The sequence below is a fragment of the Bos grunniens genome, chromosome 5 (genome assembly GCF_055505025.1).
Source record: "Bos grunniens cultivar Pamir isolate PY7600 chromosome 5, Bosgru_T2T1.0, whole genome shotgun sequence".
Lineage (NCBI taxonomy): Eukaryota > Metazoa > Chordata > Mammalia > Artiodactyla > Bovidae > Bos > Bos grunniens.
Window position 1 is genome coordinate 78,014,760 of NC_141169.1, and position 144,179 is coordinate 78,158,938.

Sequence of the window (144,179 nt, forward strand, 5' to 3'; positions counted from 1 at the left end):
CAAAGTAATTTCTCTGCTTTTTAATATGCTGTCTAGGCTGGTCATAACTTTCCTTCCAAGGAGCAAGTATCTTTTAATTTCATGGCTACAATCACCATCTGCAGTGATTTTGGAGCCCAAAAACTAAAGTGAGCCACTGTTTGCATTGTTTCCCCATCTATTTGCCATGAAGTGATGGGACTGGATGCCATGATCTTAGTTTTCTGAATGTTGAGCTTTAAGCCAACATTTTCACTCTCCTCTTTCACTTTCATCAAGAGGCTCTTTAGTTCTTCTTCACTTTCTGCCATACTGATGGTATCATCTGCATATCTGAGGTTATTGATATTTCTCCTGGCAATCTTGATTCCAGCTTGCACTTCATCCAGCCCAGCTCATGATATACTCTGCATATAAGTTAAATAAGCAGGGTGACAATATACAGCCTTGACGTACTCCTTTTCCTATTTGGAACCAGTCTGTTGTTCCATGTCCAGTTCTAACTGGTGCTTCCTGACCTGCATACAGGTTTCTCAAGAGGCAGGTCAGGTGGTCTGGTATTCCCATCTCTTGAAGGATTTCCCACAGTTTATTGTGATCCACACAGTCAAAGGTTTTGGCATAGTCTTTATTGATGTTTTTCTGGAACTCTCTTGCTTTTTTGATGATCCAGAGAATGTTGGCAATTTGATCTCTGGTTCCTCTGCCTTTTCTAAAACCAGCTTGAACATCTGGAAGTTCATGGTTCACGTATTGCTGAAGCCTAGCTTGGAGAATTTTGAGCATTACTTTACTAGCGTGTGAGATGAGTGCAATTGTGCAGTAGTTTGAGCATTCTTTGGCACTGCCTTTCTTTGGGATTGGAATGAAAACTACCCTTTTCCAGTCCTGTGGCCACTGCTGAGTTTTCCAAATTTGCTGACATTCTGAATGCAGCACTTCACACCATCATCTTTCAGGATTTGAAATAGCTCAACTGGAATTCCATCACTTCCACTAGCTTTGCTTGTAGTGGTGCTTCCTAAGGCCCACTTGACTTCACATTCCAGGATGTCTGGCTCTAGATGAGTGATCACACCATCCTGATTATCTGGGTCATGATCTTTTTTGTATAGTTCTTCTGTGTATTCTTGCCACCTCTTCTTAATATCTTCTGCTTCTGCTTCTGTTAGGTCCAAAGCATTTCTGTCCTTTATTGAGCCCATCTTTGCCTGAAATGTTCCCTTTGTATCTCTAATTTTCTTGAAGAGATATCTAGTCTTTCCCATTCTGTTGTTTTCTTCTATTTCTTTGCATTGATCACTGAGGAAGGCTTTCTTATCTCTCCTTGCTATTCTTTGGAACTCTGCATTCAAATGGGTATATCTTTCCTTTTCTCCTTTGCTTTTCACTTCTCTTCTTTTCACAGCTATTTGTAAGGCCTCCTCAGACAGCCATTTTGCTTTTTTGCACTTCTTTTTCTTGAGGATGGTCTTGATCCCTGTCTCCTGAACAATGTCACAAACCTCCATCCATTGTTCATCAGGCACTCTGTCTATCAGATCTAGTCCCTTGAATCTATTTCTCACTTCCACTGTATAATCAAAAGGGATTTGATTTAGGTCATACCTGAATGATCTAGTGGTTTTCCGCACTTTCTTCAAGTTAAGTCTGAATTTGGCAATAAGGAGTTCATGATTTGAGCCATGGTCAGCTCTCAGTCTTGTTTTTGCTGACTGTATAGAGCTTCTCCATCTTTGGGTGTAAAGAATATAATCAATCTGATTTCAGTGTTGACCATCTGGTGATGTCCATGTGTAGAGCCTTCTTCTTGTGTTGTTGGAAAAGGGTGTTTGCTATGACCAGTGCATTCTCTTGGCAAAACTCTATTAGACTTTGCCCTGCTTCATTGTACTCCAAGGCCAAATTTGCCTGTTACTCCAGGTGTTTCTTGACTTCCTACTTTTGTATTCCAGTCCCTTAAAATGAAAAGGACATTTTTTGTGTGTGTTAGTTCTAAAAGGTCCTGTAGGTCTTCATGGAACCATTCAACTTCAGCTTCTTCAGCATTACTGGTTGGGGCATAGACTTGGATAACTGTGATATTGAATGGTTTGCCTTGGAAATGAACAGAGATCATTCTGTCATTTTTGAGATTGCATCCAAGTACTCATTTCGGAGAATAAAGAGACTGAGCCAAAGTGAAAAAAACATTCAGTTGTGGATGTGACTGGTGATGGAAATAAAGTCCGAAGTTGCAAAGGACAATATTGCATAGGAAACTGGAATGTTAGGCCCATGAATCAGGTAACTTGGAAGTGGTCAAACAGGAGATGGAAAGAGTGAACATAGACATTTTAGAAATAAGTGAACAAAAATGGACTGGAATGGTCAAATTTAATTCAGATGACCTTTATATCTACTACTGTTGGCAAGAATTCCAATAAAAGAGTCCAAAATGCAGTACTTGGGTGCAATCTCAAAAATGACAGAATGATCTCTGTTTGTTTACAAGTGAAACCATTCACTATCACAATAGTCTAAGTCTGTGCCCCAAACCACTAATCCAAAGAAGCCGAAGTTGAATGGCTCTGTGATGACCTACAAGATCCTTTAGAACTAACACCCAAGAAAGATGTCCTTTTCATCATAGGGGACTGGAATGCAAAAGTAGAAAGTCAAGAAATACCTAAAGTAATAGGCAAGATTGGCCTTGGAGTACAAAACGAAACAAGGCAAAGGCTAGCAGAGTTTTGGAAGGGAATACACTGGTCATACAAAACACCCTCTCCAAACAACACAACAGATGATTCTACACATGGACATCACCAGGTGGTCAATACCAAAATCAGATTGGTTATTTTCTTTGCAGTCAGAGATGGAGAAGCTCTATACAGTCAGCGAAAATAAGATTGGGAGCTGACTGTGGCTCAGATCATGAACTCCTTGTTGCAAAATTCAGACTTAAATTGAAGAAAGTAAGGAAAACCATGAGACCATTCAGGTATGACCTAAATCAAATCCCTTATGATTATACCATGAAAGTGACAAATAGATTCAAGGGATTAGATCTGACAGACAGAATGCCTGAAGAACTATGGACAGAAGTTCATGACATTGTACAGGAGGTGATGATCAAAACCACCCCCAAGAAAAAGAAATGCAAAAAGGCAAAATGGTTGTCTGTGGAGGCCTTACAAATAGCTGAGAAAAGAAGAGAAGGTAAAGGCAAAGGAGAAAAGGAAAGATATACCCATCTGAATGCAGAGTTCCAAAGAATAGCCAGGAGAGATAAGAAAGCCTTCCAAAGTGATCAATGCAAAGAAACAAATGAAAACAACAGAATGGGAAAGACTAGAGATCTCTTCAAGAAAATTAGAGATACCAAGGGAACCTGTCATGCAAAGATGGGCACAATAAATAGGTATGGATCTAATGTCTGATAGGTATGGACCTAACAGAAGCAGAAGATTTTAGAAAAAGTGGCAAGAATACACAGAAGAACTATACAAAAAAGATCTTCTTGACTCAGATAACCATGATGGTGTAATCACTCACCTAGAGCCAGACATCTAGGAGTGCAAAGTCAAGTGGGCCTTAGGAAGTATCTTTTTGTAAAAAGCTAGTGGGGGTGATGGAATTCCAGCTGAGCTATTTCAAATCCTAAAAGATGATGCTACTAGTGCTGCACTCAATATGCCGGCAAAATTCAGCAGTGGCCACAGGACTGGAAAAGGCATTTTCATTACAATTCCAAAGAAAGGCAATGCCAAAGAATGTTCAAATTACCATACAATTGCACTCATCTCAAATCCTATCAAAGCAGTGGTCAAAATTCTCCAAGCTAGGCTTCAACAGTATGTGAACTATGAACTTCCAGATGTTCAAGTTGGATTTAGAAAAGGCAGAGAAACCAGAGATTAAATTGCCAACATCTGTTGCATCATAGAAAAAGCAAGAGAATTCCAGAAGAACATCTACTTCTGCTTTATTGACTACGCCAAAGTCTTTAACTGTGTGGATCACAACAGACTGGAAAATTCCAAAAGAGATGAGAATACCAGACCACCTTACCTGCCTCCTGAGAAATCTGTATGCATGTCAAGAAGCAACAGTTAGAACTGGACATGGAACAACAGACTGGTTCTAAATTGAGAAAGAAGTACATCAAGGTTGTATATTGTCACCTCGCTTATTTAGCTTCTATGCAGAGTACATCATGTGAAATGCTGGACTGGATTAGCACAAGCTGGAGTCAAGATTGCTGGGAGAAATATCAATAATCTGAGATATGCAGATGACAGACACCACACTTATGGCAGAAAGCGAAGAGGAACTGAGGAGCCTCTTGATGAATGTGAAAGAGGAGAGTGAAAAAGCTGGCTTAAAATTCAACATTCAAAAAACTAAGATCAAGGCATCCAATTCCATCACTACATGGCAAATAGATTGGGAAACAGTGGAAACTGAGATACTTTATTTTTGAGCTCCAAAATCACTGCAGATGGTGACTGCAGCCATGAAATTAAAAGACGCTTGCTGCTTGGAAGAAAAGCTATGACCAACCTAGACAGCGAAGACATTACTTTGCCAACAAAGGTCCATCTAGTCAAAGCTATGGTTTTTCTAGTAGTCATGTATGTCTTTATAGTCATGGACTGTAAAGAAAGCTGAACATGAAGAATTGATGCTTTTGAACTGTGGTGTTGCAGAAGACTCTTGAGAGTCCCTTGGACTTCAAGGAGATCCAACCAGTTCATCTTAAAGGTAATCAGTCCTGAATATTCATTGGAAGGACTGATGCTGAAGCTGAAGCCCCAATAATTTGCCCACCTGATGTGAAGAACTGACTCATTTGAAAGGACCCTGATGCTGGGAAGGATTGAAGGTGGGAGGAGAAGGGGATGACACAGGATGAGGTGGCTGGATGGTATCACCAATTCAACAGACATGAGTTTGAGTAAGCTCTGGGAATTGGTGATGGACAGGAAAGGCTGGCATGCTGCAGTACATGGGGTCACAAATAGTCAGCAGGATTGAGTGACTGAACTGAACTGAAGGCTTAGAGAAGTCTAAAATATGACCAAGGTTAAATAAGTGTTAATTGGAAGAGTATGAAAAATAATCCAGGTTTATCTAATTCCAGAAGCTAAGTTCTGAGTTATTATGCTATATTTCTTTATATCTCATACCATTACTATTTACTTTTTTATCCCTTAATTTTTATCTTAAGTATATTACATATTCAGGAATACATTTGAGCTCTTAAAAATGCCATCTGTATTTCTCAGGAGCAAAAACAAATGATTCTAAAGAGCCTAGTGGGTGGAGTAAGGGGAAACCCAAGAGGGCAAATGAAATCAGCTTTGCTAAGAAGAGGAAGCATGAATTGGACCTTAAAAGATGGGTAGAAATAAACTAGGCAGCCACTGAAAATTAGAGAATGAGCACCATCAATTTTTAGAGTGTGATCACTCTACTTGAGTGATTTGAGTGAGAATTTGAGCTTGGCTACTTCAGAATGTTTGTGCTAGAGAGTCCCATACTTGTGAGGTAAACTGAGCTTGGTAGAGAGAGGTTGATGTAAAAGATCTTAAAATACCCGGAAGTTAAAGCTCTCTTAATCCCTTATGCAACCAGTTGTTAATGGGATAATTTCCTCATTTATGTGCTTTCCTAATAATGTGGAAATTTGATTTGAGTCAATTGATTTGTTATTTATGACCCGAAAGCTTGATATTTCTGCTGAAAGCTACAACACTGAAATGTTAGCAGGGTCAATCAAAACACCTGGCAAATCATTCTGAACCATTATATCAGAAGCTATTGCTACAGTCACAACTTCAGAGGGACTGCTTTCTTACCATTTCTTCTGTCTCATAGGGCCATCACTAGAATTCTTATTTGACTTTGGTTCGATGGCCAGATCCCCAAGTCAGTAGGTGCCCAATATGCTACTGGAGAAGAGAGGAGAAATAGCTCCAGGAAGAATGAGGAGGCTAAGTCAAAGAGGAAACATTAGACACTTGTGGATGTGTCTGGTAGTGAAAGTAAAGTCTGATGCTGTAAAGAACAATATTGCATAGGAACCTGGAATGTTAGGTCCATGAATCAAGGTAAATTGGAAGTGGTAAAACAGGAGATGGCAAGAGTGAACATTGACATTTTAGGAATAAGTGCACCAAAATGGACCAAAATGGGAAAATTTAATTCAGATGATCATTATATCTACTACTGTGGGCAAGAATCCCTCAGAAATAATGGAGTAACCCTCATAGTCAACAAGAGTCCGAAATGCAAACTTGGGTGCAATCTCAAAAACAACAGATGATCTCTGTTCATTTCCAAGGCAAATCATTCAATATCACAGTAATCCAAGTCTATGTCCCAACCACCTAATCCTGAAGAAGCTGATGTTGAATGGTTTTGTGATGACCTACAAGACCTTCTAGAACTTACACCAAAAAAAAAAAAAAGGTGTCCTTTTCATCATAGGGGACTGGAATACAAAAGTAGGAAGTCAAGAGAGACCTGGAGTAATAGGCAAGTTTGGTCTTTGAGTACAAAATGAAGCAGGGCAAAGGCTAACAGAATTCTGCCAAGAAAACACACTGGTCATAGCAAACACCCTCTTCCAACAACACAAGATATGACTCTACACATGGACATCACCAGATGGTCAATACCAAAAGCAGATTGGCTATATTCTTTGCAGTCAAAGACAGAGAAGCTCTATACAGTCAGCAAAAACAAGACCGGAAGCTGACTGTGGCTCAGATCATGAACTCCTTACTGCAAAATTCAGACTTAAATTGAAGAATGAAGGGAAAACCATGAGACCATTAAGGTATGACAATCAAATCCTTTATGATTATACAGTGAAAGTGACAAATAGATTCAAGGGATTAGATCTAACAGACAGAATGCCTGAAGAACTATGGATGGACGTTCATGACATTGTACAGGAGGTGGTGATCAAAACCATCCCCAAGAAAAAGAAATGCAAAAAGGCAAAATGGTTGTCTGAGGAGGCCTTACAAATAGCTGAGAAAAGAAGAGAAGCGAAAGGCAAAGGAAAAAAGGAAAGATACATCCATTTGAATGCAGCGCTCCAAAGAACAGCAAGGAGAGATAAGATAGCATTTCTAAGTGATCAAAGTAAAGAAACAGATTAAAACAATAGAATGGGAAGGACTAGAGATGTCTTCAAGAAAATTGGAGATACCAAGGGAACGTGGTATGCAAAGATGGGCACAATAAAGAACAGAAGCAGTATGGACCTAACTAAAGCAGAAGATATTAAGAAGAGGTGGCAAAAATGTACAGAAGAACTATACAAAAAAGGTCTTAATGACCCAGATAACCACGATGGTGTGATCACTCACCTAGAGCCAACATTTTGAAACATGAATTCAAGTGGGCCTTAAGAAGTGTAATTATGAACAAAGCTAGTGGAGGTGATGAAATTCCAGCTGAGCTATTTCAAATCCTAAAAGATGATGTTGTTAAAGAAGATGTGAGAAAGTGTCTTTCAGGAAGAGGAAAAAGCTAATGCACAAGTGTATTTCACAAAGAAAGAAAAAGGATACTACATCATTCAACCTCACCTGGAGAATTTTTAAATTGCAGTCCATGCTTCCAACCTAATAAAAGACAACAGAACACAATTGCTATGGTCTAAATGTCCCCCTAAAATTCATATGTTGAAACCTAATGTCCATTGTGATAGTATTAGGAGGTAAGGCCTTTTGGAGGTGCTTAGGTCATGGAGGTGAAGTCATGAATGAGATTAGTGTTTTCATAAAACAGACCCCAGAGAGATCCTTTCCCTGTCTGCAGTGTGAGCATGCAATGAGGAGATACCATCTATGATCTAGGAAGTGTGTTCTCAACAAGCACTGAGTCTTCTGGTATCTTGATCTTGGACTTCCCAGATAGAACTTAAGAAATAAATGTTTGTTATTCTACCTATTTCACAGTATTTTGTATAGCAGTATGAATGGACTGTGACAATAATGGAAAAGCAATGTGAAATGGGGTTGGACTAACAGTTGACTCTCTTTTCTTATCCACATGTTCTCTTGGTAAATATTGTTCTTTTGGATCACAGCAACAATATTCCAAGTGAATAGTATACTGTCCTTCTTACTATTGTAAAAGTGTTATGTATTTTTCTTTTATCATTATAAGTAGGAGTGCCACAATAAAATAATGCTATTAATCACTTTTGAGATTCAATATTTCATTTTTAATAATTAAGTATACTCTACATATAATCCAAAATGAAGATCACTGGAGCACCAGTGACATCACTGAGATGGTGAACAAACTGGAACTTCATCCACTTTTGAACCAGCAGAGGACCAACAGGGAATCCTTCAAATCCAGTGAAATAAGTCTGGATTAACAGCACTTGATTTCTAAGGGTAGCCAAGCTTCCTCTTAATAGAGTTTAAACTGTGCTGATATAATAGACAGAGAGCTACACATATCCACTAATCACAGGTGCTTTCTTTAGATTCATTCCTCCAGCCATCAAAAGGTAATAACAATCCTGACAACAATTCTGTCAACCCTCAAGACATAAGCCAGTTCTAAACAATAATGATAATAATGGCAGCTACCATTTATTGAGCAGTAAGGATGTTAGTCTGCAAAGTTGGCCACAATAAAACTTTGTGATCTCTCTCTTAAGAAGTGACTCTTCACCCTTTGAATCTGGGCTGGTCTTGTGACTTGCTTTAACAAACAGAATGTGGTCAAATGACATTGGACAGGTGTGAGAGCCTAGGCCTAAAAGGTCTATTGCTTCTGCTCTTGCTCTCTAGCAAGAGAACCAAACCAGCCACCTGGACAATAAGAGGCCACATGGAAAGAGAGAGGCAATCATCCTAGTTTTTCCAGCCATAGAAGTACAGGCCTCAGTTTCATGAGAATGGCCATCCGACACCGTCCAACCAGCCCCAGTCAAGCCACCAGCTGACTTCAGCTACATGAATGAACCCAGACAAAACCCATATAAGAATTGTGGAGTCAACAAAAATCATGAGATCAATCATTGATAAATGATACCCTAAACATGGCTTAGAAAAGCTAAGTGTTTTATTTAGTACCTAATTGATCTCAACAACCCTGTGTGGTCAAAGACACCACAATACAAATAAAGAACTGGAAGCTCAGTAAACTTGAGCAGCTTGTTCAAGGTCACCCAGTACACTGTTGGTGGAAATGCAAACTAGTACAGCCACTATGGAGAACAGTGTGGAGATTCCTTAAAAAACTGGAAATAGAACTGCCTTATGATCCAGCAATCCCACTGCTGGGCATACACACTGAGGAAACCAGAAGGGAAAGAAACACATGTACCCCAATGTTCATCGCAGCACTGTTTATAATAGTCAGGACATGGAAGCAACCTAGATATCCATCAGCAAATGAATGGATAAGAAAGCTGTGGTACATATATACAATGGAATAATACTCAGCCATTAAAAAGAATACATTTGAATCAGTTCTAATGAGGTGGATGAAACTGGAGCCTATTATATAGAGTGAAGTAAGCCAGAAAGAAAAACACCAATACAGTATACTAACACATATATATGGAATTTAGAAAGATGGTAACAATAACCCTGTATACGAGACAGCAAAAGAGACACTGATGTATAGAACAGTCTTTTGGACTCTGTGGGAGAGGGAGAGGGTGGGATGATTTGGGAGAATGGCATTGAAACATGTATAATATCATATAAGAAATGAATCGTTAGTCCAGGTTCAATGCGGGATGCAGGATGCTTGGGGCTGGTGCACTGGGATGACCCAGAGGGATGGTACAGGGAGGGAGGTGGGAGGGGGGTTCAGGATCGGGAACACGTGTACACCCGTGGCGGATTCATGTTGATGTATGGCAAAACCGATACAATATTGTAAAGTAATTAACCTCCAATTAAAATAAATAAACTTTAAAAAAAATAAAACAACAAATAAAATCAAGCTCTGTCTGGCCTCAAGAACCTATTTAGATCACTTTACTATTCAGGACAATGGCCTGGAGAAGGGAATGGCAAGCCACTCCAGTATTCTTGCCTGGGAAATCCCATGGATAGAGGAGCCTGGCAGGCTACAAGTCCATGGGGTTGCAAAGAGTCAAACACGACTGAATGATGGAGAGTGCACTCACGCAGCCACACACACCATTCTATAAGAACGTTTTAAAATATCATTCCATGACAATGTCTATGAAAGAGAAAAAGGTAAGTGGTGAGAATTTTAAATCCAAGCCAGTATTATTTTTCTACGTGGAATATAATACTTCAGTTTCTGGAATTGTAAAAACATAGTAATGTGCATGGGAAAAGGAGATAAATGTAAAGCACAGAAAATTTTGGACTTCCTTGGTGGTCCAGTGGTTAAGAATCTGCCTTCCAAATCAGGGAAGACAGGTTCGATCCCTGATCAGGAAGCAAAGGCTCCACATGTCTCAGGCCCATGCACCACAGTTAAAGAGCCTGTGTGCTGCAATGAAGACCCAGTGCAGCCAAAAATAAATAAATAAATATTTCTTTAAATACAGATAATTTATTTGTAATTGAATATGTATATTCATATATCAATCAACATCTTATACTCAAATAATTTTCAAGCACTTCAAAAAGTGTATAGTGCAATAATTTTTAAAATTTACACAATGCATGATACAAAGGCACTAGATTCTCCACAAAGTTACAAAAAGTCAATTCTACCAAATTTCTTTGATACATTCATAAGTTTAAAAAACACTAAACATTGTGCTTCCTTAGGCACTCAAGTCACTCTGAAATTTTTGTTTCATGTCAGGCCACCACCTTCAGGATCCTTTTGCTCAGCTGAACCTGGGTCCAATCAGAGGCAAGCTAATTAATCAAAATGCCTATAGATGAGAGGTTACATTCAATTAATTATTTATTGAGCACTTACTAAAAATCTCATCGCTAGGTTCTGTGGCAGAGAGAAAGAATCTTAATATTCATCTCATATGAAGCCAAGAATGTATAATGAAAATCCACGAAGTTGTTCCCTCCCTTCAGCTTCTCTGGCCATGAGACAAAAGATCTGACAACATTATGTAGCAGCTGGAGTCATCCACCAAGAACATAATATTTTAACTGATGTACCAAAAGCATACATGAAAAACAGTCATGAAAGGAACTGTTTTGCATGAACAAATTGCTCATTGCTAGCCCTCATGGTTGTCCACCTGGTTTCCATCTCCCACTCCATATTTGGTGTCTTTTAAAAATAAACACACTCATAATATATCCAAAATAACAGATAAAAATGAACATCTGCATTAAAGATAAATAGTCTAACCCTCACTGTTATTGAAAGTCCCCTTCAAAGTGTGGTGTTCAGCACTTACATGTTCAGAGCTTCCTTCTCCTCTTCTGATTCAGCCTCAATGCTTGTGGCTACTGATAAGCCTGCTACCATTGCCTTGGCAGCATATCTATTTGCTAAAACCCATGGTTTATATTACATTTTCTATCTGCTGGGTCTCTTACACTAATTTAGGAAATGTTTTACTTATTTTTTTATTTAATCTGTGCTGGGCAGCTTGCAGGGATCTTAGTTCCCTGTCCAGAGATCAAACCCAAGCCCATGGCATTGAAAGCATCAAGTCCTAACCACTGGATCACCAGGGGATTTGGGAAAATATGTTTTAAGCAATAGATATCAGTAGCCTACAAACAGTAACAGGAAAATATTTCACAAGAGAAGACATTGATGAAAATGTGTTAGAGTTTATTTTTTAAATCTGAACCAAAGAGTTTGGGTGCCACTGAGGTTCTCTATGAAAATTTTATTTCTGCCATAGAAGATATACTGTGTTTAGTCTTACTTTCTGGATTTTTGCATATTGGAATTTATTTATGGTTAAAAACAGTAAAGATTATGCTGAGGAAGACCTAACTATAGTTTTGAAAACTATAAAAGAGTAGTGTTTTAAGGCTATAGTATGTAAATCAAATAAAATGCAAGTTTAAAACTAAAGAATTTTTGAATCCTTATCATAGGTTTCTTTGATGGAACCTGTAGCCTCATAATTGTTATCTGTTATTTATAGTCCACTTCAATCTTTCTGCAGTTTTACTTTTTTTCTTTTATCAGATTCTGTTGGTAAATGAAAAACAGAAGAGATGGAAGAGTTTTCAAAACTGAACCTAAATGCTAAATAGTAGCAGATTGTAGAACACCCATATACCACAAAAGTATTCATAGCATTTAATTTCCATGCTTCAATTTGTTGGGTAGAAACTACATTTAATAGTTATCTCACAGAGATTGCTCACAATTTAGGAAGTCAGCTAGGCAACTTTCCCAGGAAATACAAAGAACATGAAAGGGCCTGCACTCTCCTGGAATAGAAGCACATTTAAGACTGTCTTGGAGCACAGTGCCAGAGTCTGCATTCCTTTACCCTATAATTAATTATTGATGTTGCAATAGGGTTCTCATCTCCATAGATATTCTTTCAATTAATTTATATGTTTGTCTTATTTTCAAAGGAATTATTCTAATGAATCATTGAATTCTGAAAGTATTCAAAATGACCTCATTTTAGTTGTTTTTTATTTACAGGGACTATTACATAGCTAACTAGTAGAATACCTAGAATACTAACAGTTGTTGAACACTCATTATATACCACGTAATTAAACTAAGTGCTTTTATACATGATTCATTCATTCATTCAACATATCTCTATTATCTACTATGTGCACTATTCTAGGTCTTGGAGACAACTATAAACAAAACAAAGAAACTGTTTTCAAGGAGTTTACATTCCAGTTGGAAAATAATAATCCACAGTTATAAATATAAAGCATATGTATGAAAATAAGTGCTGTGAAGGAAAATGAAGCAGAGAAGGGAGATAATGAGTGACTCTGTGTGTGCAAGCACATGTGTGTGTGAGAGAGAGAGACAGAGAAACAAAGCATCTCACCCAAATGATAAGTTAATATATGAACAAAGACCTGAAGGAGGTGAGGAATACAAAAGTGGAACTCAGTGGGATGTTTGTTAAAGAGTATTGAACAATGATTCACTGGGTTTTTCTTATGAACCACTTATTTAATTCTCACAGCAGCACTTCATGGTGGGTACTTTTATTACTCCCACTTTATAGGTAAGAGTATTAAGGCTTAAAAATGTAAAGACACTTGCTTAAGGCTACACTATAAAAGGACAAGCTAAGATTTGAACCCAGATATGCCTCATTCACAACTTGGTGCTTTTAACCATCCTGTCAAATCACCCAACTACCCATTACCAAGATTTCTACATTCTCAATAGGATATTAGGCTAGTCAACTACAACATCATACTTGAAAAAAAAATCAATTTGAGAGGAAGAAAGTAAATGAAGTTTGGACCAATCAAATAAATAAATGAGAAACATTCCTCTCCACTCCCCCACTGAAGGATCTATATGGAGGCAGAGCTGACTTTATTAGGCACAAAAACCAAGGAATGGCCCAGCTGACCCTGTGGGACAGGTACTTAAATTATCTTTCAAAGCAGCATTTACAGAGCTGCCAGAGGAGGCTACCAGGTGGGCGGTGGGGGGAGGAAGAAGAAGGGGACAGGAGGGAAATTCGATGTTGGAAGTCTCCATCATCACTTCCCCTTCAGTTCACCCCTCTCTTCTTCAGCTGAATCTCAGCATCAGGTTTGGATATTTACATCTGGCTATATAATTAAGTTCTTCACAAGGTATACGTACCTGTGTGCTAAGTCACTTCGGTTGTGTCCAGCTCTTTGCGACGCTATGGACTGTAGCGTGCCAGGCTCCTCTGTCCATGGGATTCTCCAGGAAAGAATACTGGAGTGGGTTGCCATGTCCTACTCCAGGGGATTGTCCCAAACCAGGGATCAAACCCATGTCTCTTACATCTTCCTGCGTTGGCAGGCAGGTTCTTTACCAATAGCGCCACCTGGGAAGCCCTCCCAAAACATAATCTACTTTAAGGCTATAGTCCTACTGGGATAGGACTTCCCTGGTGGCTCAGACGGTAAAGCGTCTGTCTACAATGTGGGGGACCTAGGTTCGATCCCTGGGTTGGGAAGGTCCCCTGGAGAAGGAAATGGCAATCCACTCCAGTACTATTGCCTGGACAATCCCATGGAAGGACTTGTAGTGTGCTTTAAGTGTGTGTGTAGAGACAGAAGGATATGCCATAGGAAAATGGAGCCAGGAGAAGCTCTGTTCTCTAGCCACCAGAAAACTGAATAAGTGAGTTTCTGTAATAACTGAGTGATTTGAGGGAGAGTGGACATAGAATCCCAAGTAATCAAATGGAATTTACCTTATTACTGGGGATAGATGTTTTTCCTTCTGCCTCTCAAGTCCAAAGAGGGAAAGCAGGATGAGTGACTTAATTTGAAAGCTTTAAGGTCAAGGGCTCTTTCTGTTGAGTTTAGCTCATCATGTTCCCTGTAGTTAACGAAGTGTGAAACACAACTAATAGCAATACATTGTGGAATACACGACTGAAGAGTCATAGACTCCTTCCATGGGATTCCTATGGAAGGGATGGGACCCCTATCATAAAAAGGACTTTAAAAGTATCAGCTATTGAAAGCTTGCTTGCTCTCTTATCGGAGCTTCTCTGTGTGGGAGTGTTCATAAGAGAGGAGTGGGTGAGCAAGAGTGTACTGGGTACAATTTGTGTATGTGCAAGAAAAAACAGAAACTCTCAGTAAGGAAGAACATATGTTTCCGGGACTGCATCTGCGCAAAAAGGACATAGTCCCTGAAACTGTACTAAGGGGGGAAAAAAACTATTTTAAAAAGTCATTTATTTTACACAGGTCGTCTTCTCGGCACATTTCTCTCCTACTGCCTTTTGACGCCTGATCAAATAGCCCTTCTCATCTCAGATCCAGGAAATGTTTCGAACAGTCTGACAGAGCCTGACGAACCAGACAGACTACTCCCTCGGAGATCCCAGAGGCAGACCTCGGCCCAAGAACAGCACTGACCCTCCAGGGAGCAAGTGCCTGCAGGTCGGCCCCGGCAGTCAGACGGAAATCACATCCTTCTCGAGGGCTAGGCGGAGGCCGGGCGAGACATAGAGAGCGGGGTGCGGCCCCGGCCCGCAGGATCCGAGGTGACTCGGAGAGCGTGCACGCCCTACGGCGGACCGCGCCCCTCACCCGCTTCCTTGTGAGCAAGCAGTTCAACTCGCCAGGTGTCGGCGCGCGAGGTCCGCTGGGCCCCAGCTCCGTAGCCGACTGCTAGGCGCGCTAGAGCCACGCCCCTCTCCGGCCTGAGACCCAGCTCCGGCCTCCAGAACCCCAGCTCTCCTCAGCTCGGGCCTCTCACCGGCGCGGAGGCGGGGCCGGAGGAGGGGCTGGGGCGGTGGGGCGGGGCTTGCATTGGTGCCCGAGGCTCCGCCGCAGCTTCTCCCGCAGGTCTCGCGGCAGGCAAGCGGCTTGGTCCCCAGCTCCGGCCTCATGGCTGCTCCCGGCTCTTCGGCGGAGTGCGGCTACATCCGGACAGTCCTGGGCCAGCAGATCCTGGGGCAGCTGGACAGCTCCAGCCTGGCTTTGCCCTCCGAGGCCAAGCTGAAGCTGGCGGGGAGCAGCGGCCAGGCGGTCAAGAGCCTGCGGATCCAGGAGCAGGTGCAGCAGACCCTGGCCCGGAAGGGCCGCAGTTTCGCGGGCAACGGTAAGTGGAGCCCCGCTGCCCCCTACACCGCCCTCATCCTGCCCTTTATCCCTCCCCTAACCCCCGTTCACCCTCAGCGCCCAGTTGCTTCCTCTTGCTTCTTCCTGAGGGTGCAGGACCCGGTGTTCTGCACACCTGTTGGTTGCCGGCCCATTGTACGGCCAGTCGCGCCTCCAGACTCAGACCAGCTTACTTTGGAAAAGCACTCTTTCTTAAAATAACGTCTTACTCAGATTTATCATGTATGTATCTTCGTATATTAAATGCATATACGTGTGTATATATATATTTGAAAAGAATTCAGTCCAAGATTTTCACCCCTTCCTTAACCTACTCCCCTAGGCACCCCACCCCCCACCCCAGGGGACTTCATCTGGAGGTTCCAGGAATTTGTAAACGCTTTGAAATTCTGTGCAGAAATTTGATATGATCACTTTTTTCTGGGAGAAAGCGCCCCTAGCTTTTATTAAAAATTTTAAAGGATCTGTGACCTCCATAAATATTTTTAAAAAGAAAACCTGGAAGTACTGGCTCTCCTACAACCTATAAATTGGGATTGTGGGCCTTGCCCAGATACTTCGGGGCACTCCACGCAGTGTATGGAGCGAGTGGTTTCATCGAGGAAGTGAAAGGTAGGAGACTTTGGGCTGGGGAGCCATCACACCACCCCGCGGGTTGACTAGGAGGAGGAGAAAGAAGGGGACTTTGACCCGGCCAGCAGCAGTACCCCCTGCCTTGCTTGCTGTGCCCCGCCAACGCACTCGTGAACACAGCGCTGTTATTTCCAAAAAAATTAAACTTTGGAAGTGAACAAGGTTTTGTTTTGTTTTGTTTTTTAATTATATTAGTAATTGATAGTCAAGGAAGTGGAAGGGGGAGAAGATGGCAAACCAGTTCTGAAAATTAGAAAACGTGAAATACCTTTTCTCTCTGGCTAAAAGTCATATGATCAGAGCCCCCCAGTAATTATTTTATTAGTTGTTTTAATTTTTTAATATAAAAGTATTCTAGGCTTATTGTGGAAAAGAGAAGAGGAAAGAAACAGTTAAGTTGGGTTACCAGTTGTTTTATGCAATGTTGAACTGTTTCTCTAGGAAGTTAACTTGAGAAATGACAAATGTAGAATCGATTAGGAAAAAGAAAAATGCTTGCAGATCAGATCAGAGATCTAAAATAGCAGAAACTGAGAGGCTGTATTGTTTTCCATTTGTGTAAAATAATTTTAAAGGGTCAGGCAATCAATATTGACATACGTGAAAGGTAAAGAGAAGCTGTTTAATGATTAGAGTTGATTTAATTGTATGCCTACTATGTGCCAAGAATTGGACTTTGTGGTGTCTATTCATTATGTTATTCATGTTTCCAGGGGAGGGAAAAAAAAGTGCTTGTGAGGTAGGTTGCTTTACTAAGCAGTTAAGTAACACCTAATTTCCCACAGATAGTAAGTAGCAGAAAAACTCCCAAGCCTTAATTTTTAAACTACTCATCAGTTACATTGTTAAGCTTTTTGGTAATTAATACAAAGTAGGATTTTTATTAGATCCAAGCCTGTCTATGGTCCATTCCCATTTTTCCTTTAAATATAATTGATACAGTTCTGAGAGAGCAGAGACATCTCAGTGACACAGAACTGCCATAGCACATGGAAAAAAAGAACATAATTTACATTTAGGAATCTGACTAAAGACCCCAGGACAACTGAGGCCAGTTTTTGACCACTGAGATCGTTATACCCCTTTAGTTTGTGCAGGTCCAGTGCTAAACTAGAGCCAGACTAGCTGCTTCTGCATAGGGGAACACAAGGAAGGCACATGAAATATTTTTCCTACCCTTTGAGAATGGCAAGGAAGAGCAACCAGACATCAACTATTCAGTAAATACAGGGAATGAACAAAAGGAAAGGGAGCGTTGCTGAGCATCTACTATGTGCCTAACCCTGTTCAAGATTACATTTGCATTTTATTATATCCTTCAAATAGTTATATGAGATAGATACAAGGATCCATTTCACATATGAAAAGTCTGTCAGTCTCTCAACATTTATTGGATGCTTAGTCCCAAACCCACACATGATTTGTTCTCTTGAAAATGGTGCATTCATGTTGTGTGGTGAATTCAAGAACTTTCTGTTGTGTCTAGTCTTCATTCAGGGCATTGTGCAGGTGCTGAACTAAACATACACTCTTTTTGCTTTCAAGCAAGGAGTTCAAAGTCTGTAGAAGGAAAATGGTCTCTAAAAAATGTGTTTATCAAATAAAAAATGGCAAGCTACCCAAAGGAAGAACAGCCTACAAATTATGGAGTTTAAAAGTATGAGTTAGACTGTTATCTGGAGGGAATTTTGGAAAGTTTTTTGGAGGAATTGGGATTTTAGGTCTCAAAAAATCAGTAAGATTGGACATAGGTAATGGGTTGAAGGAAAAGTGTTCAAGGGGGAACAGCATGAATATTACACAGTTCACAGAATTGATATGGTAGAACAAAGGGCCCTGTCATGATGCTTCTGCTGTAACTGCTTGAGTCCAACTAAGGAACAAAGCTTCTGAGACTCAAAGAGGAAATTAGCTTCAGAGGAATTTAGCATTAACATACTATGGGACAATTACCAGGGGTGGTTTGTGTATATCGTTAAAATTCTTTGAAAAAGTCTGGGGGCTTCTTAGGGTTGTGAGTGTTGTTTCAGTGTTACTGTCTTGTCTCTAAAGTTGAAACAGTCAGGGGATTGTTGAAACTGTGGTGGTCTGGAAAGAATCCTGTATCAACATAAATTCCAGGAAGAAGTGACCCTAATGTTAACTGCTTTTAGCTCCAGGGCCCTGGAGAATTCTGAATTGTTGACATACCTGTAAGATTGAAGCAGCAGATAATCTACTGAAAGCAGAGATGAGATAAATATGACCGATTTGTTGATAAATACCCTGCAGGGTTCTTTAACTTGTCAGCTTCTCTCTAATGCCTTTATATAAGTGAGTGGTTTTCATTGTAAATTACTCTAACTTTTTATGTTATTTTTAAATTGTGTTGAACATTTTAAAACTGGCTGTAACTCTTGGGGGTTGGGGAGACGTAACTGAGGTCTATAGCAGCATTGTAAGATGAGTCTGTATTGTAGAAAATTTTAATTTTTTTAATAAAAGTTAGAACTCATTTATGAATTGCAAGTACATTATTATATTAGCAAAGAGAAGAATTTTAAGTGTCCATATCCTATTTATTACATTTACCTTGAAAATACGACTACTTTACTTATTATAACAGTTCCCCCTTGGGTGCCTGGGTAAGGAAGTCATGTTTTAAGTTATCATATGTAATACTTATAAACACAATGAACAATAGCCTAATAAAATTTGCAACTTTGGAAATCAACCAAAGGCATGCTGTTTACTTAAACTGTTTTCCTTGCCAAGATGTTTTGAATATCTGTGATCAGAAGGATTTTGGGGGAAAGGACTGAAAATTGGCTAAGGTAGCAAAAAAGGCAATTAATAGGTATTATTGGGGCTGGGGTTGAAGGTGAGGGTTATTGGACATTGTTTAAATCCTGTGTGAATTATTTGTTGCCAAAAAAGGAATTCCAGGAATGAAGCAATTCTGGAAGCAAGGCGACTAGTCCTTTACAAAGTGGGAGAATTCTGGAGAGAAGGAAAAAAAGTTAGATGGTGGGGTGGCAGGAACATGGCCGTGTTGCTGTGAATGTAAAGTATCAGTAGTGCCACCTGATTTAATGTACTTCCTTGTCTGCCTAATATATAATATAGCCTAGTGTCTAGCAGATCAATTGCAAGGATTAAAAAAAGTGTTTTTATTTTTTTCCAGAAATTCTTCCAATTATAATTAGTCAAAGGAAATAGAATGTTAACAACATGGTGATTACAAAAAAAATTAACTCCTCATCCCTAGATAATGGTGAAAACACATCTTTTATGGACAAGGTCTTGAGTGAGGGCATGAGTAGCAATGCTTCAGAGTCAATTGATATTTAACAGTGTTTGATTATAAAAGTACATTGCTCTATGTCCCAGATAAGGTATCAGAAATTACCTTAAGAGAATACAGCTGTTCACTTAGACTTTTTAAAGACTGCATTAATGTTATTTATGTCCTGTGTTAGTAAGTTCCAGTCATGAGAACAGAGGGTAGCTCACTTGAGATAGATATTCTAGGCATATGCTGTTCACCTTCTCCTAACTGTTTTGTATATTAGCTTTAAATTTTTTTCCTATGTATTAAAATAAGGCTATACATATTATCTTCAAACATTAATTTTACATTCAAATTGAATTTCTGGTCTGATCAATAGAAATTATTAAAAACTTTTTAAAAAATTTTCTGAGAGAACAAGCATATCTTTGATAATAATGAAATACAAATAACAAATATGTTGCTAAAACCTCTGGAATTTATATATCAGACTTGATTAATATTGTCTATAACAAGATCATTTGGTACTATCTCAGATGATATTCAAGAATTTTAAATTATACAATTCTGAGGTAAATGTTGGACTCCAGCTATTTTGTGCATGTACACAAATGTATGAAGACATAAATATCATACTCCTGGGAGAGTAAATAGTAAAAAGAGTGTTGCAAATGGGAATAGACAATTAGTAGAATTACAATTAATAGAATATTTAATCTTTGTATTAGAGTGAACCATCCCCTGACTTATTAGGATAAGAACAATAAGCAGAATTTCAGGTCCTCTTATAATAGAATTACTGAAAAATCTATTGTATATCTTTTGTATAATTCCATTAATTGTGACCGGATATAGGACATAAAAACAGTTGCTCTGTTATTAAGAAAAGTGCTTAAAGATGAGCCAAGGAGCCCATTCAATATGTAGACTTAAATGAAAATGCATATTCAGAAAAAAGAACTTGAGCATTTGAAAACACAGTTTGCTATTACCATTAAAAGAATTCACATACTTGTGTTCTTGGAATAGTCAGCTTTAGGCTTAAAAGTATTAATTGGCCAAAGCATCATAACCAAAGTTCTGCAACTCCTTGATATCCAGAAGAAAATACTACTCACTAGAAGCTTAATAAATTATTCCCACTAAATCTTTAAATCTCACTAGTATGGTCACAGGATGGTGGTGAGGAAGATCACATCGTAATTATTGTATCTTGATGACCTTTTCTTTTGAAGGAGGAATATAAATTTAAATTTTTCTTGACAGATCATAGGAACTTATTATAGAATATCAAAATATTACAGATAAATAGACACACCAAAAAGATAAGAGAATGACAGTAAATATATATTATGCAAATATAGAATCAACCTTGCCACAATGAACATAGTCCGCTTTTCTAATGACTTAGAAAGAGTCTGCCTACATTTCGGGGAAATTTTTTTCTTCTCTCTTTATTTCCAGAATGACAGAGAAACAATAGGAAATATTTGAGCACCTTCTATCCACTCTAAGACAAAAGCGTATATGCAACTGTCATCCTCCCATTTTGGCTCCACTGTGGTGATCCACAGGAAGGATTAAATGCAGATTAAATATGTGTAACTAGGATATTTTGAATGTACAAGGAAATATTGACTGATCATCCACTAACATGTCAAGTGCTGATGTAGGACTGCCAGAAATGGTAGTAAAAGATGGATTCTATGTTAAGAAGGTAAAAATTTACTTGGAACATAAGACCTCTTCCTGCTTATACTGGCCTTACTCCAATTCATTCTCCACCTAGGTAGTAAACTTTCTAATCTCAGCGCTCCATTTCCTGATTTAAATGCCTTCAGTTTCTTGCTGTTCTCTACAGGAATGAAATTCCTTATTCAGCATGGCATTTCAAGTTCTCTGTGCTCTGATGCCTGCATCTTCTCAAACTTGGTCCTATCACCACTATTCTGGCACACAACCAAACGCCAGCAATTTATCTTGCTCAGTTCCTCTCCCTACTACTACTCTGACTCCCCCTTCCCTTCTCTTGGCAGGCTTAACTCTTAAATGCCCCTCAAAACTCAGCTCAGTTTGTTCCCCTGTATAGGCAGCTTTCCCTCATCCCTCCACCTCATAGTGTCGAGTTAAAGATCCAAGTTAAAGATTTGATCACTGTGAGTCAAACAAGATGTTTCAATAGGGGAGAAACATAAAATATGCAGGGTTTTCTGAAAATACATTTGGCAGATTTGGTGGATTTAAAGAAGGGACAGAAGTTATGAATCAGCTGGGAGAGAAGAGGTTAGCACTGGCAAGTGAGAGGCAGTGGAAATATCATGATTTAAGAGTTACTACCAAAACTTGTAGATTTTTTTAAAGGAAAAAGTTCTATAAATTCATCTATTTGACTATTAGTTGCATCATTGTGAGTATAATGTGTTATTTGTCATTGCAGTTCTAAAATTTTATGAGTAATCATTATGAGATATCTCAGCAAATGAATTGGCAGGAATGCCAAAGTATGGTGATAAATTATAGGAATTCCTATAGATTTAAAAAATTCCAGGATGTATCAACTTAGTATTTTACTAATATGCTAAATTACCAGTTTATAATCACAAATTTTATAATCACATATTATGGCTACTCAAAGTATATGATATAGATGCCTGCAGTATAGAAGGAACTTTTAAATGTGTGTTTTGTGGTTATCTAAAGCAATAATTTGAGGAATACCTCCAAAATGTCATAAACTGATATCATAAACTACATAAAGGGACTCCTAAAATATAAGGACTTCTGGTGGCTGGTTAGTATATTAGTGGGTGATAGCCATTGACTAGTGACACAGTGGCACTTGGAGTTCAGGGCCCTTTCTGCCAGGATTGTTGGTCTGTCTCTGGCATATTCAACTTTGAAGCAAGCTGTGGTCACCACTGTACTGCCAACACTGACTCCTGGCATATTCCACTTGGTAAGAACTCATAGCCAGTACTTTCCAACTGTATACTCAATACACTGAGTTGTTCCTCATGGTTGATCTTGTGAGCTTTCTTAACTGCTCATTTACAGCACCACCACGTTTTGTTAACTTTTTCATAATGCAAGACATTAATAGACTCTAGTCTTCTTTAAAACAATTCTTCACCATAGTTTTTTCAACCAACAAATTACACTCATTTTCCAGCCTGAGCAAGTGCTTACCTGAGTTGTATACAGGTTTGTGGAACTGTGGTTTTCATGAATATATTTTTCTTAGAAAGTAAAAACAGAAGGTAAAAAAAATAATTTTTTTTAATGTTAACTCGGGGGAAATGAATTCTGTGTTACATGACCACACAGACAAAGAAAAGTTCTTCACTAACTCAGAAATACTGATGTATGGTTCTTAGTGAAACTGAAAGAGTTAGTCACTCAGTTGTGTCCAACTCTTTGCAATCCCATGGACTGTAGCCCACCAGGTTCCTCTGTCCATGGAATTCTCCAGACAAGAATACTGGAGTGGGTAGCCATTCCCTTCTCCAGAAGATCATTCCAACCCAGGGATTGAACCTGAGTCTGTTAATGTCTCCTGCGTTGGCAGGCAGGTTCTTTACCATCCAAGCCACCAGGGAAGTCCATTTGGTTCTTGAAGGGTCCCATTTTGTGTTTTCTTTTAGTACCTACCTTTGTTAGTAAATGATTTTAAGGAGCTTTTTAAATATGAATTGCTATACAGATTCCTTCTAATAAGTTTCAAGACGTCATGTAGTTAAATCTTTTTTAAGGTATGTGGAGAAAGAGAGATGTTGTTACCCAGAGGTTGCTATGAAAAGACCAAAGAGAAGGTGATAGCTTTTAGACTTCCAGAGTCGTCTCTTTCCATCAAAAAGACCATTGTGAATTCACACAGTGAAGGCAACTGTTTGTGATTGAGCACAATAAATTGTAGCATTTAAATCAACACCGGTAGTGAACACATACTGATTTCTATGAGTACCTGTTTTCATGGGAATTTCTTATACTGCCATCTCTACATTCTTCTTTTAAAGCTGAATGTGAACCAAATCAGTTTTTCAACCATGCTTAGCTCTTGCCTGGAAAATCCCATGGACGGAGGGGCCTGGTAGGCTGCAGTCCATGGGGTTGCTAGGAGTTGGACATGACTTCACTTTCACTTTTCACTTTTCACTTTCATGCATTGGAGAAGGAAATGGCAACCCACTCCAGTGTTCTTTCCTGGAGAATCCCAGGGACGGGGGAGCCTGGTGGGCTGCCGTCTATGGGGTCGCACAGAGTCGGACACGACTGAAGCGACTTAGCAGCAGCAGAGAGTGCTGGAGGCTTGAAAAAAAGATGCTTTTCTGAATGTGAATGCTACTCTCATCTCTCTAATAAACACAAGTTATTTAAAGGTGTTTGTTTAGCAACTGTATCACCTGTTAATGCTTGCCATAAAGGAAGCTGTGTTTGATTTTTTTTTAATGTCCCAGATACAGGTAATAGAGTCATAATTAGAGGCTTGTCAATTTAATTTCATAAATATATTGTTGTTGTTCAGTCGCTAAGTCATATCCAACTCTGCGACCCCATGAACTGCAGCACACTAGGCTATCCTGTCCTTCAACATAATAAATGTATTAGATTTATTTATCTATAATATATACAAATCAATGTATTAAATTTAACCAATTGGATATTTATATATATGTAATATATATAAGTAAATTATTAAATTAAACCAATTAGGTAATAAAGCTGGTCACAAAAGCTACAAAGAAAGAACTGATTATAGAAATTAGTTTTCAGTTTTTAACTCTAAGAGTATTTCATTATCTTAGACAATACTTGCATAGATGACCAGAAACCAAGATATTTTCCCATGAACAGCTGCTTAGGGATCACATCATTCAGATTAACATTCAGAATTGAAAAGAGAGAAAATTACATTTCCTGTGAGGTCTACACCTCTGCAATCCTCTAAGCCATTTGGAATCAAAACCAACCGCCCCAACTCTCAGCCTCCTACCCTGCCCCCGCAACTGCTTTGATCTGAATTGCTTCTTATTTGAGGAGGACTGAGTTCTGTAACTTCCTCCTTCATTTTCCTTAAATTGGGCTCCATAGATGTCTGCAGTGTTCTTAGAAGAAACAGTTTGGATAATGTTGCCTGAGTCGGTATTAATTTGAAATAGTGCCTATAAATCATTGCCTTTTTAGGAAAAAGCAAAAGCACATCATATGAATGACTATTTAAAACCACAATAATGTCATTGTGATCATCCTCAATGGCTGGGTCAATCAAAATAACCAGAAAAAGCCAAATTCAATACCTGAATAAAAACTCTTAGATACAATACAGTGTGAATTAAAGCATGCAAACCAGTTTATCCCTCTTTCTACAACAGATTAATTCATGAAAATGTGTGAAATACAAATTTTGTTATCCAAATTCTGTTTTTAAAGCCTTATCTCATTTTTGCATGTTGCTTTACAATTTTAAAAGCATTGAATATATGCTTTCTTGGGTAAATGTCTCTCACCAACTCTGTTAATAGGTGGAATTATGGGAAATAAATGTAGATAATTTGTCAAGACACACAGAAAGTGGTAGAGTTGGGGGCCTCAGACAGATTATTTCAGTTTAAAGAAGATACCCATGTCCTTTTGTGATGTAAACAAGTCCTTTGAAATAAAGGCATGACCTAATTTTCCATGTTAGAAAATACAAATTTTTATGTTGGATTTATTTAAAGCAGTATGTACCTGTATGTATAATATGTTTTTGTTGCTTTCTTATTTCTATTTTTGGGGAAGGGCATGGCTGAGTTATATGTTCAGTAGTCATATTTTTATGTGTTTTATCCTCTGAGTGAACAGAAAATAATGACTTGCCTTAAAGAGATTTGTTTAATTCCAGCCAGTTCAAAATATCTTTAAAATCTTAGATCACAGCTGCTAATTCATTAGTCCCCTATACTGATCTCAAACTCATGACTGCCTAGGTAAATTAATGTGCATTATTTATTGTTTAAGATTGGCCTTTTAACCAGAGAAACTATCTATTGAGCCATCCTGCAGTTTGAATATCAAGAGTTACAATTTTTCTTGCACAGGAAGAGAGTCTGTGGTTTAAAGTCTAATCTTATTTTATTAGATTACCAACTACCTGTTACCAACTACCTTGTAGTTATTTTGGGAACCAGTAAATCAGTCTCCATTCATCTAAAAACAGAAGAACTTCCTTATAAGGATTTATGTCAGCAAATAAAAAACTTACAGAGTATTTGGAGTTGTCCAGGTAAAGGTTCTAGAGGAAAGAGAATGATTGCTTTGGTTCTCATAAAAAACTGATGATAATTCCTCCAGGGTTTTGATAAATGACAATTTCAGAAGAGCCACAATGCAATCAAATAGTAGAATCAATAGTAAAGATCAGTGGAAAGGATGAACCCAGAGTTCAAACCTGATATTAAATCTCTTTGCAATTTAAAGCAAGTAATTTAAGTTGGCTTTGAGCAAACGCCCTCTTCCAACAACACAAGAGAAGACTCTACACATGGACATCACCAGATGGTCAACACCAAAATCAGATTGATTATATTCTTTGCAGCCAAAGATGGAGAAGCTCTATACGGTCAGCAAAACAAGACTGGGAGCTGACTATGTCTCAGATCATGAACTCCTTATTGCAAAATTCAGACTTAAATTGACAAATGTAGGGAAAACCACTAGACCATTCAGGTATGACCTAAATCAAATCCCTTATGATTATAAAGTGGAAGTGACAGATTCAAGGGATTAGATCTGATAGAGTGCCTTAAGAACTATGGATGGAGGTTTGTGACATTGTACAAGAGGCAGTGATGAAGACCATCCCCAAGAAAAAGAAATGCAAAAAGGCAAAATGGTTTTCTGAGGGAGCCTTACAAATAGCTGTGAAAAGAAGAGAAGCAAAAAGCAAAGGAGAAAAGGAAAGATATACCCATTTGAATCCAGAGTTCCAAAGAATAGCAAGGAGAGAGAAGAAGCCTTCCTCAGTGATCAATGCAAAGAAATAGAGGAAAATAATAGAATGGGAAAGACTAGAGATCTCTTCAAGAAAATTTGAGGGAACATTTCATGCAAAAATGGGCACAATAAAGGACAGAAATGGTATGGACCTAACAGAAGCAGAAGATATTAAGAAGAGGTGGCAGGAATACACAGAAGAACTATACAAAAAAGATCATCATGACCCAGATAACCACGATGGTGTGATCACTCACCTAGAGCCAAACATCCTGAAATGTGAAATCAAGTGGGCCCTAGGAAACATCACTATGAACAAAGCTAGTGGAGGTAATAGAATTCCAGTTGAGCTATTTCAAATCCTAAAAGATGATGCTATGAAAGTGCTGCATTCAATATGCCAGCAAATTTTTTTTTTTATCAAAAATGATTTATTGATTTTTTTTTTTAATTCTTCCAATTTTATTTTATTTTTAAACTTTACATAATTGTATTAGTTTTGCCAAATATCAAAATGAATCCGCCACAGGTATACATGTGTTCCCCATCCCGAACCCTCCTCCCTCCTCCCTCCCCATACCATCCCTCTGGGCCGTCCCAGTGCACCAGCCCCAAGCATCCAGCATCATGCATCGAACCTGGACTGGCAACTCATTTCCTACATGATATTTTACATGTTTCATTGCCATTCTCCCAAATCTTCCCACCCTCTCCCTCTCCCAGGGTTAGTAGAAGGAAAGAAATCTTAAAAATTAGAGCAGAAATATATGCCAGCAAATTTGGAAAACTCAGCAGTGGCCACAGGACTGGAAAAGGTCAGTTTTCATTCCAATCCTAAAGAAAGGCAATGCCAAAAAATGTTCAAACTACTGCACAATTGCACTCATCTCACACACTAGCCAAGTAATGCTCAAAATTCTCCAAGCCAGGCTTCAGCAGTATATGAACCATGAAATTCCAGGTGTTCAAGCTGGATTTAGAAAAAGCAGAGGAACCAGAGATCAAATTGCCAACATTCGCTGGATCATCAAAAAAGCAAGAGAGTTCCAGAAAAACATCTATTTCTGCTCTATTGACTATGCCAAAGCCTTTGACTGTATGGATCACAACAGACTGTAGAAAATTCTTCAAGAGATGGAATACCAGACCACCTGACCTGCTTCTTGAGAGATATGTATACAGGTCAAGAAGCAACAGTTAGAACTGAACATGGAACAACAGACTGGTTCCAAATTGTATATCGTCACCCTGCTTATTTAACTTACATGCAGAGTATAACATGCAAAATGATGGGCTGGATGAAGCATAAGCTGGAATCAAATTGTTGGGAGAAATATCAATAACCTCAGATATGCAGATGACACCACCCTTATGGCAGAAAGCAAAGAAGAACTAAAGAGCCTCTTTATGACAGTGAAAGAGGAGAGTGAAAAAGTTGGCTTACAACTCAACATTCAGAAAACTGAATCTAAGATCTAAACTGAATCTAAAACTAAGATCATGGCATCCGGTCCCATCAACTCATGTCAAATAGATGGGGAAACAATGGAAATAGTGACAGACTTTATTTTGGGGTCTCCAAAATGACTGCAGATGGTGGGTTACTGCAGCCATGAAATTAAAAGACTCTTGCTCCTTGGAAGAAAAGTTATGACCAACCTAGACAGCATATTAAAAAGCAGAGACATTTACTTTGCCAACAAATGTCCGTCTAGTCAAAGCTATGGTTCTTCCAGTAGGCATGTACGGATGTTGTACCATAAAGAAAGCTGAGCGCCAAAGAACTGAAGCCTTTGAACTGTGATGTTGGGACTCTTGAGAGAGTCCCTTTGACTGCAAGGAGATTAAACCAGTCAATCCTAAAGGAAATCAGTCCTGAATATTCATTGGAAGGACTGATACTGAAGCTGAAACTCCAATACTTTGGCCACCTGATGCAAAGAACTGACTCATTGGAAAAGAACCTGATGCCAGGAAAGATTGAAGGTGGGAGGAGAAGGGGACGACAGAGGATGAGATGGTTGGATGGCATCACCAACTGGATGGACATGAGTTTGAGTAAGCTCCTGGAGTTGGTGATGAACAGGGAAGCCTGGCATGCTGCAATCCATGGGGTGGCAAAGAGTCAGACACAACTGAGCAACTGAACTGAATTTAAGTTTCCCTCTTTTAAAGGGATATGATAATAGCTAACTGTGTATCACAAAGTATAAAATAAAATAATTTGAGTTCCTTAAATCTTGCAGTTTAAGGTGTTAATCTATGTTGCTTTAAAAAGCCTTACCACCCACAGCAACAATGTTGAGTTAAGAATGTAAGTCAAACATTTAGCCTCCTCTCCCACATGGGTGGGACTCCTCCTTGCACATTACCTCCCATGTAGTGGAGGGTGGGGTAGGGGCGAGAGAAGGAACAGTGAGACCTGAGTTGGGGACTACAGACAGCCTGAGCAGGAACCTCAGAAAGACACTGAGAGCTGAGTACTTAAGCCTCTCACAGCTTTTGAAATGGGGTCGTACAGAAGATTCCTTTCAGTGTCCAGGTTCTAGGGTTCTTCTGACATTGAAGTTAAAAATTAAAAGGCTGCCTGACCTTGTGCTAACCCTTGAGAAGAAATCAAGCCCCTGGAAACAGCTGTCTGCCTTTGTTCAACTCCCCTGATCTTTAGGGTGATATTTACAAGCCTGTACTGTCTTCCCCAGGACTCCTTGAGGCCTGAAACATGTTTACTAGCCAGATTATTTGGCTCCAGGAGATAAAATACATGTACAAAAATAATCTGGGATGGATTCTTACATTTTTAGCTTTTTGACAACAACACTCTCCATTCCACCTCTCCCTCAAAATAACTTGTGAATATATTGTTCAGATCAGATCAGATCAGATCAGTCGCTCAGTTGTGTCCGACTCTGCGACCCCATGAATCGCAGCACGCCAGACCTCCCTGTCCATCACCAACTCCCGGAGTTCACTGAGACTCATGTCCATCGAGTCAGTGATGCCATCCAGCCATCTCATCCTCTGTCGTCCCCTTCTCCTCTTGCCCCAAATCCCTCCCAGCATGTTAGACTCTAACAATTTATTGGGAAAATATGTTGGTATGTTCCAGTTGTATTGGAAAGGGTCTACCTGTGTTATTTTATTACCAACATCTTTCACGAATGTCTGAACTCGTGACTAGAAGAGTTAATTGAGTATTTTATTTTTCCTCTAATTTCTAAAAGAATGCTACGTGACAGTAATTTTGGTTAACATTAGGAAATTAGAAATTACCTAAGTTTTAGAGATATTTTATTATTTTGTTTAGTTTTTTGGCTTTTTTATTTTTATTTTTTTGTAAAGCAGTGGGAGATTACAAAAGAACTGATTAAAAAAGTGGAAGCTTTTTAAGACATTTGAAGCTCAAAGAGGAGTATTTTAAGATGTGCCTCAGTTAGAGTCTGACACAACTTAGCAACTAAACAACAACAAATTTACTTGAGAGTCCCTGTAGTCCCCACAGACCTGAGCAGGAAGGGCTTGTCTCCTGTGCAGCATTTGCAGGAACAGGCTATCTGTTAAACCCCAAACTAAGAACCAGTCACCAGTTCTTTTTTGGTGTGGAAGTGGATTCCCTCGCCTGCCTAACTCTCACATTGCCTAATGCCCCAGGCCCAGAGTTGGCATTTTTCAAACTGACCCATGTTTTGTCTGACCACATTGACCCATTATATTTGTTGCCTCACCTACATTCTCTCAGGAAACTTCAGAGTTCCGGCCTTGGGTATTCCTCTTAACTTACAGAAACTGAGTTTTTATAGTATAGACCATGTAAGCCAACTGAGTGATTTCCAAATTCTTCAGCATTGTAATAAACATTTAGATTTTTGTGAAAAGCTCCTCTCTCCTTTCTTCCCTTTCCTCAAAAAAAAGTTTTAATTTTATTTTTAATTCAGCTTTTATTTTGAAGAGCTTGTGAAGGATGTTGCCAGAACTTGTGATCGATTGCCACATCCAAGGGTCATATTAACCTTGCATTGTATTGCATGCATGCTCAGTTGTGTCTGATTCTGCAACCCCATGGACTCTAGCCTGCCAGGCTCTTCCATCCATGGAACCTTCTGGCAAGAATACTGGAGTGGGTTGCCATTTCCTACTCCAGGGGATCTTCCCAACCCATGGATCGAACCCACATCTCTTGCATCTCCTGCATTAGCAGGCAGATTCTTTACCATTTCGTCACCTGGGAAGCCCCATGTTAGCCTGACACTGAAAAACACTAACATAGATCTAATACTTCTCACTGACTTTAATTACTTAAATTTAAAATATACTATTGTTATATATTCTTGCCTGGAGAATCCCATGGACAGAGGAGCCTGGCAGGCTACAGTCCATGGGGTCGCAAGAGTCGGTCACTACTTAGCGACTAAACCACCACCACCACTGATTGGCCCACTTATTTTATTATATGCTTGCTTTCAGGAAATCTTCACCGAACTATCAGTGTTCCTGAATATGTCTACAATCTACACTTGGTTGAAAATGATTTTGCTGGTGTGCGTTCCCCTGTTACTAAAACCTATGACTTGCTCAAGGTAGGATACCAAAGAATATAACCGTAGTTATTAGAATACCAAGTAAACATTTTTAAACTTCTGTGGGTTGTTTTTTAATGTGTACCATTCTCAAGTATTACCATTTCCTAAATGTATTATAAGAAGATTGGTTTTGTGTGGACATCATGGAAAACTGGAAACTTTAAACCGTATCAAATCCTGGTATGGTTTTGATGGATGGATGATTGATTACAAATAACTAGACAACCAAGTCTTGTTAAAAACAGACTTTACCCAGAAAGGAGTCGACTTCTCTGTGTGATTTAGAGAAACCAACATCTTGTGTAATAGTCCTAGGATAATTAATCTTCAACAAAGATGAAAACTGATTCATGCCTCATTTAAATTTTATTTCTCTTTTGTGCAGACAGGCACAGCCCCCACTTATGAAGGTCGCTGGGGAAGAGGAACTTCGCAGTACAGCTCCCAGAAGTCGGTGGAGGAAAGGTTCTTCAGGCAGCCTCTAAGGAGACTTGAGATTTCCCCAGACAGCAGCCCTGAGAGGGCTCAGTACGCACACAGCGAGCACCATTACAGCCAGAGAAGCCAGGCCAGCCACACCTTGCGGCACCAAGAGAGCAGGAGGTCCACGCTTCTCGTGCCACCTCGCTACGCCCGCTCAGAAATTGTAGGTTTCAGCCACTCCGGGGCGGTGGGCAGGCAGCGTCACTACGACACCTACAACAGGCGCTACCAGTACGGGTCTGTGAACGAAGCCGATTTTGACGGCGCCCCTGTCCACCCTGTAGTGCTCACCTATCCCAGGCCTGGGACCAGCCACAGCCTGGGCAACCTCCTAGAGAAGGAGAACTACGTGACTGCGGGACTCGCCGCGGGGCAGGCCAGGCCGGCGCCCATGCCGCCAGTCACGCATGGCCGGGCAGAGCGGTCGTCCTGGCATCAGAGCTCCTTCCACAGCACCCGCACACTGAGGGAAGCCGAGGCGGGCGGGAGGAGGCCGCACATGACCGTGGGCCAGGTGGCGGCAGGAGGAAGTGGGATCATGCTCGCCGCCGAGAGAAGCACTTTCACCGAGGCCCAGTCTGGGTGAGTCCCCTTCTCAATCTGCAGCGCTGTCAGTGCCAGCACATTCTGTTCCCACAGCCCTCAACTGCGTGAGCTGGTGCTTCTGGGGCTGCAGAGAAAGACTTCCAGAGATAAGTGATTAAAATAATGACTTCTCAGGCAGCTGCCTAATTGACAGATTAGCCTATTTACCTCAGGGACAGGGGCCAAGCTACCTGCTTGTATGGCAGCTCTGCGGAGAAATGTGGCTTTTAGTCCATCTGTTTCAAATTAGATGATGGCTAAAGGGAGGCCTGACCTCTTGGTTATGTGAAAATCTGCTTTGAATGGAGCTAACTCCAAAGTAGACGAAGAAATGGATAATTACATGCATTTTTCTCATTCCTTGAAATAAAGGAAGGAAAAAGGCAAAAATGTTTATTCTCGGTGTTAAAAGTGAACCACAAATCCTATTTTGATAACACTGCCAAAAAAGGAAGAGCTAATCAGAGGCAACTAATTGCTAAATGTCTCTTTTCCTTTGATATACCTGATACTTTTATTCAATATTATTTGACTGTAGTATAAGGGATGTATCAGAGTTTTTGTTTTGTAGTACTGAATAATTAAAATACTTGAAGTTTCAAAGTCATTCCTTTGCCTCTCCTGTTTACGTTATGGCTTGACTAATCTAGTGTTTGGAACTTAACTTTCATCAAGTTTAATGCTGGAGCACAAATTTTGTAAACTGAGGAACTCACTAAGAGAAAAATTGAGAAATGGATGGATGATTGATTACATTAGTAACTACTAAAATAATGATGTATCATTATGGTAAAACATTAAATATTTGATTTTTTTTTTAAACTGTGAAGTTGGTTAATGGAAATTATTACCTTTAATCATCCCTTTAAGTGAAATTGTGCAGTATACTCATTGATTAGGTAGGCACCGGTGAGAAAAGATTTTAGGGCTAATCTAATCTTGAAGCAAGAAATATTTTTTATAAAACAAAATTGAATATGACACATAACATTTCTTTAGAAAGTACATCTTTGTCAATATGGACACACTTATAAAAAGAAAAATGCATGAGGTAATTATTTATGGAGGGAAAAGCTGATCAATTCTTTTAAATTGATAATTCAAGATGTATTAAATGCCTACTATATAGTAAGATTTGTGCTTGGTCAGTTTTAATGAAATGATTCCAACAGTAACAGAACTGTTGCTTCACGTTCTCCACAGCTGGCACTCTTCTCTTCTTCTCTCTCTGTCCTCCTGCTTCCACCACCTTGTCACTTCCCAGTCTGTCATCCACTCACTGCAGTATGAATTTAGTCTCCAACATTTCTGAAATAGGCTCCCCACAGATCTACCAAAGACTGCCCTAATGCTACATCTGAAGCAGACACGTAATTAGCACCTATATTAGTCTGTGGGCAGCATTTAATAAATTGAAATTCTCTCTTCCCTGGGTTGTCGGGACACCAGCTTTTCCTGGTTTCTTCTAGCCATGTCTTAGTCTTCCCTGCAAGGACTTTTTTGCATGCCCAAGGAAGTCATCCAGAGAAGGCAACGGCAACCCACTCCAGTACTCTTGCTTGGAAAATCCCATGGACGGAGGAGCCTGGTAGGCTGCAGTCCATGGGGTCGGACACGACTGAGCGACTTCACTTTGACTTTTCACTTTCATGCATTGGAAGAGGAAATGGCAACCCACTCCAGTGGGATTCTCCAATCCCAGGGATGGCGGGGCCTGGTGGGCTGCCGTCTATGGGGTCGTATAGAGTTGGACACGACTGAAGTGACTTAGCAGCAGCAGCAAGGAAGTCATCTTCATCAACCCTTCTGTTTTGGTCTTGGTGCTCTTCTAAAGAAGCCCTGCATATTGCACTTACATCCTGTGATTCCCAGTGTTTCATTTTCATCTCTGTCCTCTATCCTCAACTCTAAATTTGTGTGTATTTCTAACAACCTCATGGACTCAGTATGTTCAAAATTAAATTTATCAGCTCTTCCCTACCTTCTATTCCTGACCATCTCCTCATACTAAAGTCCTGTCATTTATAAACCTGGGAGTCATTCTTGTCTTTTCCCTTCATAGTCACATATCACCAAGCTATTATTTTTAATTCCTTAATGGGTTGTAAATTTTTACCCTCTTTCTGTCTCTATTGCATAGGTCTCTCTGCCTCTGGTCTTGCTGTCAATCATTCTCTAAAACTGTTAGAAGGATCTTCCAAACTCTGATGACTCCTCTCCACAACTTATAATCTTCCCATAATTCCACCAAACCTTTGTGCTTTTTAGCATGGCATGCAAAGCCCATGTTTCCACCTCTGCTAACCTGCTAGTTAGACCTCTGCTAGTCTGATCTCTTTCTACTCTTTTTTACCCTTCATCATCATCATCCCCAAAAACACGCCTGAACACTCAAACCACCTTGAACCTCTTGCTTTTCTTGTTGTTGTTCAATTGCTAAGTTGTGTCCGACTATTTGCAACCCCATGGACTACAACATGCCAGGCTTCCTTGCCCTTCACTATCTCCCAGGGATTGCTCTAACTCATGTCCATTGAGTCAGTGATGCCATTCAACCATCTCATCCTCTATTCACCCCCCTTCTCCTCCTGCCATCAATCTTTCCCAGCTTCAGGGTCTTTTCCAGTGAGATGGCTCTTCACATCAGGTGGCTGAAGTATTAAAGCTTCAGCTTCAGCATCAGTCCTTCCAGTGAATATTCAGGGTTGATTTCCTTAAGGGTTGACTGGTTTGATCCTCCTTGCTGTCCAGGAGACTCTCAGGAGTCTTTTCCAGCACCACAGTTCAAAAGCATCAATTCTTTGGTGCTCAGTCTTCTTTATGATCCAACTCTCACATCCATACATGACTACTGGAAAACCATAGCTTTGACTACATGGACCTTTGTCAGCAAATGGATGTCCGTGCTTTTTAATACGCTGTCTAGGTTTGTCATAGCTTTTCTTCCAGGGAGGAAGTGTCTTTTAATTTCATGGCTGCAGTCACAGTGATTTTGGAACCAGAAAATGAAATCTGTCTCTGCTTCCATTTTTTTTCCCTTCTATTTGCCATGAAGTGATTGGACCAGATGCCACAATCTTAGTTTTTTGAATGTTGAGTTTTAAGCCAGCTTTTTCACTCTCCTCTTTCATCCTCATCAAGAGTCTCTTTAGTTCCTTTGTGCTTTCTGCCATTAGAATGGTATCATCTGCATTTCTGAGGTTACTGATATTTCTCCCTGCAATCTTGATTCCAGCTTGTGATTCATCCAGCCCAGCATTTCTCATGATGTACCCTGCATATAAGTTAAACATGCAGGGTGACAATATACAACCTTGATATATATTCCCAATTTTGAACCAGTCCATTGTTCCATGTCCAGTTCTAACTGTTGCTTCTTGACCTGCATACAGGTTTCTCAGGAGGCTGGTAAGGTGGTCTGTTATTCCCATCTCGAAGAATTTTCCACAGTTTGTTGTGATCTACACAAAGGCTTTATCACAGTCAATGAAGTAGAAGTAGATGTTTTTTTGGAACTCTCTTGCTTTTTCTATGATCCAACAGATGTTGGCAATTTGATCTCTGGTTCCTCTGCCTTTTCTAAATCCAGCTTTTATATCTAGAAATACTCGGTTCACGTATAGTTGAAGCCTAACTTGAAGGATGTTGAACATTACCTTGCTAGCATGTGAAATCAGCAGAATTGTATAGTAGTTTGAACATTCTTTGGAATGATAAGTATTGATTCACTTATTTTATTTCTTTTTATCTTTGTGCCTTCTTTTCTTCTTTCCTTCCTTTCTTTCCCTCTTTCTTCCTTCTTTTCTTATCTACCTATCTAATCTATTTCTTCCCTGTAGCTATTTTTTGGCTGGCTAATCATGGCTGGATGGCATCACCGACTCGATGGACGTGAGTCTGAGTGAACTCTGGGAGTTGGTGATGGACAGGGAGGCCTGGCATGCTGCAATTCATGGGGTCGCAAAGAGTCGGACACGACTGAGCGACTGAACTGAACTGAACTGAATCATGATTCTAGATTTATCTCAGTTACCACCTGACCACTTGCCTCGCCAACTAGGTGCTCCAGATAGTTGCACTGTGTGGGTGTCTGTACTACAGAATAATACATTGTGGTTATTCATTTACCTGTCTGCTCTCCCTCTAATTTTGAGTTATTGTTTTAATAGAGAAAATTTTATTACAATAATTAATCATGTTCCAGGAATAGAATAAATACTTGGGATCAAGAAATTTAAAATAAAGGGCAAGAAATCTATTCTTAATGATTCCCAAAGTTGCCGTCCTAGAGAACAGAAATCATAGAAATGACCACTTCTTGAAAATGCTGCTATGTATGGGAAGGAAATGGGGTCAGGGATATTTCCTATAATGATCAAGGTGGCATCCATATCTGATTCTCTTCCTCCTTTGATGTGTTCCATGGTTCATTTCAGTTCCCCAGGCTGCCCCTGAGAACACATGCTCTGCTCTCCTGTGCCTTGCAGTATCTCACATTTCAAGCTCTATCTAGTGCCTATATTTGGAATTCGATTTTTTCACAAAGTCCCACGTGTGAAGAAGTGTTCTTTCACATTTGTGGAACATTCCTATGGAATAGGAATAAAACTATACTCTCTAAAACTGTAATCCTGCATAATGACAGAAGGTATTAAACAATGGGTCTTTGTTTCTAAAAGAAGAATGGCTGGTCAGTTTCTAATGTAGCTGAAAATCAAAACACTGGAGTAGAAGATAGGTAGTCAACAGCTGCTCTAAATCAGACTATTGAAAAAGAGTTAAGAAATCACTAAGTAAAACACTGTAATCGGTTTTATGAAAATATGATTTCTGTACATGTAACAGACTGGTGGTTCAGCAAATGAATCTTAGGGTGCTCCGCTGTACCCAGCACTTCAGTAAGCACCATAGAGATAAAAATTTAATGGGATATATGAAGGTCTAGAGAAGGTCTATAAAGAAAAAAATAAGACACATCAAGTACTAGATTGTACTAGTGTCTGTAGGAATTCAGAGAACAAAAGAGTGATGCTTTTGCATTGCTAGAGGGAGACAAAGGTGAGTGACTGTGTCTCTGGTATGATCGCCAGTCAAGTTTGTGATGTAGAGCAGCACAGAACAGAAAAGATGTCACATTAACTTCCCTTCACATCCTCTTAGTTACCTGCTTCTTTAGTTCTTTGATTATTCAGGTCTCTTTCAACTATATCTTTCTTTCCATTTTTAACAGTCCAGTTCACAACTTTATTGCTTCAGCTAAGACTTTTGTAATGCCCTCAAAACTGTCTCTAGAAGCTCATATCCACTCTAAAGTCACCTTTGTAAAGCAGTGCTTTCATCACACCTAAAATCTTTGTGAGGTAGGAGGGTTTGCATTTCCTAAGCATCTGACAACACAGGGGAGCTCTTCATTCATCATCTGGTGTTTGCTTGACCTTCAGAGCTGTTCTGATATCTGTGAACCAGCGTGGGGTAGGGCTGTGTTGTTATTGTCAGGAATGTGGTTGCTGAGGGATTGCATACCAAAAAAAAAAGTACATGTTTTTAATTTTTTCCTATAATTACTCATATTCTGACCAATAATACTTTACATTGCTTCCTGTTTACATTTTATGATGAATGTATTGACATCATATTAACATATTAACTAAAGTGCTTGAAAAGACTCACTATTGGAGAATACATTCAGTTGATAATGGAACCCAGGAACAACTGCTCGTCCTGATCCTTCCCTCCCCAACCCTTTCTCCCAAGCCACATTTCTATAGGCTTCAAGAAATGTTTTGTAAGTGAGCAGAAAGGGAAGGAGGAGGGAAGAAAGGGAGGCAGAGAAGAAAGTAGGGAGGAAGAGAGAGAGATTGAAGGAGACCAAAAAGGAGCCTACAGGGCCTTGCCTGGGTACAAAATTCCCTCCATGTCCCCCGTTTCTTGTTTGAAGAAAGGCTTTAGTCTCCTAGGCTTTCTCTAAGACCCAAAGAGCAAGAGCTTAAGCAGTTAATGATTAGAACACGAGTCACAGGACTCCTGGTTCACCCTCAGGATATAACAATCTGACATGTATCTTAGAGTTGTTTTGCAGAAATTAGGACCCCTAATCATGGTGGATGGTGACTACATGCTCACCACCAGCACCTTGACCCCATACTGGTTGGAACTGGAAGGCTGAGTGTTGATTCCTGGAACATCATTCTGTTACCCCACTAGGAATCAATGAGAAGAATATCCACAAGCTGATTAGGCACCCTGCAACCCTCACCGCTAGTTTTCCTTTTAAATATCCTGTCCTGACAGCCATCCTGTTTTTTGAGCATGAGCTGCCCTTTCTCCTTGCTTGGTGTCCTATAACAAACACTGTAGTTTCCTTCAGCACAACCCAGTGTCATTAGATAGGCTTCACTGTGTATTGGGTGGGCAGACTCCAATTCCATTGGGTAAAGAGAGAATAGAGGAGGAAAGGAATAGCTTTAGCTGGGGATAGGAATACAGAAAGGATGATATTTGAATTGAGTCTTGAAGAATGAAAAGAAATAGGTAGAAGGGTGGGTTTCCTAGAAACATCAGAGAGAGTGGCTTGTGAAGGGCATGCAGCAATTAGAGAAGGGTTAAAAGTCGGGTGTGATTGGAGGAAGAGTTAGTCCATTAGGGGAGGGAGAGGAGATGGGGTGGAGGATGGCAAGAGACGGAGCCAGACTGAGGTCAGAACATATGCTGTGCTATACGGTTAGACTTTACAGACAGTAACAAAAGAGAAAATTGATGCCCTGACAGCTGTGGCAGACGTTCTTGTTGAGGAAGTCTTTGTTCTGTTTGGGAATTGTTTTTAGTGATAAACTGAAGTAGCATTAGGTTGGCTGGCAGTGAATGAAGAACTTCTTTGTGAATCATGTTCAGGAAAATAAAGGATTAGAGTAATGGAATTATTTGTTGGTTGGGAAATTTTGGTTTGGATGGGAAATTTTGTTGGGAAATTCAAACTTTCCTGAGTCATTTATGACTTATGAAATGGATTAATGGCTAAATCTTAAAAAAAGAAGTATTAAACAGAAGGTTATTCTTAGCTTATGAATGCTGTCTCATCAGTTTAAACACCTATAGTGGTAGATGGTGAAAGACTTATAATTTTTTTGACTTTTGATTTCCCTGTAAAGTAATTGGAGTCCATGCCTGTGAAATATTTCCATCTCTTTTTAAAAGGGAGTTTATGTTAAATAAAAGTGATTCAGATTCTAGTTTTAATGGTAATAGCCTACATTTTTACCAATTAAATTGACTCCTGAGGCATAAAAGTTTAAAATATGAGATCATTATATAATTCTCAGTATAGATGCCAGGACTGCTTCATTTTTAATACCCTTATACTCATGATGTAACACTTCTGTGTTTGAACATGTGTTTTAGAAGCAGTGGGAATTAGTTTTTAGTCATGAGGCCCGTTACTCTTATCCTCTCACCTGTGCCACGCCCATTCACACACAGACATGCCCCTCACAACATAAAAATGCTCCGTTGGTACATAGGTGCATGTATTGGTGGGTTAGCCTGATATAAGAGAGAATTTCTTCACCATGCTTGCTAGCAGATGCTGGAAAATACCCTCCCATAATGTCTTAGAAGTCTCTGTTAATGAATCAGGTGTGATCCTCATTGACACCAAAGAGAATCCTAGGTTACTTTTAAAGCATGTCTTTAGCCGCAGTCCTGAGGTGTTGCCATCCTCAGTGTGGTTTCTCTGAGGGGATTCTTTGTTGTTGTTGTTGTTGTTGTTGTTGTTCAGTCGCTAAGTCATGTCAGACTCTTTGTGGCCCCATGGACTGCAGTATGCCAGGCTTCCTGGTTCTTCAGTATCTCCAGGAGTTTGCTCAAATTCATGTCCATTGAATCAGTGATGCTGTCCTAACCATCTCATTCTCTGCCCCCCTCTTCTCCTTTTGCCTTCAATCTTTCCCAGCATCAGGGTCTTTTCTATGAGTGGGCTTTTCCAATCAGGTGGTCACAGTATTAGAGCTTCACCTTTAGCGTCAGTCCTTCCAATGAATATTCAAGTTTGATTTTCTTTGGAATTGACTCATTTGATCTCCTTGCAGTTCAAGGGACTCTCAAGAGTCTTATTCAGCACCACAGTTCAAAAGCATCAATTCTTTGGCACTCAGACTTCTTTATGGTCCAACTCTCACATCATACATGACTGCTGGAAAAACCATAGCTTTGACTGTACAGACCTTTGTAGGCAAAGTAATGCCTCTGCTTTTTAATATGCTGTCTAAGTTTGTCATAGCTTTCCTTCCAAGGAGCAAGCATCTTTAAAATAAATAAATAAAATTTAAAAAATAAAAAAGGAAGTACAAATACACCTTGGTAATAGGCTGCCTAAACTTAGTTACCCTCCAGGCAGAAATAAAAGGGGAAGGAGAATTAATGCCACTTTTGTGAGGCATTTGGGAGTTATTGTTTTATTCATAGCAATTTTATTTATTCTCTATAAATTATCTTCTCAGTATCAGACTATATCCGATTTCATCAATACTGTATGCATTTGCAATTAGTAGAGGACAAAGTATGTTACTTAGACTGTAGCTGAATGTCTTTACAATGGTAACAGAATGTTTATTAAATTGTATTTAAAAGGGGCTTTTTATTAATATTATTGCATTTAATCAGTATCTTTCCTATTGGATTCTGTCATAACCTATTTTAACCAAACTCAGTTTTCCTGTCTTATACCGTTTATATACTACTATATTCATTAAATAGTAGCACTTTTAGAATGCTTCTTTTAAAACTTATTCTCAGGTATAATAACAGATTTTGAGCAGCTGTGAGAAAAATCTAATAATTTTTGAGCGAAGGTATTTAACTCTCAGGTATGAGATTACCAAGGTATGGATAATTGTTAATTTCTGTGACCAAATTTCTTTTCAATTTCATGTCAGATACATTTATATTTCATGTGAGACATATATGTATCTTAAATAGAGGGAAGTTTCTTCTCAATTCAGTAGTGTCCTCAGAAGCTAGTCTGACCAGAAGTAGAGTGTTTCTGCTGCTGGATTCCTGTACCTTCTGACCTCAGAAGCTAATTTTTCCTTTGCCTAAACAGGATCCAAGGCTCAGATGTTCTAGGTGCTTCCTGATATTAGGCAGGTTATCCCCTGGAGGATCAAGTTGACAGGCAGGAGGGAGCAGGTTTGGAATCTTGCTGAATCTGTGATTGTTTGTCTAGGAATGTAGACACGGAGATGACTCTGGAGCGAGCAGTGAGTATGCTTGAGGCAGACCACACGCCACCGTCCAAGATTCCTATTGCAGCTACTTTCATACAGCATGAGTGCTTCCAGAAATCTGAAGCACGGAAAAGGGTGAGTATATCATCTCAAGTCTAGTGCAAAACAAGCATACTTTCACATCTATGATGGTGACCCTGCAAACTGAAACCAAATTTAATTTAATATTTGAAATTATTGAATTATTTGTGGGCTTCCCGGGTGAATCAGCTGGTAAAGAATCCGCCTGCAATGTGGGAAACCTGGGTTTGAACCCTGGGTTGGGAAGAGCCCCTGGAGAAGGGAACGGCTACCCGCTCCAGTATTCTGGTCTGGAAAATTCCATGGACTGTATAGTCCATGGGGTCCCAAAGAGTCAGACATGACTGAGTGACTTTAACTTTCATTTTTTTCATGTCAATCATAGCTTATTTTTTAAAGTAATTAAATAATTAAAAATAATCTTTTATTGAGACCTTTTAATCTAAAAGGAAATATACACTGATTACCAAAAAAATTTTCTGCAATCCAGAAAATTAGAACAAAAATGACTACATGTACCTCTCCTTTCTTTGTCTGACCTCTCCCTTTAGAACCATCTCCAGAGATAATTGTTTATAGCAGTCTGTGTACTTTGAGATTTTTTTGAGAGAAGAGGGGAGAGAGAGAAAATGAGTGTACATTTTAGGCTATTGTTTTCTATATTTAAAAAATATATTAAATGTGAGCGGTGTGTTCTAAGTTTTTATTTTCCTTAAACAGTTTCTTTAACATTACAACAGTGACTCAATGAATAGCTTTATACATATATCTTTTGGCATTTCCACCAGTGTTGGTATAGGACAGATACTCCAAGATAGAATCAATAGGTCACTTTGTTTTAAATGGTACATTTGTAGGGGGGAAAAAAATCATAGTTTAAAAAGGTACATAGTGAAAAGAAGTTTTTCTCCTACTCCAAACCCCAGTCTAGGCCTCCATCTCCCTCTTTTTCTCTCAACCTCCCATTCTCTATCCTCCTCCTCCCCGCCTCTCTCTCTGTCTCTCACATCAATTTTAAGGTATCAGAGATAGTTTATGCATGTAGAAGCAGTTATTGGATGGGTGGATTAAATATCCTTTTTGTTTTAAAATAAAATCACAAATAACAGGTTACTTACAATACTCAGTACTTTGTTTTAATTTAACAGTATATCTTGAAAATCTTCAGTATGTATTAGCCCTACCTTCATTCTTTAAAACTGCTACCTACATAGATTTTTTTTAAATTTCTTTTTAATTGGAGGATAATCACTTTACAATATTGTGTTGGTTTCTGCTATACATCAACGTGAATCAGCCGTAAGTATACACATGTCCTCTCCCTGTTAAACATGCTTCCCACCCCATCCCACCCCTCTAGGTTGTCACAGAGCACTGGATTTGAGCTCCTTGTGTATTTTCCATATGGTAGTGTATATGTTTCAGCGTTAACTCTCAATTCATCCCACCCTCACCCTCCTCTACTGTGTCCTCAAGTCTGTTTTTTATGTCTGTGTCTCCTTTGCTGCCCTGCAAATAGGTTCATCAGTCCCATCTTTCTAGATTCCATATATATGTTTGTGTGTGTGTTAATTAAAACTGCTACATAGATTTCTCTTGTATGAATGCACTAATTTTGTTTGTTCAGTTTTTTAACAGTTTTATTAAGGTTAAAAATGACAAAATTTTTGATACATGTTTTGATACAGTGAAACCATCATCACAATCAATACAGTGAGCAAATTCATTACCTCCAAAGTTTGCTTGTGCCCCTTGGTAATCAGTACATCCCACCCCTCCACAACCCACAGTTAATGATCTGCTTTCTGTTACTATAGATTAGTTGAATTTTCTAGAATTGTATATAAATGGTATCATAGAGTAAATATGCATTTTTTTGGTCTGAATTCTTTTATTCAGCTTAAATCTTTTAAGGTTGTATGTATCAAAAGGTGTGGGTGTGTGTGTGTGTGTGGCTGAGTAGTATTTTGTTTTGTGGTTACCATAATGTGTTTATCCACTTACCTGTCAATGGGCATTTGAGTTTTGGCTATTACAAATAAAGCTGCTATGAACATATGTTTACAAACAGATGTTTTAATTTCTCTGAGGTAAATACCTTGGAGTAGAATACCTGGATGATATTGTAGTTGTTCGACTTTTAAGGATTTGCCAAACTGTTTTACAAAGTAACTATACCATTTTACATTCCCATTAACAATGTATGAGAGTTCTGGTTCCCCTGTGTCCTAACACTGGATATGGTCAGTCTTGATTAGAGGCAATAGGTTTGTAGTAGTTTTTCACTGTGGTTTTAATTTGCATTTTCCTAATGACTGATGTTGAGCATCTTTTCATTTGCTTGTTATCTATATATTGATACCATCTTTGGTGAAATGTTTTCAGATCTTTTGCCTGTTTTTTTATTTGGGTCTTCTTTTCTTATTATTGAATTTTGATATTTCTTTATAGATTCTGGATATGTCTTTTTTCATATGTATGATTTGGAAATACTTTCACTCAGTTGTGTTTTGTTTTTTCATTCTTTCAACAGTTTTAAATTTTGATGGAGTATAATTTATCAGTTTTTTCCTCGTGGATCACACTTCTCATGGTGTATCCAAGAAATCTTTCTGTTCTCAAAGGTCACAAAAATAATCTCCTATTTCTTCCAGAAGTTTTTATAAGTATAAGACTTTATAGTTGAATAGTCCATTTGTGGTTAATCTTTGTATATATTGCAAGATGTTTACCAAAGTTCCTTTCGTTAAAACATGTATATCAATATATGCAGTTGTTTAGGCAGGATTTGTCAAAAAGATTATCCTTTTGATACGGAGTTATTTTTGCACTTCTGTTGAAAAGGAATTAATCATATACATGAGTTTAATTCTGGACTATGCATTCTATTCCATTGACCCCTGTCTTTATACAAATATCATACTGTCTCAATTACTATAGTTTTATATTAAGTCTTGAAATTAGGTACTGCTAGTCCTCTGACTTTGTTCTTTTTCAAATTATTTTGGCTGTTATAGGTTTTTTTGCAGTTGCATTTGAATTTTAGAAATAAACTTGTCAATTTCCATATTTTAAAACCAACTGTTGGGATTTTGTTTTGAGGTTGCATTGAATCTATAGATCAATCTGTGGAGAACTGACATCTAAGCAAGTCTTCTGACCTCTGCACATGGTATATTTTACCACTTATGTTGGTCTTTAGTTTCTCTCAGCAGTGTTTTTTACTTTTTACTCTAGAGATCTTTCATGTCTTTTGTCAGATCTGTCCTTAAAGTCCATATTTCTAGATGCTTTTATAAATGGTCATGGTTTTTTAATTTTTGATAGTTTCATGATAGTAGATAGAAATTCAGTTCATTTTTATCTGTTGATTTTGTATGTGTGTTATTACTAAATTTACTTATTAGCTCTTGTAACATATTTGTAGATTCATCATATTCCTACATAGAAGATCATACCATCTACAAATAAAGACAGGTTTTTTTTTTTTCCTTTCCAATCTTTTATTTTGTGCTGGCTAGAACCTCCAGTACAGTGTTAAAAAGAAGAGTGGATATGTTGTCCTGTTCCTGATCATAAGGGAAAGCATTCAGTTGTGCTTTCATTCTTAAGTATGATTTTTACCTATAAGGTTTTTTAGTTGTTTTTTTTTTTTTTTTTGAGGAATTTAATTTGGGGGATTTTTGTTGTTTTTCTTTTCTTTTTTTGGAAGAAAGGGAAAGGCTTATACTTTAATATTCTTAATAACAGTTTTTCCTGCTTTTTGTTTTGTCTTTTGTGTTTTTTTTTAATTGAGATATAATTGGCATATAACATATTAGTTTTAGACATACAATATAATGATACAATATATGAATGTATTGTACAGTGATCACCACAATAAATCTGGTTACCATTCATCACCACACATAGTTATGAGATTTTTTTTTGTCATGAGAAGTTTTAAAATCTACTGTCTAGCAACTTTCAAATACACAGTACCATATTATTAACTATAGTCATCAGGCTGTATAGTACATCCCTGGAACTATTGATTTTACAGCTGTAAATTTGTACCTTTGACCCCCTTCACCCAGTGTACCCCACCTCAAACCCCCTCCCCAACCTCTGGCAACTGCCAACCTGTTTTATGTATAGATCTATGATTTTGTTTTTGTTTCATTTGTTTCTTAGATTCCAGATGTGAGTGAGATCATAGGGTGTTTGTCTGTCCTGACTTATTTCACTTCACATACTGCCTATAAGGTCCATCCATGTTGTTGCCGTGACCATAATTGCTTCCTTTTTATAGCTGAATAATATTCTGTGTATATATGGACTATATACATGTATACACACATAACACCACAACTCCTGTATCTACTCATTCATCAGTGGATACTTAGGTTGTTTCCATGTCTCTATTATAAACAATGTTGTAGTGAACATGGGGATTCATATATCTTTTTGAGTTAGTGTTTTTGTTTCCTTAGGATAAATACATATAATTAGAATTGCTGCATCATATGGTAGTTCTTAGTTCACTTCAATTCAGTCACTCAGTCGTGTCCAACTCTTTGAGACCCCATGAATTGCAGCACACCAGGCCTCCCTATCCATCACCAACTCCTGGAGTTCACTCAAACTCACGTCCATCGAGTCAGTGATGCCTGCACTGATCACTGAGGAAGGCTTTCTTATATCTCCTTGCTATTCTTTGGAACTCTGCATTCAAATGGGTATATCTTTCCTTCTGTCCTTTGCTTTTTGCTTGTCTTCTTTTCACACCTTTTTGTAAGCCATTTCGCTTTTTTGCATTTCTTTTTCTTGGTGATGGTCTTGTTCCCTGTCTCCTGTACAATATCACAAACCTCGATGAAACTAACCATACTGTGTGGGGCCACCCAAGACGGACTGGTCATGATGGAGAGGTCTGGCAGGATGTGGTCCACTGGAGAAGGGAATGGCAAACCACTTCAGTATTCTTGCCTTGAGAACCCCATGAACAGTATGAAAAGGCAAAAAGATAGGACATTGAAAGATGAACTCCCCAGGTCAGGAGGTGCCCAATATGCTACTGGAGATCAGTGGAGAAATAACTCCAGAAAGAATGAAGGGATGGAGCCAAAGCAAAAACAACACCCAGTTGTGGATGTGACTGGTGATAGAAGCAAGGTCCAATGCTGGAAAGAGGAGTATTGCATAGGAACCTGGAATATTAGGTCTATGAATCAAAGCCAATTGGAAGTGGTCAAACAGGAGATGGCAAGGATGAACGTTGATAATCTAGGAATCAGCAAACTAAGATGGACCGGAATGGGTGAATTTAACTTAGATGAGCATTATTATCTACTACTGTGGGCAGGAATCCCTTAGAAGAAATGGAGTAGCCATCATGGTCAACAAAAGAGTCTGAAATGCAGTACTTGGATGCAATCTCAAAAATGACAGAATGATCTCTGTTCGTTTCCAAGGCAAACCATTCAATATCACAGTAATCCAAGTCTATGCCCCTACCAGTAATACTGAAGAAGCTGAAATTGAACGGTTCTATGAAGACCTACAATACCTTTTAGAACTAACACCCAAAATAGATATCCTTTTCATTATAGCGGAGAAGGCGATGGCACCCCACTCCAGTACTCTTGCCTGGAAAATCCCATGGATGGAGCAGCCTGGAAGGCTGCAGTCCATGGGATTGCTGAGGGTCGGACATGACTGAGCAACTTCACTTTCATTATAGGGGACTGGAATGCAAAAGTAGGAAGTCAAGAAATACCTGGAGTAACAGGCAAATTTGGCCTTGGAGTACAATGAAGTAGGGCAAAGGCTAATAGAGTTTTGCCAAGAGAACGCACTGGTCATAGCAAATACCCTCTTCCAACAACACAAGAGAAGACTCCACACATGGACATCACCAGATGGTCAGCACCAAAATCACAATGACTATATTCTTTGCAGCCAAAGAAGGAGAAGCTCTATACAGTCAGCAAAAACAAGACCGGGAGCTGACTATGGCTCAGATCATGAACTCTTTATTGCCAAGTTCAGACTTAATTTGAATAAAGTAGGGAAAACCACTAGACCATTCTTGTGGTTTGGAGTTCATTAAACTTCTCAAAATTGTGGATTTCTACTTTTCATCAAATTTTGAAATTTTATTTAGGAAATCTTCTGTCCTGCCTTTGAGAACTGCCATTACATATATTACATATATATTAGGCTGCTTGAAGTTGTACCACAGTTCATGTGTACTCTGTTTTTCTTTTTTAGTTGTTTTTCCTGTATGTTTCTTTTTGGGTAAATTCAGTTTCTATGCTTTAAATTTACTGACCTTTTCTTCTGCATTGTTGAATATGCCATTATTTCATTCAGTGTACTTTTTATTTTGTAAATTATAGTTTTCATATCTAGAAGTCCAATTTTAGTCTTTTTTTATATCTTCTGTCTATACTTAACATGTTTCTCAACATATGCAAGACAGTTAAAATAGCTCTTTGACTAACCTTGTCTATCTGGCTGGCTGGTGAGAATAGGCACCGTTCACAGGCCTTTGTGAGCCTGAGAAGCAGTAACTTTATTTAGGCAGTTACTTGCCTGGCCTCAGGCAGTTTCCTCACAAAGATAAAACCGGTAAATACTCTGCTGAATACTAAATGGGGACCCTCTGCAGATCTCAGGAGTTCTCCTTCTGTGCAATCCTTTTCTTACTAGTACTCGTCCTTCCTTTTCTTCTTGTACTCGTCACTCTCCTTCTCAGCTCTGCTTGCTGAATTCCACCTAAGACTTCCCTTACAACGCCACAGCCTGGGGTCTCTCAAGACTGTGGTCTGAGGCAGCACTAGCGCTCTCCTTCCTTGTTCGCCGTCTCCTAGGGATCACTGTCCATCCCTGCCTCATGTCCAGCTATTGAAACAATTATATATTTTGTCTGGTTTTTAAAACCATGTAAGTGCTAGGTAAATCCAGTCCTCATTACTGGTGAATCATTTTTAATTTTGACAAATAACTTGCTATAAATCTTCCCCTAAATTATACAAATGTACCCTCCCACCAACATGGTGTCCAAGTGCCTATTTACATGCACCATTGTCACAAGATATGATTCTTCGTTCATTTTTGCTAATCTGATAAGCAGAAAGAAAGGTATTTCTTTATATTATAAATTTTCCTCTTTTTGAAATCAAGACAATCACTGATCAGGTTATCAGAATTACAGAGAAAATCCTTTAAAAAAATTATAAACACACAGAGTTTGTCATTGTTTTTCATATATAAACTATGCCCATTATGTTTCATTTGCCATTTTTAGATTTTTTAGAGTAAAATGAGAACCTAATGGCCCTAATTCATTGGAGTTCATATCCTTCTAGATTCTTATATTTTTACCTAGCCTTTTAGGTTAATTTCTTCCAGTTACAACCAATTACAGATCTTTTCAAAGCTCTTCACCTTTATCTAGTCTTTCTAAAGCATTCAAATTAGCTTTCAGAGAGACAGAGCTTTTTCAGAATAGGTAAATAAATTACATAGAATAGGTAAATAAATTACATAATTACAGTAACAAGTACAGTTGGCATAAATGCATTGGGTAACATACCTAATTTGCTCTTGGTAAACAGAATAAATAAGAGTCCAAAGGCCAACATATACTAACCTGCCAGTTTGACGGTACTCAAAATCTGGATTTCACAGAGGAGAAAGAGCATGTGATTAATCCTACAGATTGGGTAGTAAGTCAGAGCTTCCACTGTTTTTTTTTCTCCACTTGCATGTCATTAATTATTCATGAAGATGAGCACCTTTTATATTTTTTGACTTCGTATTTATTCAGTCGATTGTCATTGTTTAACTTACGTTATTTTTCTAAGACGTTTGCCTGTTTCTTAATGAGTTGTAAGAGTTCTTTATTATGCACATTAGCCCATTGCTACCTATGTGACAATGTTGTTTCCTGACTTTTCTTATGATATCTTTCATTATGCATGATTTTAAATTCTTATGAAGTAAATTTGTCAGTCTTTTTCTTCATGATATCTATTATGTATTGTTTCAAAAGATCTATTCCATATATTTTTACTTTTAAAAGTTATATAAGTCTTGGGTATTTCTCACTGACCCTTTGTCTATGTTTATTCCATGGAAAAAAATAAGGATTGTTTTAAAAAAATAGTATATTTAGTAATAAACCCTCTTTATACACAAATCTTTATTCCCAATTTTTAAAACTGAGCAATTTTATACATGCTTTCATTTTATAATGTGGGATTACATGAAATATTCTCTTGTTACCCAAGTTGGGCTAGATTTCCACTCTCTTAAACTACTAACTTGACTATAAATATCATTCTGCTTACATGTAAGATTAAACCTGTGCTTTCCTTCTTAGCTCTTATTCAGTGCGATAAAGCTAAAACAAAGACAGGTTTTGAGAATAATGAAACATGAAAACTATATGAAACCTAAACACATACATGCTTGATAGGAAATCTAACAATTGTGACAATATAACCCAAGGGCATTCACAAAACCCCATTAATATTAAGAATGATAATATAGTTTTTTTAATGTATTTACTAAAAACAACAACAATTTGGATATAAAGGTCAATATTTTAAATTAAAAACTTTTAAGACCACTGACAACTTTTCAGTTATTATTTTATATAAGTTTCAGCATTTAACACCATCAATTCCTCATTCCTTTTTGAAACTTTCTTCTTTTGGCCCAGAGTCTCCTGGCTCTTTTTCCATCTCTCTGGCTCCTTCAGGTTTCTTCTATTTAAAAAAAAAAAAAAATTATCCTCAACCTGTACCTTAAATGTTTATGTTTATTAGATGCTTTCCTGGGGCTTTTCTTATTTGACACCATCTCCTGACCGACCTCATCCACTCCTCTGACTTCCACTAATGTGATCTCAGTGCTAACGACTCACAGCATCTCCAGTCTTTCCCCAGGTTCCAAACCACATGTCTATTTCCTAGGCATCCTGCGTACTCAATACCAGCTCATCTAAAAAAGAACACATCGTCTTTGCTGCATTTTCTCAACTTCCCAGTCCTCCTTCTAAACTTGTTCTTTCTGCTGAGTTGAGATGTTCAAGCATTGACTCTCAAGAGTAGCTAGGGGCTGAGTCTGAATCCCAGTACCCTAATTACCTATACTTTACCAGTCTCAACCTCAGCTTTCCTACCTTTAAACTGAAAATAATAGCCCTACTACTGAGTTGTTGTGAGAATGCAGTTAGATAATCATATAACACTTGCCCTGAAATAATAGCTCTCTCCTCTCTGAGTGGTAATTCACTCAGGTAGTTTGATACCAAAATATGGACAGACTTTGAACCTTCTTTTTTCCTTACCTCTCATACTCATGCAGTCTTCAGGTCCTGTTAATGCTGCTTACACATGTCTGGAATCTACCTACACTTTCTCTCCCTTTTCGGTGCCTCCATGCTGATCCCTGTCACCATCATCTTTGTTAATACAGCTGACTCCTAATTAACCTCTCTGCCTCCATTCTTATCCACACCTAAGCCCAGCCTCTTCATAGCATCCAGGAGACCTTTCCAATATCTGTCCTGCTTGCCTATACTATAAAGAACAAATCCCATAGTTTATTCTGTAAGACCCTTCTTAGGCTGGTTTTATTTCCATGCCTACTTCAAATCTCATCACTGAAGCAGTGACTGCCATAACTCTTTTGCAAAATCTTTTTATAAGTTTATTATAAGAAATTTGAGAAATTAAAAAAGAAAAAATGTTTTAGAAGGAAATTAAGAAAGAAAAAAACCCACAGTCCATCTATTGTTATTATTTTGGTTTTACTCTCTAATTTTTTAGTGCATGCATATACATAGCTGTCATCAAATTGAATATGTAGCTTTTTTATGAGAATTTTTTGTTTTGTTTTTTAAAAGCATGCATAAATACATGCTTGCTATTCAAAAAAAAATACAAAGTAGAAATCCCCATTCATACATTATAATCCCACCATTTCTCCCAAACTCCCTAGTCACATTCCCTTCCTTGTATCTGTGAGCAGAAATGCATAGGTATTCAACTTTTTTTCAGCAACATTGCATGAATCATTTTCTTATAACATTAAAGATATTTTTTAAACAGAATTCCCTAGCGGTCCAGTAGTTTGGATGCCATGCTTCCACTTCAGGGACATGGGTTCGATTCCTGGCCGGGGAACTAAGATCTCACATGCCACTGCATGGCAAAATATATATTTTTTTATCGGTGGCATAGTCATCATAATAGTAGTAACTACTATATGTTGAGAACTACTGTGGGCCTAGCACACAATTGCCAATCTTATATAATCCCATTTAACTGATGAGGGAACTATATGACCAATAAAATCCCTGTCAGTTCAGGCATTGCTCTGCCTCTTCTGTGGATACCTCAGTATATGAATATGTGACAGTTAACTATTAGCCAGTCTTCCCCCATCATTGGACTTTTATGGTTTCTTACTTCTTGGTATTATAAATAATGTAGTTACTATTATCATGTTAATCTGTATCTGCATTTCAAATTATTTCCTAATGAAGTTTACTAAAAGTGAGTATGTTTGAAGTTTTTAACACATTGACAATTGCCTTCCTGAAAGGTTATGCCAGTTTACAAGGAGTGATTAATTGTAATGAGAGGGAAAGAAAGAGTGGCACTTTGCGGAGGGAGGTAATATTTGAGCTGGTTATGCAGGATAAGTGGGACTTCGCCAACAGAAAGGCAGAATGGCAGAGCATTTCAGACAGGAAAGGAATTGAGAGTGAAGGCACCAGGGCATGAGGAAGCCCTTATGCCAAGAGAATTTGTCTGTTCCCTCTACTTATTTGCTATCAGAAACCCTCATCATTTAAGTCTTTAAGAGTTTTCAGGGAAGAGAATCAGAATAATCAAGGAGAAAGTTAAAATTCTAGTATGCAATTCTGCCCTTTCATATATTTAGAAACCATTTCAAATGAAGTTTTTTTTGAAGTTCTGAAATGTTCGTGTAATTCTGTTTTTTTTTTCCTTTCCCCAAAGTATTTTTTCCCCGCTGAGGATACAGTGTAAAATAAACATATGCAACTTCTCTGGTCCTGCCTGTTTCCCTGAATTCAAAGGGGCAGGAACAGTGCATTTAACATTGGACCTAACGTATATAGAGCTTCCCAGGTGGCTCAGCAATAAAGAATTCACCTGCCAAGCAGGAGTCATGGGTTCAATTCCTGGGTTGGGAAGATACCCTGGAGAAGGAAATGGCAGTTAATACTGGAGTGGTATTAATTGCCTAGGAATTCTTGCCTAGGAAATCCCATGGACAGAGGAGTCTGATGGGCTGCAGTTCATGGGTTCACAAAGAGTCAAACACAACTTAGCAACTAAACAACAACAACAACAAATGTGTATAGGAGTCATTACCAGCTGTCCAAGTTACAGGCAATATACAGAATGTCATCAGCTTCTTGCACTTGATATGACTTATATTCATTTAATTGATAAAATTGGTAAAAATAGCTAAAATCTATTTTTAAATGTGAGGTAGGTGCCAAACACTAGGGAGGCACATTCTCCAGTGAGCAAAGCTGTAGCTGGATTTCAGCATTTATCCAAGTATGGTGTGTCTGAAGTTTCTTCTTTCTAGACTGGAGCAAGTGCTGAAAGCCAAGGGGATAAAGGTGACAGGGTAATGGAATGGGCCAGAGGGATGTGAGCAGAAGCCAGCCATTCATGCCACCCGGACAAGGCAGTGGAGGTTTCCACTAGCCACTTCTGACCCACGCTATCATCACAGGTAGAAATGAAATTGGGCCAGTAAGCCGTTTCACATCATATTTTGAAGAAGGCAACTTGTAAGTTATAAATTAAGAAATGAAATATCTCCATAGTTAATCTACCGTTTAAGGAGTTTATAGAATAGGAATTCAGCCATCATAAAAACTATTGACAGAATTAGGGAAACACAAGAGTTATCGGCTGTTTTCAAGTAAGTTTTGCCTTTCTGCTTTTGAAATAGATGATCAAATAGATGATCTGCTGGTCCAGATCTAATTGATAGCTATCATTAGCATTTTCTTACAAACACATTAGAATGATTTTAGACATAACCCAACAAAATTGCTGTAGCCAGTCTCCCAAGTTGACTATTCCCTCAGAAGGGAGTCAAAAGTGGAAGTGTTCTTTATTGCCTTAAAGGGACCCAAAGAGTACTAGCCTTTTAAGGTTCTTGCAACCTATTGCTTAGATAATGTATATGTTAATATATAAAATTTTTAATACTATGCCAATACCTCCTAATGATAGACATAGGAGGAAGAGTTGTTATTTTTTGTTTTATTATTGTGGTTATTATTTTTCCTAGATTATCTCACAGCCTTGACTTTTATTCCTGACTTGCTAATCTCTCCCCAGTCGTGACAAAGGAAGATGTAAGACTGGAAGACAGTGTCTTAAATTCTGTTTATCTGCCTATCAGATACATAGAAAATGTGAAATGCGCCACCAAGCCAAGTGTGCAGGTCTCTCCTGTTTGGAAACAGTTGTGCAGTTAGGACATCATTCATAAAGTGATGAAATTTATCCTAAGGGGAAATGTATTCACAGCAACTTAATTCCTATAAATTTCTGCATTAAGACAGTAAAAATGACTGAGATCCTTACCAAAAGGTCTTACCAACTAAAAAGTTTTAATCAGATGCTAGTGGAAGCCTCTGAGAAAGCAAGCCCTCAGTCTGTAACTTAACATTTCTCTTCAGCAATACTGCATCCACCTCCTGATTTCTTTCAATGTTTGTAGCCTAAAACACAAAGTCACCCTGTTCAGAATGTCATTATTTGGCCTCTTCTTAAACAGCCTTAGGTTTCAGAATCAAAGCCATCATTTTTTCTTTTTCCTAGTTCTTACCCTCAGGTTCCTTCTCCAATAGCATGCCCTTTCTTGCATATTTGTATAGAAGAAATATTTTTTAAATAGCATATTAAAAATTACAAAGTTATGTTATTTACTTAAAATGCTTGCATAACTTATTTAAATGTTTTTAAATAGCCAAAACAATTGATTATAAAAATAGCTTGCATTCTTCTAATTATAAAATAAATGTCATGGGAATGTAATGTACAGCATGATAACAATAGAAAGTTGCTAAGAAAATAGATCTTAAGAGTTCTTATCAAAAGAAAAACATTTGTAACTCTGTGTGGTGAAAGTGAAAGTTGCTTAGTCCTGTTTGTCTCTTTGCAACCCCATCGACTGTGTAGCCTGCCAGGCTTCTCTGTCCATGGAATTCTCCGGGCCAGAATACTGGAGTTCCCTTCTCCAGGAGATCTTCCCAACCCAGGTATTGAACCCAGATCTTCCGCATTGCAGGCGGATTCTTTAACAATTGAGCCATCAGGGAAGTCCAATTATGTGTGGTGGTAATAGACTTATTATATACAGATATTGAATCATTATGTTCTACACCTGAAACTAACATAAATGTTATGTCATTTATATCTCAAAAAAAAAAAATTGCATTTAGGGTTGGTTTGCATTGCTACTACAATGGCCATGGTAGATGAAAAATGAATTTTTATTTCTACTACTGATGGAGGTAATTTCCATTGTATATATTGACTGTATAGCTCTGTCCTGGAAAACAAATTCATGTAATATGGTATTCTTCCATAAAACCTTCTCTACTTCTTGGATTCCTAGTTCTCTTCATCTTTATTGTGATTAAGGCTTTTCTGTCCCCTTAATTGGGCTTCCCAGGTGGCTCAGTGGTAAAGAATCTGCATACAATACAGGAGGCTCAGGTTCAGTCCCAGGGTCAGGAAGATCTCCTGGAGAAGGAAATGGCAACCCACTCTAGAATTCTTGCCTAGAAAATCCCTTGGACAGAGGACCCTGGTGGGCTATAGTCCCACGGGGTCCCAAAAGAGTTAGACATGACTGCCTAAACAGCAACAACATCCACTTAACTATCATTTATTCACCCTTTATTACTTAACTTTGCCCTTCAGTTTTCTTATGGGTTTCAGTCTTCACAGATTTATCCTGAGCCCTTGATGAGAGTTACTGCCTTAGAGCTGGGGTGTGTTGTACACTGGAGTGTCAGGTTGCACCACACATTAATTGGTGGTAGTTATCAGCAAATTCAATGAACTTCATCTGTTCATTCATATTACATTGAATATCTTTACTATCAAATAAAAATTAAAAAGTATCTGAAATATGCATCTACTTCCCAGGTTTATCAGCTTCATGGCATCCCCAAGCTTCTACAGCTCCTAAAAGTTCAGAATGAAGATATCCAGCGAGCCGTGTGTGGGGCCTTGAGAAACTTGGTGTTTGAAGATAATGACAATAAATTGGAGGTAGCTGAACTCAGTGGAGTGCCTCGGCTGCTCCAGGTGTTAAAGCAAACCAGAGACTTGGAGACTAAGAAGCAAATAACAGGTAATGCTTACTATTAACAGGGGTAGCATACTGCACCCCAACCAGATGTGTTAATGTTATTTGTTTTTCTGAAGTTTCCTGAAGCAAATGACGGATGGGCTCATTGTTATCTGTGAGATGGCTTTTAAGGAATATTATTACTGCTGGCTTAGACCCCAGATTCAAGTCAAGTCTGAATTCCTTTTTTTCTAAAGGGGAAATTTTTCTGGAGCTTTTAGTTAATATTTTTAATTAAAAATTCTATGCACCTTTTATCACCTGGACCCCTGTCAATACCAGCTTCGTAACTTCCCTGTCCCTTGACCTCCTAAAAAGAAAACATGACTAGATATGTTTTTCAGTTCTCCATTTCATATTTCTATTTAAATACTGATTTGGAAAAATAAATATCTCTTTTCTGTGTGTGGGTTGGAAAACTAATCAGAAATAAAGTAATGCTTTTAATAATTCTTGAAGCATGGAAAAACGTGGCTTAATTTTGTTTAAAGGAATAGTGCATATGATAGAAAATAACTCATTGAAAATGATTCATCAGCTCTCTGCTGAAGCTCCCTGAACTCATTACAAAGAATGTAAGAAACCATTACTGAGTATAATCATCAGTAGTATTATCTTGGGGAAACTTTTAAGTATCTTCAGTGTCCTAGGTAGTAGAAATTTTTAATTTATTCTCACAAAAACCTTAGTTTTGAGCTATTTTGAGGTACTGGGTACTAAATCTCAGTTTTACAGATGAAGAAGTTAAGTCCAAAGAAGTTAACCCTTTTTAATATATGAAAGTTTTTCTTAGTGATATAGTTGACAGTGTTCATACTTATCTAAAAGAGGTGCTCCATAAGTATTGTTTAGATTGAACTGAATATCTGTTGCACTTCGGCTATCTTTTATTATACAACAGTTGTCTTTTTTCCTGTAAAAATGTTGTCATTATATCTTCTCTACCCATTTGTATCTCAAAATATCACATTTTTCTATCTTGATATAGTTTAATTTTATAAAACTACATGAAGTTTTGTAATTGTATAAAACTGTATGAAGAGTTGCAGCATATTACCCTTCTGCCAGCATGCTGTCATGTCTTATGAGAGATTTCCTTTCATATCTGTAACTTATATTAAAGTACCTCAGAAATTAAGAGTAATCTCACTTATTCATTCATTCATTCAGCCAACATTTAGAGAGCAGCCTTCAAGTGTCAAGCAAGGCACATCACAGACTAGAGAGGTTGTGAATTTTATTTTCCATCTACTAAAGCATGAACAATTATACAGTGGTTGCCCTTAAAAGAAAAACAAAAAACAAACCTCACGTTTAGAACCTAACATTTTCTTCATTAAACTACAGTAGTGAACACAAAAGAGAATCAGATACATACACAGTCAGGACTTCATGAAGGAGATATGTTTCATTGTGGACCTTAAAAGAGGTATAGACTTTGGACTAGTGTTTTGAAAGAGAATGAAAGTTATTCCCAGCATAGTGAAAATCACTAGTAGAGCAAAGAAGCTGCTGTTCATCTAGAGGAATCTTCAGTAATAAAATGTTCAAGGTTAGGGTGCATGATAGCCAGAAAACTTAGGAGGAAGTGTTTGTAAAGGAAATAATCTGTTGTTTGTGAATGTCCTCTTCTTTTGTGTAGGAAGAAGGAAACTAAGAACAGAGAATATTCTGTGGTATTGATGCCATAGAAATCATTCAGGCTTCTTTAGATAATCTACAGAGCTGATAAATGGAATTTGTACAATTCCCAGAGTTTCTAGTATAAGCCAAACATCCCTACCAGCAAGTGCTTGTTAACATATTCATTTAACTAAGTTGATACTTGAATGTTTGATACAAATCCTTCTAAATAACCGGCTTCCCTGGTGGCTCAGTTGGTAAAAAATCTGCCTGCAATGCAGGAGACCTGGGTTTGGACCCTGAGTCAGGAAAATCCCCTGGAGAAGGGAATGGCAACCCACTCCAGTGTTCTTGCCTGGAGAATTCCATGGACAGAGAAGCCTGGTAAGATACTCTCCATGGGGTCCCAAAGAGTCGGACACGGCTGAGTGAGTCACACTACTAAATAACTTCCTTTAGCTCTATTAATAGAAGTGCTAAATAAGTGCTTTGTGGGCCTCAAAAATAAATTGTTAATTTAGACACATTTATATCTTTGTTTAGAAACATAAAGTGAGTAGCCATATATATGAATCTTTTCTTGTCTGTTTTATAAACATCTTTTTTTTTATTGAGCCTCTATTATGCGCTCAGTCATGTCTGACTTTTTGCGATCCCATGGACTGTAGCTTAGCAGATTCCTCTGTCCATAGAATTCTCCAGGCAAGAATACTGGAGTGGGTAGCCATTCCATTTGTCGAGGGAATCATTCCCAAACCAGGGATCAAACCCGAGTCTCCAGCATTATAGGCAGATTCCTTAACATCTATGCCTAGTCATAACCTTGAACTTTCTATTTTTTACCTCTGTTTTTCCTGACAGCTCCATAAGGCATGGTATTATTGACTATTTACATATGACCAGTAAGACTCAGGGGGTTACATAAGTTGCCCAACGTTGCACAGCTAGCAAAACAACAAAGCCTAAATGTGAGTCCAGTATTATCTGAGTGTTTTGCTGTATCAAAGTGTCCAAAGTTGCTCCCTTTGGCAGCAATTGACTATCTCCTGGAGTTTGCTCAAAATCATCTCCATTGAATTGGTGATGCCATCCAACCATGTCATCCTCTGTTGCCCCCTTCTCCTCTTGCCTTCAATCTTTCTCAGCATCAGAATCGTTTCCAATGAGTCAGCTCTTCGAATCAGGTATTGGAGCTTCAGTTTCAACATCAGTCCTTCCAGTGAATATTCAGGGTTGATTTCCTTTAGGATTGACCAGTTTGATCTCATTGCTGTCCAAGGGACTGTCAAGAGTCTTCTCCAGTCCTACAGGTAGAAAGCATCAATTCTTCAGCATGCAAACTTCTTTATGGTCCAACTCTCACATCCCTACATGACTACTGCAAGAACCATAGCTTTGACTATATGGACCTTTGTCAGCAAAGTGATGTCTCTGCTTTTCAATATGCTGTCTAGGTTTGTCACAGCTTTTCTTCCAAGGAGGGAGTGTCTTTTAATTTCATGGCTGCAGTCACAATCCACAGTGATTTTGGAGCCCATGAAAATAAGTCTGTCACTGTTTCCTTTATTTCCCCCATCTATTTGCCATGAACTGATGGGACCGTGATCTTAGTTATTTAAATGTTGAGTTTTAAACCAGCTTTTTCACTCTCTTTCATCTTCATCAAGAGGCCCTTTAGTTCCTCTTCACTTTCAACCATTAGGGTGGTGCCATCTGCATATCTGAGGTTATTGATATTTTTCCCAGCAGTCTTGATTCCAGCTTGTTATTCATCCAGCCTGGCATTTTGCATAATGTACTCCGCATAGAATTTAAATAAGCAGGGTGACCATATACAACCTTGATATACTCCTTTCCCAATTTGGAACTAGTCCGTTATTCCATGTTCAGTTCTAACTGTTGCTTCTTGACCTATATACAGGTTTCTCAGGAGACAGGTAAGGTGTTCTGGTATTCCCATCTCTTGAAGAATTTTCCACAGTTTGTTGTGATCCACACAGTCAGAGGCTTTGGCATAGTCAGTAAAGCAGAAGTAGATGTTTTTCTGGAATTCTTGCTTTTTCTGTGATCCAGTGCTGCTGCTGCTGCTGCTAAGTCACTTCAGTCGTGTCCGACTCTGTGTGACCCCACAGATGGCAGCCCACTAGGCTCCTCTGTCCCTGGGATTCTCCAGGCAAGAGTACTGGAGTGGGTTGCCATTTCCTTTTCCAATGCATTAAAGTGAAAATGAAATTGCTCAGTCGTGCCCGACTCTTAGCGACCCCATGGACTGCAGCCTACCAGGCTCCTCCGTCCATGGGATTTTCCAGGCAAGAGTACTGGAGTGGGGTGCCGTTCCCTTCTCTGGTGATCCAATGGATGTTGGCAATTTGATCTCTGGTTCCTCTGTCTTTTCTAAATCTAGCTTGAACATCTGGAAATTCTCAGTTCACATCCTGTTAAAAGTCTGGCTAAAGGATTTTGAGCATTACCTTACTAGCATATGAAATAAGTGCAGTTTTACAGTAGTTTGAACATTCTTTGGCATTGCCCTTCTTTGGGTTTGGAATGAAAACTGTCCTTTTCTAGTCCTGAGGCCACTGCTGAGTTTTCCAAATGTGCTGGCATATTGAGGGCAGCACTTTAACAGCATCATCTTTTAGGATTAGAAATAGCTCAGCTGATACTCCATCACCTCCAGTAGCTTTTTTGGTAGTTATGCTTCCTAAGGCCTACTTGACTTCACACTCCAGGATGTTTGGCTCTAGGTGAGATGACCGCACCATCTTGGTTATCCAGGTCATTAACACCTTTTTTGTACCGTTCTGTGTATTCTTGCCACCTCTTCTTAATATCTTCTGCTTCAGTTAGGTCCTCAATATTTCTGTTCTTTATTTTGCCTGTCTTTGCATGAAATGTCCCCTTGGTGTCTCTGATTTTCTTGAAGAGATCTCTAGTCTTTCCCATTCTATTGTTTTCCTCTATTTCTTTGCATTGTCCACTTAAGAAGGCTTTCTTATCTCTCCTTGCTATTCTTTGGAGCTCTGCATTCAGTGGGGTATATCTTTCCCTTCCTCTCTTGCCTTTCACTTCTCTTCTTTTCTCAGCTTTTTGTAAATCCTCCTCAGACAACCATTTTGCCTTCTTGAATTTCTTTCTCTTGAGATTTATTTTTAAATAAATGACGTTTGTTATAATATGATATTCCTAATAAGTTTTACAAAAGTTAGGTTAAAGAAGGAATGATCCATGTAAGGGAAATTACAGAAACACATTCCTCCTGTTCTGTGATCATTTTGAAATATAAATTTGAAAAGAATCACTTCTCCTGCTGCTCCTTGAAGATTTAATCATAAAATTTACAAGTTTTGCTATTAACATTATACAGATTTGGTTAGCTATATTTCTAGTCCTAAGGGCAATATTAATAAAACTGGGGTTTAATATCTATTAGATCCCTTTATTCAGTAACTGTATTTTGTAAATATCAGTTGGCAACAAGTTTCTCAATAATGCAGTTATCATTCTCTCACTTAAAATTGCTAATTATTCAAATTATACCCCTTACCAGAATCCTGTTCCTTTATTTTTGGCTAGAAAGAGAGCTTAGTGACAGAAAATTACAGACAGTACACCTACAATAAAGAACTGTAATAATAGAAATGAAGGCACTGTGAATAAACTGACCCAAAGTTAAAGCAAATGAAAATCTAAACCCCAAATATAATGCAGTATCAGGGAATACAGAATGTAATCATTGAAAGAGACATCTATTCAGGGTTATCTAAACCATTAATTTCCCAATGCCAAAAATGTGAATCATTTTTAAAATGGAAATTCCTGGAATCCATCCTGAGAGTCAGGCTTAGTAATTTTTATTAGGAGTATGCCTAAAAAAAACTGCAAGTGTGGCCCAAGAGTACGTGATTCTAATTTGCCACTGCTGCTGCTGCTGCTAGTCTCTTCTAATACTCTAGTTTTGAGATAAAGCACCTTGTTGATATTTTCATAAAAGATGAGCTCATTTTTGTTGGCTCCAGTGATAATGCTGGATCTTACAAGCAGATCTTTCTGTCTTCTTCAAAGTTCTTTTAGAAGTTTATGCTTTCACTGAGCCAAAATCTCCTTTCTCAGAATTTCCACTCATTGCTCTGGTTTTGCCTCCTGTAACCACAGAAAATGATATGTAGTTGTTAAATAATGCATTTTTTTTTAGTTACTAGAGAGCCTGCGTTCTTATGTGGATTAGACGCTTTTCGCTTTGGGTTGGGCTTCCCTTGTGGCTCAGCTGGTAAAGAATCCGCCTGCAATGCAGGAGACCTGGGTTTGATACCTGGGTTGGGAAGATCCCCTGGAGAACAGACCGGCTACCCACTCCAGTATTCTGGCCTGAAGAATTCCATGGACTGTATAGTCCATGGGGTCGCAAAGAATCAGACACAACTGAGCTTTGGGTTAATTTTCCTATTAATAATTTAATTTTTTAAAATTTATAAGAACTTTGTATATTAATGGTATTTAACCTTTGTCCTGTATTGTCATATACCTTTTCCCAATTGGTAATTGGTCATTTACTGATTTTGTATGTATGTGTGTGTTATGGTGTGTGTAAGGATGTACAATCCTGAATCTCTAGTGAACATTTAAGCTCTTTCCTAGCTTTGTATCATACAGAAATTTGGCAAGCATGACATTTCTGTATAATATCTTACATTAAAAATTCAAAAATTATACTGAAATTCCCCAAATGATATACTTCTCTAGTAATAATATAGCATGCCAAACTACAAAGGACATTGACTGTTGGAAGAAAATTCCATTCCCTTTGTTCAAATTAATCCTCTCTGGTTTTTATTGTAAAGTGTACTTTTCCTTTGAGTGCTCTGTGTGGTCCTTTTTAAAAAGAGGAAATGCCATTATGCTTCACATTTTTAAGCTTCTGGCAGGCAGAGACTGTTAATTTGTTTGCTTATTTAGAGCAGGAAGCTTTTATTTTCCTTTTCTCTCTTTTCTCTTCAGCTTTCTTTTGCAGCTTAGTAACCAAAACTCAACCTCAGACCTGCCCTTCAGTTGTTTTCAGCCACCTTAGTTTTCTGGAATTTTATTCTGTCTCTCCCTTTCCAGGGCCTCTTAATATGAGGTGTGACCAATGAAGTCATTGTGTTGCAAAGCCTGTGGTTGAGTGACACTGCTAACCCCAAATGCCAGTTTGATCAGGAAAAGACCTCATCAGCCAGAATTCTAGTCCTCATGAAACACTAGACCCCGTATTGCTTTGTCTAATGGAAGCTAGGTGTAAGCTGTGGTGGATATTTGGTGATTTAAATAAAAAATTAGTTACTTGTACACAGCTAAAGTAAACTGTTTGGAGAAGGCAATGGCACCCCACTCCAGTACTCTTGCCTGGCAAATCCCATGGACGGAGGAGCCTGGTAGGCTGCAGTCCATGGGGTCGCTGAGGGTCGGACACAACTGAGCGACTTCACTTTCACTTTTCACTTTCATGCATTGGAGAAGGAAATGGCAACCCACTCCAGTGTTCTTTCCTGGAGAATCCCAGGGATGGGAGAGCCTGGTGGGCTGATGTCTATGGGGTTGCACAGAGTCAGACACGACTGAAGTGACTTAGCAGCAGCAAAGTAAACTGTTTAAGCCCCAAAAGACTACATCAGGCCTAGAATGCTCTAATTGAATGGCCAGATACAAGTATGGTTGATTAACTACTAAGCTTTAATCACAAGCTAGTATTTCTGTAATTGATATCAGGGGAGGTAATATCACTACATAATTTAGCTGAGACCACCATGTTTGCTTTATTCATAAAGTGGCTGCCCTGTATATCTGTGCTTCCTCTGTTCTTCATGCAGACAAAGCAATAAATTTAAGAAGTCAAAATTACTGACTGGGCGGTGGGGCATGAATAGGAAGAAAATTCTCTTTCTGTCCCTTCTTTCTTTCTGCTTTCTTGGATGATAGTGAGTTATAGTAATTTACTGAAGAATGAAAGATGGCACAGGAACTTGACACCTGCTGGGAGTCACTGGAATAGCAAGCAGTAGGTATATAGTCCTTCCACTGAATCAGAGGTATTTGAGCACCAAATTTGTGAGAAAAACAAATCCTAAATGTAAATGCATGCAACTTTGTATTCTCTCTCAATACCCAGCTTCAGTCCCTGTGGATGTCCCTGGAAGTACAGTATTCTGTTATCTTAATTTCTTCCTGAGTTGGCTGATACGGCCTTTCTTTTTAATTGGAGGTTGAGGGGATTCAAGAGGACAGGAAAGTTAAGTGAGTAAATGTGGTACCAGTCTTAGACCAATGCTTAGCCCCTGCAAGTTGGCAAGTAGAGTAAATACTCTTATCTCTCCTTCTCTGCTAAACTGTAATATAAGATGAGGTAGCACTAGCATCAGAGAAGGAAATGGCAACCCACTCCAGTATTCTTGCCTAGAGAATCCCGTGGACAAGAGAGCCTGTGGGCTGCTGTCACGGGGTCACACAAGTCGGACACAACCGAAGGGACTTAGCATGCATGCATGCATTGGAAAAGGAAATGGCAACCCACTCCAGTGTTCTTGCCTAGTGAATCCCAGGGACAAAGGAACCTGGTGGGCTGCCGTCTATGGGGTCACACAGAGTCGGACACAACTGAAGCGACTTAGCAGCAGCAGCAGAGCTAGCATAAGTTCTGGGAGGACATAAAGTTTACCATTGGGTAGGAGTTAATAAATATTCATTGGTGATATTGATCGGCCTACTCTTGACAGGCATAGGCAAAGGCTTTCTACAGGCTTTTCCTGCTGTTATCGGAAAGCGAATGTCAGGTGGGAGTTGTGGGTAGTAGGGAAGCAGGAGGCAGGCAGAGATATTCTTAGATATGTATCTAAGGGAGAAAAATATGAGTCTTAAAATGTTGAACTCTTAATTATAGTAGGATCGTTTCAAGCTTTCCTGTTGATGAGCCCAAAATTTATTATCCTAATGAGGTCAGCTTTGTGGTAGGATCTTTTAAGAGAATAGTACTAACAATTTTTGGCATTCATTTATGTTCTTGATTAATTTAAATATGTATAGTTTCACATTGTAAGTTCTCTTTGTTTTATATATATTTTAATTTTTCTTATGGGATAGCTTCCATTGGCATCTAATGATGTCTAAACCAGTTCTTTCCCTTGTGAAAAGGACCATCTCCCCCACCTTGTTTTTTTTTATAACCAGCCATGGATCTAAGGGTGATGGTCTTAATTGACCTTTTCAGCAGTCATTTTGACCTAGCCCTGCGCTGTTTTGATGGTACTCTTTACTTTTCTAGGTTTGCTGTGGAATTTATCCTCTAATGACAAACTTAAGAATCTCATGATAACAGAAGCCTTGCTTATCCTCACTGAGAATATCATCATCCCCTTTTCGGGATGGCCAGAAGGAGACTACCCGAAAGCAAATGGTTTGCTTGATTTTGATATATTCTACAATGTCACAGGATGCCTAAGGTAACGCCAGTCTACATCTCCCTCAACATTTTCTCTGTTGACTCTAAATACTGCATCCAGATCTGTCTTAAACTCTACCCAATTACCTGGAAATACAGTTAAAAATTATAAAGATCACTCTTAAGTACTAGAAGCACAATATAGAAAAGAGTACTGTTTTTCCTGATATGTTTGATTCCCGAAGCTACCCACAGTAGCTCAGGAAAGAGAGCATATCATTTCCGATAGGTAAACTGGAAATCCAGTCTGAACACCTACAAGTCCGTGCAGACTGGAATTCCCTATCTCACAGGATTTAAGTCAGGCTGCATGCTATTTTTCAGTTGACAAAAATATAATTTAATGACATGGTTAAAAAAAAATAGTTTTGAACCTGGTGTTTTTAAATAGGCAACAAAACCTAAAGGGATAGATTATCTTGCCACAAGAATAGCTACAAAAGAAGTTAGTTTGATCAGCATTTCTAAATATTGGGATGAAAAAGGTGCTTGAAATGTTTTCTGCCCTGGACTGTCAGGTGCCAACTAAACCAGGAGGAAATAGAAATGCATGAAGGAAGAGGAAATGTTAGTCTTAATTCCTCTAGAAGTGTGTGTCTCAGGCTTTCTTACATATATTTGAAAATAATCATTGTCCTTTATGTCTAAAGATTAAAAGAAACCAAACAGATATGTAATCAAAATTAGGCAGCCCAGAAGAAGCTGGGATATATTTTGCCTTTTGGTCTTTTCTCTAGTTTCACAGTTCACATTTTGAGGGAATCTGTTTGGATGATAACAGAGGGAATTTATTATGGTAAGATATTTATCTTATCTCCATAATTAATCACACTGTGTGTGCATGCACACGTGCTCAGTCGTTTCCAATTCTTTGTGGCCCTATGGACCGTAGCCTTCCAGGCTCCTCTGTCCATGGGATTTCCCAGGCAAGAGCTGTGGAGTGGGTTGCCATTTCCTCCTCCAGGGGATCCTCCCATCCTAGGAATCGAACCCACATCTCGTGTGTCTCCTGCAGTAGCAGGCAGATTCTTTACCACTAGCTCCACCTAGAAAGCCCATAATTACAGAGTAATACATATCAAATACCAGGTTTTCATGAAGAATTATGTTAGCCACTGAGAGTTTTTCAAAGATGAATGAGAAAATTCTTAAGAAACCTTTAATCTAGCAGGGGATGCAGATGAGCAAATAAACTAGAATGCAATGAAATATGTTACAGCAAATTTTTCTATAGCTCTCATTGCCTTACCACGTGCAGCAGAGTTCTTAGTGTGGCAGATTAGGTTAGGACTGTTTCACTTCATTGTGTACATGGCAGGTACACAATTCAAACTTCCTTTTTTAAATCTTTTTGCTTATTTATTTTAATTAGAATATAATTGTTTTACAATGTTCTGTTAGTTTCTGCAGTATCACAATGTGAATCACCTTCACACCCCTCTAGGTCATCACAGCACCGAGCTGAGCTCCCTGTGCTATATATAGCAGCTTCCCACTAGCTGTCTGTTTCACAGATAGTGTAAATATGGCAGTGTATATGTGTCAATGCTACTCTCTCAATTCGTACCACCCTCTCCTTCCCCTACTGTGTCCACAAATCCATTCTCTACATCTATGTCTCTATTCCTGCCCTGTAAATATGTTCATCAGTACCATTTTTCTAGATTCCATATGTATACATTAATATGTGGTATTTGTTTTTCTCTTTCTGACTTACTTCACTTTGTATGACAGACTCTAGGTTCATCCACATCCCTGCAAATGATCCAGTTTCATTCCTTTTTGTGGCTGAGTAATATTCCACTGTATATATGTACCACATCTTTTTATCCACTCATCTGTCAGTGGGCATTTAGATTGCTTCCATGTCCTGGCTATTGTAAATAGTCCTGCAGTGAACATTGGGGTACGTGTATTTTTTTCAATTATGGTTTTCTGAGGGTATATGCCTAGTAGTGGGATTGCAAGGTCATATGGTATTTTTTGTTTTTTAAGGAACCTCCATACTGTTCCCTATAATGGCTGTATCAATTTACATTCCCATCAACAGTACATGAGGGTTCCCTTTTCTCCACACCCTCTCCAGTTTGCAGAATTTTTGATGATAGCCATTCTGACCAACTTCATTGTAGTTTTGATTTGCATTTCTCAAATAATGAGCCTTGTTGAGCATCTTTCCGTGTGTTTGCTGGCCATCTGTATGTCTTCTTTGGAGAAATGTCTGTTTAAGTCTTCTACCCACTTTTTGATTTGCTTGTTTTTTTGATTTTGAGCTGCTTGAGAAGCTTTTGTATTTTGAAGATTAATGCTTTGTCAGTTGCTTTGTTTGCAGATACTTTCTCCTAATCTAAGGGTCATCTTTTCATCTTGTTTATGACTGCCTTTGCTCTGCTAAGGCGGTGGAGAAAGGATCTTGCTCAATTTATGTCAAAGAGTATTCTGCCTGTTTTCCTCTAAGAGTTTTATGGTGTCTGGTCTTTCATTTAGGTTTTTAATCCATTTTGAGTTTATTTTTGGTATGGTATTAGGAAGTGTTATAACTTCATTCTTTTACATGTAGCTGTCCAGTTTTCCCAGCACCATTTATTGAAGATGCTGTCTTTTCTCCATTGTATATTCTTGCCTCCTTTGTTAAAGATAAGGTGACCATAGGTGTGTGGGTTTATCTCTGGGCTTTATCGTATTCCGTTGATCTGTATTTCTGCTTTTTTGCCAGTATCATGCTATCTTGATCACTGTAGCTTTGTAGTATAGTCTGAAGTCAGGGAGTGTGATTCCTCTAGCTCCATTTTTCTTTCTCAAGATTACTTTGGCTATTCGGGGTCTCTTGTGTTTCCATACAGATTGTTAAAAAAAAGTTTTCTAGTTCTGTGAAAAATGCCATTGGTAATTTTATAGGGATTGCATTAAGTCTGTAGATTGCTTTGGGTAGTATAGTCATTTTCATAATATTGATTCTTCAAATCCAAGAACATGATATATCTCTCCATCTGTTTATCAGTATCTTATAGTTTTCTCCATACACATCTTTTGTCTCCTTAGCTAGGTTTTATTCCTAGGTATTCTATTCTTTTTGTTGCATTGATGAACAGGATTGTTTCCTTAGTTTCTCCTTCTGATTTTTCATTGTTAGTTTATAGAAATGCAAGGGATTTCTGTGTAATAATTTTGTATCCTATGACTTTACTAAATCCATTGATTAGCTATAGTAGTTTTCTGATGGCATCTTTAGGATTTCTATGTGTAGTATCACGTCATCTGCGAAAGTGACCATTTTACTTCTTTTCCAATCTGGATTCCTTATATTTCTTTTTCTTCTCTGATTGTCATGGCTGGGACTTCCAAGCTTCCTTAAACCAAGTGATTCATGTGGCTGAGATGTTAACAGTCACTTGTGGAAGTGAAAGAAGTACACCAGGAGCCATGGCCTCAAGGACTGGGACAGAAATTCAGCATCCCTAGGACTCAATCTCCTGTTGACAGGCATACCTCAGATATATTGTAAATTCGGTTCCACACCCCTGCAATAAAGTGAATATTGCAATGAAGCAAGTCGCACAAATTTTTTTGTTTCCCAAGTGCATATATAAGTATGTTTATATTATACTGCTACTGCTACGTCGCTTCAGTCGTGTCCGACTCTGTGCAACCCCAGAGACGGCAGCCCACCAGGCTCCCGCGTCCCTGGGATTCTCCAGGCAAGAACACTGGAGTGGGTTGCCATCTCCTTCTCCAATGCATGAAAGTGAAAAGTGAAAGTGAAGTCGCTCAGTCGTGTCCAACTCTTAGCAACTCCATGGACTGCAGCCTACCAGGCTCTTCGATCCATGGAATTTTCCAGGCGAGAGTACTACTGGGACGTCCCTGGCATTCCAGTGGTTAAGACTCATGCTCCCAAAGCAGAGGGCCCAGGTTCAATCCCTGGTTGGGGAACTAAGATCCCACGTGCTACACATGGCATAAAATAAATAAAGATTAAAAGAAATATTTAATTACTAAAAATGCTAACCATCATCTAACAACACAGAGTTGCCACAAACCTTCAATTTGTTAAAAAATACTTGTAATGTCTATAAAACTCAATAAAGCAAAGCACAATAAAACAGGATATGTCTGTACATACCATCTCTGCTTACTCTTCTTTGAAGACTACTGGGCTCATTGTCTAAAAATGCAAACAAGCCTTCTCCACATAGCAGATCCCTAAACCACAGGCCACCCAACAGAAAAAGTACACTTCTTTCTTCAAGTGTCAGTCTCAGGGAAGGTTTAACCCTGGCCCTGCTTCTGAAAAGTGCATATCATTTGAGCCTCTGTCCCCTGGATTGGACAGACCTGAATCAGATACTTGCTTCATGGCAACGATGACAACAAGGTTTGTTAAAGTAGCAAGAGGGAAGGGAACACTTGCTGGGAAAATAAAGCAAAAATAGAAGACACCTTCCTCAGTTACAGCATATGCAACCTTTCTGGGTCTGTCTACAAACTTCTTTAAAGTCTTACTTCATGTTTTTCCAAACATACATCAAAGTACAAGCAAACTACAAAATACTTGCTTTCCTTAGATATTATAGGTAATTTCATATAGTCAAGGCTTTGTTCAATTTTATTTCCTGGGAAACATTTTCCATTATCTTCCCATTAAATACTTCCCATTAAATGCTCCTAATCATCTAACACCAAAGATAGAGTTCATCTTTTCTATAAAACATTTTTGTGCCTCCTCAGACAAACACCATTACTTGTTTTTAAGAATTCAAATGGGAATTTTTACAGGTAAATCACCTGTGTACAGATTTTGCATCCATTACTGTTTTTATTGGAAGTTATTTACATACCTTTTTTTATTAGATTGTGAACTCTTAAGAGCTAAGCCTATGCATTGTTTTAATCTCTAATTCCTAGCACCTAGCAAGGTTTCTGACACATAGTAAGCAAGTGAAAAGTATTTGAGTGAAATGGGTAAATGAATGAATGAGCAAATTAAAATCCATCATAAGTTAGGTGGATAATCAAGCCTGGCAAGGTATCAAATTTGTAATGGAAAGTAATGAAACAGAAGTTAGAAACATTAGCTAAGGCCAGACTGGGGGCATTATAAAACATGCTAATGAGTTGATTTTTTTTCTTCTGTAAGCAAAATTTATAATGTGGGGAGAATAGAAATTAAGTTCTGTGTGACGTAGAAAAATTATAATATCAAAATGAAAGGTATGTTGGGAAGGTAGAAATCTAAAGACAAAGATATTGGTTACGAATCTTCCTGTAGTCTTCTTTTATGAACAAGGAATAACAGACTTGCATGGTTTGAATGAAGCACATTTTTCAGATATATTTAATCCTAAATCTACTCCCGTCATAATGATACCATTTTAAACTGTTTGCAAAGACAATCCAAACCACTGGTTTGAACTACTTTCAGAAGCAGAATATTACACAAAGACTGGGAAATTGAGCATCATGGTATTTGCTTACTAAAATAATCTATTCTTATTTCATCTATATATCTAGTTTATAATAATAATAGCTAACATTTATTGTATATTATGTTGTAAAAACTGTTCAAAATGCTTTGTGAGAATTTCCTCAATTTATTCTCAGAGTGACCCTTGTAAAGTAGGCCTTCCCATTTTATGGATAGGGAAAGTGGAGCTGAGAGAGGTTAAGTGATTTTCACAACATCACACAGCCAGTAGGAGACAAAGCTGGAATTCGCATCCAGGAAGCCTGTCTCCAAAACCGAGCTCTTCATCTAGTCCTGGATATGCTGACATTTATCAGTGTATACAAACTGTATATACCTGTTTACAAACTGCTCTGCTGTGGATTAAGCCTCTGCCCTTTACAGTCTCGTAACCACAGAGTCAGGTATGCCAGTGTACAGTCATGTTCTGTCTTATTATGGGCATTATATCTGTGTTTCAGTAATTGTCTTTTTTAAAGAGTACTATGCAAGTAGAACCTCTGCACTGAATTTCCTATTAACAAAGAAGACAGAAAGCATATGAAGTTGGAGGTCTTTCCAAGAGAGGAGTTGGCCTCGTAGACTACTTCAGGTAGATGTCACAATGGGTATAAAAGTCAGTAAGGAGATGTAAATTAGAAGCTAGGAAAAGACCTATAGGGAACCTTCAGTCAAATAGACTCGATTTCCATGAGGGTAGAGCTGTCTTGTGAATAGTTGCTTACTTCTTTTTTCTTTTTAATTTTTAAATTTGTATTGGAGTATAGTTACTTTACGATACTGTGTTATTTTCTGCTATACAGCAAAATGAATCAACTATTTATATGTATATACACACCCACTTTCTTTTTTTTGTATTTCGTTCCCGTTTAGGTCACCACAGGGCACTGAATAGAGCTCCCTGTGCTATACAGTACACTCTCATTAGTTATCTGTATTATACATAGTAGTGTAAATATGTCAAGCCCAATCTCCCAGTTCATCCTACCCTGTCTCTCCCCGTTTGGTGTTCATACATTTGTTCTTTACATCTGTGCATATATTTCTGCTTTGCAAATAGGTTCATCTGTACCATTTTCCCAGATTCCACATATATGTGTTAATATACAATATTTATTTTTCTCTTTCTGACTTCATTCTGTGACAGTCTCTGGGTCCATCCATGTCTCTGCAAATTGCACCATTTCATTCCTTTTTTTGGCTGAGTAATATTCCATTGTATTATATGTGCCACATTTTCTTTATCCATTCTTCTGTTAGTGGACATATAAGTTTCTTCCATGTCCTGACTATTGTAAATAGTGCTGCAAAAAACATTGGGGTACATATATCTTTAGGAATTATGGTTTTTCTGACTCCAACTTACTCTAAAAAGATTTTGACTGGTGTTGACTAGCTCTGATAAAAATGAATCCTAACTACATAAAAAGGTCATAAATGTTAACAAATATAATTTCTACAAGTTCACTGGAGGTATTGTCTCCTCTGCTGAGTGTGGAACCAACAATGAATTAGCATCCTGAGTGTATTTTGACATTGTGGTTGACTTAGGTTAGTGTGGCTAAATTCCTTCAATCTACCTTAGAATAAAACTTCTGCATACCAGTGACTTTGTCTCTTGATTAATTTGATGATGAGATCAGTTCTGAGAGGGACCACCCAGGTCTTTATGTAGCAGTGGGTCAGAGTGAATATGCTCTGCAGGTAAAATCTTTGTTTCGTTAATGAACTTGTGACAGTGACTTCAGTTCGGCCCACCTGGAGCTGTTACCAGCTCCAATGCCGTACTGTGAGATGGCATTCACATAGGAGAACACACATGGGTTATCCTTCGAAAATTGTCAACTACACCATGTGCACGCATGCTAAGTTACTTCAGTCATGTGCGACTTTTTGCAACCCTATGGACTGTGGCATTTTTTTCTTAAACAATATGATAGCATAATGAATAGTTTAGTAAAAGAAAAATAAATTGTACATTCCAATTTGTGGTAGAGCTGTCAGAAGCAGTTGTTAGGATTTCTTCATACCTCCACATGCAGTGGCATCATGTTGCCCCTTGAAATCAGCCATGGTAGGAATATTTACACCACAGAAATTTGCAAATGCTACAAATCAGAACTCTCCCCACTCCCCTTCCCCTGCCTCCAGGGGTCAGACAGGCACTTAAGTGGACAGGTGTAAGACTATGGGCTGCTGTCTGACTAGAAAGTGGGGGGGAAATGCTTACCCCAAAGAGAAGTAATATTCAAAGTTCTGGAAGACACTTTAAGCCAAACACAGACTCTTCTGAGGCAGCTGCTGTTAACAGTCTCATTCTTCAGTTGAAGAAATTAAGTGCCAATGACTCTTCCACAATAATAGAAGCAGTTATCAGAAATTTGAGAAAAGCAACTAATCCATGCTTCTTGGGATTTTACCACTTGGTCTGTCTTTCCTCTTGCTCTTATCCAACCCTGTCCAGTACTCAAGTGCCTGCTGTATCCAAAGCACTGTTTAAATTTCTGAAATTTCAAAGGGGAATGGGACCTATTTTTGCCCTGGAGGAACTCCAGGTTTAGTGGGGGAAAGGCACCAGAAGAGATAACCACAATCCATTTGATAAGAAGTGTAGAAGCGGTCTGAAAGGACTGTCATGGAGGCACTGAGTTGCTTAACTGATATTTCCTGGGAGTTGGGGAAAATGTTACTGGAGAGTCACATGTGGTAAAGGATGAGTAGCTGTATGAATGAATGTCTCCTCAATCATACCTCATCATTTCATCACTAGTTCATCTCTGTCCTTTTTCAGGATAGCCATATAAAAATATGAATTCACAAAAGTCTGAAAAGTTGCTTTCCTGAAGTCCTATTATTTGTTAATAACCATTTGCTTAATTTTATCTCCACATCTGATTACCAGTTATTTCCAAGACTCACAGACTTAGAGAACCAGTATGTGGTTGGGGGGAGGGGATAGATTGGAAGTTTGGGATTGACATATACACCCTGCTACATTTAAGATAGATAACCAACAGCACAAGGAATTCTGATCAATTCTGTAATAAGCTAAATGGAAAAAGAATTTGAAAAAGAGTAGATACATGTGTATATATCGGAGAAGGCAATGGCACCCCACTCCAGTACTCTTGCCTGGAAAATCCATGGACGGAGGAGCCTGGTGGGCTGTAGTCCATAGGGTCACTAAGAGTCGGACACGACTGAGCGACTTCACTCACTTTTTGCTTTCTTGCATTGGAGAAGGAAATGGCAACCCACTCCAGTGTTCTTTCTTGCCTGGAGAATCCCAGGGACAGGGAAGCCTGGTGGGCTGCCGTCTATGGGGTCACACAAAGTCAGACACAACTGAAGCGACTTAGCAGCAGCATGTGTATATGTAACTGAATCACTTTGCTGTAAACCTAAAACTAATACAATATTGTTAATCAGCTATGCTCCATTATTAGATAAAAATTAAAAAAACACACACAACCATTTCTGCATTGTAAAGGCTACCTCAGAATTTGCCATTTTGTTTAGGATAATAGGACAAAATGACAAAACATTATGAAACATATTCCTTTTTCCTAATTGTATTTTATGCTGAAGAAGAAAAGCAATTGGTAATGCATTTCTCCTGCAAATGAATTAAAACTGAACTCTTTCCTACATGTGTCATGGTTTAATAAATGTGTTTTAATGAATGTATAATATAGTTATTTGTACTAAAATTTATAACTGTCTTAAAAGAAAATTCCATTTTCACTTATCACTGAAGATCTAGCTAGGGTGGGGAGTAATCAGAGGAAGCAAGCTGTACTTCTAGAAAGAAAAGCAATAATTATTAGCCTTAATCCTGATGAGCTTCTTGATTAAGGACAAGTTTTTTGGTAATATCAATACCAACTACTTTTTGGAAAAAGAATATCTCCATGTAAATTTTTAATATATTCAATTATATCTGCTGCTGCACAATAAAGCATGTATTTTTGAATTTCATTTTTTATAATACCTGGATATCAAACTTCAGAACTCTGCTGAATCTGTGGTTCCTTAACTGTGCTTTTCATTCTGTTTACCTTTGCTTAGTTATCCCTTATTCTGAATACTCCTGACAAAAAGATTTATCTGGTCTGTCTCTGTGCATAATCCTATTTAGTTACTCAAATAATTAAGAATTAGATAATTAAATGAGAGTACTAATTTCTCTTATTATCAAATAACTATTTTCCTTTTTCGTAAGACAGATCTTTAGTAAAGTTGATGTTCCTTGTCCTGGAAGGAACAAGACATGTAGGTTGTACAGCTTTGTTCTGTTCCCAGTGTTGCTTCTGTTTGCAGAATGAGCAGCTGACTTTGGCTGATGTTTGCGGATACCTGCAGGATCTGATGTTGACTTAGAGTAACAGACAAACCCTTCTTTTGGCATAGAGTTTTTGTTCCTCTGCCAGTTCAAGTGAGGCTCCCCTTTTGTTCTATGCAACCACAAGCTGCCTCTGCCGCTTTCTCTAGGTTAATCACAGACAAGGCCCAACTGTTTGATATGTATCAGCTGAGAGCTAAACAAAAACCCAGACCTAAATCTCAAATATCAACAGGAAGAAGGATGCCTCCTTATCAGCCAGTGTCTTATCAAGTGCCTATTGGGTCTTAGAATGGACTCAGACCAAGCTCTTAAATTGACTGGTACCACTTGGGATTCAATTTATAACGTGTTATTAGGAAGCCTATAATTGTTGGTGAAAATGAAAATATGGCCACAGTTTTTTTAAAACCATTGTGGTGATCACTAAGTATGCTGATTAGACCTTTAAGATAGGTACATTAACACACATGTAAATTTGTGTTAGTAGAAAACCACCTATTATCAGAAGTAGTCCCTCGTGTTTTTTGTTTTTTGTTTTTTTTATCTCTGCATCTTAGAATTACCAGTCGGTGAAATGTCTTGAAAAGATTCACTCCTGTCCTGTTGTTGCCTGCCATTCTCATGCCCTGGTGGCTAACTACGGCCTTTAATTCCAGTTGTCAATACACGACATTTGGACGTTCTGTGTTGTAACAAACTTTCTTTCAATGCTGATAGACTATATTTGACAGCTTGCCTGCAGTAGCCCCACACAGATAACTTTTTTTGGAAGGGCCATTAAAAATCCCATTAGAAGTGGGTAATTCTGATTTTAAAGAATAGTCATAGGTCAGGAATCTGAATGAAATTCAGCACACCCTAATTTCAGGAATTTTGTGAAAGCATAATATTTGCAAAGTATACAGTAATGTCTAGCACATGCACTAAATTGCAGTTATTCTTATCATTTGACACTGTTCACATTTTGGTTTGCCATATGAATTTAAAGTTTATTGTCATTAATCTTAACAAAGACAGTTCTTTATTTTAATTCCAGCAAGGTCCTGGGTGTTTGTTTTTTGTTTTTTGTTTTTCCTCCTTTTGATTGTGACACTGAGGAATGTGTGAGATAAATGGTCCTGGAGAGAATCAGGAATCACTGATTTGCTTTCAGATAAATCACCTGAAGTCTCCAATGTGAAGTTTTGGTTAGAGACATACAGAGGTTCAGATTCTATTTTTTTCTCACCCCTTACAGGTCACATTACCAAAAAAATTCTTCTTAATATCAAACACAAGCAGCTAAAGTTTGCACTGGTTCCTCCTACTCAGGCCCAGTGGAGGTGAAGAGCTATGAACCAGCCCTGCCTTTATATTTAGAGTAGTTCACATCCTTCTCTACCCATCTCCTCCTGAGGCCCCAGCCTCTAGCCCCAAAGACCTGATACTTAAATTTTAATACATAACAGGGTACAGTTCTAATTTCCAGAAAGGTGCTCACATATTTACTCAGACTTCTGCTAAATTATACCAAGGGGAAATAAATTCATCATTTAATCAAATTCAAACCATAGACACTAAATTAAACATTTCCAATACATTCATTGGGTTTCCCTGGTGGCTCAGAAGGTAAAGCGACTGCCTGCAGTGTGGGAGACCAGGGTTTGATCCTTGGGTCAGGAAGATCCCCTGGAGAAGGAAATGGCAACCCAGTATATTCACTGGTAACTCTGATAATGAACTTTTATCGAGTAACTACTGTGGTTTTTATGGTCTTTTTTACTTTTCAACAAGATAGTTGTTTTAATATATTTCGTGAACAGTTTTGAGGTAGTTTTCCATATTAAACCTCTATTGGAAAAAAAAAAAAAAACAAACCTCTATTGGGCTACATCTAGGAAACAGTGAAACGTATTTCTCAGGACTCAGGAGACACAGTGTAAAAGGATTGATTCTTCCTAAGATTAGCCATGTTAATTCTCTCATTCCCACAAATTTATCTATTAGTTGTTGAAAAAATACTGTAAGATGAATTTCTTAATAATTTCCTAATAATTACTGATTATTTTCAGAGTGCAATAGCAAATTCCTTTCTAACTAGCGACCTCTATTCATGGATGTATTGCTGTAAAATAATCCACCCTTATCATTTATATTTCTGAGTATCTGAGTAAGGTAGGAACTATTTTTGATATGCAAGAACAAATATTGAGGTAGTAGTGTTCCATGCACTTTCTGTCAGCAAAGGTATCAGCTGTCAGGAACCCCTGATAAGTCCCGTTTCAAGCCAGTAGAGTCTGGATAATACCAAACTACAAGACAACAGTTAGTGTGTGTGAGCTGGAAGTACTGCCAAATTGAATTACCATCCTCACCCAAAATAAACAGCTGAAGTTAAACAAAGCTGAGTCATTCATCTGCACGGTGTGTAAGGGGCTTCGCTAGGAAGAAAGACCTTTTGATTTGTCAAAGCCATTTTAAAACTACTGCCATTCTCCAAGCCAGATGTTGAAAAGGTCAAAGGGAAGCTTTAAAATATGATAACACTGTCTCGGAGTTGGGGGACATACGGTACTTGCTAAACAAATGGCAGACTGAATGAATGTTAGATAAGGTTTGCTCTGCTCTGGTGCCACCCTCAGCACAGAGTAAAGAACAGCTCTCCTATCCTGACTTCACCACTAACTTAATTTCACCAGTAAAAGTAACTTCAGCTCTTTGGTTTCTCCATGTGCAATATAAGGAGACAGTGAAAGATGCTTTTTCAGTTTTGTCAAGCTTCTTAAGATCCCATGACCTTAAAGGCCTCAGAGAATAGACAAAGGATCTTGGTTCAAATAATCATTTCTTGAGAAAAAAATTATAGGAAAAAATGGTTTTATTTACAGTCTATGAGCCAATTCATAATCTTTTTTTTAATGGACAAAGTATCAAAATCTTTCAAGTACAGTGAAAATAAGGAAGTGAATAATTACATTAGAAACATCAAATGAGAACCAAAGTCATAGAGGGGATTTTGTTAAAAAATTCATTGTATTATTTCAGCAACCATTAAATTATTAGTACATGCTTAGTTTTAGGGTACTTGTCTTATCTCCTCAACTATTAGGTTGGATTCTGAAACTGCATTTTCACGGGGTAAAACAGCCGAATATAGATGTGATTTCCATGGGAGCAGGTGCAGTGCTGGGTACTCCTTCCTTGTTCCCTGCAGTTCTTTATACAATGCCAGGCACTTTTGTTCTTTGACAATATGTATTGAAAACAGTATTTGGGGACAGAAAGGCTTTTTAAAATCACTTAGTGCCGTATATTAAAGATGAAGAAAATATGACCCCCAAAGTTCTCAGAATTGTAGTTCTTTCAGTGCTCAGTATCACACTGAGACATTATACACAAAAAGAATATGCTTTGTAATGTTCTGCCTACAGTGAAAGGAGCTGGTCTGATAAATTTTATAGGAATAGCTCTTAGCCAATGAAGTTAGCAAAAGAGAATAAGGGTGGTTCTCAAAACTCTAAAAACCTGAAGTCGTTCTTTTGTCATTCTTGTTTATAGAGCTGTTAACATTTCTGGAAAAAAATATTTTTAAATAGTTAATGTTGACAAGAAAAATTAATGCAAAGGAACATAGAATTACCAGCATAAAAACATTATCTGAATCTGAAATATGATCCCTAAATATATTACTTTACTGTATTTGATAACCTTCAGTGTCTATAAGGAAGCACCTTCCACTTGTAGATTTAGTTACTGTTTATAGAAGGGTGTCGTGGCTTAGCCAAATTAGAAATAGACTAAGTGCAAAGATGTTTATAGGTCAGGCTTGTAACTTAGATCTTATACACTGTGAAACTGCATTTTTCGTGACATCTCTCTGTCATTTTAATTCTAGAATCATCACATTTTAGAGCATTTGGTTTAATATTTGTCAGTAACAGTTTATGCTGAAGCCTGGAAAACCTCCAAATGGTATAGTCTAACACTCTGTATTTACAAATGAGGAAACTAAGGCCCAGAGAATTTAAGAAATTTTAATTTAATTAGAATTAAGGCATTGCTATAGCTAATATGCCATTTATTCTACTTTTAACTGTAAGATGTTTTCCTCATATATTTATACCCTTTCAAAAATAGGGTGAAGATTAAGTAAATAATGCTCTGACCTTGTTGCTTGGAATGAAGTAGACAGAAGGCTTATATTACACAATGATGTGTTATGAATATATTTATTAAGTTGTGTCCAGAGTTGATGACTATAGGGAATTGGTGATTTTTTGAGTCTAGGACAATTCTGCCATACTTTGACAAATTTTCCAGTGTTCCCTTGGAAGAAACTTTGAAACAAAAGTAAAGCTTTGAAACAAAAACCTATTAGATACACATCCTAAGTGTATCTTAGCCTAAGCCTAAACCTTATGACTGATTGTTTGTTTGTTTTTCCTAATAGAAACATGAGTTCAGCTGGCCCTGAAGGGAGAAAAGTGATGAGGAGGTGTGATGGACTGATTGACTCACTGGTCCATTATGTCAGAGGCACCATTGCAGATTACCAGCCAGATGACAAGGTGATTTAAGAGTTAGATATCTCTCATACTAAATTACTTATTTTGTCCTACTAAGACTTCAGAGTATTCTTGAAGTAGCTGCTTGGGTTTGGCTTTATTCATTAACTCTTTGTTGAGCTTAAGATTTCCCATACATGCTCATAAATTTTAAAATCTATATAGTCCGGTTTTTCTTTCTACTTTCCAGACCCAAATTTCAAACTGTTTGACACCTCTAGATATTTGAAAGAGCTTAGATGCTACATTTTCAGCAATGAAATTCATCTCTTCCTTCATCCCCAAACTTGCGCCTCTGTATAATCCCTCTGAATAGTTATTACCATCTACCAAATGAAAATAGAAATCTAAGTAATCTAGGACTTCCTCTCTTCCATCACATCCCACATCCACTGGACAACAAATCATGTGCATTCTACTTCTGAAATACTCTTTAGTTTAACCACTCCTCTTTAATGCTACTGCTGCTATCCTAATTTGTGCATCTTTCATATTGATTATTGTAGTCAGCTCCTGATTGATCCCTATAAGTAATATCTCCTCCTGTTTTCCAACTCCACATGGCTGGTAAGCAGTATACCTAAAATACAAAATCATTCTGAGCACACTGTAAAAACCAATGTTTTAAAAATTCAGCCTCTATTTCTTAGCATTGTGCTCGTGACCACTTACGATTTAACCCTAGCCTTTCTAGCCATACTTATGTCACTCCCCCAGGCACCCTGTAGTCCAGGCACGCCCTGCTGCATCCAGTTAACCTTGTAAGATCTAAAGCCTCAGAAGTTCTGTGATATGATACCTGCGAAGTTACCTATATATACATATATATAATCAATATTCATGTCCTATTTCTCAGGCCACAGAGAACTGTGTGTGCATTCTTCATAACCTCTCCTACCAGCTGGAGGCAGAGCTCCCAGAGAAATATTCCCAGAGTATTTATATTCAAAACCGGAATATCCAGGCTGACAACAACAAAAGTATTGGGTGTTTTGGCAGTCGAAGCAGAAAAGTAAAAGAGGTATATTGGGAAGTCTTTGAAAGAATAAGTGTGCGTGTGTATTTCTAAGTACTTAGTGTATGTCAGGCTCTATTTTAAGTTCCTTTAGTCTTTGTATCAGTCCTATGAGGTGTGTATTAATATCTTCCTTTACTGATGAGGAAACAGAGATACAAAAAAGTTAATTGATTTTTCCAAAATAATCAGCAAATTAGTGGAGGAGATTGAATTCCATCCCAGGCAATCTGGCCCCAGATTTACATTGTTAGCCATCAAACCATACTGCTCTGTGCCCCGCAGTTTAGGAAGTAAACTTAATACTGTGTGGCCAGTGGTATAGCATTATCTTAACATTAAAAGAAGCCCAGACATTCAGCTTTAAATGTTCTAGAAAACAAACAAGACATCCTAAAAGCAAACCGCATAGGAAGGACACCTTCCAGACTGGCATTTTATGAAAACTGAAGGAATGTGATCTCTCCTACTCCTCAGAGTACCACAGTGTTGGTGAACTTGGAGAATACTTGGTAAATTTAGAATACTGATGCTGTCCTGGACAACTTCACAAGACTCTGTGAGAAGAGGCCCGTTTTTCTTATCTTCGGAGCAGTTGTGACTAATTTAGCTTTTAGCTTATCAGCAGCCTGAAAAATATTCTAGAACAGTCTTTGCTTAATTCTCTGTATTCTCTCTCATGGTGAGGGAAAAATAATCATCATGGGCTAAAAGTTAAGTGATTGTAAATCATACATGTGTGCCTTTTTAATGTTTAAGGTCTTATTAGTCTTTCTAGACAAGACAATACTTCTGGTCTCTTGGTTTGGGTATGGAATTGTAGAAATCACTTGAAGTCTTTACTTTTGGGTTCCATTGTGTGTGTTGTTTAGCAATACCAGGACATGCCAATGCCAGAGGAAAAGAGCAACCCCAAGGGCGTGGAGTGGCTGTGGCACTCCATTGTGATACGAATGTATTTGTCCTTGATCGCCAAGAGTGTCCGAAACTATACTCAAGAAGCATCTTTGGGAGCTCTCCAGAATCTCACAGCAGGAAGTGGACCAGTGAGTATCGTGCTACTTTTAAAAATAATGACATTATAGATATACCTACATTAAGTTCAGAAATGATAGTGAAGTAAAACCATCAGTTTTCTCGCTTTAGTCAAGAAAGTTCTCAGGAATTGCCAGAGAGTTTGGCTTTCCAGGACTTTCAGCCTCAGCTGCTGCAGAGCCAAGTCAAACTGTAAGTGAAAGACTCAGTATTTATCAGTGTTAGTCAGAGCTCTTTCAGTTAGAAGTCTCAAAATCCTACCTAAACTGGCTTAGGCAAAAGAAAGGAATTTCTTGACTCATATCACCGAAAAGTCCAGGGTGGGTTTTCCTTCTATCCTGGTGGGACTTTGGTGCCCCAGGGATTGTAACTATGATTCTCTATCTCTGGCCTCTGTTTTCTTTCTTCTGTTGGTTTCTTTCTCAAAGGCTATCCTCATATTACAGCAAAGATAGCCACTGGTGATTTCAGGCTTACCTTTCATCCAGCCCAGTGTCTCCACAAGAAAAGAAATTGCTACTATTTTCCCAATAGCTGTAAGAACTTAGCCATTTGCAAACAAGTTTCTGAGGCGAGGAGTCTGTGATGTTCTAACTGGTCAAGTCTGAGTTGTGTGCTCACATGTGAATTTCAGGGGCATGTGGTTGAGTGAGCAACGGTCACTGCCACTTGTACCATATAGAGTGACTCTCTAATGGAAAAGTCAGTGTTGTTAGCAAAAAGAAGAATGACTGCCAGAAGGCAGAGACAACATATGTCTACTGAAGTTGGAAAGGACATCTGTGCTTTTGTGTCCCAGAAAGTCAACTACAAAATGAAGAGCTACGTCTCTTTTCAGATGTACTTACTTTACACCAGCAAAATCAAAATATTAAAAAGAGTAAAAACTTACAAGGTCCTGTGATAAACCATAATGGAAAAGAATATGAAAAGGAATGTGTATATATATGTATACCTGAATCACTTTGCTGTATAGCAGAAATTAACACAGCACTGTAAATCAACTATACTCCAATAAAATTATTTATTTATTGTTTATTCTTTGGCCACTCCACATGGCATGTGGGATCTTAGTTCCCCAACCAGAGATCAAACCTGTACCCTCTGCATTGGAAGTGCAAAGTCTTAATCACTGGACCACCAGAGAAGTCTTAAAAAATTATTTTAAAAAAGAGTAAAAATTTGTTCCTTCTCCCATGTATTTTGCAACATAGTAAGGGATTCTAGAAATTTACTAATTTGAACTAAGCTTGTGTTCTTTGCCTTGATCATAAAATGATTAGAGTAAACTCTCTTCCAATAGTTCATTATAAGGCCAGCCTAATTATCCACCATCAGAGAGGAAAGCACTCTTGTACATAATAAAAATATTATTTGTTCTTTACTTGAGAAGACATGTTCATTCTTTTATGTGTTTATACAAAAGCTTGTTCAGCTTCGAATAAAACTGTGAAATACTGAAACCAGTATTTCTTTAATTTTAGCACTGTGGTTAAGAATACAACCAAACTTTAATCTCTTTGAAATTCTTTAAAACATACTTGTGCACAAGGAGAAGGAAATTGGGAGTGACCAGGGAGCCCTGACAGACAGAAAGACATAGTTTATCATCTTATCTTTCCACTTCCCCATGCTTGGTTTCCCAAAACCACTTCTTTCATTTTCCCAAACTACAGAGGCTCTCTTATTAACTAACAACCAGTCAAATTAATAGAAAAGATCAGAAATTACATTGCTGTGTATTTATGATTTAAGCTTACTGTGCTCTGCTGCTGTTGCTAATTTGCTTCAGTCATGTCTGACTCTGTGCAACCCCATAGACGGCAGCCCACCAGGCTCCCCCGTCCCTGGGATTCTCCAGGCAAGAACACTGGAGTGGGTTGCCATTTCCTTCTCCAATGCATGAAAGTGAAAAGTGAAAGTGAAGTCGCTCAGTCATGTCTGACTCTGAGCGACCCCTTGGACTGCAGCCTACCAGGCTCTTCCGTCCATGGGATTTTCCAGGCAAGAGTACTGGAGTGGGGTGCCATTGCCTTCTCCGCACTGTGCTCTGAGGGTGGTTCAATATGAGCTAATCCTTTAATATGGATTTTAGCCTCTTCCATTCTAAATTTTATGTTGGAATCAAAACCATTCAGAGGTGTTTCCATATTCCTATCAAAACAAGAATATTTGCCACCTAATATACAGGAATATGCCACTTAAATTCTGAATATGTAGTTTGTTACCTAGATTCTCATTCCTCTATTCATTTATTAAACAGTATTTCAGCACTAAAAGGCACTAGCCTAGTGCTAAGTATATAGTGATGAATAAGACAAAATCTCTGTGTTTGGTAATAATCTAGCTGGGATAAAAAAATAAATAAACAGAAATCTAAGATACCAGGAGAGTTCCAAGTCAAAAGGAATCCAGGAAATGGAGATATGTTCACAATTGTTCTAATTATGTGAAGGCATTTAAAATCATACCTAACCTTAGACCAGTCTGGTCCTCTGAAAGGAGACCTGTACTAAACTGGTATTAATCTGTACCCAAAGCTGTTGGAGTTGAATTTAAATAGAGATTTATAGGAGAAAATTATTAGCAGCATGGGACAATGATAAGAGGACTCTTTATTCTTTTAAGTTGTGAGATGCTTTTTATTAAAGTTTTGACTTATATGTATTTCTTTTCTAATTATTGCATTCCCTGATTTTCTGTGTTTAGATATATGATAAATACTTGGCTTTATAATTTATAAAAGGAATCACTGAACAGAAAAACATGAAAAGCTGGCCATTAAACATAGTTCTAGAAAATATTTCGTGCATCTACCCGTGTTCATAACACAGACATCACTGAAAATTGATGGCCATGTGTCTTAGATGGCAAAGAACCTGAACCGGACTGAATAGCTTCTAAAAGATAGAGTATGGAATTTTTTATATAAAATATGACAGTAATTTCTTGTCAGCAAGAATACCTTAATGTAAACTTTATTAGTTCAAGTATAATGGCCATTATTTTTAAATGACACAAAACATATAAGGAAAGGGGATGGGATGATAAAATTTGCCCATTTAGCAAATTCTCCAAATATAGTGTGAAGTATAAAGTACAATATAAATAACTCCTGGAGGTGTAGTGTACAGCATGGTGACTATAGTTAACAATACTGTATTTGTTAAAAGTTCTTATCACAGAAGGAAAAAAATTGTGACTATATGTGATGATGGATGTTATCTACACTTATTGTGGTAATTACTTCACAATGTATATCAATACATCAACTCATTATGTTGTATACACGTAAAATTTCAAAGTACATTGTAAAAGTTAAAATCCATTGAAATAAGCAGTTTTCAAGTTTCTAAAACACTAAAGGCACTTAATTTGATACCCACTGAAAAAAAACAAAACATATTTCTTATATCACACCATAGCCACAAATTAGTTCCAACAGCAGTATGATTTAAATGTGGAGGATACAACAATAGAGATTCTAAATGTTAACATAGAATATATTCATGACCTGAAATAGGGAAAGATTTCTTAACAGTAGACATAAAAAGCACATAAAGTAAAAGTTTCATGAATTGATTACATAAAAATTAATAGCTTATGCTAGCAAACAAGCATAAGCTGGAATCAAGATTGCCAGGAGAAATATCAACAACTTCAGATATGCAGCTGATACCACCCTTATGGCAGAAAGCGAAGAAGAACTAAGAGCCTCTTGATGAAAGTGAAAGAGGAGAGTGAAAAAGTTGGCTTAAAACTCAACATTCAGAAAACTAAGATCATGGCATCTGGTCCCATCACTTCATGGCAAATAGATGGGGAAACAGTGGAAACAGTGACAGACTTTATTTTTCAGGGCTCCAAAATCACTGTAGATGGTGATTGCAGCCATGAAATTAAAAGACATTTGCTCTTTGGAGGAAAAGCTATGACCAGCCTAGATAGCATATTAAAAAGCAGAAACATCACTTTACTGAAAAAAGTCCATACATTCAAAGCTATGGTTTTTTCTAGTAGTCATGTATGGTTGTGAGAGTTGGATTATAAAGAAGGCTGAGCGCCGAAGAATTGATGCTTTTGAACTGTGGTGTTGGAGAAGACTCTTGAGAGTCTCTTAGACTGCAGGGAGATCCAACCAGTCCATCCTAATGGAAATCAGTCCTGAATATTCATTTGGAAGGACTGATGCTGAAGCTGAAACTCCAATACTTTGGCCACCTGATGCGAAGAACTGATTCATTTGTAAAGACCCTGATGCTAGGAAAGATTGAAGGCAGGAGGAGAAGGGGACAGCAGAGGATGAGATGGTTGGATGGCATCACCGACTCAATGGACATGAGTTTGAGTAAACTCCAGGAGTTGGTGATGGACAGGGAGGCCTGGCGTGCTGCAGTGCATGCTGTCAAAAAGAGCAGGACACAACTGAGTGGCTGAACTGAATGGATGCTAGCAAAAGATGGTAAAAAGACAAAGCACAGAGGAGGAAAAGATTTCGGTAACAAAGTAATAAAGGTTGGTATCTAGGAAATATTAAAAAACAAAAACTCATCAATTTAACAATGAAAGGATAGACAACCAAATTGAAAATGAACAAGAGATTTAAACAGGCATTTCACAAAACATAATATAGAAATGGCCATTAAACATTTGTAAAGATGCTCAGCCTCATTAGTAATCAGGACAATATGAACTAGAATTGCTATGTGTAAACAGTTATAGCAGTCATTTTCACAAATTCCCTAAAACTGGAATATGAAATCTCTATTTGGTAAATCTCATTGCTTATTTTCCTTAATGAACAAATTCTAAAGGCCATTCCACATCAGCCTCTCCCATTTCCTTCAATGAATCAGAATTCATGTTTCCATAATCATTTTTATATACTAGACATTGAGATGACAGAGAAAATGGCTGTGAGAGTGATAGAGCTCAATGGCAGTGACTCAGAAGAGCAGAGCTTTTGCATATGAGGAAAGATGTAGTTACTTAGATGGACCACTGGAAAGAGAGATGAATACCTCCATCTTCGAGGAAGAGTTTTACAGAATCCTACACAGGAAGGATTTTTCTCAGAGAAGAGAAAAGAATCTAATGGAATGTTTTGCAAATTAGTGAAAGAGCGTAACTTTGGAATAAACATTGCAAAATAGTGATTATTAAACTTCCATGAGATACTCATGGATATTTTGAGTATCTAATAAAAATGATAGATTCTTTCCTTGAGAAATATTATTATAAACAAAAATAATTTTAAGGACCTCCTGTTCCCTCCCTGAAACCTATCCTTGCTCCTATATTAACTCCTTCTCTGGAAGGTATAGTGGAGAATATAAGGGGAACTGTCTGCAGGAGGTAGGGGAAGCAAGCCGTGTTAGGTAAGATAAACAGGAGATAGACACCCTCAAGAATGGTTAAGAATGTATGGATTTTTGGCATGGTGACCTAATATTAGCTTCAAATAAAAATACATAAAGTTGCAGACACAAGTTAAGGCCTCAGTATTGTTGGGGGTTTGCTGATGCCAGGTAGGGCCTACTTGGTACTCAGACCTGTGAAAGTAGGTGACCAACCTTATTCCAAGTAAGAGTTGCTTTTGGTGGACTTAGACCTGAAACAAGAAACTTGCACATGCAGCCTCCCATTACAGAGCATAGAGTTACAGGTAATCTGACTAGCCATATACTCCTTTATTTTAAAGTCCAACATATCTTTCAGAATAAACTGGCTTTTTAGAAATGAATCAGTTTATTAAAATATGTAAAATGCCAAAGTTTAAACTAGAGAAACAGAAAAGATGAATAAGCCAACAGTCAGTAAATACATTTAAATAGTAATCAAAGACATCTCCCTGTAAAATTTTTCTCAGTTCACTTGGCTTTATAGCTAAGTTCTACCAGAGCCACAAAGTTGAAAGCATATTTGTATTACACACATAGTTTAAGAAAACAGAAAAAGGAAAAAAAAGTAATAAATTTTATGACATTAGTATAAATTTCATCCTAAAACATTCTTTTCTTTTCACAACAATGAACTGAAAATGTGAGTAAAAAGCAGAATATGATGAAAAAGAAAGGAAAGGGAAAGACAGACCCATTTTATTTATTTATGAAGTGAAGTGAAGTCATTCAGTCGTGTCCGACTCTTTGCAACCCCATAGACTGTAGCCCAACAGGCTCCTCGGTCCATGGGATTTTCCAGGCATGAATACTGGAGTGGGTTGCCATTTCCTTCTCCAGGGGATCTTCCCAAACCAGGGATCAAACCCAGGTCTCCCGCTTTGTAGGCACACACTTTACCGTCTGAGCTAAACTGATGCAAAACACATTGTAGCTAACCAAATCCAATATTTTTATTTTAAAATACTGAATAAACTATCCAGTAATTGAAAACAATAAGAATTTGAAGCTAGCTTTTTAAACATATTTACATCTTATATTATATAAACATCTTATATATTATAATCTCTAGTAATCTATAGAAACTTAGAAATTTTACCCCGAAATGAAATACAGTAGTATTTATAGGACATGTCTCACAAAACAGATGCCAACATCAGTAGCTCAGACAGTTGTCCAGAAGGAAAATGGCCTTCAGCACACACGAAAGATGCTGCATGTTGGTGATCCAAGTGTGAAAAAGACTGCCGTCTCTCTGCTGAGGAATTTGTCTCGGAATCTTTCTCTGCAGAATGAAATTGGTAAGTGAGTATGTGTCTCTAGATGTAATGTGTCTGTATTGAAAATACAAATGCACTAAAACAAAAACATTGTCCTTATCCCATTCTTTTTACAATGATGAGTTTTGTGAATAAAAAGCAAAATGTGATAAATAGAACTGGGTTTTGTGTACCGAGACATCAAGAGTATACTTTCACACTGGTTTCAAATATGATTTTTCTTAGTATCCAACTTCATTTTTGTTCCAATTACTACTGAAGAGAAATTTTAAACCATACTAAAAATGAACAAGATAGGTAATATATATGATATTTCTTGGCCCTCAGCTGTGCCATCCGATGACATCTTTTTAAAACCATGTCTTTCAGAATGTTCTGTGTAATCTGCTTAAGCACCACCCTTCTAAAACATTAAATAAACACACACACAGTGGTTGTTCACTTAAGAAGCTTGGCCGTTGTTATACTAGAAAAAATGGATGGACAGATAATCACAGAAAGAATGAATCACTGAATATAGCAGATTTGGCATAGGTTTTAGAATAAATACAATAAAACACATTTGCTCCCTTTTTTGTAAGCCTGTATTATTGACAAAAATGATAACGTGTTACCCTTTCAAATAACATAATTTTTTATTCATTTTCTTTATATCTGAATATGTAAATGTTTGTGAATTAAGTCAAAAGCTGTAAAATGAGATAATAGGATGATAATGCTAAAATTAATCATGTTTCCTAATGTTCCATAAATTAGTCATTTCAGACTACTTAAAATTCAATTTTTCAGAAATTTCAGTATTTTTTTTATTTCTAATGAATTAGATTACTTTGGAATCTACACACAGACTCACACAGTGTGGTTGTGTTTTAATAATGTCATTTTCAAAGACAACCAACAGCACAACATTGAACAGGAGGTTTCATACGATGGTTTTGTGCCCATTATAAATGTAGAGAGCCTGGAAAATTTTCAGTGAAATCTAAAAGAAACTTTGCCAAAGGCAGTGTCTGAAAATTATGAAAGTATTCTCCTTGTTATCTTTTATGGACTTTTGTGCTGTACTTCAATCAGGTGTATTATCCTTTTTTTTTGTCTCAAATGAACGATTGACTCCATCTTTAGAACACAGCTGGTGAGAACTGTGTTCTACACACTGAGCCTGTGCCTTCAGGGCAGAAATGCTATTGTCTCAGGTTCCACGGTCCTGCAGCTGTTGGGACAATAGAGCTGTAGCCCCACAAGTTACATAAGGTGATTTCACTGATAAACCTCTCCAAGTTTTATGGACATCATAAGAAGAGGCTTCAGTAAGATAAATGCAATTTTTGAATTCCATATTGGCATTATGTCAAATATGTAATTTGAGTAAAATAACCTGTCTTGATTTAGAGTATTAATAGCCAGGAAGAAACAAAAATCAGTTTGAAAGATAAGCTTTTTATTTTTCTCGAGATTTGTAGGCCAAGTAAAACTTTCCATGTGTTAACTTGGAATGAAGTCATCACATTTTACTTTGATTTACAGAAATCAACTTAAAATTATATTTTCTTAAAAACTTGAAGATAGGCAACTTAGCATGGCAACAGAATAACGTCTCATGCAGAAGACACTGATCTGTCTTCCAATGCTACTTTGCCACATGTCACCTTGGATAGTCATTTAACTGCCCTAAGCTGAGTAAAATTAGTAATCACTATGAATAGTGTTTTTCCAGGGATCAAATAACCTAATATATGTGAAAGCACCAGCATTAAATAAAATCTCCCTCAACAATATGACATTGAGCTATGACCCTCCAATATCATAATAGGGCCCTTAATTTTATATTTCACTGTTGAAGATCTAATTTTAACTATCTCATAGTGAATGTATTTACCCAGGTCCACAGGGGGTGTGTGTCTGTGTGTATAAAGACAGAATGACCCTTTTACTATATTGTAATATTTAACTTTGTCGATGTAAGCAGTTATATTACTTTTCTAAGAAAAACAAACAAGATATAAAATGTTAAAGATTCTAATTTCCCTAATTCTCACTCCTCCTCAAACATAAGCCAAAGTTTCAACCATAAAATTGATCTGTAGAATTGGACCTTCTTGTTGGTCATACAGAGGCAGGAGAAGTAAAGCTCTCTCAGCAGGGCTCCGGCTCAGCGTGGGCAGCCTGGTCTCAGCCAGCCATAGCTGCACCCTGCAGAGAGATCAGTTAGACATTTTCTGGTGTCATTGTCTCACACTTGTTTTCATGCTGTCAACCTAAATTCAGCAAAAGGAAAATTCAGGTTCTCAAGCTTTTCATTCTGTGTTTTATCTTTCTAAAAGGAAGAAGCCTTCTGGTAATAGCTCACATCTATGGAGAACTTACTGTGTGCAGGAAACTGTGACACAGTTCACACATAGTAACTCATTTAATCCCTCAAAACAGTCCTGTGAAGTAAATACTATTATTATCCCATTTTACATATTGGGAAAATGTAGCTTAGAAGAGGTTACGTAGCTTACCCAGACCACACAGCCATGAAGTGTCAGAGACAGGACTAAAATTTTAAAAGTGTAGCTTCAGAGACTCAGCTCTGAGCTCCAACACTATGCTGTGATGCTTAGACAACAGTGTAAAAGGAAGTGTTCAGGCCTTTGAGCAGAAGGTATGTTTTTCCTGTCAATCAGTTCCAGGTATTATCAAAGGAAGACATACAGTTCATTTCCTTTTATTGAGTTTCTCTTTTAGGCATAGTGATAAATGTTGAAATCCAGAAATAAATACAATAATTATCCTCAAGGAACTCATGGCTCCATTTAGCATTCAGACAGGCATGTGACTAATTACAGTCTGGTATTAGAGAGAGGGATTACCAGGTGGCACAGTGGTAAAGAACCTGCCTGCCAGTGCAAGAGATGCAAGGAAGATCTCTGGAGTAGGAAGTGACAATCCACTCCAATAATTGTTCTTGCCTGAAAAATCCACTGGACATAGGAACCTGGCAGGCTACAAGTCCAGTGGGTCACAAAGAGTCAGATATGACAAGCGACTAAGCACACACAGCACCAGTATTCTTTCCTGAAAATTTCCATGGACAGAGGAGCCTGTTGAGTTATAGTCATGTGGTCACAAAGAGTCAGATATGACTGAGCATGCATGCATGTATCAGAGAGAGAAGTACAGTTCAAGGTGCCATGTAAACTCAAATGAAGAAACAATGAAGTTAGGCACTGGTATTTGTACAACCATCATAAACACAGCACTGTATTAAAGAGCTGTGAGAAACAACAAAAGCAATAGAACATGCTTTCTTTCAAGGCGAGTCCAAAGTAATTAGAGGTGGAGAAAAAAGAAAACCTCTGGTTACAATAGAAAAAGTGAAATGAAAACTCTGTAACCAGGATCTTACATATGTAGTAAAAAAACAAATTTTAAATAGTTTATCTTTTTTTAAATAATGGTGTTATTTTCACATTAAGGAAACTTTGGACAGTACAGATAATTTTTTAAGAATATTTTGAGATCACCATCAGTACTGTAGAAAAATAAGTCCTATTAGTATTTTAGTATATTTCTTCTCAGGTTTCTTCTGTATGAGTTTTCCTTTAAGTATATCAGTTATTTGTACATGAAATATTAACACATATTTTCTTGTTATTATACATGCTTCATATATATGTTTTGGGATACATGAGATTCTTTGAAGATATGTTTTAATTAATCATAGTCATATTACTGGGATGTTTAGACTTTGTAAATTTTTCATTTTATATAACAGTATATAAAGATCTCTGCTTTTTCAGTTTTTAAAGTGATATCTTCAGGAAGAATTCTCAAAAGTGAAAATACTGAATCAAAAAATGTGAACATTAAAAAAAAATTTGACATTTCTGTCAGATTTCTTTCTGGAAAGATTTCCAGTGCACTGAGCACAGAATATCATCTTTTTAAAAATCTTTTTTTTTTTTTTGTAATTTGAATATTAAAATGGTTGCATCCTTTCATATGTTTATTAACCAAATGTTTCTTCTTAAATGTTATTGAGATCCTAAGGTTAAGAAACAATCTTTTTAATCAAGTGTTCTTTTTTCTTAACATTTGTAGCCAAAGAAACTCTACCTGATTTGGTTTCCATAATTCCTGACACAGTCCCAAGTACTGATCTTCTCATTGAAACTACAGCCTCTGCCTGTTACACACTGAACAATATAATCCAAAATAGTTACCAGAATGCACGGGATCTTCTAAACACTGGGGGCCTGCAGAAAATTATGGCCATAAGCGCAGGTGACACGTAAGTCCTCTAGCACTGCCTGTCAATGTCTCCCCTTTTCCCACCACCAATCCCATATATAATGTCTTTGAGTACTATGGCCAAAAGATAAGATTGTAAAGCTGGGCCAGATCATGTGGCCCAGTCCTTGGTGATCAGGTAAGTGAAAACCTGAATCCTCTAAGCCAAATAGTTGGTCATTCTCTACTGAAATATCCCAAAATAGTCAAACTTCATAACTTATCTGAGGCATGCATTCCAGCATTTTATTGACCTAATGAATTGTTTCCCAGAGCCACAGCTGTGATTTAAGAAGAGAATGTAGGCAAATTGGAGTCCTATGGACAAGGAATGCCCTTATCCTCACTTAACTATGTGAGACCAGGGTCACCCCAGGAGGAGAAGTAGGAGGCAGCATAACAAGAAGTTCTTGCTTCATCAGTTTTCTTTATCACATCTCTTCCACCTCTTACTCTCTTTTGAAAGTAGAAAGTTTAATGCATGTAAGTCATCTCACCTCCTTGTTTCTATGTCTTTAACTATTCTCCATTTTTAAAAAAAGATGAAGAAGAATGTAACTAATTATTACTGTTAGTTAATTTAGAGTGGTGGGATTCCAAGGAGGTATGAAGATTATTATTTTTTCTCTTTATACAATTCTGAATTGTTTGACTTGTTAAATAAAGTTAGTTTTGTAAATAACCATAAAAGAAAACCAATGTTATTATAGTCCAGACTCATACTTCTAATGGGACCTGTAGTAGACAAACGTGTGCTTGGCTGCACAGGGGCTAGCATAGGGATCTGTGGTATCCTAGAATGAGCACATCCCTTCTCCCACAGCTCCACCCAGTTTAGCCCCTTTGCTCTGTGATTTCCCTCTGGCAAAGTTCACAGGGAAGGGGGACTCCATTCAGAGTCACATGATTAAAAAGAGCACTGTTAGAATGTCAGTTTCCCAAAAGCAGGAAATATTTACCTGTTCCCATTTAGCAGTTTCTCTGCCTTTGTGGAAAGTCATCTTTGACTTTCCTTTGTGGAAATAGTCATCTAAACTTCTAACCAAATCTCCATAGACAGTATATGACTCTTTTTTATATGAGTATTCAGACATGATAATACGCACATGGGAATATACCATCACTTTTGGACATTTCTTGTATTTAGCCAGTTATGGGGTGTGCTATTCTATTACTTCTTTGTTGTACTGAGTATCCATTTGTAAGTCCATCCTCACATGTTCCATTTCAGAAAAAAAACCAACAAGGACACCCTACCATTATGTCTGCTTCCTTGCTAGAGTGTTGCATAGCTAACCCATAATTTATAGACTAGCCTGATAACCAATCATCAATTACATTCCCTCTTTGAGTAAATGAGTTCCAAGTACCAAGCAATCAACTTACAAACAGACTTTATAACACCTTTGCAGTTTAAGAACTTTCAATAATAAATATTAGAGATCCACAGCTTTCATGGATGTCTTAATACTTCATTTATTAGCAAGTCACTCTGAAAAGCCCCTGAGATACTAAAGAATCTGTGAAGTGCTGATTTGACTTACCATCCCTATTATGCTGGTAGCTAGATACTGAATGAGCCCAACATGGGCTTCTTCATACATCTTTGCATTCTCTATTCTTGGTTGCATACTTACAAATTCCTATGATAGGAAAAATAAAATCTTTTGTTTCTTTGTTCAAAGAAGAAAATACAGTCATGTGCTAATTCAAGTGATGGAAGAGAAAAATATCTATGAAAGTAGTGATCTTTAGCCAGAAACTAGAACTTTGAGATGAATTTAAAAGAACATCAAAAACTAAGAACACATAATAATGAAGTTAAAACAAAAAAAGTAAGAGGACATCCCTGGCCGTCCACACTTTCAATGCAGGGAGCATGGGTTTGATCCCTGGTCAGAGAACTAGAATTCCTACATGCTGTGCAGTGTGGCCCAAAAAAAGTAAGCACAGTGTCAAAATCAGTGGTGACTCGGATTCATAACAGGAACACTTTTTCCATTTGTTATACAAAAAAGCATAAATTTTTAAACTATTTTAAATGCTCCAGTAGGAATTTATTAATTTGAAAAAGACACATAATTCCTATATTCATGGAGTCACTAAGTCTAAGAGTTATACATATTTTTCAATCATACTTTCATGCGTTTGTCTCTATAAATATGCATTATAGACAAATATTTTCTAAAAATATAAATACAAATATAAATTTTATTCTATAAATTCAAGGATTTATAAAACTTTTAAGAATATATGCCTTATAAATATCAGGAATTTTCTTTATAACTGTTTATTTGTTAGCACTTTGCTAGTGGTTTAAAAAGATTTGAAAAAAAAACAAAAGCACCCATGTGGCTCCTGCCTCCTAAAGCTCTCCATCCTAACCTCTTGTCATGGTGAGTGGCCTGACTTAATGGATGGCTCCTGAGCGACAGCAATTAAAGAAGATTTACAGAACATCCAGGGGCAGCATCCAGAAGCCTCACACATTCTCACTGATCATGGAAAAATGTGCTTTTCTTACTTTCAGCTATGCTTCCAACAAAGCAAGTAAAGCTGCTTCTGTTCTCCTATATTCTTTGTGGACCCATACAGAGCTCCATAATGCCTACAAGAAGGTAAGAATGCTAAAAAGAGCCAGGTAATAATGTCCCACTTGATTTGACCCTGGTGATAAGTTACTAAAACTTACATTGTCTTGGGTATAAACGTTACCTTTCACATTTCTGTTTGTTTATTCCAAAGGCTCAGTTTAAGAAGACAGATTTTGTCAACAGCCGGACTACCAAAGCCTACCACTCCCTGAAAGACTGAGGAATGTGAAAAAGTGCTCTCAGAAATTTACAAAAAGCCCCAAAGGAAAACACCTATTTTTCTACTTCCCAGCTTAAGAAACCTCAAAAAAGCATATCCTGTTTCTATACTTTTCTATTTCCATGGTCCTTGAATCCAGAAGACATTTGTGAGTTTGACACCAGTAGGTACTGGCAACAGGCTCAATTTTACCCTCTACAAATAGTGGTCTTTTTAATCAGGGCTAATGGTGCATGGCCTCCTGGAATTAAAATATGAATTTATATGGAATGGACATTAACTAAGTAAATAAGGAAGAAAGCTGTTGTATCACTAGGATTTTAAATTTTGACTTACATTTATATTCCTTTTCTGATTTCCATGTTTTGTCACTCACATGTGTGTTGTTTCACGATTGAGCCATGAGTGTATTGTTCTGCAGTGTTGAAACAGAAACAAAAAATATTTGTGGAGTTGTCCAGGAGAAAATATAATGGCAACACTGCCTGTTTGTTTACTTTGTGCTTGTTTTTATCCTCTTGGATTTTTTTTCTCGGCTTTTCAATAAATGTAAGAAATTTAGATCACAGAGCATGCGTGACTATAAGAAGAAATTGAAAGGACGTGATCATAGAAAATTTAAAAATCTTTTCTACAATTTGAAATTCGGTGTTCCCTCTAAATAATAAATAGGATTTTTACTCAAGGAAACACTTCTCCTCTAACAACACTATTAAATGCAAATTTCTCCTGACAGTAGTATTCACGATATGGTTTCCTGGATATCAGCCAGGAAATGAGCTGGTGGAAGAATGGACTTTACTGTTTGGCTACAAAAGGAACCTAGCTCTCTCAATCTGTTGGACCAGCCAGGGCCGTGAAAACCCAGCTCATTTTAATGAACTACATTATCAACCAGCCTACTTTGCCCAAAATTTTAAAAATAGTACAGAACCACTAAATCTCATGTGATCTTCCTTAAGCCATTATTTTAAGTCAAGAAAACACTAGAGAAAAAAAATAATGAAGTTATGTTGAGGAAAATAATGTGTCTAGGCCATCCAGAAATGATATGAGAAATGCTAACATTTAAAAGTTGCCAGCATCATCTATTGGAGTCTATATTAAGTGTTATTTTAACTGGACTGTGATTAATACCGTTCAGATAGAATTAGCCTTCTTAACCATAATTCTGTTATATTTTTCTTTTTAAAAAGAATCTGATAATAGTTAGTTAGTAAGTAACTAGGAAAAAAATCCTTCAGCTCCTTTTGGCCAGCAAAGTGTGATAGGAAATAAATTGCCAGTTTCAATTTGAATGTATACTTAAGTCTTTATTATATTTGGAACTTAAATTTTTTCCATTTCAAAAGCTCAGTGAAGATGACTAAGGTTACTACTTAAAAATGAAATTATTTAGATACCAATTTTTAAAATGCTGAAGAGAGAAATTATATCTCTTTTTCCAAAATTCTGATGATAAGCATTTGGAGTATATTTATTCCTCCAGATAATTAATGTATATTTAAGAAATTTCTGTGCTTTTAAGGCATAGTAGAGCCTTCAATAATATTAAACACAAAATGAGGCCAAAATAGCATTGCCTGCCTTGGTAGCTGGGTATATGTGACTTATTTGTGTATCTTGGTATCTGTGGTATGATTGACATGATGTTTGAGTATTTGACTTATAAAGTTCAACTTTAATTACTAAGAGTTTAATAAGAAATATAATTGCTTATATTTCTCCCCTAATTAGTTCTAAATTCTTTACCAAGAAACACTTCCCATAAGGAAGATGGGAGTAGCTAGTGACTAAAGATGGAGAGACATACAAATCTAGATATTGTTAGATTTTAGTAAATTGAGTGGGTCTGCAGCCATGAGAATATAGACTAATGTTTGATCCCCATGTCCTACTTTGTTTACAAAAACCTCAGTACTTTACTGTCTATGAACACATCTGAGGGAGGTCTGTATGCAGCTGAACATCTCTTTGATCACAGGGCTACATACACAAAGCTTTTCTTTTCTGTGTGTCCGAGACTGTGTCCATGTCATCAAAGGGACTGAGCTGGACCTCTGCATTTATTTCTGCTAAAAGATCTAAAGGCCTTGCTGCTGTGTCAAGAATTCTTCATGATTTTCTGGAATAGAGGAGGTTGCTGCCCTGGATTTCTATTAAATGGAAACATTGTTTATATGATGGAAATAACCAAAGGGTTATCTGACAAGATAAAGAGGGGATTAATGTGTCAAATGGGAAAATTAAGCAACATGAGTAGATAAACCATAAACCAATCTAATCACCCTATAAAGAAGCAATTCTTTGGAATAAAGAAGGAAATGGAGGGGAGATATATATAAAAACATGTATATACAATTTACATACTATAGTTACAAATGAAATTTCCTCTAAGTAAAGCACACGGAGTGAGGACTTCAATATGTATATACTTTGAAAAAAATTGCAGAAGAAGCCTCACATCACAAAATCTGAGGATTAGGAGGGAATTTAGAGGACATCTGGTCAAGTCCTCTTTAGAATATCTTCTTGTATCAGAAAAGATTCAGTTCTTATTAAGAGGACAGAGAAGAAAAATGTGCAATCATTCATTCAGTTAATGCCCAACATGACCCTATAACTGGCCCATCTTAAGATTCAGTAACTTACATTTTAAAGTATTTGTTATAGGAATGAAAATAGATTAAAAAGGAAACAAACTTTTCAAAATAAAATTCTACTTTAATGTTTTATTTATAGTAATACTGACAGTTTCATCTCTTAAGAAATAAACTTCAACCCTTTAAGGACTATGAGTAAAAGTAAAACTTTTTTATGGTCTATTCAGGAGAGAAAAATCAAAATACCACACATTGGCATGAGAGTTGTTTAAAATTTGTTAAGGGTAAGCATTCAAAGTCATGAAGACAGTTTTAAAAAACCAGCAATATTCAGTCTGGAAGAAGAGTGTCACGTTATCTGTCTTTAAATATCTGAAAGACCACTGTGTAGAAGATGACATGGTCTTCCTCTGACAGAGTAGAGGACAGACTAGGGTCAGTAGGGGGAGGCTTGTATGACTATCTTTGACTGAACAAGAATGGACATATGTTGAGCACTTCTCACAGCCTCCTCATAAAAAAACTATATACTTTTTTCTTTTCTTTTTACATTTTACATGTGAAATAACCGGAAGCAGAGAAAGGTTACGTTACATTCCAAAGCGACTTAGTTGGAAAATGCAGAGGGGCCATGTGAATCCAGGTGAGATGGCTTCTCTCTGGGGGTTCCCTGGGAGCCAAGAATGCAAGACTCTGTCTTCACTCTGGGGAAATGTGGGGGCTCTCTTTGGTTTGTCTCGTGGCCAGTTAAGAGGACTGATCCTAGGACCAGCGAGCTTGAACTCAAATTGCAATTGCTCCACTTGCTGGGAGGGTAAGGGTTAGGCTTAGTTGGGGTAAGGTCCTTACTCTCTCTGAGCCTCAGCTTTCCTTCTCCTTATACTTTGCTTCCCTGTTATACATGAATGATAGGGGTAGTTACCTCATGGGATCGCTTTAAGGATTGAATATTTTCATAATTATAAAGCACTTAATGCCTGACAGTATCTACACAATAAACACTGACTAAATTATTTGGAGTTTCCTGTGTGGATGGGCCTTTGTTTTCCTTTTTTAATCTACTTATTTGAATTTCTCTTTTTAGATAGGTTGATTTAGATAAAAGCCCAATCTTCCCCCAGTCAACCATTTTATACACACATAGACACTTGACGCATCCCTCAGAAGGCCAGGTAGAATGAGGAAGATAAACATTGCCCAGACAAGTGTTCGTGAAAGTCTGTTCTTCAGAACACAGGTTCTTTGAGGATATTTATACATGTAATGTGAGAAGATGGCTCAGTTATACAAAGATTGAAAAGATCTAGATTATAAGATTTCTCAGTCCCTAATATGCAGCATGCATTGTGAAATCTCTAAGAAGGAATAGAGTATGCTGCATGTCACCAATCTTTTTGAATCAATAAACCCCTTTTTTCCTAGATGATTCTTGAAGCTGTGCCTCTGTTGTAAACACTGTGACATCAGTGATCTGAGCCATGGTCAAGAGGAGAAAAGGCATTTATCTTATGTGCAGTCTGCCCAGGCTTCCCTGGTGGCTCAGTGGTAAAGAATCTGCCTGTAATGCAGGAGACACAGGTTCAATCCTTGGGCAGGAAAAATCCCCTGGAGAAGGGCATGGCAATCCACTCCAGTATTCTTGCCTGGAGAATCCTATGGACAGAGGAGCCTGGTGGACTATAGTCCATATGGTCACAAAAGAGTCAGACACAACTTAGCCGCTAAACAACACAACAGTCTAGCCCAGTTCATCCAGCTAAAGCCTGGACTACTGGTAAATCAGACCTGGGCCTAATCATGATTTAGTAAAATCAGTGATTTCAATAGATTTAGGATTAGTTCCTGAACATTTTGTCTTACTCCCACCTGGAGTGCTGCATCTGTGGATGGAAAGACAACTCAGAAGATATAGATTAGTCCAGAGAAACAGATTGAGGCAGCCACAGACATTCCTTCATCTTGACTGATCAGACCTTCTAAGAACCCACTTCAAGAGGCAATTAATTCTCTCAGAAGCCTGAATTTTGCTTGTAAGCTGCTAACATACATCTGGCATTTTTATTTTGAATTAAAATGGAGTCCAAACTGTTGCAGATTTTCTTTGAACCACTGCAGGGTGTTTTCTTATGTTTAAAAGAAGTTAGGGATTTCCATTTTCATTTAGACTATCTTTCAACATACATACACTGAACACTTATTCCTAGAGCTGCGGACCAGTGAGATGTACCTTTGTTTGTTTGTTTGTTTTTAATTTAATTGGAGGCTGATTACTTTACAATATTGTATTGGCTCTGGATAGAGTGACTGATGAACTATGGACTGAGGTTTGTGACACTGTACAGGAGACAGGGATCAAGACCATCCCCATGGAAAAGAAATGCAAAAAAGCAAAATGGCTGTCTGGAGAGGCCTTAAAAATACCTGTGAAAAGAAGAGAAGTGAAAAGCAAAGGAGAAAAGGAAAGATATACGCATTGGAACACAAGTTCCAAAGAATAGCAAGAAGAGATAGGAAAGCCTTCCTCAGCGATCAATGCAAAGAAATAGAGGAAAAGAAGAGAATGGGAAAGACTAGAGATCTCTTCAAGAAAATTAGAGATACCAAGGGAACATTTCATGCAAAGATGGGCTCAATAAAGGACAGAAATGGTATGGACCTAACAGAAGCAGAAGATATTAAGAAGAGGTGGCAAGAATACACAGAAGAACTGTACAAAAAAGATCTTCACGACCCAGATAATCACGATGCTGTGATGACTGACCTAGAGCCAGACATCCTGGAATGTGAAGTCAAGTGGGCCTTAGAAAGCATCACTACGAACAAAGCTAGTGGAGGTGATGGAATTCCAGCCGAGCTATTTCAAATCCTGAAAGATGATGCTGTGAAAGTGGTGCACTCAATATGCCAGCAAATTTGGAAAACTCAGCAGTGGCCACAGGACTGGAAAAGGTCAGTTTTCATTCCAATCCCAAAGAAAGGCAATGCCAAAGAATGCTCAAATTACCAGACAATTGCACTCATCTCACATGCTACTAAAGTAATGCTCAAAATTCTCCAAGCCAGGCTTCAGCAATATGTGAACCGTGAACTTCCAGATGTCCAAGCTGGTTTTAGAAAAGGCAGAGGAACCAGAGATCAAATTGCCATCCGCTGGATCATGGGAAAAGCAAGAGAGTTCCAGAAAAACATCTATTTCTGCTTTATTGACTATGCCAAAGCTTTTGACTGTGTGGATCACAATAACCTGTGGAAAATTCTGAAAGAGATGGGAATACCAGACCACCTGACCTGCCTCTTGAGAAATCTGTATGCAGATCAGGAAGCAACAGTTAGAACTGGACATGGAACAACAGACTAGTTCCAAATAGGAAAAGGAGTACACCAAGGCTGTATATTGTCACCCTGCTTATTTAACTTATATGCAGAGTACATCATGAGAAACACTGGACTGGAAGAAACACAAGCTGGAATCAAGATTGCCGGGAGAAATATCAATAACCTCAGATATGCAGATGATACCACCCTTATGGCAGAAAGTGAAGAGGAACTCAAAAGCCTCTTGATGAAAGTGAAAGTGGAGAGTGAAAAAGTTGGCTTAAAATCAACATTCAGAAAACGAAGATCACGGCATCTGGTCCCATTACTTCATGGGAAATAGATGGGGAAACAGTGGAAACAGTGTCAGACTTTATTTTGGGGGGCTCCAAAATCACTGCAGATGGTGACTGCAGCCATGAAATTAAAAGACGCTTACTCCTTGGAAGGAAAGTTGTGACCAACCTAGATAGCATATTCAAAAGCAGAGACATTACTTTGCCAACAAAGGTCTGTCTAGTCAAGGCTATGGTTTTTCCTGTGGTCATGTATGGATGTGAGAGTTGGACTGTGAAGAAGGCTGAGCGCTGAAGAATTGATGCTTTTGAACTGTGGTGTTGGAGAAGACTCTTGAGACTCCCTTGGACTGCAAGGAGATCCAGCCAGTCCATTCTGAAGATCAACCCTGGGATTTCTTTGGAAGGAATGATGCTAAAGCTGAAACTCCAGTACTTTGGCCACCTCATGCGAAGAGTTGACTCATTGGCAAAGACTCTCATGCTGGGAGGGATTGGGGGCAAGAGGAGAAGGGGACGACAGAGGATGAGATGGCTGGATGGCATCACTGATCCAATGGACGTGAGTCTGAGTGAACTCCAGGAGTTGGTAATGGACAGGGAGGCCTGGTGTGCTGCGATTCATGGGGTCGCCAAATCGGACACGACTGAGCGACTGAACTGAACTGATAATAAGAGTGCATGAAAACTAGTATTTTGAAAATTGACACTATTTTCCTCAGGAACTTGTTTCTTTTACTCCTTGCTCGACTTGGAGATTTTTGCAGTCATAAATTTAAAAGATAGAAGTAATCTATTTTAGTGGTATTGTCAAAACAGATTTTTTAAAGATTAGGCGTGAACATATTAATAGCATAGTAACATATTTTCACTCTCGGTGGCTCATATCTAAAGTGACCCCAACTCTTCATCTCAGGTTGTGTTTCTCCTGTTTCAGTTTGTCACTTAAAATGCTTCATTTTGCAGCTGAGTAACAATAAAGTTCAATTCAAAATGGTTTACACAGTAAATGTTTTTTGCCTAAGAAACAGAAATGTCAGGTTTAGGCTCAGATTTTGTTATTTAGTGATTCATTGCGGTCAGCAAGAACTCAGATTCCTTCCATCTGCCTGCTGGGTCATTATCACTGTATTAGATTTTGTCTCTAGGTTGATTTCTTCATTTTGACAAAATGGTTACAGCAATTCCAAACACCTCATCTTCACAGAGCCATGTTTAAAGGCCAGAAAAGTAAACATTCCTTTCTTGCATTTTTTTTAAATAAAGAAAAATTTCCGAGAAGTTTCCATCAGACATCACTCATACTATCCAGTGTTAAATCACACATCCATTCCTAACTCAATTCATGGTAAGAAAAATAAAACTACAATTCGTTTACTAAACCAATCATATTTCACCAAAGGCAGGGGCTACCTTCCATAAGACTCATGAATGGTGACTACTTGAACAAAACCAGTGTTTTATTGAGCAAGGAAAAAGGGGGCTGCAGAATTGTCAACCAACATTGCCTGCCCTATGTAGAGACACTCAAAAAGAATTCAACAATTTTAGCAAACTGATTTCATCTGACTTTCAAGATAACTGTTCTTTCAAAGGCTACAGATTATCAACTATGGCTGTTTCATTGTATTCAGAACAAAGTTCATGAAAATTTATGGTTAAAGAATGGTAGGTGAGCTTAGAACTGCAGTTAAACCAATAATCATGATTTCAAGGAGAACAAGAAAAGATGATGTGTAATTAAACTACAGGGGTGGAATAAAGTCATTTCAGAAACTACTGTGCCTCTTTTTTCATTCCTTACTTTTCTTGACAGCTGCTATTCCTCATCTTTAACTGCTAATTATGGAACACAAGTTGTACCTTCATTGAGCAGATTACCTTGGAAGAAAGTTGGCTTCAGCATCAGCTGTTTGGATAATTTCCAGTTACTTCAATGAGACATTAGTTTAGCTGAGTAGAGAATTGGGTTTCGATTCTGACTTTACTTCTCAATGACTATGTGACTCTGGAGAGTTACTTTAACTTTCTGAATGTCAATTTTAACCTCATTGATAAAATGGAGTTGAAACTTACTGATTATAAGATAGTTGAGGAAATAAACTAACATGATGTTTCCAAGTGTCTGGCTCCTACTTAATAAAACAGTGATTGTTGTTGTTCAGTTACTAAGTTGTGTCTAACTCTTTGCAACCCCATGGACTGTAGCACGCCAGGCTCCTCTGTCCTCCATGATCTCCCAGAGTTTGCTTAAATTCATGTCCATTGAATCAGTGATACTATCTAAACATCCCATCCTCTGTCGCCCTCTTCTCCTGCCTTTAGTCTTTCTTAGCATAAAGGTCGTTTCCAATGAGTTGGCTCTTTGCATCCAGTGGCCAAAGTATTGAAGCTTCAGCATCAGTCCTTGCAATGAATATTCAGGGTTGAATTCCTTTAGGATTGACTGGTTTGATCTCCTTGGAATCCAAGCAACTCTCAAGAGTCTTCTCTAGCACCACAATTCCAAAGCATCAGTTCTTCAGCACTCAACCTTCTTTATGGTCCAGCTCTCACATTCTTACAGGACTACTGGAAAAAACATAGCTTTGACTATATGGATCTTTGATGGCAAAGTGATGTCTCTGCTTTTTAATATGCTCTCTAGGTTTGTCATAGCTTTCCTTCCAAGGAGCGACTTTTAATTTCATGGCTGCATTCACTATCCAAAGTGATTTTGGAGCCCAAGAAATAAAATCTGTCATTGCTTCTACTTTTTCCCCTTCTTCCTATCCATGCCATGAAGTGATGGAACCAGATGCCATGATCTTAGTTTTTGGAATGTTGAGTTTTAAGCCAGCTTTTTCACTCTCTTTCATCTTCATCAAGAGGCTCTTTAGTTCCTCTTCACTTTCTGCCATTAGAGTGGTATCTGCATGTCTGAGGTTGTTAATGTTTCAGCAGTCTTCTGATTCCAGCTTGTGACTCATCCAGCCCAGCATTTCGCATGATGTACTCTGCATAGAAGTTAAATAAGCAGGGTGACAGTATACAGCCTTGTTGTTCACCTATCCCAATTTGGAACCAGTTGGTTGTTCCATGTCCAGTTCTAACTGTTGCTTCTTGACCCGCATACAGTTTGCTCAGGAGACATATAAGATGGCCTAGTATTCCTATCTCTTTAAGAATTTTCCAGTCTGTTGTGATCCACACAGTCAAATACTTTAGCAAAATCATTGAGCAGAAGTAGATGTTTTTCTGAAATTCCCTTGCTTTCTCCATGTATGATCCAACAAATGTTGGCAGTTTGATCTCTGGTTCCTCTGCCTTTTTTAAACCCATCTTGTACATATGGAAGTTCTCAGTTCACGTACTGTTGAAGCCTAAGTTGAAGGATTTTGAGCATTACCTTACTAGCATGTGAAATGAGCACAACTGTGCAGTAGTTTGCATATTCTTTCTCATTGCCCTTCTTTGAGACTGGAGTGAAAACTGACCTTTCTAGTTCTGTACAGTATTTATTTATTTGGGAATACCAGACCACCTTACATGTCTCCTAAGAAACGTATATTTTTATACATATATAAAATATGTATATTTATATGTCTGCTTAGTCACTCAGTTGTGTCGGACTCTTTACAACCCCATGGACTGTAGCCCACCAGGCTCCTTTGACCATGGAATTCTCCAGGCAAGAATACAGGAGTGGGTTGCCATGCCTTCCTCCAGGGGATCTTCCCAACCCAGGGATTGAACCCAGGTCTCCAGCATTGCAGGCAGATTCTTTACCCTCTGAGCCACTAGGGAAGCCCATATTTAAATACATTTATTTATAAATAATTTATAATTATAATATAAATTTTATATTATAAAGTTATAATGTAAATAATTATTATAAATTATTTTATAATATTATTTAAATAATAATGAATACTTTTTAAAATAAGAGGTACAAACTTCCAGTTTTAAAGGAAATAAGGCATGGGCATAAACTGTACAGTGTGGGAAATTGCCGGGGTCCAGCCCCGGTGGATCCAGGGAATTCGAAGCGGGGATGGCGTCGGCGAGGATCAGGAAACAATTGCTTAATTAAATGTTAATTAAGGATATAAAGAGTAATAGAATAAGGATAGCTCAGTGAGGAAATTCAGTGGAGAAAAGAGGCTGAAATAAGGATAGCTCAGTAGGAAAATTCAGTGAAGAAAAGAGGCTGAATAATTCAGCCAGAAGGTAAGAGAAAGAACGACATGGGGAGACCAAGTTTCGGTGAACAAGGCCCGCACTTTATTTTCCAAAGTAGTTTTTATACCTTAAATTATGCATAGAGGATAATGGGGGAAGGGGTAGAGTCCTGCAGTAAGCCAGGCTTTCTTCCTGCAAACTTATCATATGCAAAAGCTTAGGTGATTTGCATCATCTTCTGGCCCGGAGGCTTGTTAACATTTTAAGAAACTTATTTTTCTCTAAAGGTGATTATTCTAAAGTCAGGCGCCAGCCTCCAAAAAGCATTAGATAAAGTTGCATTCCTACAGAGCAAAGGTGTGGTGGGCTATAACAAGAAAAAGAATTAACTCAACGGTCCCAGGTTACAAACATTAAAGCTACTACTTACACCAATTATATTAATCAATACACTGCCAGGGACACAGCAGGTAAGGGATATGGAAACTTAGCAGCAAACATTGGCCCAACAAGTGAAAATCCCTTCACCAATACAATTTCTAATCAATCTTTTAACTACTCAAAAGAATCTGTGTTTAGACAGTTTAGAACATCTCCTGCCTCTCACAGCTGGGAGGCTCTGAACAATCACATGTGGCTAGAAAAACCTATTCAGGCAGGCTAGAAGATTTCCAAAGGAGTTTGTAGGTTGAAACACTGTCACACCCAGGAATTATTAACTGGAGCTGTAAGCTAACTCTTTTTTGAGAGAGGTAGTGGGGGACAGCCCCCCGTAAAGTCAGAGGTGTAGGTGAAAGCACAAAGCAGAAAGTAGGCAGACTCTGGTTTTGGGGGTAGATGGGGGACTCCTGAGGCTCGATCCCGCCTTTACGGGGACTCCTGAGGCTCGATCCCGCCTTTACATATAGGCGGAGTTCCTCACGCTGGCTCCCGGCAGTGATAGAATTCCAGTTAAGCTATTCCAGATCCTGAAAGATGATGCTGTTGAAAGTGCTGCACTCAATATGCAATATGCCGGCTCCCGGCAGGAAATATTGGCAATAACTATTTAATATCTTCAGTGACACTGTAACTAGACTTATTTTGGTGATCACTTTGAAATGCTTCCCTGGTGGCTCAGACGGTAGAGTGTCTGCCTGCAATGCAGGCGACCTGGGTTCGATCCCTGGCTTGGGAAAATCCCCTGGAGAAGGAAATGACAACCCACTCCTGTATTCTTGCCTGGAAAATCCCATGGACAGAGGAGCCTTGTAGGCTACAGTCCATGGGGTCGCAAAGAGTCGGACATGACTGAGTGACTTCACTTCACTTCACTTGAAATGTGAAGTGAATAGAAATACTGAATCATTATATTGTGTATTAAGAACTAACATAATGTTGTAAGTCAATTATATTTCAAAAGCAAACATAGAAAAAGATTTGTGGTTACCAGAGGCAGGGGTGGGAGAAAGGGGAATTGAATGAAGGCAGTCAAAGGTACAAACTTCCAGATACAAGATAAATAAGTACTAAGGTTGGTGCCTGCAGCCATGAAATTAAAAGATGCTTACTCCTTAGAAGGAAAGTTATGGCCGACCTAGATAGCATATTGAAAAGCAGAGACATTACTTTGCCAACAAAGGTTCGTCTAGTCAAGGCTATGGTTTTTCCAGTGGTCATGTATGGATGTGAGAGTTGGACTGTGAAGAAAGCTGAGCCCTGAAGAATTGATGCTTTTGAACTGTGGTATTGAAGAAGACTCTTGAGAGTCCCTTGGACTGCAAGGAGATCCAACCAGTCCATTCTGAAGGAGATCAGCCCTGGGATTTCTTTGGAAGGAATGATGCTAAAGCTGAAACTTGAATACTTTGGCCACCTGATGCGAAGAGTTGACTCATTGGAAAAGACTCTGATGCTGGGAGGGATTGGGGGCAGGAGGAGAAGGGGACGACAGAGGACGAGATGGCTGGATGGCATCACTGACTTGACATGAGTCTGAGTGAACTCCGGGAGTTAGTGATGGACAGGGAGGCCTGGCGCACTGTGATTCATGGGGTCGCAAAGAGTCAGACACAACTGAGCGACTAAACTGAAACTGAAGGTTATAATTTATAACATAAATAGAGTTAACATTGCCAAATGTCATATATGAAAGTTGCTAAGAGAATAAGCCCTAGTTCTCATCACAATAAATTTTTTTTCTATTTTTCTATTTTACTCTATTTTGTACCTCTATGGGATGATGGATGTTCACTAAACTTATGTATAAACTTATGTATAAACTTATGTATATCACTTCATGATATACATAAATCAAATTAGTATTCTGTATGCCTTAACTTCGGAGAAGGCAATGGCACCCCACTCCAGTACTCTTGCCTGGAAAACCCCGTGGATGAAGGACCCTGGTAGGCTGAAGTCCATGGGATCACTGAGGGTCAGACACGACTGAGCGACTTCACTTTCACTTTTCACTTTCATGCATTGGAGAAGGAAATGGCAACCCACTCCAGTGTTCTTGCCTAGAGAATCCCAGGGACGGGGGAGCCTGGTGGGTTGCCGTCTATGGGGTCACACAGAGTCAGACACGACTGCAGTGACTTAGCAGTTAGCATACCTTAACTTATACTGTATGTCAGTTATATTTCAATAAAACTGGAAAAATAAGAAACCACTATGCAATGTCACCTCATGGCTGTTAGAATGGCTGTGAGTGCTAAGTCACTTCAGTTGTGTCTGACTCTGTGCAACCTATGGACTGTAGCCCCCCAGGCTTCTCTGTCCATGGGATTCTCCAGGCAAGAATACTGGAGTGGGTTGCCATGCCCTTCTCCAGTTAAAATGGCCATCACCAAATGTGTGAATGTGGAGAAAATGGAACCTGGTACACTGTCGATGAGAATGTAAATTGATACAGCTCATATATAAAACAGTATTGAGGATCCTCAAGACATTAAAAATAGAACTACTGTATGCCAGCAATTCTACTAATGAGAATATATCCAAAGTAAATGAAAATACTAGCTCAAAAAGTTATCTGCTGCCCCATACTCATGGCAGCATTATTTACAATAACCAAGACAGATAAGCAACCTAATTCATCATTGGATGAATTGATAAAGAAGCCATGATACATATAGATACTATACACATATACTATGAAATATTATTCATCCATGAAAATGAGGAAATCCTATCATTTGCAACAACATGGATAGATGGTAAAGGTATTATACTGAGTGAAATAAGTCAGACAAAGAAAAATAGTGCACGATCTCATCTATGTGTGGAATCTTTTTTAAAAAGAACAAGCAAACTCATAGAAAAAGAAACCAGAATTATGGGTACCTTAGGTAGAGGTTCAAGGGAGAGAAAGTGTAGGAAGGTGGCAGAAAGGTATAAACTTCCAGTTATAAATAAATATTGTGGATATAATGTATAACATGATGACTATAGTTAACACTTCGATGTGATATATAGAAAAGAGTATATTCTATGAGTTTTCATCAAAAAAATAAAATTTTTCCTTTCTTTTTTTTCTTTTCTTTGTATTGTATGTTTATGAGAAAATGGATATTTGCTGAATATATTTCACAATATATGTAAATCAAACCATGATTCTGTATGTCTAAAACTTAAATAGTGATCAATTATTTCTCAATAAAACTGGAGAAAAGTAGAATCATTATAAGAAATGGCAGAAGGTAGCCTTAATAATGGTCCTCAGACTTGAAAGGTTTTTGCCAAAAACAGTAACAAACAATCTGGTATTTTTCTTGGGTTCAGAAAAAGAAAACTCCCCTTTTGAGGAGAGTTTAGTGTTAGCAAAGAAGCTCAGTGTTAGCAAATAAACCTGTTACATTTCCTTATGACCCTTTGTACAACATATTCTGATGTCATCGGTAGTTTTCTTGGTCTGTACATTAACTGATGTTTATTGGCCTTCTCAATGTAATAATTTCACAATGAAAAGATGATTTATAATTTGCTTCCCTCTTCATACTGTATTATGAAATACAAAGATAATGATAAGGAACATGCAATGTGAGCTCCATGCTGAAAGTTTGCATTTTCTTAGCCAGGAAGACCCCTGTTAAAGGCCATTTCTAGGACTAAAAAGAGAATTCAGGCTGAGACCTCCCCTAGGATATCTCTTAATTTATGACAGGATTGACTGAGCCACACCCCAACATGGCACTTGAGAAAACTTTTAATCATTTTAATCAGGATCAATTATACAGTGGAAGTGGGGAATAGATTTAAGGGACTAGATCTGATAGAGTACATGATGAACTGTGGACAGAAGTTTGTGACATTATACAGGAGACAGGGATCAAGACCATTCCCCAAAAAAAGAAGTGCAAAAAAGCAAAATGGCTCTCTGAGAGGCCTTAAAAATAGCTGTGAAAAGAAGAGAAGTGAAAAGAAAAGGAGAAAATGAAAGATATACCCATTGGAATGCAGAGTTCCAAAGAATAGCAAGGAGAGATAAGAAAGCCTTCCTCAGTGATCAGTGCAAAGAAATAGAGGAAAACAATAGAATGGAAAAGACTAGAGATCTCTCCAAGAAAATTAGAGATACCAAGGGAACATTTCATGCAAAGATGAGCTCAATAAAGGACAGAAATGGTATGGACCTAACAGAAGCAGGAGATATTAAGAAGAGGTGGCAAGAATACACAGAAGAACTGTACAAAAAAGATCTTCACAACCCAGATGATCACGATGGTGTTATCACACACCTACAGCCAGACACCCTGGAATGTGAAGTCAAGTGGGCCCTAGGAAGCATCACTACAAAGACAACTAGTGGAGGTGATGGAATTCCAGTTGAGCTATTTCAAATCCTGAAAAATGATGCTGAGAAAGTGCTGCACTCAATATGCCAGCAAATTTGGAAAACTGGAAAAGGTCAGTTTTCATTGCAACCCTAAAGAAAGGCAATGCCAAAGAATGTTCCAACTACTGCACAATTGCACTCATCTCACATGCCAGTAAAGTGATACTCAAAATTCTCCAAGCCAGGCTTCAACAATACATGAACCATGAACTTCCAGATATTCAAGCTGGTTTTAGAAAGGGCAGAGGAACCAGAGATCAAATTGCCAACATCCGCTGGATCATTGAAAAAGCATTAAGTGAAGTTGCTCAGTCGTGTCTGACTCTGCTACCCCGTGGAGTATAGTCCACCAGGCTCCTCTGTCCATGGGATTTTCTAGGCAAGAATACTGGAGTGGGTTGCCATTTCCTTCTCCAGGGGATCTTCCCAACCCAATGATCAAATCCAGGTCTCCTGCATTGCAGGCAGATGCTTTAACCTCTGAGCCACCAGGGAACCCCTGGGAAAAAGCAAGAGAGTTACAGAAAAACATCTACTTCTGCTTTATTGATTATGCCAAAACCTTTGACTCTGTGGATCATCACGAACTGTGGAAAATTCTGAAAGAGATGGGAATACCAGACCACCTGACCTGCCTCTTGAGAAACCTGTATGCAGGTCAAGAAACAACAGTTAGAACTGGACATGGAACAACAGACTGGTTCCAAATAAGAAAAGGAGTATGTCAAGGCTGTATATTGTCACCCTGCTTATTTAACTTATATGCAGAGTACATCATGAGAAATGTTGGGCGGGAGGAAGCACAAGCTGAAATCAAGATTGCTGGGAGAAATATCAATAACCTCAGATATGCAGATGACACCACCCTTATGGCAGAAAGTGAAGAGGAACTAAAAAGCCTCTTGATGAAAGTGAAAGAGGAGAGTGAAAAAGTTGGCTTAAAGCTCAACATTCAGAAAACTAAGATCATGGCATCTGGCCCCATCACTTCATGGCAAATAGATGGGCAACAGTGGAAACAGTGTCAGACTTTATTTTTGGGGGCTCCAAAATCACTGCAGATGGTGACTGCAGCCGTGAAATTAAAAGACGCTTACTCCTTGGAAGGAAAGTTATGACCAAACAAGATAGCATATTCAAAAGCAGAGATATTACTTTGCCAACAAAGTTCCATCTAATCAAGGCTATGGTTTTTCCAGTGATCATGTATGGATGTGAGAGTTGGACTGTGAAGAAAGCTGAGCGCCAAAGAATTGATGCTTTTGAACTGTGGTATTGGAGAAGACTCTTGAGAGTCCCTTGGACTGCAAGGAGATCCAACCAGCCTATCGTAAAGGGGATCAGTCCTGAGTGTTCATTGGAAGAACTGATGTTGAATCTGAAACTCCAATACTTTGGCCACCTGATGTGAAGAGCTGACTCATTTGAAAAGACCCTGATTCTGGGAAACATTGAAGGTGGGTGAGAAGGTGATGACAGAGAATGAGATGGTTGGATGGCATCATCGATTCAATGGACATGAGTTTGGGTAAACTACGGGAGTTGTTGATAGACAGGGAGACCTCGCATGCTGTAGTCCATGGGGTCGCAAACAGTCAGACACTACTGAGCAACTGAACCGAACTGAACTGATGAAGAGAAAGAGTCATATTGGGAGAGAAGAAAAAGGAATGCTTCCTCTTCATCTCCTTAGAGGCATACAAGTTATCAAGACTGTGACAGCCCTCAGTGATTGGAAGGAGAAAGCAGGCTCTGGTCAAAGGTGGCTGCATAAACTAATAAAGTGCATAAAATAATAGCCCGTATTTTACCAAAAGTGTATCGCATATTACTGCTTCTAGTCTTGTCAATAAAACCTCAGAAAATAGACTCTATTCTCACTTTATTACAGATGAGAAAGGCAAAACTCAAAATGGCTAAGTAACTTGCTCAAGTCACAGCCAGAAAGAATTTAAGCTGAGATTCAAGACCATGTTTGTCTTCTTAACTGCACTATATAGCTCCCCGGATTCAAAAGAACTCTAATTAGAACTCTGCCAGGAAAGCTGCTAGAACAGGATGCAGGCTGCCGAGGTCAGCATGCACCAGCTCTAAGCACATGGTTACCTTGACTTCCAACAGCAAAAGCAGAGATTCAAAAGCAAGTGTTAAGCTACTCCTCATCTGAGGCGCCTGCAAAATTCAAACCCTGGGTAAGCAGGTCAGAGTGAAGAATTAAAGCCCCTAAGACTAGGATCATAGATAAGAGGTCAGCATGAAGCAGCCTATTGTGGAATGCAAGATGCAGGCTGACACAAGGCTTAAGCCAACTCTGAAAAAACAGGAGTAGAATTGAGTTTAGACCTGTTTGGATCAGCATCACAGACTCTTTTAAAAAAGTAGAGGGTACCCACTGAGAAGTAACATTCATCAGGGTTGACTCATTATCCCAAGAACAGGGTCTTTCTATCCTCTGCTGTCACTTTAAATTGCTATTATATGTGAGTGAATACAGCTAAGTCCGTGTGTTCAGCTATCAAATCAAGGTTCTCTGTATGCCCTTTAAAGAAGACTTGGTCTTCTGCAGAACCGTCTTAGTTCTAATAGAACAAATGTAACCATAAAAGAGATGACATTTATAATAATCCTCACCATTTGGGTAAAAGTACAAATAATGCAAACCCCATTGTAAGAGCACCAACTTTCTTGCCCCGTAATTGTAACTACAATCTATTCCTTAGTCTTCCTATATTTTCAGTTCAGAGCTCTGGACATACTGTTGCCATCTTCTCTGCCATTAGGACTTCATTTACACCCTAAATGCTTTCAACTTGAGAGAACGCTGAACTGTATGTTTGCTAAGTACATTGACTTCATTTGAGGCATTAACAAGAATATGTTTTTATCCAAAGATGCACACCTGGAAGAACAAAGTTTTGTTTCTCATCTGAACAAAGAAGTCCAGTGAAAATGACTTATTTTTGCTTTTTGGGTTGTAAAACCTAACATTACCCTTCTATCTTAAAGTGAATGTTACTTTGAAGCCAGAGCCATTGCAGTTTAGGGTGGAGTTTAGATGGATAGCTTATCTCTGTTATCTCACTGTGCCCACATCAGGACAAGGAAGCAATAAACCCAGATTATTTGTCAAACATGAGCTGATTGGATTTATTATTGAAAATAGTCGTAATGCTTTAGTCTTAAAGATTGTATATTTCACATTTCCATCACATATACTGCTTTATGTGATTTTACAAAGGTAAATTGGCTCAACAAATGAATATATGAGTTCTCAAACAACTATAAAGCACTGTACGCAGTATTGTAAAGGACACATTATTCAATCTCACATTCCTGGAAAAAATTGCCAATAACTATAAAAGTTAAAATTACATATCCCCTGATTAGCAATTGAATTTCTAGGAATTCATACTACAGATGTATTTGTGCTATGTAAAATAGCATGTGTAAGATGATTCATGCAGCAGAATTTATACTGTCTAAAGATTAATGCTATTGATCATCAGCAAGTATTGGTTAAACAAATTAAACAACAGACAAGCCATGAAAGCAACCTAACTGTCCATCAATAGATGACAAAGAAAATGGGGTATATATATATATATATATGATACAATATTATTCAGCCATTTTTAAAAAAGGGACTTCCCTAATGGTCCAGTGGTTAAGACTCTGAGCTTCCACTTCAAGGGGCACAGGCTTGATTCCTGGTTGGGAAAGTAAGATCCCACATGCTTTGTGGCATGGTCAAATAAATTAATAAAATTATGCTTAAAAAATGAATGAAATCTTGATATTTGTGGCAACAGCAACATGGGTGAACCTAGAGGGCGTTATACTAAGTAAAATGAGTCAGAGAAAGATGAATTCCATATCATCTCACTTATATGTTGAATTAAAAACAAAACCAAGCTCATAGATACAGAGAGCAGGTTGGTAGTTGCCAGAGGCACAGTTGAGGGTGGGCAAAATGGATGAAGTGGGTTAAAAAGTACAAACTTCCAGTTATAAAATAAATGTTAGGACTTCCTTGGCTGTCCAGTGGTTAAGACCCCATGCTTCCACTGAAGGGGAATCATGGTTCAATCACCAGGTTCAATCCCTGGTCAGGGAACTAAGATCCAGCATGACACACAGCACAGCCAAATAAAAAAAAAAATAATAATAAATAAGTCATGAGAATGTAATGTTCCTCGTGTGGCTACAGTTAGTAATACTGTAATGGATGTGTTACAGTTGCTAAGAAAGTAGATCATAAGAGCTCTCATCACACAAAAAAAGACCTTTGTAACTATGGTGTGTGCTTAGTCGCTCAGTTATGTCCAACTCTTTGCGACTCCATGGGCTGTAGCCTGCGGGGCTCCTCTGTCCATGGGGATTCTCCAGGCAAGAATACTAGCATGGATTGCCATAGCCTCCACCAGGGTTCTTCCCAACTCAGGGATTAAACCCAGGTCTCCCGCATTGCAGGATTCTTTACTGTCTGAACCACCAGGGAAGCCCTGTAACTATGGTGTTGGATGCTAACTTATTGTGGTAATCATTCCACAAATATACAAATATCAAAACATCATGTTGTACACCTGAAACTAATATAAAGTTATATATCAATTATATTTCAACTAAAAAAGAAAACAAATTAGGTTACAGCTTTTCCTTAGACTATGAAAAAAGAATAATGGTGTTGCTCTTTCTGTACTGACTAGCAACTTTGCCAAGATACAATGTCAAATGAAAAAAGAAAGATGAAGAACGTCATTATCAGTGTTATATACAGTATATTTGAAAAGACGTGAAAGAAACTGATAACAATGGTTGTCTTTTGGAAGAAAACTGGACCTATCTAAATGCCTCAAATTTGACTATTGGGTTTTTACATTGATCCTAAGAAATAATGGCCACGTGGCTGAGATCATAGGCCTCATTATGCAGTGAAGAGTTACCCTTCTAGTTCTTAGAGCTCCTCATATGTGTCTCTTCCCTTGGGTGGATTCTTGGCTTTTCTTGTTGCACAGACCCCAAACACCATTCTTCACTTCCACCCCAAGTGAAAAAACTGAAGAAACTGAGACTGACTCCTGCCTCCAAGCCAAAGGAAACATCTGCTTTTCTGAACTTGCCTAAGGAAGGAAAAGAACAGCAAGAAGCAATTGAACATACTGATGAAGAAAATAAAACAGACCTGATGAACAAGCCAGTGAGGAGATTTTCAAAGCAGAACAGAAATATAACAACTTCTCCCAAACATTTTTTCAGAAGAGGTCGAAATTGATTGCCAAAATACAAAATTTTAGGGTGACAACATTTGTTAACCATCCACAAGTATCTGTACTGTTTGGGGGGGAGGACAAAGAGATACTGCGTTATTTGACAAGAGCTGAAGTGACAGAATTTGAAGATATTAAATCAGGTTATGGAATAGATTTTTATTTTGATGAAAACGCTTACCTTGAAAATAAAGTTCTATTCAAAGAATTTCATCTGAATGAGTGTGGTGATCCATCTTCAAAGTCCACTGAAACCAAACAGCAATCCAGAAAGAATCTGATGAAATGTTCAAGTCAAACACAGAAAAAAGCCAGCAGGAAGAGACAGCATGAGAAACCAGGGAGTTTCTTCACCTGGTTTACTGTTCATTCTGATGTAGGTGCAGATGAGTTAGGAGAGGTCACCAAAGATGATATTTGGCCAATCTCCATTACAGTAATACTTGATTCCTGACAAGGATGATGAGAAAGGGAAAGGAGAAGAAAAAGGAGATGATAACGAAGAGGAAGGATTGGAAGATACTGTTGAAGTGGATGAGGATAAACATGAAGATGAAGATGATGGTGAGTGGGAGGAAGGAAAGGAAGTGGAAGGAGAAGACAAATGGAATTCCAATAGTAGTAGTCACTCAGTCATGTCCAACTCCTTGTGACCCCACAGATTGCAGCCCACCAGGTTCCTCTGTCCATGGAGTTCTCCAGGCAAGAATACTAGAGTGGATTGCTATTCCCTTCTCCAGGGGATCTTCTGACCCAGAGGTCGAACCCAGGTCTCCTGCACTGCAAGCAGATTCTTTAATGACTGAGCTGCAAGGAAGCCCTTCCTTATTTAATTTTCTTCAGTCTGTGGAAGCAAGTTGCAACCTTTTTTTTTTTTCCTCCTCTTGTGCTTGGTTGTTCTGTTTTTAAGGTCTCTTTTCTCCTTTATACCATGGTCCACAACTTATTTTGGGGAGTAGATACCTTGAGCAGAACTCAGTTGAAAGAAACTTTTTACCCTCTTTCTGTTCCAAATTCATTTTAATCCCTTCCAGTCTCAATAAAAACTTTATGTGATCAATACCACCATGTTCTATGAGAAAACAGAAAAATCTTCTGCTCCCTCAGTTCTGTTGGAAGCTGGAGAGTGCTAGCTCCTATATAGTAGTGTACAGAGTTCTAGCTTTTTTACTCCTTTCTCTGAATATTGGACTCAGAGATTATACTGTGTATCTATGTGAATATGGGCAGTTAGCATTTACCAACATGTATCTGTCTATTTTTCTCTTGCTTAAAACAAAAAATATTTTTTAAATGGGGTTATAGAGGTCAGCAAAGTATGATTTTGAAATGATTGGGTGAGTTAAGTAGACATTTTCATTACATGGTTCTTCTCTGGCATGTTTAATTATAAGGTTTAATGGACATCTTTGCAGTGTAAGATAACACTTTTTAAATAAAATTTTATCTTAATGAAAAAAATATAAAAATATCCACCTTTCTAGGGAAAAGTAAGAAATGTCTTATTTCTATTCATGTCTCTTTTATATAAATATTTTACATGTGGGAAATGCCAAGTTATTTTCCAATATTCCAGCCAATTAGCAATTATCCAAGACTTTGAGTGGCTTCCAGGTCCTTTCCATCTTGGGCTGAATCCAGGTGATGTCTAAAAGAAATCATTCTTTCTTACTTGCATGTATATCTTGTCAATTTTTCCGGGAACAATATTTCGTAAAATTAGTGTAAGTGTGGGAATTTTCTGGCTGTCCAGTGGTTAAAACTCTGTGCTTTTATTGCTGAGGGTCCAGGTCCAATCCCTGGCTGAGGAACAAAGATCCTGTAAGCCATGTAGCATAGACAAAAAAAAAGAAAGAAAAATCAATGTAAATGCATGTCTTTAAATAAATATTAAAAGGTGATGGAAAATAGATTCCCTGAGAGAAAACAAGACTGAGAATAAGAAGAGTGAGCAAAAGAACAAAAGTCAAAGGAAAAAAAAGAGAGAAATCAAGGATTAAGTTAGTTAAGGCTTGAAGTAAGAAGGGTTACATGTATGCAGTGAGAAACTAAAAAGTCATTTTTTTTTTAATCTTAAGAAACTTAGTGTCATTCTGAGGGTGATTTGGGATCCAGCAGCTGCAGAGAAAAGATCAAAAGGACAAGAATCTCTTAACATTTTATCCCCAGTGGAAGAGCCATCTTCAATACCTGAGAGACCACAAAAGAAATTAGGTAGAAAATCATAGATTATATTCTAATATTTCCTCTCAAATTACATGATTCATTCAATCAAGAATATTTATGGAGGCATTTCTAATCCTACAAAGATGGAATAACTGTTAGCAGACTTGTCCTTTCACTGTAAACAACTGGAAAATTAAACGAAAATATGTGAAACACCTGGTTTTAGACCTGAGACAATAGACATTCAGAACTTTGATCACTGAGGGAAAGAATAAAATGAGTGATCGCTATGATCACCTCAACTTTCTGCCTGGAGGCATTTTCCAATCCATAGCATAGGGAGGAAGGATCCAACCAGAGAAGAGCAGTTGCCAACAAGTAAAGGGAGAAAATTATTCAGAAAGTTTGAAAATGTCATCATCAGTCAAGCAGTGAGAAAATAGAAATGTATAAAATTTTGTGAATCATTTTGCTGTTATTTAACAAGTTATAGCATAAACAAATACATATATACATAGATGTATTGCAATAACAATATCATTTTTACTCATGTGAATTCTAATATGCTTTCTGGAATGCAAGGTAAAAGCATAGATTATACCCTCAGGTCATGGTTTTCATGCATGCAAATGTCAATCATTATGCATGTTGTGAAAGGTTGTTCTAAAAGATTATTTTAATGAATACAGAATATATCATCTTATCGTATATAGTAACAGTGATGTCTAAGAACAGGGCTTTGATTAGGTCATGAGGACCTGCTTTGAGAATCCAAAGAAAGAGTGTGAAAGTCAGACACACAGTAGTAATAGCAACAATGATAACAATAGGAATAACATAACTGTCATTTATCAACTTTCATTATGTATACAGCACTTACACAAGGTGGCATTTAATCTCCATGACAATCCTGTGAGGTGTATTATCATCACTATTAATATTTTACAGTAAGGAAACTGAGACTCCTAAAGGTTAAATGACTTTCCTATGGTAATTGAAGAAAATTTGATACCAAACCTGATTCCAGAGATTATACTCTTATCCATTACACAGACTGTCTATCAAGTCATGATAGGATGGCTGCCTAGGGAGTGTGAAACTAGAACCATGAGAGTGAAATAAGTCAAATGAGAATTGAGTTGTCAGTCAAGACTCAGTGCAGGAAACAAATAACTCCAGAAAATTTATGGGCAAGGGATTCAATAAGGAATCATTACTGTTGGAAGGAACAAAGGAGTAGGAGTGTAGGGGCTGCCACTGGAATTTCTGTGGTCTAGTAATAAGGAAGATCAGAAAGCTAGAGCCAGAAAACCATAGCTGCTTCTACTATTTCTATAATTCCTTCACAACACCCATGAAGCTGGACACTAGATGCCAGAACACAGTCTGGCTCCTTATAGTCACCCTTTCAAACTCTTGACACATTTCCATGACTTGCTTGCCAGGAGAAATAGCATCAGAAAGACATGTTCAAAGACTATGCAATAGGGAAAGGATAATCTCTTTAAAAAATGGTATTGGGAAAACCAGACAGCCACATGCAAGAGCTAAAATGGAGGGGGTGAAGTCAAAATGGTGGAGTGTTACGGTGTGAAGTTCATGTCTCCTCACAACTAGGGCACCTACTTGACGTTGGTGGGGGATAGATATGGACACCTAAGAGAATGAGAGGAATGCCCAAGCTACTAAGTAGAATGTAGGGGTGGGGGCGAGCAGGGAGTGGGGATAGATGGAGGCAGGAAGGGACAGGTACCCTTGAGAGGGAACTAGGAGAGAGAAGGGGGGGGTCCCACTACTGGAGGAGTCCACTCACCATGAGGAGAGCAACAGAGACAGGAAGGGACCCTCAGGGCATTGGGGGATGGGAGGGGAATGTGGCCAACATTTCTCCTGTCCACCTGAGCCCCAGAGAGCCTTCTGGGTTCCAAGACTGGTCCTCCACCCTCTGATGCTCCCTCCAATGCCCCCTTCAGGTCCTGGGAGCATGGGAGGGAGGAGGAGGAGAGGAAGAGTAGAGGTAAATGGGGTGACAGGGAGGGACCCTTAGGGATAGGAGGATCAAAGGGGAACACAGCCAGTGTTTCCCCAATCCACTTGGGCCCCAGCAAGCCTGCAGCTGTCCTGGTCCTCATCCTCCACACTTGGAGATGCGAGGCTGCACCCTGCCCCCCACCCCTAGGGCCTTTTCCAGACCCCTGGGTCCAGAACCTAGGCCCCGGCCCCACCAAACATGAGCCCCACCTAATCCATACACACACCTAAGCTCCAGCCCCACCACCGCCAAGGCCTTTTCCAGAGTTTTGGGGGGTTTTATTTTTTGCCATTGTGGTTCTGTTTTATCTTGATGTTATTTTGTTTCATTTCTATTTTTATTTTTTCTAATATATCTGTTATTTTTCTAATTTTATTTTTTATTCTTTGTTATTATTCTCCTTTTTTTTTTTTTCCTTTGTGGTGTCATACAGTTTGCAGGATCTTGGTTCAAAGGCCAAGGGTCAGGCCTGAGCTCCTGTGGTGGGAGCATCAACCTGAAACCACTAGACTAACAGAGAACCTCAGACCTCCAAAAATGTTTATCAGAGTGAGGTCTCCCAGAGATCCTCATCTCCGCACCAAGACCTGGCTCTACCCAATTGTCTGCAAAGTCCAGTGCTGAAAGCCTCAGGCCATATAACCAGTAAGACAGGAACATGTTCCCACCCATCAAAAGAATGAAACAACAACAACAAAAATATGTTACAGATGAAGAAGGAAGGTAAAAATGTACAAGACTAAATAAATGGAAATACACAATCTACCTGAAAGTGAATTCAGAATAATTATAATAAAGATGATCCAAAATCTCAGAAATAGAATGGAGGAACAGATTAAAAATATATATGAAATATTTAACAAAGACCTAGAAGAACTAAAGAACAAACAGATGAACAACACAAAAATTGAAATAAAAAAGAAAAATACACTAGAAGGAATCAATAACAGAATAGCTGAGGCAAAAGAATGAATAAGTGAGCTGGAAGATAGAATGATGGAAATAACTGCCAAGGAGCAGAATAAGGGGGAAAAATTTGAAAAGAATTGAGGACAGTCTCAGATACTCTGGGACAACATTAAATGCACCAATATTTGAATTATAGGGGTCCCAGAAGAAGAAGAGAAAGAAAAAGGGTGTAATAAAATATTTAAGAGATTATAGTTGAAAACTTCCCTAACATGGGAAAGGAACATTCACACAAGTTCAGGAAGGACAGAGAGTTCCATACAAGATAAACCCTAGGAGAAAAACACACATATTAATCAAACAAGCAAAACTTAAATTCAAAGAAAAAATATTAAGAGCAGCAAGGGAAAGCAATAAATAGCATACAAGGGAATCCCCATCAAGTTATCAATTGATTTTTCAGCAGAAACTCTGTAGGCCAGAAGGCAGTGGCATGATGTATTTAAAGTGATGAAAGGGAAGAAAAAAAAAAAACCTACAATCAAGATTATTCTATAAAGCAAGGATCTCTTCCAGATTTGACAGAGAAATCAAAAGTTTTACAGAATAAGTGAGCTGGAAACTAAGAGAATTCAGCACCACCAAAACAGCTTAACAACAATACTAGGGAGACTTACAGACTGAACGTGAGGATAGGGAAAAAGAAACTACAACAGTCTTCTGAAATCTCACCTCAGGAAACAAGAAAAATCTCAAATAAACTGTCTAGCCTTACACCTAAAGCAACTAGAGAAACAAGACTAAAGACAACTGAAAATCAGTAGAAGGAAAGAAATCATAAAGATCTGAAGAGAAAGAAATGAAGAAAACAATAGCAAAGATCAATAAAATTAAAAGTTGGTTGTTTGAGAAGATAAAATTGATAAGTCTCATCAATTTTGATGAGCCAGACTCATCAAGAAAAAAAAAAGGAGAACTCATATCAATAAAATTGATTTGGAGAAATTACAACTGATGCTGCAGAAATACAAAGGATCATAAAAGACTACTACAGACAACTATGAGTATTACGCTGGTGGCTCAGATGGTAAAGAAGCTGCCTGCAATGCAGGAGACCTAGGTTCAATCCCTGGGTCAGGAAGATCTCCTGGAGAAGGAAATGGCAACCCACTCCAGTATTCTTGCCTGGAAAATTCCACAGACAGAGGAGCCTGGTGGGGTACAGTCTACGGGGTTGCAAAGAGTAGGACACGACTAAACAACTGTCACTTTCATTTTCACAAGCAACTACGTGCTAACAAAACGGACAACTTGGAGGGAATGGAAAAATTCTTGGAAACGTACAACTTTCCAAGACTGAATCAGGAAGAGTTAGAAAATATAAACAGGCCAATCACAAGTAATGAAGTTGAAACTGTAATTAAAAATCTTTCAACAAGCAAAAGTCCAGGACTACACAGATTCACAGGCAAATTCTATCAAGTATTTAGAAAAGAGCTAACATCCATCCTTCTTAAACTCTTATAAAAAATTGCAGAGGGAAAAACACTCCCAAATTCATTCTACAAGGCTACCTGATATGAAAACCAGACAAACATCACACATACACACTAAAGACAACTACAGGCCAATATCACTCAAACACAGATGCAACAATTCTCAACAAAGTACAAACAAACAGAATCCAACAACACATTAAAAGGATCATATATGATGATTAAGTGGGATTTATCTCAGGGATGCAAGGATTCTTCAATACGTGAAAATCAACCAATATTAACAAACTGAAGAATAAAAACCATGTGATCATCTCAATAGATGCTGAAAAAACTTTTGATAAAATTCAACACCTATTTATGATTAAAAGCTCACCAGAAATTGGGCATAGAGGGAACCTATCTCAACATAATAAAGGACAAATATGACAAACCCACAACATCATTATCAATAGTGAAAAACTATAAGCATATCCTCTAAGATCGGGAATAAGACAAGGGTGTCCACTCTTGCCACTATTATTCAACATAGTTTTGGAAGTCCTAGCATGGCAATCAGGGAAGAAAAAGAAGTAAAAAGAATGCAAATTGGAAAAGAAGTAAAACTGTCTGTGTGCATTTATGATACTATACATAGAAAATCCTAAAGATGACATGAGAAAACTGCTAGAGTTAATCAATGAATTTGGTAAAGTTGCAGGATACAAAATTAATGCACAGAAGGCTCTTGCATTCCTATACACTAACAATGAAAAATTAGAAAGAGAAATTAAGAAAGCAACCCCATATACCATCACAACTAAAAGAATGAAATATCTAGGAATAAACCTACCTAAGAAGGCAAAAGACCTGTACTCAGAAAATTACAAAATATTGATGAAAGAAATCAATGATGACACAAATAGATGGAGAAATATACCATATTCTTGGATTGGAAGAACCAATACTGTGAAAATGACTATGCCACGCAAAACAATCTACAAATTCAGTGCAATCTTTATCAAATTACCAATGGCATGCTTCACAGAATTAAAACAAAAAATTTTACAATTGGTATGGAAACAAAAGACCCCAAATAGGCAAAGCAATCTCAAGAAAGAAAAATTGAGCTAGAGGAATCAGGCTCCCCAGTTTCGGCCTATACTACAATGCTACAGTAATCATGACAGAATGGCACTGTCACAAAAAACAGAAATATCGATCAATGGTACAGGATAGAAAGCCCAAAGATAAACCCACACACACCGATGGTCACCTAATCTATGACAAAGGAGGCAAGAATATTCCATGGAGAAAAGACAGTTTCTTCAGTAAGAGGTACTGGGAAAACTGCACAGCTATATGTAAAAGAATGAAATTAGAACACACCCTAACACCATACAGAAAAATAAATTCAAAATGGATTACAGACCTAAATGGAAGACTGAACACTACAGTACTCTTAGAGAAAACACACAGAATACTCTTTGACATAAATCATAGCAAGATCTTTTTAGATCCAACTCCTAAACAAAATAAAAATAAACAAGTGGGGCCTAATTAAACTTAAAAGAATTTGCACAGCAAAGGAAATCATAAAGAAGATGAAAAAACAATCCTCAGAATAGAAGAAAATATTTGCAAACAAAACAACTGACAAAAGATTAATCTCCAAAATACACAAACAGCACATGAGGCTCAATATCGAAAAACCAAAAAACCCAATCAAAAAATGGGACTCAGACATGGAGACAAGTAGCAGTGAGACATCTGATGACGATGCCTGGAAGTAGGCGTATAAATGCTCACAGTTAAATCTGACCCAGTAAACTCAGCTTGTGTGTTTAGGGGTTATACAGAAGAAATCGTTCTTCGCCTTTTCCTTTTCTTATTTTATTGTTGAATACTTCATGCACAAGGGAAATAATCATATCCCAAAGAGAGAGCGAGCAATTGGCTTGTTTAGCTTTTGTTGTTGTTCTTCCCTGTTATCTGCTTAATAGAGAGAATTTTGTGTGGTGGGAAAGATTTTTAAAACACACATACACACAGTATATATGGGGCAATGCACAGGTGGGAGCTGGCAGTGCAGAGAGGAGGAGACACTGGTCTGCAGCAGCAGCTTCTACTACCAGCCCTTGGGGCACTCACCCCTGTGCTCAAGCAATCATCGTCAATGACAAAGTGACTGTTGAAGTTATAATTGTATTAAATTAATGCTAATAATTTGGATATTTTATTTTATTTCTGGCTGCTCAGGTAACGTTAGTCCTTAACCAAGCACATGTGGCTTTTTCCATTTTTTTTTTCTTTCTGGGTACAGCTGTAAAATATTTGGATATAGGAAATGTTGTGTTATTCTTGCAGCCTTGATATTCAGGGTGGATTGTAAAATATAAATTTTTGTGAGATTTCAAAGATTAAGATTATTTTGATAACATTATTTACAGATTTAAAAGATGTGGTTATCACAAGTCTGTTGAGGGGGAAAACTATTGCATAAAATAACTAACTTGGAATAAATATTTTGCAACAGTAAAAAAAAAAAAATGGGTGAAAGATCTAAATAGACATCTCTCCAAAGAAGATATAAAGATGGCCAAAAGACACAGGAAGAGATATTGATCATTAATTATTAGAGAAATGCCAATCTAAACTACAATGAGTTATCACCGCACATCAATTAGAATGGCCATAGCTGAAAAATCTACGAACAATGAATATTGGAGAGGATGTGGAGAAAAAGGTACATTCTTGCACTGTTGCTGGGAATGTAAATTGATACAGCCACTGGAGAGAACAGTATGGAAGTTCCTTAAAAAACTAAAAATTATCATATAACCCACCAATCCCATTTCTGGCCAAATCCCCTGAGAAAACCATAATTCAAAATGACACATGTACCCCAATGTTCATTGCAGTACTCTTTACAGTAGCCAGGACATGGAAACAATCTAAACATCCAATGATAGATGCATGGATAAAGAAAATGTGGTACGTATATACAACGGAGTATTACTCAGCCATATAAAGGAATGAATTTGAGTCACTTGTAGAGATGTGGTGGGACCTAGAGCCTGTCATACAAAGTGAAGTAAGTCAGAAAGAGAAAAACAAATTTTAACGCATATGAGGAATTTAGAAAAACGGTACAGATGAACCTATTTCCAGGACACAAATAAAGACTCAGATGTCAAAAATGGACATGTGGACACAGGGCAGAAGAGGAGCGTGGGACAAACTAGGAGATTAGGATTGATATATATACACTACCATGTGTAAAATAGATGGCTAATGAGAACCTGCTCTAAAGCACAGGGAGCTCAGCTTGGTGCTGTGATGACCTAGAGGAGTCTGATGAGGGGGTGGGGTGAGAGGGAGGTCCAACAGGAAGATATATACATACAGCTGATTCACTTCGTTGTACAACAGAAACTAACACAACATTATAAAGCAATTATGTCCCAATTTTTTTTAAAAAAAGAACTAAAGTGGACACTCTCTTATACCATACAGAAAAACAACTTTAAATGGATTAAAACTCTCTAAGAATAAGAGTCACATGTCCTCCTATCTGTTAAATTCTCATAACCTATTACAGGGTTTAATACATATTTCTTGAAGGAAAAACTACTTAAAAATGTTTTTTGTTGTCAGAAAAATCTGCACTCAAGTACTGGTGTCTCATCGTCTCTCAACTAAAAACAAAAATGAAATTTCTCTCAAAAATGTTGGTGAGAATTAAATAATATATGTAAAGCACTTACCACAAGACCTAACACACAACATTCAATAATGTTTGAATAGAATTCTCCAGGCTGGAATACTGGAGTGGAGTGGGTAACCACTCCCTTTTCCAGAGGATCTTCCTGATCCTGTGGCTAAGTGAGAATTACTAAAGTTCTCTGCTTTTTTTGTTTTTGTTTTTAGATGCTAAGTCATGTCTGACTCATTGCAACCCCATGGACTGTAGCCCACCAGTCTCCTCTGTCCATGGGATTTTCCAGGCAAGAATACTGGAGTGGGTTGCCATTTCCTCCTCCAGGGAAGGAGCTATCTCTTGTTTTGTTGGAAAGGGGTGTTTTCTATGACCAGAGTATTCTCTTGACAAAACTCTGTTAGCTTCATTTTGTATTCCAAGGCCAAACTAGGCTGTTATCCTGGGTATCTTTTGACTTCCTACTTTTGCATTCCAATCCCCTACAATGAAAGGGACATCTCTTTTTTTTTTTCTTTTCTTTTCTTTTTTTTTTTTTTGGTGTTAGTTCTAGAACTTGCTGTAGGTCTTCATAGAACTGGTCAACTTCAGCTTCTTCAACATCAGTAGTTGGACAACAGACTTGAACTACTGTGATGTTGAATTGTTTGCTTGGAAATGAACTAAGACCACTCTGTCATTTTTGAGATTGCACCCAAGCACTGCATTGTGGACTCTTTTGTTGACTATGAGGGATTCTTGCCCACAGTAGTAGATATAACAGATTCCATAAATATACACACATTTATACACTCACACACAGACACACTCTTAGAAGAATCATTTTTCTCCACACAATACTAATTCATTTTTTAGAAGAGTAGCTTCTGATTCCTCTATTTTGTTTTTAGTTGCAGGGCATCTCTGTGTTAAACACATTATATAAAGAGCAATCTAGCACCAGTGATTGGAAAGCTGTCTGACTTTCATTTTTGAATGATTTAACTGAGCCATGAAGGAAGCCCTTAACATTTAGTTAGAATTTCTTAATATATATTGTGGAGGATTTTTAGATATTAATTTATTCTCTTTATCCTTTTCATAGATCACAGCCTTGTTGTAGTGAAATGGCTTCCATAATTCAATGACGCTATGAGCCATGTTCTGCAGAGTCACTCAAGACAAATGGGTCATAGTGAAGAGTTCTGACAAAACATGGTACACTACAGGGGGAAATTGCAACCCAATCCAGTATTCTTGCCTGGAGAACCTCATGAATAGCAGGAAAAAATAAAAAGATATGACATTGGAAGATGGGCTCCCTGGGTCAGAAGGTATCCAATATGCTAAGGGAAAGAGCAGAAGGCAATTACTAAAAGCTCCATAAGAATCAAGCGCTAGGCCAAAGTGGGAACAAACGCTCAGCTGTGGGTGTACCTGGGGATGAAAGTAAAGTCCAACACTGTAAAGAAAACTATTGTATAGGAACCTAGAATATTAGGTCCATGAATCAAGGTAAATTGAACATGGTCAAGCAGAAGATAGCAAAAGTGAACATCAACATCTTATGAATCAGTGAACTCAAATGGACGGGAATTGGGGATTTTAAAAAGCACAGACATTACTTTGCCAACAAAGGTCCATCTAGTCAAAGCTATGGTTTTTCCAGTAGTCATGTATGGATATGAAAGTTGGACTATAAAGAAAGCTGAGAGCCAAAGAATTGATGCTTTTGAACTGTGGTGTTGGAGAAGACTCTTGAGAGTCCCTTGGACTGCCAGGAGATCCAACCAGTTCATCCTAAAGGAAATCATTGGAAGGACTGATGCTGAAGCTCAAACTCTAATCCTTTGGCCACCTGATGTGAAGAACTGACTCATTGGAAAAGACCCTGATGCTGGGAAAGATTGAAGGCAGGAGGAGAAGGGGACAACAAAGGATGAGATGGTTGGATAGTATCACCGACTCAAGGGACATGAGTCTGAGTAAGCTCTGGGAGTTGATGACAGAAGGAAAGCCTGGCATGCTGCAGTCTATGGGACCACAAAGAGTCAGATATGACTGAGAGAACTTAACTGTACTGAAACGACCAAAAGACTAGCAGGAAAAAAATTTTCCACAACTAAAGACAGAAAGAAGGAATCACAAGACAGTTAGGAAAGGCAGAGACATGGTATGGTTCAGACCCACACCCCCAGGGTAGCTGACCTACAAATGAGAGGATAATCACAATTTCACAGGTTATCCCTAAGGAGTGAGGAGTCCAAGCTCCATATCAGGCTCCCTATCCTTGGGGATTTGCATTAGGAAGATGAGGCCCTGTTCCCTTGAAAGCTGGCTTTGAAGCCAGGGTTTGGAGCTTACAGCTCTATAAAACAGAAGTGAAGTGAAGTGAAAGTGAAAGTTGCTCAGTCGTGTCTGACTCTTTTCGACCCCATGGACTGTCCATGGAATTCTCCAGGCTAAAATACTGGAGTGGGTAGCCTTTCCCTTCTGCAGTGGATCTTCTTGACCCTGAATCGAAACAGGGGTCTCCTGCATTGCAGGCGGATTCTCTACCAACTGAGCTATGAGGGAAGCCCCCTAGAAACAGAGACTCCACTCTTACTGGGCAGGTGCAAAAACTTGCTTGAAATTCCCACATACTCAAGACCCAGCACAAAGGTAATAATTTGAAAAAAGATTAGATGATAGTTGACTAGATGATGCACAGGAACATCTCAGCAAACTGGAAGACAGATTTAGACCTCATCCAAGTTGATGAGAAAAAAATAAAGTTGTTTTTTTTTTTTTAAATGAGGGCAGTTTAAGAGACCTCTGAGACAAGACCAAACATACTAACATTTACATCATAGGGGTCCCAGAAGGAGAAGAGAAAAAAGGGCAGAGAACTTACTTGAAGAAATATTAACTGAAAATTTTCCTAACCAGGGAAAAGAAACAGACATCCAGATCCAAGAAGCACAGAAAGTCTCATTTACAAGACAATCCCATTTATAATTGTATCAAAAGAATAAAATAGTTAGGAATAAATCACATATGACATTAAGAAAAGAAATTGAAGATGACACAAACAAATGGAAAGATATACCATACTCGTGGATTGAAATAATTATTATTGTTAAAATGATCACACTATTTAAAGCAATCTACAAATTCAATGCTATTCCTATCAAAGTACCAATGGCATTTTTCATAAAACTAGAAAAAATAATCCTAAAATGTGTATGGAAACACAAAAGACCCCCAATAATCAAAACAATTTTGAGACAGAACAATAAAGCCAGAGGTATCATGCTCAATGACTTAAAACTACTCTACAAAGCTACAGTAATCAAAATAGTATGGTACTGTCACTAGTGTTTTTACAGACGCATAGATCAATGGAACAGAAAAGACAGCCCAAAAATGAACCCACATTTAGACGGGCAATTAGCCTACATTAAAGGAGGTAAGACTATACAACAAGAAACAGTTTCTACAATAAATGGGATTGGGAAAACTGAACAGCTATGTGCAAAAGAATCAAATTGACTACTCTCTCCCACCATGCAGAAAAACAAACTTTAAATGGATTAAAGATTTAATGTAAGACCTAGAAGAAAACATAGGCTGTACGCTCCTTGACACTGGTCTGTGATGATTTTTTGGAAATGTCTCTTCATTTTGTTTCAAGGGAAACAAAAGTAAAAATAAACAAATGGGATTATATCAAACTTAAAAGCTCTTGTACAGTGGAGGAAACTACCAACAAAACAAAAAGACTGCCTACTGAATGGGAGAAGATATTTGCAAATTGATAAAGGATTAATCTGATCTGATAAGGGATTAACATCCAAAATATACAAAGGACTCATACAACTCAACATCAAAAAAAAAAAACCTTGATGAAAATTGGGAAAAGGACATGAATAGACATTTTTCCAAAAAAAAAAAAAAAATACAGATGGCCAATAAACACGTAGAAAGATGCTCAACATCACTAATCACTAAGGAAATGCAAAACATGAGATATCATCTCACACTAGTCGAAATGGTTATTATCCAAATGACAAGAAATAACAAGTGCTGGTGAGCCTGTGAAGAAAAGTGAATCCTTGTACACTGTTGGTGGGAATATAAATTGGTGCAATCACTATGGAAAATAATATGGAAGTTCAAGCTGGTTTTAGAAAAGGCAGAGGAACCAGAGATCAAATTGCCAACATCTGCTGGATCATGGAAAAAGCAAGAGAGTTCCAGAAAAACATCTATTTCTGCTTTATTGACTATGCCAAAGCCTTTAACTGTGTGGATCACAATAAACTGTGAAAAATTCTGAAAGAGATGGGAATACCAGACCACCTGACCTGCCTCTTGAGAAATTTGTATGCAGGTCAGGAAGCAACCGTTAGAACTGGACATGGAACAACAGACTGGTTCCAAATAGGAAAAGGAGTTCGTCAAGGCTGTATATTGGCACCCTGTTTATTTAACTTATATGCAGAGTACATCATGAGAAACGCTGGACTGGAAGAAACACAAGCTGAACCGGGGGAGGAGCTAAGATGGCAGAGGAGTAGGACGGGCAGAACACTTTCTCCCCCACAAATTCATCAAAAGAACATTTAAACGCCAAGTAAATTCCACGAAACAACTTCTGAATACCGGCAGAGGACATCAGGCACCCAGAAAAGCAACCCAAGTCTTTGAAAGGAGATGTTTTATCAATGGTGCTGTATAGAAGGAGAAGTTTTGAAACTACTGTAAAAATAAGACCAATAACTGGAAGCAGGAGGCTTAAGTACAAACCCTGACTCCAGGGAACTCCTGACTCCAGGGATCATTAATTGACAGGAGCTCATCAAACGCCTCCATACATACACTGAAACCAAGCACCACAAAAGAGCCAACAAGTTCCAGGGAAAGACATACCAAGCAAATTCTCCAGCAACGCGGGAACACAGCCCTGAGCTCCAAGACACAGGCTGCCCAAAGTCACCCCAAAACCATAGACATCTCATAATTCACTACTGGACACTCCATTGCACTCCAGAGAGAAGAAATCCAAATCCACCCACCAGAACTCCAACACAAGCTTCCCTAACCAGGAAACCTTGACAAGCCACCTGTACAAACCCACACACAGTGAGGAAACGCCACAATAAAGAGAACTCCACAAACTGCCAGAATACAGAAAGGACACCGCAAACTCAGCAATTTAAATAAGATGAAGAGACAGAGGAATACCCAGCAGATAAAGGAACAGGATAAATGCCCACCAAACCAAACAAAAGAGGAAGAGATAGGGAATCTACCTGATAAAGAATTCCGAATAATGATAGTGAAATTGATCCAAAATCTTGAAATCAAAATGGAATCACAGATAAATAGCCTGGAGACAAGGATTGAGAAAATGCAAGAAAGGTTAAACAAGGACTAGAAGAAATAAAAAAGAGTCAATATATAATGAATAATGCAATAAATGAAATCAAAAACACTTTGGAAGCAACAAATAGTAGAATAACAGAGGCAGAAGATGGGATTAATGAATTAGAAGATAGAATGGTAGAAATAAATGAATCAGAGAGGAAAAAAGAAAAACGAATTAAAATAAATGAGGACAATCTCAGAGACCTCCGGGACAATATTAAACGCTACAACATTCGAATCATAGGGGTCCCAGAAGAAGAAGACAAAAAGAAAGACCATGAGAAAATACTTGAGGAGATAATAGTTGAAAACTTCCCTAAACTGGGGAAGGAAATAATCACTCAAGTCCAAGAAAACCAGAGAGCCCCAAACAGGATAAACCCAAGGCGAAACACCCCAAGACACATATTAATCAAATTAACAAAGATCAAACACAAAGAACAAATATTAAAAGCAGCAAGGGAAAAACAACAAATAACACACAAGGGAATTCCCAATAGGATAACAGCTGATCTTTCAATAGAAACTCTTCAAGCCAGGAGGGAATGGCAAGACATACTTAAAGTGATGAAAGAAAATAACCTACAGCCCAGATTATTGTACCCAGCAAGGATCTCATTCAATATGAAGGAGAAATCAAAAGCTTTACAGACAAGCAAAAGCTGAGAGAATTCAGCACCACCAAACCAGCTCTCCAACAAATACTAAAGGATATTCTCCAGACAGGAAACACAAAAACAGTGTATAAATTCAAACCCAAAACAATAAAGTAAATGGCAACGGGATCATACTTATCAATAATTACCTTGAACATAAATGGGTTGAATGCCCCAACCAAAAGACAAAGATTGGCTGAATGGATACAAAAACAAGACCCCTACATATGCTGTCTACTAGAGACCCACCTCAAAACAGGGGACACATACAGACTGAAGTGAAGGGCTGGAAAAAGATTTTCCATGCAAATAGGGACCAAAAGAAATCAGGAGTAGCAATACTCATATCAGATAAAATAGACTTTAAAACAAAGGCTGTGAAGAGACAAAGAAGGTCACTACATAATGATCAAAGGATCAATCCAAGAAGAAGATATAACAATTATAAATATATATGCACCCAACACGGGAGCACCACAGTATGTAAGACAAATGCTATCAAGTATGAAAGGAGAAATAAACAATAACACAATAATAGTGAGAAACTTTAATACCCCACTCACACCTATGGAGAGATCAACTAAACAGAAAATTAACAAGGAAACTCAAAGTTTAAACCATACAATAGACCAGTTAGACCTAATTGATATCTATAGGACATTTCATCCCAAAACAATGAATTTTACCTTTTTCTCAAGCGCACATGGAACCTTCTCCAGGATAGATCACATCCTAGGCCATAAATCTAGTCTTGGTAAATTCAAAAAAACTGAAATCATTCCAAGCATCGTTTCTGACCACAATGCAGTAAGATTAGATCTTAATTACAGAAGCAAAACTATTAAAAATTCCAACATATGGAGGCTGAACAACACGCTGCTGAATAACCAACAAATCACAGAAGAAATCAAAAAAGAAATCAAAATATGCATAGAAATGAATTAAAATGAAAACACAACAACTCAAAACCTGTGGGACGCTGTAAAAGCAGTCCTAAGGGGAAAGTTAATAGCAATACAGGCATACCTCAAGAAACAAAAAAAAGTCAAATAAATAACCTAACTCTACACCTAAAGCAACTAGAAAAGAAAGAAATGAAGAACCCCAGGGTTAGTAGAAGGAAAGAAATCTTAAAAATTAGGGCAGAAATAAATGCAAAAGAAACAAAAGAGACCACAGCAAAAATCAACAAAGCCAAAAGCTGGTTCTTTGAAAGGATAAATAAAATTGACAAACCATTAGCCAGACTCATCAAGAAACAAAGGGAGAAAAATCAAATCAATAAAATTAGAAATGAAAGTGGAGAGATCACAACAGACAACACAGAAATACAAAGGATCATAAGAGACTACTATCAACAATTATATGCCAATAAAATGGACAACGTGGAAGAAATGGACAAATTCTTAGAAAAGTACAACTTTTCAAAACTGGACCAGGAAGAAATAGAAAATATTAACAGACCCATCACAAGCACGGACATTGAAACTGTAATCAAAAATCTTCCAGCAAACAAAAGCCCAGGTCCAGACGGCTTCACAGCTGAATTCTACCAAAAGTTTAGAGAAGAGCTAACACCTATCCTACTCAAACTCTTCCAGAAAATTGCAGAGGAAGGTAAACTTCCAAACTCATTTTATGAGGCCACCATCACCCTAATACCAAAACCTGACAAAGATCCCACAAAAAAAGAAAACGACAGGCCAATATCACTGATGAACATAGATGCAAAAATCCTTAACAAAATTCTAGCAATCAGAATCCAACAACACATTAAAAAGATTATACACCATGACCAAGTGGGCTTTATCCCAGGGATGCAAGGATTCTTCAATATCCGCAAATCAATCAATGTAATACACATTAACAAACTGAAAAATAAAAACCATATGATGATCTCAATAGATACAGAGAAAGCCTTTGACAAAATTCAACATCCATTTATGATAAAAACTCTCCAGAAAGCAGGAATAGAAGGAACATACCTCAACATAATAAAAGCTATATATGACAAACCCACAGCAAACATTATCCTCAATGGTGAAAAATTGAAAGCATTTCCTCTAAAGTCAGGAACAAGACAAGGGTGCCCACTTTCACCATTACTATTCAACATAGTTTTGGAAGTTTTGGCCACAGCAATCAGATCAGAAAAAGAAATAAAAGGAATCCAAATTGGAAAAGAAGAAGTAAAACTCTCACTGTTTGCAGATGACATAATCCTCTACATAGAAAACCCTAAAGACTCCACCAGAAAATTACTAGAACTAATCAATGATTATAGTAAAGTTGCAGGACATAAAATCAGCACATAGAAATCCCTTGCATTCCTATACACTAATAATGAGAAAACAGAAAGAGAAATTAAGGAAACAATTCCATTCATCATTGCAACGGAAAGAATAAAATACTTAGGAATATATCTACCTAAAGAAACCAAAGACCTATATATAGAAAACTATAAAACACTGGTGAAAGAAATCAAAGAGGACACTAATAGATGGAGAAATATACCATGTTCATGGATTGGAAGAATCAATATAGTGAAAATGAGTATACTACCCAAAGCAATTTATAGATCCAATGCAATCCCTATCAAGCTACCAACGGTATTCTTCACAGAGCTAGAACAAATAATTTCATAATTTGTATGGAAATACAAAAAACCTCGAATAGCCAAAGCTATCTTGAGAAAGAAGAATGGAACTGGAGGAATCAACCTACCTGACTTCAGTCTCTACTACAAAGCCACAGTCATCAAGACAGTATGGTACTGGCACAAAGACAGAAATATAGATCAATGGAACAAAATAGAAAGCCCAGAGATAAATCCATGCACATATGGACACCTTATCTTTGACAAAGGAGGCAAAAATATACAATGGATTAAGACAATCTCTTTAACAAGTGGTGCTGGGAAAACTGGTCAACCACTTGTAAAAGAATGAAACTAGAGCACTTTCTAACACTGTACACAAAAATAAACTCAAAATGGATTAAAGATCTCAACGAAAGACCAGAAACTATAAAACTCCTAGAGGAGAGCATAGGCAAAACACTCTCTGACATACATCACAGCAGGATCCTCTATGACCCACCTCCCAGAATATTGGAAATAAAAGCAAAAATAAACAAATGGGGCCTAATTAAACTTAAAAGCTTCTGCACAACAAAGGAAACTATTAGCAAGGTGAAAAGGCAGCCTTCAGAATGGGAGAAAATAATAGCAAATGAAGCAACTGACAAACAACTAATCTCAAAAATATACAAGCAACTCCTACAGCTCAACTCCAGAAAAATAAATGACCCAATCAAAAAATGGACCAAAGAACTAAATAGACATTTCTCCAAAGAAGACATACAGATGGCTAACAAACACATGAAAAGATGCTCAAGATCACCCATTATCAGAGAAATGCAAATCAAAACCACTATGAGGTACATTTCACGCCTGTCAGAATGGCTGCGATCCAAAAGTCTACAAGCAATAAATGCTGGGGAGGGTGTGGAGAAAAGGGAACCCTCTTGCACTGTTGGTGGGAATGCAAACTAGTACAGCCACTATGGAGAACAGTGTGGAGATTCCTTAAAAAACTGGAAATAGAACTGCCTTATGATCCAGCAATCCCACTGCAGGAAATACATACTGAGGAAACCAGAAGGGAAAGAGACATGTGTACCCCAATGTTCATCGCAGCACTGTTTATAATAGCCAGGACACGGAAGCAACCTAGATGTCCATCAGCAGATGAATAGAAAAGAAAGCTGTGGTACATATACACAATGGAGTATTACTCAGCCATTAAAAAGAATACATTTGAATCAGTTTTAATGAGATGGATGAAACTGGAACCTATTATACAGAGTGAAGTAAGCCAGAAAGAAAAACACCAATACAGTATACTAACGCATATATATGGAATTTAGAAAGATGGTAACAATAACCCTGTATACGAGACAGCCAAAGAGACACTGATGTACAGAACAGTCTTTTGGACTCTGTGGGAGATGGAGAGGGTGGGATGATTTAGAAGAATGGCATTGAAATACGTATATCATATATGGAACGAGTTGCCAGTGCAGGTTCGATGCACGATACTGGATGCTTGGGGCTGGTGCACTGGGACGACCCAGAGGGATGGTATGGGGAGGGAGGAGGGAGGAGGGTTCAGGATGGGGAACACATGTATACCTGTGGTGGATTCATTTCGATATTTGGCAAAACCAATACAATATTGAAAAGTTTAAAAATAAAATTTAAAAAATTAAAAAAAAAAAAAAAAGAAACACAAGCTGGAATCAAGATTGCTGGGAGAAATATCAGTAACCTCAGATATGCAGATAACACCACCGTTATGGCAGAAAATGAAGAGGAGCTCAAAAGCCTCTTGATGAAAGTGAAAGTGGAGAGTGAAAAAGCTGGCTTAAAGCTCAACATTCAGAAAACAAAGATTGTGGAATCTAGTCCCACCACTTCATGGGAAATAGATGGGGAAACAGTGGAAACAGTGGCAGATTTTATTTTGGGGGGCTCCAAAATCACTGCAGATGGTGACTGCAGCCATGAAATTAAAAGACTCTTACTCCTTGGAAGGAAAGTTATGACCAACCTAGATAGCATATTCAAAAGCAGAGACATTACTTTGCCAACAAAGGTTAGTCTAGTCAAGGCTATGGTTTTTCCTGTGGTCATGTATGGATGTGAGAGTTGCACTGTGAAGAAGGCTGAGTGCTGAAGAATTGATGCTTTTGAACTGTGGTGTTGGAGAAGACTCTTGAGAGTCCCTTGGACTGCAAGGAGATCCAACCAGTCCATTCTGGAGGAGATCAGCCCTGGGATTTCTTTGGAAGGAATGGTGCTAAAGCTGAAAATTCAGTACTTTGTCCACCTCATGAGAAGAGTTGACTCATTGGCAAAGACTCTGATGCTGGGAGGGTTGGGGGCAGGAGAAGAATGGGACAACAGAGGATGAGATGGCTGGGTGGCATCACTGACTGGATGGCCGTGAGTCTCAGTGAACTCCGAGAGTTGGTGATGGACAGGGAGGCCTGGCGTGCTGCGATTCATGGGGTCGCAAAGAGTCGGACACGACTGAGCGACTGAACTGAACTGAAAGTACACACTGAAATGGATATATCTTTCCTTTTCTCCTTTGCCTTTAGCTTCTCTTTTCTCAGCTATTTGTAAGGCCTCCTCAGATAACTATTTTGCCTTTTTGCATTTCTTTTTTTGAGGGATGGACTTGATCACTGCCTCCTGTACAATGTCACAAACCTCCATCCATAGTTCTTCAGGCACTCTCTCTATTAGACTTAATCCCTTGAATCTGTTTGTCACTTCCACTGTATAATCATAAGGGATTTGATTTAGATCATACCTAAATGGCCTAGTGATTTTCCCTACATCTTTTCATTTAAATCTGAATGTGGAAATAGGGAACTCATGATCTGAGCCACAGTCAGCTCCCTGTCTTGTTTCTGCTGACTGTATAGAGCATCTCCATCTTTAGCTGCAAAGAATATATCAAACTGATTTTGGTACTGACCATCTGGTGATGTCCATGTGTAGAGTCTTCTTTTGTTTTGTTGGAAGAGGGTATCTGCTATGACCAGTGTGTTCTCTTGGCAAAACTCTATTAGCCTTTGCCTTGCTTCATTCTGTACTCCAAGGCCAAATTTGCATGTTACTCCAGGTATCTCTTGACTGCCTACTTTTGGATTTCATTTCCCTCTGATGAAAAGAACATCTTTTTTGGGTTGTTAGTTCTAGAAGGTCTTTTAGGTCTTCATAGAACCATTCAACTTCAGCTTCTTCAGCATTTCTGGTTGGGGCATAGACTTGGATTAGTGTGATATTGAATGGTTTGCATTGGAAACGAACAAAGACCATTTTGTCATTTTTGAGATTGCACCCAACTACTCCATTTTGGACTCTTTTGTTGACTATGGGGGCTAGTCCATTTCTTCTAAGGGATTCTTGCCCATAGTAGTAGATATAATAGTGATCTGTGTTAAATTCACCCATTCCAGTCTATTTTAATGCACTGATTCCTAAAATGTCAATGTTCCTCTCACCATCTCTTGTTTAACCACTTCTAATTTACCTTAATTCATGGACCTAACATTTCAGGTTCCCATGAAATATTTTCCTTCACAGCATGAGACTTCACTTCCATCACCAGTCACATCCACAATTTTGTGTTGTTTTTGCTTTGGTTCCATTTCTTCATTATTTCTGGAGTTATTTCTCCACTGTTCTCCAGTAGCATACTGAGCACCTACTGGCCTGGGGAGTTGGTCTTTCAGTGTCCTATCTTTTTGCATTTTCATACTGTCCATGGGGTTATCAAGGCAAGGATACTGAAGTGGTTTGCCATTCCCTTCTCCAGTGGACCACGTTCTGTCAGACCTCTCCACCATGACCAGTCTGTCCTGGGTGGCCCTACATGGCATGGTTCATGGTTTCATTGAATTAGACAAGGCTGTGGTCCATGTCATCAGTTTGGATGTTCAAACTACCGCACAATTACACTCATCTCACACACTAGAAAAGTAATGCTCAAAATTCTCCAAGCCAGGCTTCAACAATACGTGAACCATGAACTTCCAGATGATCAAGCTGGATTTAGAAAAGGCAGAGGAACCAGAGATAAAATTTCCAACATCCTCTGGAACATCATAAAAGCAAGAGAGTTACAGAAGAACATATACTTCTGCTTTATTGCTTATACCAAAGCCTTTGACTGTGGATCACAACAAACTGCGGAAAATTCTGTGAGATGGGAATACCAGACCACCTTACCTGCCTCCTGAGAAATCTGTCTGCAGGTCAAGAAGCAACAGTGAGAACTGGACATGGAACAACAGACTGGTCCAAACCAGGAAAGGAGTGCATCAAGGCTGTATATTCTCACCCTGTTTATTTAACTTATATGCAGAGTACATCATGAGAACTGCTGGGCTGGATGAAGCACAAGCTAGTTCAAGATTGCTGGGAAATATATCAATAACGTCATAAATCCAGATGACACCACCTTATGGCAGAAAGTGAAAAGGAACTGAAGAGCCTCTTGATGAAAGTGAAAGAGGGGAATGAAAATGCTGGCTTAAAACTCAACATTCAGAAAACTAAGATCATGGCATCTGGTCCTATGACTTCACGGCAAATAGATGGACAAACAATGGAAACAGTGACAAGACTTCATTTTCTTGGGTTCCAAAGGCACTGCAGATGGTGACTGCAACCATGAAATTAAAAGACATTTGATCCTTGGAAGAAAAGCTATGACCAACCTAGACAGCATATTAAAAACCACAGATATTACTTTGCCAATAAAGGTCTGTCTAGTCAAAGCTATGGTTTTCCACTAGTCATGGGTGGATGTGAGATTTGGACCATAAAGAAAGCTGAGAGCCAAAGAATTGATGCTTTTGAACTGTGGTGTTGGAGAAGACTCTTGAGAGTCCCTTGGACTGCAAGGAGATCCAACCAGTAAATCCTAAACGAAATTAGTCCTGAATATTCATTGGAAGGACTGATGCTGAAGCTGAAACTCCAATACTTTGGCCACTTGATGGGAAGAACTAACTCATTGGAAATGACCCTGATGCTGGGAAAGATTGAAGGCAGGAGGAGAAGGGGACAACAGAGGATGAGATAGCTGGATGGCATCACCAACTCAATGGACATGAGTTTGACTGAGCTCTGGGAGTTGGTGATGGACAGGGAAGCCTGGCGTGCTGCAGACCATGGGGTCACAAAGAGCCGGACACAACTGAGTGACTGAACTGAACTGCAAATTATACATTGAAAGATGAGTGGATAAAGAAACTGTGGTGTATATATATATATGTATAGAATTTTACTCAATCATAAAAAAGAATAAAATCTTGCTATTTACAACAACATAGATGGACCTAGAAATTATTATGCTTAGTGCAAAAAATAAGACTGAGAAAGATTTCACCTTATGTGGAATCTAAAAAACAAGAGAACAAATATAACAAACAGAAACAGACTCATATATACAGAGAACAAACAGGTAGTTAGCAAGAGGAGAGGCGAGTGAAGGATGAGTGAAATAAGGTGGGGGAGATTAAGAGGAGCAAAATTCCAGTTACAAAATAAATGAGTTACAGGGATGAAATGTACAGTTTGGGAATTATAGTCAATAACGTTGTAATAACTTTGTTGGTGAGAAACGGTAACTATACTTATTGTGGTGATCATTTTGAATGTACGGACTATGAATCAGTTCAGTTCAGTTCAGTTCAGTTTCTCAGTCGTGTCCCACTCGTTGAGACCCCATGAATCGCAGCACGCCAGGCCTCCCTGTCCATCACCAACTCCCGGAGTTCACTCAGATTCACATCCGTCGAGTCAAGGATGCCATCCAGCCATCTCATCCTCTGTCGTCCCGTTCTTTTCCTGCCCCCAACCCTCCCAGCATCAGAGTCTTTGCCAATGAGTCAACTCTTCTCATGAGGTGGACAAAGTACTGAATTTTCAGCTTTAGCATCATTCCTTCCAAAGAAATCCCAGGGCTGATCTCCTTCAGAATGGACTGGTTGGATCTCCTTGCAGTCCAAGGGACTCTCAAGAGTCTTCTCCAACACCACAGTTCAAAAGCATCAATTCTTCAGCGCTCAGCCTTCTTCACAGTGCAACTCTCACATCCATACATGACCACAGGAAAAACCATAGCCTTGACTAGACGAACCTTTGTTGGCAAAGTAATGTCTCTGCTTTTGAATATGCTATCTAGGTTGGTCATAACTTTCCTTCCAAGGAGGCAGCGTCTTTTAATTTCATGGCTGCAGTCACCATCTGCCATGATTTTGGACCCGCCAAAAATACAGTCTGACACTGTTTCCACTGTTTCCCCATCTATTTCCCATGAAGTGATGGGACCAGATGCCATGATCTTCGTTTTCTGAATGTTGATTTGAAGCCAACTTTTTCACTCTCCTCTTTCACTTTCATCAAGAAGCTTTTTAGTTCCCCTTCACTTTTGCCTAAGGGTGGTGTCATCTGCATATCTGAGGTTACTGATATTTCTCCCAGCAATCTTGATTCCAGCTTGTGCTTCTTTCAGCCCAGCGTTTCTCATGATGTACTCTGCATATAAGTTAAATAAGCAGGTTGACAATATACAGGCTTGACGAACTCCTTTTGCTACTTGGAACTAGTCTGTTGTTCCATGTCCAGTTCTAACTGTTGCTTCCTGACCTGCATACAGATTTCTCAAGAGGCAGGTCAGGTGGTCTGGTATTCCCATCTCTTGAAGAATTTTCCACAGTTTATTGTGATGCACACAGTCAAAGGCTTTGGCATAGTCAATAAAGCAGAAATAGATGTTTTTCTGGAACTCTCTTGCTTTTTCCATGATCCAGCAGATGTTGGCAATTTGGTCTCTGGTTCCTCTGCCTTTTCTAAAATCAGCTTGAACATCTGGAAGTTCACGGTTCACATATTGCTGAAGCCTGGCTTGGAGAATTTTGAGCATTACTTTACTAGTGTGTGAGATGAGGGCAATTGTGCGGGAGTTGGAGCATTCTTTGGCATTGCCTTTCTTTGGGATTGGAATGAAAACAGACCTTTTCCAGTCCTGTGGCCACTGCTGAGTTTTCCAAATTTGCTGACATTCTGAACGCAGCACTTCACACCATCATCTTTCAGGATTTGAAATAGCTCAACTGGAATTCCATCACCTCCACTAGCTTTCTTTGTAGTGATGCTTTCTAAGGCCCACTTGACTTCACATTCCAGGATGTCTGGCTCTAGGTGAGTGATCACACCATCGTGATTATCTGGGTCGTGAAGATCTTTTTTGTACAGTTCTTCTGTGTATTCTTGCCACCTCTTCTTAATATCTTCTGCTTCTGTTAGGTCCATACCATTTCTGTCCTACCATTTCTTTCATTTCTGTACAGACTATGAATAGTACATAGTTATTGAATAAATATGCTGTGCACCAGGAACTAACATAATGTTATAGGTCAGTTCAGTTCAGTCACTCAGTCATGTCCAATTCTTTGTGACCCCATGAACTGTAGAAAGCCAGGACTCCCTGTCCATCACCAACTTCTGGAGTTTACCCAAACTCATGTCCATTGAGTCAGTGATGCCATCCAACCATCTTATCCTCTGTTGTCCCATTCTCCTCCTGCCTTCAATCTTTCACAGCATCAGGGTCATTTCTAATGAGTTAGTTCTTCCCATCACGTGGCCAAAGTTTGGAGTTTCAGCTTCAGCATCAGTCCTTCCAATGAACACCCAGGACTGATCTCCTTTAGAAGGGACTGGTTGGATCTCCTTGCAGTCCAAGGGACTCTCAAGAGTCTTCTCCAACACCACAGTTCAAAAGCATCAGTTCTTCGGCACTCAGCTTTCTTTATAGTCCAACTCTCACATCCATACATGACTACTGGAAAAACCATAGCCTTGACTAGACGGTCCTTTGTTGGCAAAGTAATGTCTCTGCTTTTTAATATGCTGTCTAGGTTGGTCATAACTTTCCTTCCAAGGAGCAAGCATCTTTTAATTTCATGGCTGCAATCACCATCTGCAGTGATTTTGGAGCCCAGAAAAATAAAGTCAGCCACTGTTTCCCCATCTATTTGCCATGAAGTGATGGGACCAGATGCCATGATCTTAGTTTTCTGAACGTTGAGCTTTAAGCAAACTTTTTCACTGTCCTCTTTCACTTTCATCAAGAGGCTCTTTAGCTCTTCTTCACTTTCTGCCATAAGGGTGGTGTCATCTGCATATCTGAGGTTATTGATATTTCTCCCAGAAATCTTGAGTCCAGCTGTGCTTCTTCCAGCCCCGCATTTCTCATAACATACTCTGCATATAAGTTAAATAAGCAGGGGAATATACAATGGATTAAAGACAATCTCTTTAACAAGTGGTGCTGGGAAAACTGGTCAACCACTTGTAAAAGAATGAAACTAGAACACTTTCTAACACCGTACACAAAAATAAACTCAGAATGGATTAAAGATCTCAACGTAAGACCAGAAACTATAAAACTCCTAGAGGAGAGCATAGGCAAAACACTCTCTGACATACATCACAGCAGGATCCTCTATGACCCACCTCCCAGAATATTGGAAATAAAAGCAAAAATAAACAAATGGGGCCTAATTAAACTTAAAAGCTTCTGCACAACAAAGGAAACTATTAGCAAGGTGAAAAGGCAGCCTTCAGAATGGGAGAAAATAATAGCAAATGAAGCAACTGACAAACAACTAATCTCAAAAATATACAAGCAACTCCTACAGCTCAACTCCAGAAAAATAAATGACCCAATCAAAAAATGGACCAAAGAACTAAATAGACATTTCTCCAAAGAAGACATACAGATGGCTAACAAACACATGAAAAGATGCTCAACATTACCCATTATCAGAGAAATGCAAATCAAAACCACTATGAGGTACCATTTCACGCCAGTCAGAATGGCTGTGATCCAAAAGTCTACTAGCAATAAATGCTGGAGAGGGTGTGGAGAAAAGGGAACCCTCTTACACTGTTGGTGGGAATGCAAACTAGTACAGCCACTACGGAGAACAGTGTGGAGATACCTTAAAAAACTGGAAATAGAACTGCCTTGTGATCCAGCAATCCCACTGCCGGGCATACACACTGAGGAAACCAGAAGGGAAAGAGACACGTGTACCCCAATGTTCATCATAGCACTGTTTATAATAGCCAGGACACGGAAGCAACCTAGATGTCCATCAGCAGATGAATGGAAAAGAAAGCTGTGGTACATATACACAATGGAGTATTACTCAGCCATTAAAAAGAATACATTTGAATCAGTTCTAATGAGATGGATGAAACTGGAGCCTATTATACAGAGTGAAGTAAGCCAGAAAGAAAAACACCAATACAGTATACTAATGCATATATATGGAATTTAGAAAGATGGTAACAATAACCCTGTGTACAAGACAGCAAAAGAGACACTGATGTATAGATCAGTCTTATGGAGTCTGTGGGAGAGGGAGAGGGTGGGGAGATTTGGGAGAATGGCATTGAAACATGTATAATATCATGTATGAAACGAGTCACCAGTCCAGGTTCGTTGCATGATACTGGATGCTTGGGGCTGGTGCACTGGGATGACCCAGAGGGAGGATATGAGGAGGGAGGAGGGAGCAGGGTTCAGGAT

At 38.3% G+C, this 144,179-nt stretch overlaps 1 protein-coding gene and 1 pseudogene across 2 annotated transcripts; both read left to right on the forward strand.

Annotated features, from left to right (window-relative positions):
• Window positions 1-15,411: 15,411 nt before the first annotated feature.
• Window positions 15,412-95,757, forward strand: PKP2 (plakophilin 2). Of its 2 annotated transcripts, XM_086401356.1 has the most exons (13): window positions 15,412-15,669; window positions 31,027-31,139; window positions 31,528-32,207; window positions 41,431-41,566; window positions 55,720-55,927; window positions 64,842-65,019; window positions 79,257-79,374; window positions 80,228-80,392; window positions 81,259-81,432; window positions 87,968-88,121; window positions 92,187-92,376; window positions 94,906-94,993; window positions 95,121-95,757. In XM_086401356.1, exons 1-13 carry the CDS (start codon window positions 15,456-15,458, stop codon window positions 95,187-95,189), a joined length of 2,487 nt encoding a protein of 828 aa, XP_086257482.1. In that variant the 5' UTR covers window positions 15,412-15,455; the 3' UTR covers window positions 95,190-95,757. The 2 variants fall into 2 exon arrangements, with proteins under 2 accessions (XP_086257482.1, XP_086257483.1); XM_086401357.1 differs by lacking the exons at window positions 79,257-79,374; window positions 80,228-80,392; window positions 81,259-81,432; ... (2 more) ...; window positions 94,906-94,993; window positions 95,121-95,757 and adding an exon at window positions 68,365-68,566.
• A 16,684-nt stretch (window positions 95,758-112,441) lies between these two features.
• LOC147372483 (protein SET-like) lies at window positions 112,442-116,354 on the forward strand (annotated as a pseudogene).
• Window positions 116,355-144,179: the final 27,825 nt, after the last annotated feature.

Bases quoted from the DNA above. Each gene is read 5' to 3' on its own strand.
- PKP2 (XM_086401356.1), top strand. From the start codon at position 15,456: ATGGCTGCTCCCGGCTCTTCGGCGGAGTGCGGCTACATCCGGACAGTC. The intron at 41,567-55,719 runs GTGAGTATATCA...TCTACTTCCCAG, and splicing joins AATCTGAAGCACGGAAAAGG to GTTTATCAGCTTCATGGCAT. The intron at 79,375-80,227 runs GTGATTTAAGAG...CCTATTTCTCAG, and splicing joins ATTACCAGCCAGATGACAAG to GCCACAGAGAACTGTGTGTG.